Source organism: Mobula birostris, unplaced genomic scaffold (genome assembly GCF_030028105.1).
Source record: "Mobula birostris isolate sMobBir1 unplaced genomic scaffold, sMobBir1.hap1 scaffold_388, whole genome shotgun sequence".
NCBI classification, from domain to species: Eukaryota; Metazoa; Chordata; class Chondrichthyes; order Myliobatiformes; family Myliobatidae; genus Mobula; species Mobula birostris.
The window spans coordinates 53972-198150 of record NW_027276964.1 but is presented as its reverse complement, the minus strand read 5'-3'; the positions used below and the strand labels follow the sequence as shown (position 1 = coordinate 198150).

Here is a 144179-nt window from a genome sequence, read left to right as displayed (position 1 = left end):
TACATAGCCCTCCATTTTTCCAACATCCACCCTAAACTTTCTCAAATGCCCCTAATATATCTGCCTCTACCACACCTTGGCAGGGTGTTCCATGCACTCAGCACTCTGTGAAAAAACCACCTCCGACACCCCCACTATACTTTCCTCCAATCACATAGAAACATAGAAAATAGGTGCAGGAGTAGGCCATTCGGCCCTTTGAGCCTGCACCGCCATTCAGTATAATCATGGCTGATCATCCAACTCAGAACACTGTACCACCCTTCCCCGCATACCCCCTGATCCCTTTAGCCACAAGGGCCATATCTAACTCCCTACAGTTTAAAGTAACTCACCTTACAGTTTAACTCCAACTTTATACTTTATTTCTTTATAATTGTCAAATGTTTTTTTTTGTTGCATTTTGCTTCACCACACCACAGCAAATTCCCAATCCATGTGAATGTATATAGTGAATAAAGCTGATTATACCCCCTTGTATTAGCCATTGAACACGGGAATCTGGAGCTGTAAGGCAGTGGTTCTACCCTCAAATGCAGCCTGTTGGACACGCTTCTAGGAAGGGACAGGGCGGCTGAGCATACCTTACTGAACGATTTCAAGTCCTTCTCCTCCGTCAGGGACTTCATGAGCCATTGCTGTGAGCCGCTCAGCTGATCATCACCTTTGATCTCCAAGAAACTGACTTCCTCCTTCCCCCGATTCCTCTTTCCTTGAAGCCTTTTGAACTGAGACGAGAGAGAAGGGAGAGAGATGGTGATGAAATGCTCTTCCGCCCCCCCATCCTCCCCCAAGTTCCAGAGGTGCAGAGGAAGGAGTACCAGGAACCAACCCCTCCCCCACCCTGTATCACTTCCTGTGGGAATAGCAGTCTCCTGACTTCAGGAAGGAGGTCATCCCAAAAATGAACAAATATTCTGTGGCTGACAAGGGAAGTCAAAGAGAGCATAACAGCAAAGTTAGTGGGAAGGTAGAGGATTGGGAATCTTTTAAAAATCAACAGAAGACAACTAAAAATATATATACAGAAATAAAGATGAAATAGAAAGGAAAGCTACCTAATAATTTAAAAGATACAAAAAGTGTTTTTTTCAGATATACAGAGTACAAGAGAGCTAAGAATGAATATCGAACTGCTGGAAAATTACGCTGGTGAGGCAGTAACAGGGGACAAAGAAATAGTGGACAAATTTAACAAGTATTTTGTGGAAGAAATGCCAGAAATGCAAAGAGTGTCAGGGGTTTCAAGTCTTTCTCCTCTGTCACTGCTGTTACTTACTAAGGAGAAGGTGTTTAGGAAGCTGAAAACTCTGAAGGTAGTTAAGTCACCCCAGGGTTCTGAAAGTGGTGGCTGGAGAACGTGGAGGCATTAGTAACGATCTCTCAAGAATCACTAGATTCTCAAATGGTTCCGGAGGACTGGAAAATAGCAAATGTCACTCCATTCATTAAAAGGGGAGGAAGTCAGAAGAAAGGAAATTATAGGTCAGTTAGGCAGACTTCAATGGTTGGAAAGATGTTGGAGTCTATACTTAAGGACGAGGTTTTGGAGTATTTGGAGGCACATGGTAAAAGTCAGCCTAAGTCACCTTAAGAGAAAATCTTGCCTGACGAATCTATTGAAATTCCTTGAGGAAATAACAAGCAGGATAGACAAAAGAGAATGTTGTGTACTTTGGTTTCTCAGGTCTTTGAGGTGGGCTGCTGCACATGAGGCTGCCTAGCAAGGTAACAGTCCATGGTACCACAGGGAAGGTATTAGCATTGCTAGAGCATTGGCTGAAGGAATAAAGGGGGCCTTTTCTGATTTGCTGCCAGTGACTCTTGTAGGGGTGGGTGTTGGGACAGCTTCTTTTTACATTGTATGTCAAAGATTCAAAGTACATTTATTATTATCGATGTATGCAGTACACAGCCCTAAGATTCATGTTCCCGCAGTCATGAAACAAAGAAAATCATGAAACCCGAACAAAGAAAAATATCAACCCCCCCCACCCCCAATGTGCAAAAAGTAAATGAGCGAGAAACACAGAATATAAAACACAAAATCAAAAGAGCCCAGGCATTATCCAGTGCAACTCAGTCAATGATTCGGATGACAAAATTGATGGCTTTGTGGCCAATACGAAAATAGGTGGAGGAGAGGCAGTGTTGAGGAAGCAGGGGGTCTGCAGAAGGATTTAGACAGATTAGAAGAGGCAAAGAAATGGTAGATGGAATACAGTGTCGGGAAGTGTATGGTCATACACTTTGGTACAAGCAATAACAGTGCAGGTTATTTTCCAAATGGGGAGAAAATTCAAAAATGTTAAGTGCCAAGGGCCTTGGGAGTCCTCATGTAGGATTCCCTAAAGGTTAACTTGCAGGCTGTGTCCGTGGCGAGGAAGGCAAATACAATGTTAGCACTCATTTCCAGAAGACTAGAATATAAAAACAAGGATATAATACTGAGGCTTTACAAGGCACTAGCGAGGTCTCACTTGGAGTACTGTGAGCAGTTTTAGACATTGGAGAGGGTTCAACAGGTTCATGAAAATGATTCAGGAAACGAAGGGCTCATCACGAGGAGTGTTTGATGACTCTGGGCCTACACTCGCTGGAGTTTAGAAGAATGAGAGGGGATCTGATTGAGACCAATTGAATACTGAAAGGCCTAGATAGAGTGGATATGGAGAGGATGTTCCTATAGTGGGGAGTCTAGGACCAGAGGGCATAGCCTCATAATACAGGGATGTTCATTTAGAACAGAGATGAGGAGGAATTTCTTTAGTCAGAGGTTGGTGAATCTGTGGAATTTGTTGCCACGGGAGGCTGTGGAGGCCAGGGTGTATTTAAGGCAGAGGTTGATAGAATCTTGATAAGTCAGGGTGTGAAAGGTTACGGTGAGAAGGCAGGTGAATGTCCTAAGAGGGAAATGGATGAGCTATGATGAAATGGCAGAGCAGATACGATGGACCAAATGGCCAAATTCTGCTCCTATGTCTTATGCCGCATGTCTTCTTTACCATCCTATTCTGTTCAGCCAATGGGAGGTTGATGGCCAGTATGTACTCTGAGAGCCAAAGGGTCTGGCGAATTGGATATTTAATTCCTTGTTTTCAATTAACATGAATTTGGTTTCTGATCCCCACCCCAGAGGCCTGCTGGGGGCTTCTGCTGTGTACTGTCTCTAGCTTTCTCTCTGCATGGTCATTGCTCCTTGTCTAATTACATGCTGCTACTGCGTGAGCTGGACTGCAGAGCGGGGGATGCATGGAGGGCATCGGGCAGGGGCTGACGCTGGAATCAGAAACAACAGCAAAATGTTGGAAACACTCAGCAGACTGGGCAGTGCCTTTGGGCGAGGGGTAGGTAGAGGAAAAGGTAATGTCAAAGCCTGCATCGAGGCTGACGGTGGAAGGGGTTGGTCAGCTGGTAGAGCAAGAAGGGAGGGAAGTGGTGAGAAAGGATTCCCAGGTGATTGATAAACTGATCTGAATGTCAGCAATCCCCTCCCTCCCATAGAACAAATTCGGAGGGCTGAATGAAGAATGTCAACCAATTGCCATTATGCATAACAAGGCCAGCCCTTTCCTGTGCTTTGATTGGTATTAGGTGCAGCGATTGAATACACAACTAAAACTTCACTTACTTAAGAGAGACAATGATTCCGACTAGTTTACTGTCACATACACCAGGGTACAACGACATTCCATTTTAGTGTGAAGCTCGGAGTTAACAGCGTACTTCTTAACAAGTACACTTGGATTTAAGCATTAATAAATAGCATAAATATAAGAAATTCTGCAGATGCTGGATATGCAGAATAACACAAACAAAATGCTGGAGGAACCCAGCAGGTCAGGCAGCAACAAGCCAGTTGATGTTTCAGCCAAGACTCTGGTGAAGGGTCTCACCTGAAACGTTGACTGTTTATTGCTGCCCTGCCTGACCTGCTGAGTTCCTCCAGCGCTTTGTGTGGGTCATAAAGATGCTGGGATTCATCTGTATTGTAGGATCACATTTCAGGTTTATAACCTGCCTGAAATGTCAACTGTGCATTCATTCCTCTCCACAGAGCTGCCTGACCTGCTGAGTTCCTCCAGCATTTTTGCAGATTAGGCAGCATTGGAATGACAAACAATTGAGGACTCAGGTTCCAAACCCTTTGTCAGATTCAGATTTATTTACCAAGGATCAACTTTATTCACCGTTTACATTTACATTGCATTAGGAGTATTTGGTGGAGAGGAATAAAGAATCAACATTTCAGTGTGAGAAAGGCCTGAACTGTCCACTCTATTCCACTTGGTAAATAGCAGTCGGACAGGTATCTACAGGATCAGGGCTAGGAGGTATATGGGCTAAATGCAGGAAATTGGGACCAGATGCACGAGTACTATGGGCAGCATGGACTTGTTGGGCTGAAGGGTCTGTATGTGCACTGTATTGCTCTGTGCAATGCTGTCTGTACGTACCACTGCTGAACTGACAAGAAGGTGAGAAGGGGAACCATTAGGGGAGAGGCGAACTGGAACCAGAAGGGAGTTTGGGGGGGGGGGGGCGGAATCTGTATTAGATTAATTTTTGTTTTCACATAATAAACAGCATACATGGTGATAACAGGTAGAATAATACAAGACCTACATAAATTACAGTCAGGCAGATGTTTTGACTGATGTGACTGGTCTGCCCCCTTCTGGCAGCAAAGCACACCAGCTCTGCTGTGTGGGAATTAGAGATGGCGAGACCCACATCTAACCTTAGTTTCCCATTTCTCTCCTAGCTGGGTGCCAACCACAGGCTCGAAGGCAGGTATGGCACCAGGCTGGTCTTGGGCCCCACACTGCTCCCGACTGCAGAACCATTGAATACTGGCTACTCAGGCCCACCTAAACCCTTTTATTCTGTCCCTTGCCCCAGTCAGAAGGCTGTCCTCCCCCCCCCACCCCGGGGCTAGCTCCGCACCTAGTCTCCTCTCAGTCAGCTCGTCAGTGCCTGTGATGCATGAGTTAACCCTGGTGTCCCACTCCTGTTACACTTACCGCTTCGTCGTTGATGAAGGTGTTCAGTTCCTCGTCTGGAGCTGGCTGCAAGGCAGGGTCTGGTACTTGGTAGTAGTTACTGTAGAAGCTCTGCCGAAGGAGCAACATTTTATTACAAACAGATTTTATACATGCACCCTCTCCAGACAGAGCACAGCTCAGTTCGGCTGGTGAAGCTGAAGACTCGGAGACATGGCCCAAACCATCACGGAAACCCAGCCTCTCCTCCACCGACTCCATTGCGCTGCTTCAGGAAAGCAGCCAACATCACTGAGGACCCCACCCAGTATCTTTCTCTGTTCTCCCACCTCCCGTCAGCAGAAGGCACAAGCTTGACAGCGCCCACCACCAAGCTCAACAACAGCTTCTATTCCACAAGAGATTCTGCAGATGCTGGAAATCCAGAGCGATACCCACAAAGTGTTGGAGGAATTCAGCGAGCCAGGCAGCATCTATGGAAGAATTACCTGCAGCTTAATGTGAAAAAGACTAAGGAGCTGGTGGTAGACCTGAGGAGAGCTAAGGTACCGGTGACCCCTGTTTCCACCCAGGGGGTCAGTGTGGACATGGTGGAGGATTACAAATACCTGGGGACAGGAATTGACAATAAACTAGACTGGTCAAAGAACACTGAGGCTGTCTGCAAGAAGGGTCAGAGCCATCTCTATTTTCTGAGGAGACTGAGGTCCTTTAACATCTGCCTGACGATGCTGAGGATGTTCTACGAGTCTGTGGTGGCCAGTACTATCATGTTTGCTGTTGTGTACTGGGGCAGCACGCTGAGGGTAGCAGACACCAACAGAATCAACAAACTCATTCGTAAGGCCAGTGATGTTGTGGGGATGGAACTGGACTCTCTGACGGTGGAGTCTGAAAAGAGGATGCTGTCCAAGCTGCATGCCATCTTGGTCAATGTCTCCCATCCACTACATAATGTGCTGGTTGGGCACAGGAGTACATTCAGCCAGAGACTCATTCCACCGAGATGCAACACAGAGCGTCATAGGAAGTCATTCCTGCCTGTGGCCATCAAACTTTACAACTCCTCCCTTGGAGGGTCAGACACCCTGAGCCAATAGGCTGGTCCTGGACTTATTTCCTGGCATAATTTACATATTACTATTTAATTATTTATGTTTCTATTACTATTTAATTATTTATGGTGCAACTGTAACGAAAACCAGTTTCCCCCGGGATCAATACAGTATGACTATGACTAAGAGAATACAGAGTCGACGCTTTAGGCTGAGATCTGATTAAGGATCTCAGCCCGTCAGCTTTCAGTGTGTGAGAAGACCAACCAAGAGTGTGGTAACAGAGGGGTAGAAGCTGCCAACGTTTCGGGCTGAGACCTTTCATCCGGTCTCCTGTCTCCTGCCCCACTGTTTTCAGACTCCTAGATGGACTTCTCGTGTACTAAAAGTTCAGCACTCGCTCCCCTTCCCCTCTGCTTTGCTGCACCCCTCCCCACCTATCAGCACGAACAAAGGGAGGAGTGAAGAGCCAGGTTTTGCCCTGTATGAAGCCAATTAAATAACAAAGGCAGGGGGGCAAGGGACAGAGGGCTCCAGTCTGTGTTATATACGGTGTGCGTTTAGTCAACGCAGGCTGAGTGGGCCACTATGGAGTCCAGCGTCTGTGTCAGCAGCTGAGTAGCCCCAAGGAACAAGCCACAAGTTCAAATCCCATGAGGGCAGTGGAGGGATTTAAATCCCAAGTGTCTTATTCGTAAGGAGAGACTGGATAGGTTGGGTTTGTTTATGCCCAGGGAGACCTGACTGGTGACTTGATGGAGTCAACTTGAAGAGGTGACTTGACAGAGGTGTACAAGATCGTTAAAAGGCAGTGGACAGCCAGAGCCTTTTATTCTTAAGGTCAATATGGAGATGTTAGAGGTAGGTTTTGTTTTACGCACAGAGAGTGTAAGATACCTGGAATGCACCTTTCGGAGTGGTGGGAGGCTGATACATTAGGGACATTTGCGAGACTTTTAGGTGGCACATGGATGAGAGAAACACAGGGTTCGGAAGGAGGGAAGGGCTAGAATGATCAAGGAATAGGTTAAAAGGTCAGCACAATACCAACGGCCAAAGGGCCTGTCCTGTGCTGTATTGTTCTACGACCTGAGAGATACAAAAAAATCTTCTACCGAGTAGAGGTAGCCGAGGAAGGAATAGCTTTAAGGTGAGATTCAAGTGGCTGAGAAGCGAGGGGAGTTGGATCCTGGAATGCACTGCATGAGGGTTGGTGGAGGTTCTTAATGGCAGCTTCTACTCGCTGTTATCAGACTTTAGAACAGTCCTCTCATACAGTAAAAGATCAACTCCTAATCTCCCAATCTAATTCATTGTGGCCTTTATGCTTTATCTGTCTGACTGTACGGTGCTATTCTCCATTCCACTTCCCTTTTGTAGGACCTTGACAAATGGAATGATCTGTCTTTTGGCTTTTTACTGAATATGATAATAACACCACATGAAACAGCATCTAGACAAATGTTTGAATCAACTCAGACACAGGGTGACACGGTAGTGTGGATTCACAGGGTGACACGGTAGTGTAGTGACTTTACAGCACCAGGGATTGGGATTCACAGTGTGACACGGTAGTGTGGATTCATAGGCTGACACGGTAGTGTAGTGACCCTACAGCACCAGCGACTGGGATTCATTTCTCACCAGCCTCTGTAAGGTTTTGAAAGCTCCCCCGTGACCACCTGGGCTTTCTCTGGCTTCCTCCCACATTCTAAAGACATACGAGTCAGGGTTAGTGAATTATGGGCATGCTACGTTGATGCAGGAAGCATGGCGCCCCAGCATATTGCCGTACTATGTTGGTTGTTGTCACAAACAACGCTTTTCACTGGTGTGTTTGACGAACAACTGAAGTTAATCTCTGGAAGGAAGGCTCCACATCTAATGTAGATAAATGGCGACCGTGTGGACAGGTACAACAGCATGGATGTGGAGTCAAACTGCCAGGTGTATGGATGGGGGTGGAGTCAAATGGCCAGGTGTATGGATGGGGGTGGAGTCAAATGGCCAGGTGTATGGACTGGGGGTGGAGTCAAACGGCCAGGTGTATGGATGGATGGGGTGGAGTCAAATGGCCAGGTGTATGGACTGGGGGTGGAGTCAAACGGCCAGGTGTATGGATGGATGGGGTGGAGTCAAATGGCCAGGTGTATGGATGGGGGTGGAGTCAAATGGCCAGGTGTATGGATGGGGGTGGAGTCAAATGGCCAGGTGTATCGATGGGGGTGGAGTCAAATGGCCAGGTGTATGGATTGGGGGGGAGAAGGGCCAGGAGCATGGGTGGGGGAGGTAGGAAAAGTGCCAGCTTTCCTGCTATACGAAGCTAATTAAACAAAGCAGCGTTTAATTGCAGTGCAAAACTCCTTGAACGAGAGTATCTGGACCATCAGCGAGGATCGGTGGCCATCACTCTCTGTGCAACACGGGGAGTCTGTTAAGTGTTCACCGTATGTTTACTGTTAACCAGGGATGACAAATAACATTTACACCTGGGATCACCTGCTACCCACACACAGGCAAGAACAGCTAGCTCTGCACTGGATGAACAGTAAAAACAGGGCATTACTGTGACGGTGACGCACAGGGTAGTGCAGTTTCCTCACAACTCCAGTAGCCTGAGTTCAATGCTGGATCTGGGGCACTGTCCGTGTGGAGTCTGCATGTTCCTCCAGGTGCTGGCAGATACATTATGATCATTTAAGAAACTCTTATGAAAGGCACAAGGATGATAAAAATTGGCAGGCGTTGCAGGAGGGAAGGGTTAGATTGATGTTGGAGCAGGCTAAAAGGTCAGTACAATATCGGGGGCTGAAGAGCCTGTACTGTTCCATGAACACACTGGAATGATCTGCTGCTGCCGCTGTGCCGCTGTCTTGGTGGGGCAGGGAAGTCAACCTGTTTGTTACCTTACGCGAACTCACTCACACAGCATCTATGGAAATGAATAAACAATCAATGTTTCGGGCCGAGACCCTTCACACCAAAGGAAGGGGGAAGATGTCCTGTGGACAGATGAGACAAAAGTTGAACTTTTTGGCAGAAATGCACTCCATTATGTTTGAAGGGAAAAGGGCACGGCACACCAAAATCTCATCCCAACTGTGAAGCACGGTGGAAAGAGCATCATGGTTTGGGGCTGCTTTACTGCCTCAGGGACTGGGCAGCTTGCAATCGCCTGAAGCTTAATAGAAGTAGGATGTTGCAACAAGACAACGGTCCAAAACACAAGAATAGATCAACAACAGAATGGTTTAAAAAACCTGGGCACAGCAAGATCCCACAAACAGCTTCATTACTTATGGTCAGAACGTGTTTGATATTGGTCAGGAGACAAATACTGGCAAGGATATCAATAAACAACACACATAAAAGTTGCCGATGAACGCAGCAGGGCAGGCAGCATCTATAGGAAGAGGTACAGTCGATGTTTCAGGCCAAGACCCTTCGTCAGGACTAACTGAAAGAACAGCTAGTAAGATCAATAAAACAGGTTCAGTGTAAATGATCAGCAGTTTCTTGATGGGCTGAAGGGCCTATTTCTGTGCCATATCTCTATGACTCCATGTCCATACCAACCATCTTCCACCCATTTATTCTGATTCCATTTCATTCTCCCCAAATCCCCACCAACTCTCCCTAGATTCCACCCCTCATCCACGCACCGGTGTGGCGGGGGGGGGGGTGGAATGTAGAGTGGCTGATTAACCTACCCATGTTCTATGTCCCACATGTCACTGGGACATGGGAGGGAACCAGAGTATCCAAGAGTAACCCACGCAGGGCCCAGGGAGAACATGCAAACTACACACACGTTAGGATTGAACCTGGGTCTTTGGAGCTATGGGGCAGCAACTTTACCTGTTGTGCCGCTGAGCTGCCCTCCAAAATCTTCCCTGCAAGTTTTTTACCCCATGTTCTGGTCATGCCAGTGGATGCCGGAGGAGGGGGCAGTGGTGCCTGCTCTGGAAGGTGGTGTCACTGACAATGCAGCACTCCCTCAGAGCTCGAGTTTGCAGAGTCGGGGCTCGAAGAACATCACCCGTACAGGGATACGGAACTGGGCTCTCGGGCAGTGCACCCTGGTCACTTGGCAGAGACACCAGGAGCCAAGGGATCTGTTCGTACTCTAAATTCAACATCTCTCTATGCTCTAGGTTCTAGCCTCTGCATTCTACATTTTAAGTTCTGCACCCTATGCTCTGAACGATCTATGCTCAAAGTCCTATGCCCTACACTCAATGTCTTTCATGCAACGTACTACGCTCAATGCCCCAATTTAACACTGTTCTACATTTAATAGCTTACACTCAATATCCTAAACCACACTCGATGTTCTACAACCTGCACTCAACGTTGTGTGCTCAATGTCACGTTTAAAGTTGTACACCCTACTCTCAATGACACAGGTTCAATGTCTTACACCCTATGCTTGACAGCGTAGGCTCACTGATCTACAACCTATGCGCAACGCCATAAGCTCAACATCCTACACCCTACGCCCAATGATGTATGTTCAATGTTCTACGCCCAACACCCAATACTCTACACCCTTCCACTCCCTCTACTCCACATCCGATGCAACACACTCAAAGTCCTACGCAACGTGCTCAGCACCTTGCACTCAAGGCCCAACATGTCACCCTCTACATTCAATGCTTCACACTCCACATACTCTCTCATAATGTTCTCGTCCTTCTCTGGGAGCCCACAACCTCCTCCACTGACCTGGTAATATTCACTCTGCTGGGTCCCCTGTGCATTATAGTCCAAGTACTGTCCGCCGAACTCGGGCCCAGGCTCTAACGGTGAACTGCTGGCAGCCGGGAAGGCGTTGTCACCCAGGGAGGCAGTGCTCCGGTTGAACTCCAAGGGGGCATCGGCAGGGTTGGGGGCATCAGCAGAATCACCTGGGGCACTAGCTGCCAGCGGGCTCTCCTCCGCCCCCATGTCCGGGTATGGTTCAGTCCTGCTTCCAGGTGGCGGCTCCCTTTCAGGCAGTGAGAAGAAGCCAGCACTCTCTCCCTCGTCATCCTCATCCTCCTCCTCCTCGTCCTCCTCCTCGCCGTCGCTTGCCTTCTCGTTCATGATGTGCCTGGCCAGCTGCTGAGCAGCACTCTTGGAGGCGGCCTTGATGGCAGAAGGCGAGGGTGTGGTGGTGACGGTAGCTGCTCGGCCCGTCACCTTGCTGAGGGAGTGGGGCAGCAGGGTGCGGTTCGTCTCCTTCACGTTCAGGTTGCGTGGCTGTGGCAGAAGAGAAGAGAGCCCCATTCCCGTTCCTGAGCCCTGGAATAGAAAAGCAGGGAGGGGCAAACAAATGAAACAGACAGGCTTGCAAATGGGCAACCCAGCATCAGCAACTCAGGTGAAGGAGGTCTGGCATATCACTGAATACTCTAACAAGCATCTATTCTTTAAAGTGGTTGCATCACGGTCTGCTACCACAACCTGAATACACAGGGATGAAATAAACTGCAGAGTAATGGACACAACCCACCCCACCATCAGTCGCACCTACAGATGGTGCTGTCTCAAGAAGGCAACACCCAAAGACCCCCACCATCCAGGCCAGGCCGTCTTCTCACAGCTCCCGAAGGCAGGAGGTACAGAAGCCTGAAGTCCCACACCACCAGGTTCAGGAACAGCGACTTCCCTTCAACCATTCGGTTCTTGAACCAACCGGCACAACCCCGATCACTCCCTCAGTACAGAAACACTGTGACTGCTTTGCACTACAATGGACTTTGTCTTTGTTCTAATTATGTAAAAAAAAAGCATATAATTTATGCGTATTTAATGTCTTTCTTGTGATGTTTTGTCTATGATGTTATAGGTTTCCATTGCACCTGTGCTTACATATGGTGCATATGGCCAAAGACTCCACTTTGTTACATTGAACATTGACCTTAGTTGGGAATAACCTAAAATCTTGACTTTGCTTTCCCCAGCAGCCCCCCCCCCGCCCCCGCCAACAGATGCTGTTTAACTCCTCGGTTCCTGCAGCAGGTTGTTTCTTGCTTCAGAGGGCTGGGACTTGCACTGATATTGTTATGTTTATTTTGTCATGTAGCTGACATACGTATAATTTATGTTCACATTTGTCATGTATGCAACGTACGGAGCTGCTGCTGTGAAGAGCTAATTTTCATGGTGTTTACACTCTGTGTATGTGCACCTAAAACAATGAACTTGAATCTGAGACAGGGAGCTCACATCCATGGCCGGATTGAGTCACTGCTCGACATTTAGCAGTCTATATTGGAATGGAACTACACAGTAGTCAGACAGGTAAACTGGCAACAGTACCTCTGACTCACTCACTACCCTCCCAAGGGAAATCTGGCCAAACCCTGCATCTCATCTCCCCCCACCCGGTCCCACCCAGCCCTGCCTCTCCAGACCCCACACTCACCTGACTTGTCTTCTTCTGAAATGGCTCGTCATCATCTGAGTCCGACTGTAAGAGAAAGGAGCAGGGTGTTAATGGGGAAACACTAGATGATATCTTAGACCACGGGCAGACAAGCCCCTTCAATAGGTGATGCACAACAGACGGTATGATCCATGCTGGAGTTTTCAGCTTCTCCGGCTCTCCATCCTTCCTTTCCTAGCTCCCTCCGTCCCAACCCAGCTTTCCCTCCCAGGCAGGTTTAAACCCCAGTGAGACACCCAGACTCTTTGGGGTGTGGAATTACAACACTGAAACTAGGTGTGTGTGCCCACAAAACTGCACAATGCACTCCCCACACACAAAAGAAAACTTTGAAGAGATTAGCTTTATTTGTCACATGTACATCAAATCATTCAGTAAAATGCATCGTTTGCAGTCCAACGATGTGCTGAAGGCAGCCAACAAATGTTGCCATGCTTCCGGCAACAACATACCATGTCCACAATCCACCAACCCTAACCTGTATGTCTTTGGAATGGGGGAGGAGAGCAAAGTACCCAGAGGAAACGCAGAGTCAAACACCCTACCAACAGCAGCAGAAATTGAACCCGGATTGTTAACAGAAACATAGAGAATAGGTGGAGTAGGCCATTCGGCCCTTCGAGCCTGCACCGCCATTCAGTATGATCATGGCTGATCATCCAACTCAGAACCCTGTACCAGCCTTCCCTCTATACCCCCTGATCCCTTTAGCCACAAGGGCCATATCTAACTCCCTCTTAAATATAGCTAATGAACTGGCCTCAACTGTTTCCTGTGGCAGAGAATTCCACAGATTCACCACTCTCTGTGTGAAGAAGTTTTTCCTAATCTCGGTCCTAAAAGGCTTCCCCTTTATCCTCAAACTGTGACCCCTCGTTCTGGACTTCCCCAACATCAGGAACAATCTTCCTGCATCTAGCCTGTCCAATCTCTTTAGGATTTTATACGTTTCAATAAGATCACCCCTCAATCTTCTAAATTCCAGAGAGTATAAGCCTAGTCGATCCAGTCTTTCATCATATGAAAGTCCTGCCATCCCAGGAATCAATCTGGTGAACCTTCTTTGTATTCCCTCTATGGCAAGGATGTCTTTCCTCAGATTAGGGGACCAAAACGGCGCACAATACTCCAGGTGTGGTCTCACCAAGGCCTTGTACAACTGCAGTAGTACCTCCCTGCTCCTGTACTCGAATCCTCTCGCTATAAATGCCAGCATACCATTCGCCTTTTTCACCGCCTGCTGTACCTGCATGCCCACTTTCAATGACTGGTGTATAATGACACCCAGGTCTCGTTACACCTCCCCTTTTCCTAATCGGCCACCATTCAGATAATAATCTGTTTTCCTATTCTTACCAGCAAAGTGGATAACCTCACATTTATCCACATTAAATTGCATCTGCCATGAATTTGCCCACTCACCTAACCTATCCAAGTCACCCTGCATCCTCCTCACGGCTAACACTGCCGCCCAGCTTCGTGTCAACCGCAAACTTGGAGATGCTGCAATTAATTCCCTCGTCTAAGTCATTAATATATATCGTAAACAACTGGGGTCCCAGCACTGAGCCTTGCAGTACCCCACTAGTCACTGCCTGCCATTCTGAAAAGGTCCCGTTTACTCCCACTCTTTGCTTCCTGTATACCAACCAATTCTCTATCCACATCAATACCATACCCCCATTACCATGTGCACACTAATCTCCTGTGTGGGACCTTGTCAAAAGCCTTTTGAAAATCCAAATATACCACATCCACTGGTTCTCCCCTATCCACTCTACTAGTTAGATCCTCAAAATATTCTATAAGATTTGTCAGACATGATTTTCCTTTCACAAATCCATGCTGACTTTGTCCGATGATTTCACCGCTGTCCAAATGTGCTGTTATCACATCTTTGATAACTGACTCTAGCAGTTTCCCCACCACCGACGTTAGGCTAACCGGTCTATAATTCCCCGGTTTCTCTCTCCCTCCTTTTTTAAAAAAGCGGGGTTACATTAGTCACCTTCCAATCCTCAGGAACTAATCCAGAATCTAAAGAGTTTTGAAAAATTATCACTAATGCATCTACTATTTCTTGGGCTACTTCCTTAAGCACCCTGGGATGCAGACCATCTGGCCCTGGGGATTTATCCGCCTTTAATCCCTTCAATTTACCTAACACCACTTCCCTACTAACATGTATTTCCCTCAGTTCCTCCATCTCACTAGACCCTCGGTCCCCTACTATTTCCGGAAGATTATTTATGTCCTCCTTAGTGAAGACAGAACCAAAGTAATTATTCAACTGGTCTGCCATGTCCTTGCTCCCCATAATCAACTCACCTGTTTCTGACTGACATTTGTCTTAACCAATCTTTTTCTTTTCACATATCAAACACTGCAAAACGCCACGCTCACTGCTACGCTATCGTGTGTGCCACATATAACACACATCTGTTTGAACTTCTTCCATCTGGCAGACATTATAAGATTTTCTATGCCCGCACTTCCAGACTGAAAAACAGTTTCTTCCCCAGAACTATAATTGCTCTGAACCGATCGATCAAGCATCATCCATAAATGTGTTATATTGCTACTTTAGCACTGGTTTTCTGGCTGTCATGCATCTGAGTTGTGCTTTTGTACTGCTGGACATCGCTTGTACTGGCTGGTTACTTGATTTTATTTATTTTATTTGTTGTTTTATAGCATTGAGTATGGGAGTTGCAAACTCATTTTCACTGTATTGGTGCATGACAAATTGTACTATGCAATGACAATAACGATATTTCATCCTTTCATCACCTGAAAACACTGGACCACATCAAACTTCCCAGGCACAAAATACTTCACCTTGTCTCACGACATTCGGCCCATCGAGTCTAAGCCAGCTGGGGGAAAGAAACTCGGACTTGTGGCAGAGGGGTTGAATCTCTGGAGTACCCTATCCCCAGGGGGATGTGGAGAATGGATAGCGGTGATTTTCAAAAGATCAGGCGGACAATGGGGCGATGATGTTTGCGTGCTAGTGTCTGCCTGCCTGTGTGTGCGTGTAAGCGTGCCTGTGTGTGAGTGCACATTCCCCCTCTCACTACCTGGGTTTTCCCTGGCTACTTTGTTTTACTCCCGCATCCGAACAACATGTGAAGTTGGTGGATTAATCAGCTGCTATAAATTCCCCCCAGGGTGTGCATGAGGTGTAGAACAGAACAATGTTGTGCTGAACTGCTTCAGCCTGATCCTATCTGCCTACACAACCCCATATTGCTCATGTGCCTCTCCAAGACGCTCTTAAACATCTCATTTGTATCTGCCTCCACCATCACCCTCGGCAGCACGTTCCAGACACTCGCCACTCTGTGTAAAAACAATCTTGCCCCTTGAACTTTCTTCCTCTCTCCTTAAATGCATGTCTTTTAGTATCAGATATTTCATCCCTGGGGAAATATCTGGCAATCAATTCTATCTATGTCCTTTTCTATTGGGTCTCCCTCAGCCTCTGCCACTCCAGAGAAAATAACCCAGGTTTGTTCAACCTCTCCTCTCATCCTAATGAACCTCTTCTGCACCGTCTCCAAAGCCTCTGTGTTCTTCCCGTAATGGGATGAACAGAACTGAATCTGGATTACTGACTCCAGATGTGGCCTAACCAGTTTTAAAAAACTGCATATAGGTAATTAAACATAGAACATAGAATAGTACAGCACAGTACAGGCCCTTCGGCCCACAATGTTGTGCCGACCCTCAACCCTGCCTCCCATATAAGCCCCCAACTTAGATTCCTCCATATACCTGTCCAGAAGTCTCTTAAACTTCACTAGTGTATCTGCCTCCACCACTGACTCAGGCAGTGCATTCCACGCACCAACCACTCTCTGAGTAAAAAACCTTCCTCTAATATCCCCCTTGAACTTCCCACCCCTTTCCTTAAAGCCATGTCCTCTTGTATTGAGCAGTGGTGTCCTGGGGAAGTGGTGCTGGCTATCCACTCTATCTATTCCTCTTATTATCTTGTACACCTCTATCATGTCTCCTCTCATCCTCCTTCTCTCCAAAGAGTAAAGCCCTAGCTCCCTAAATCTCTGATCATAATGCATACTCTCTAAACCAGGCAGCATCCTGGTAAATCTCCTCTGTACCCTTTCCAATGCTTCCACATCCTTCCTATAGTGAGGTGACCAGAACTGGACACAGTACTCCAAGTGTGGCCTAACCAGGGTTTTATAGAGCTGCATCATTACACCGCGACTCTTAAACTCTATCCCTCGACTTATGAAAGCTAACACCCCATAAGCTTTCTTAACTACCCTATCCACCCGTGAGGCAACTTTCAGGGATCTGTGGACATGTACCCCGAGATCCGTCTGCTCCTCCATACTACCAAGTATCCTGCCATTTACTTTGTACTCTGCCTTGGAGTTTGTCCTTCCAAAGTGTACCACCTCACACTTAACTAATAAAGGCAAGCATAGAGTACACCTTCTTTACTACAGCATCACTTTCAGAGAGCTATGAACTTGGATCCCAAGATCCCTCAGTACATCATGGTCCTACCATTAAATACTTGCCCCTTACATTCAACCTCCCGAAGTACAAAACCTCACACTTGTCAGGATTAGTCTCCATCTATAACTGATCAATAACCCAATCTGTCCCTTGGCAATCTCCCACACCATCAACCTTTGTGTCATCGACAAACTGATTAAGCCCACACATCCACAATTCATCCGGCTCCTTTACAGTGGCATGCAAAAGTTTGGGCACCCCTGGTCAAAATTTCTGTTATTGTGAATAGCTAAGTGAGTAAAAGGCATTTCCAAAAGGCATAAAGTTAAAGATTTCTTTAATACTTTAGGCAAGATTACATTTTTATTTCCATCTTTTACAGTTTCAAAATAACAAAAAAGGAAAAGGGCCCGAAACAAAAGTTTGGGCACCCTGTATGGTCAGTACTTAGTAACACCCCCTTTGGCAAGTATCACAGCTTGTAAACGCTTTCTGTAGCCAGCTAAGAGTCTTTCAATTCTTGTTTAGGGGATTTTCGCCCATTCTTCCTTGCAAAAGGCTTCTAGTTCTGTGAGATTCTTGGGCTGTCTTGCATGCACTGCTCTCTTGAGGTCAATCTCGATGATGTTTAGGTCAGGGGACTGTGAGGGTCATGGCAAAACCTTCAGCTTGCACCTCTTCAGGAAGTCCATTGTGGATTTTGAGGTGTGTTTAGGTTCATTATCCTGTTGTAGAACCCATCCTCTTTTCATCTTCGGCGTTTTCTACAGACGGCATGATGTTTGCTTCCAGAATTTGCTGGTATTTAATTGAATTCATTCTTCCCTCTACCAGTAAATGTTCCCCGTGCCACTGGCTGCAACACAAGCCCAAACAAAGCATGATTGATCTACCCCCGTGCTTAACAGTTGGAGAGGTGTTCTTTTCATGAAATTCTGCACCCTTTTTTCTCCAAATATACCTTTGCTCATTGCGGCCAAAAAGTTCTATTTTAACTATCAGTCCACAGGACTTGTTTCCAAAATGCATCAGGCTTGTTTAGATGTTTCTTTGCAAACTTCTGATGCTGAATTTTGTGGTGAAAACGCAGGAAAGATTTTCTTCTGATGACGCTTCCATGAAGGTCATATTTGTGCAGGTGTTGCTGCACAGTAGAACAGCGCACCACCACTCTAGAGTCTGCTAAATCTTCTTGAAGGTCTTTTGCCGTCAAGTGGGGATTTTGGTTTGTCTTTCTAGCAATTCTATGAGCAGTTCTCTCAGAAAGTTTTCTTGGTCTTCCAGACCTCAACTTGACCTCCACCGTTCCTGCTGACTGCCATTTCTTAATTACATTACGAACTGAGGAAATGGTTACCCAAAAACGCTTTGCTATCTCCTTATAGTCTTCTGCTTTGTCAGCATCATTTATTTTAATTTTCAGAGTGCTAGGCAGCTGCTTAGAGGAGCCCATGACTGCTGATTATTGGGACAAGGTTTGAGGAGTCAGGGTATTTATAAAGCTTTGAAATTTGCATCACCTGGCCTTTCCTAATGATGACTGTGAACAAGCCCTAACAAGCTAATTAAGGTCTGAGACCTTGGTAAACTGATCTGAGAACTCAAATCTCTTGGGGTGCCCAAACCTTTGCATGGTGCTCCTTTCCTTTTTTTCCACTCTAAAATTGTACAAAACAAAAATAATACACTAATCTTGTGTAAATGTTGAAAAGAATGTTTCATCTTTAACTTTATGACTTTTGCAGATCAATTCATCTTTTACTCACTTAGCTATTCACAGTAACAGAAATTTTGACCGGGGTGCCCAAACTTTTGCACGTCACTGTACATAATTCACAAACAGCAGAGGTCCTGCTACAGAACTACTCCTGTCTTCTATGGGCAGTTCTGAATCCAAACAGCACAGTCACTATGGGTTCAATGCATCTTAATCCTCTGGATGAGCCAATCATTAGGAAAGGGGTCTCCCACCCTTTTTAATGGTAAGGACGAATACCGTTAAACAAGAGGCCGTGGAAGCCAGATTGGGAACCCCTGCGTTAGAACCATGCAGCTGTTGACAGAGATGAAGGAAAATTAAAATAGGGTATATGGAAATGGGGTAAAGGGACTGCTCCGAGAGCAGCTTTGAACTGAAGGGCTCGTTCTGTCATCCAGTTAACTATTGAAACATCACCACTCTGTGATGGGAATGTGTATAAACTGAGTTAGTAGCAGGGCCAGTATGAATGCTCAGCAGTAACTGTGACATGACACCTGCTTTTTCAAGCATTTTGTTTTGTCTCAGCTTCAAACTTCCATTGATTTTCATTAACAGGTAGAAATCCTGATCATCGAACGACAGCCGTTTAACACACTCTCACCGGGCACGAATCCAACACACACACACTCTCGCTGGGGACGTACTGACTCTCGCACACACACACACTCACTGGGGACGTACTGACACACATACCCACACTCTCACTGGGGACATATTGACACGCACACACACACTCTCACTGGGGAATGTATCTGACACACACACTCTCACTGCGGGATGTGTTCCACACTCACTCTACTGAGGATGTGCCCCACACACATACACTGACAGATGGTGTTTGAGCTGTGCCTAGCCTCGGTCGTAGATGTAGAGAGAGTAGAGCAGTGGGTAAGGACTCATCCTTGAGATGGGCCTGTGCTGATGGTCAGCGATGAGGAATAAATATGCAGTTATACCAGATGTGGCTTCATCCTGACAGGACAAAAGCAAAACAAAACAAAACCAAACCACACCCGAAGGTATGGACCCAAACAAGTTCACGACATATTCTCAACCACATTATTTGTTTTTCTAACTCAGGTCTACTGTTCACTGAGGAACTGTGACAGGGCATTTAGGTCAGCTATCTGGGTTACACCACTGACACACAGTGGTCGGGTGGGTGAGGGGGAGGGGGGTCAGGTGGAATGAGGGGGCAATCAGGTTGAGAGTGAGAGGGTATGGATGGGGTCCAGGGGGGATGGGGGCCAGGTAGAGGAGGGGACGGACAGGGGCTGGGGGGGGTGGGAACGGACGGGTCCAGGGGGAGGGGGAATGGACGGGTGTCAGGGAGAGGGTATTCAGAGGGAGGGGGGATGGACAGGGGTTGGGGGAGGGTGTTCAGAGGTCAGGGGTCGGGGAGGGTGTTCAGGAGGAGGGGGATGGACAGGGGTCAGGGGAGGGTGTTCAGAGGGCGGGGGTCAGGGGAGGGTGGACAGAGGGTGGGGGTCAGGGGAGGGTATTCAGGGGTTGGGGGAGGGTGTTCAGAGGGCGGGGGTCAGGGGAGGGTGGACAGAGGGTGGGGGTCAGGGGAGGGTATTCAGGGGTTGGGGGAGGGTGTTCAGAGGGCGGGGGTCAGGGGAGGGTGGACAGAGGGTGGGGGTCAGGGGAGGGTATTCAGGGGTTGGGGGAGGGTGTTCAGAGGGCGGGGGTCAGGGGAGGGTGGACAGAGGGTGGGGGTCAGGGGAGGGTATTCAGGGGTTGGGGGAGGGTGTTCAGAGGGCGGGGGTCAGGGGAGGGTGGACAGAGGGTGGGGGTCAGGGGAGGGTATTCAGGGGTTGGGGGAGGGTGTTCAGAGGGCGGGGGTCAGGGGAGGGTGGACAGAGGGAGGGGCAAGGGCAGTGGTGGGGCGGGGGGGAGGCAATGATCACATTTCCCGCACCCTGGGATCCTCCCTGCCCCCTGCCATCGTGCATGTCCGCACCCGCCGCCCGGACTCACCCCCGTCCGCAAAGCCGGGGCGCTGATCCGCACTGGTTCGCTCCGCTTTCTAGGGACGGAGAGCAAGAGTTGGGTTCCGGGGGCGGCGGCCCGGCCCTGAGGCCCACGGGCAGCAGTGCCAGGCCCGGCCCGGGGCTCCCCCTCGCCCTCGCTTTCATCACTGCTCCCGTAGGCCACCAACGACATGGCGGCGGCTGCGGCGGCTCCGTCACCGCGCGCCCGCCATTGCCCGCCCGCTCTCGCGAGGCTTGGCCGTCCCGTTCGCGCAGCGTCTGCCGGGAACCGCCGTCCCCCGCCACGCATGCCGGGAGTTGTAGTCCTGAGCCCGCAGAAAGGGTGTTGTACTCAAGCAACGCAGATCAAAGTTGCTAATGAACGCAGCAGGCCAGGCAGCACCGCCTGACGAAGGGTCTCGGCCCGAAACGTCGACTGTACCTCTTCCTAGAGATGCTGCTTGGCCTGCTGCGTTCACCAGCAACGTTGACGTGTGTTGCTTGAATTTCCAGCATCTGCAGAATTCCTCCTGTTGTACTCAAAGTTGGACCAAAGTTTAATATTAAGTCTCATTCTGTACTGTATGACTCTCTGGCTGTAAAACATGTGAACGTGAGAGAGAGAGTCTTTATACATGAGAGACTTATTGAGCTTGTCTCATCCCTGCCCTACATTCTGGTTGAAAGACCTTTTTGTCTTCTCCACTTCTGATGAAGCCATCTAAAGAATCAAGTTTATTATCACTGACATATCGTCAAATTTGTTGTTTAGGGCTGCAGTGCAGTGCAATACATAAAATTACCATGAGGTACAAAAATAAATAAATATTGCAAAGCATCTCTGATGCTCCCTACACAGATGCTGCCTGACCTGATGATAAATCCCCACGTTCTCTGCTCTTTGTTAATATAGAATTCCAGCCTCTACAGATCTCCACAACGCCCGACAGTGGCAACACAAATAGATATAGTTGTCAGAATCAGGTTTATCATTGCTGACAGCAGTACTGAGCAAAACATGAAATTACTCTTTGTTACCAAAATAGATGGATATGCTAAAGAAGGGAACACAATAGAGTATTCATGAGTTCGTAGACCATTCAAAAATCTCATGCAGAATAGGAAAAGCTATTCTTGAATTGCTGAGTGAGAGTCTTCAGGCTCCTGCACCTCCTCCTAAGGTAGTAACAAGAAGGCAGCGTGTCCTAGATGGTGGTGAGCACCACTTTCTCGAGGCGCCAACCTTTAGAGATGTCCTCAACGGTGGGAAGGGGTTGAGCCCGTGACGGAGCTGACTGAATCTACAATCCTCTGCAGCCTCTTGTGATCCTCAGCGTTGGAGATCCACACCAGGCTGTGATGCTCTCCACGGTACACCTGTAGGAATTTGCTAGAGTCTTTGGTGACGTGCCAAATCCCCTCAAACTGCAAGTGAAGTAGAGTCGTCAGAGTGCTTTCTTCATGCTTGCATCAATGTGTTGCGTCAGCAGAGATCCTTTGAGTTTTGACACCTCACTCTTTCCCCCACTCATCCCCGAATGAGGACTGGTGTGTATTCCCCCAACTTCCTCTTCTGAAATGCACAATCAATTCACCGGTCTTGCTGACAATGAGTGTGAGGTTGCCTTCATCACTAGAGACATTGAGCAGAAGAGTCATGTGGCAACTGGCTATGGCACATCGGGAGTTCTGGTCGCCCCACTACAGGAAGGATGTGGAGAGGGAGTAAGAGAGGCTCACCAGGATGCTGCCTGGGTTAGAGGGCATGAGCTGTAAGGAGAGGCTGGACAAACTGGGGCTGTTTTCTCTGCAGCGGCGGAGGCTGAGGGGAAACCAGGATAGAGGTTTATAAGATTATGAGGCATAGGGCGGGTAGACAGACGTTCTCCCAGGGTGGACAGACGTTCTCCCAGGGTAGACAGACGTTCTCCCAGGGTGGACAGACGTTCTCCCAGGGTGGACAGACGTTCTCCCAGGGTGGAAATGTCTATCATCAGAGGGCATTAATTTAAGGTGAGGTGAGGAAAGTTTAAAGGAGATGTGTGAGGCAGGTCTTCTCCCGCACAGAGAGTGGAGGGTACCAATAATGTGCTGCAGGGTTGGTGATGGAGGTGTTTCAGGCAGCTACGTAAAGAAGACGGGAATAGTGGGATGCGGACCATGCGCAGGCAGGTGGGATATAGTTTTAAATACATGATATTCTGCAGACACTGGAAATCAAGAGCAACCCACATAAAATGCTGGAAAAATTCAGTGGTCAGGCAGCATCTGTGGAAGTGAATAAATAGTTGACATTTTGGGCTGAGACCCTTCCTCAGGACTGGAAAGGAAGTGGGAAGAAGCCAAAATAAGAAGGTGGGGGAGGGGAAGGAAGGTGATAGACGAGACCAGGTGGGTGGGGGGAAGATGGTGAACTATGGAGACGTATTGTGGGCTGCTTACAAAACTTCTAAATATACCCTGCTGAACTTCTCTCACTGCAACCTGCAGCCTGTAATTTCCCTTTAGCAACGTAGCTTTGAACTGTCTTAATGAACTAGCAATTTCACCATCTTCTGAAGGACATGGCAGACTCAATTCTCAAGCAGGCAGGTACGGCACCTTTAAGCGGATGAAGGTGCATCACCATAGCCGGAAGAGAGGAAGGAGGGAGGACTCCAGACTAGACTGAAAACTCTGAGGTAACACACATCAAAGTTGCTGGTGAACGCAGCAGGCCAGGCAGCATCTCTAGGAAGAGGTACAGTCAACGTTTTGGGCCGAGACCCTTCGTCAGGACTAACTGAAAGAAGAGATAGTAAGAGATTTGAAAGTGGGGGTGGGTGGGGGGGGGCGATCCAAAATGATAGGAGAAGAGCAGATGCAGTGGAGATGGAGGAATTGTGAGAAGGGGATGGCATTTTTGCAAGAGACGGGGTGAGAAGAGGAATAGTCCAGATAGCTGTGAGAGTCAGTAGACTTATAGTAGACATCAGTAGATAAGCTGTCTCCAGAGATAGAGACAGAAAGATCTAGAAAGGGAAAGGAGGTGTCGGAAATGGACCAGGTAAACTTGAGGGCAGGGTGAAAGTTGGAGGCAAAGTTAATGAAGCCTGCACGCATGCTGAGCTCGTTGACTTCATTAACTTTGTCTCCAACTTTCACCCTGCCCCTCAAGTTTACCTGGTCCTTTTCCGACACCTCCTTCCCCTTTCTAGATCTTTCTGTCTCTATCTCTGGAGACAGCTTATCTACTGATGTCTACTATAAGCCTACTGACTCTCACAGCTATCTGGACTATTCCTCTTCTCACCCCGTCTCTTGCAAAAACGCCATCCCCTTCTCGCAATTCCTCCGTCTCTGCCGCATCTGCTCTCAGGATGAGGCTTTTCATTCCAGGACAAGGGAGATGTCCTCCCTTTTTAAAGAAAGGGGCTTCCCTTCCTCCACTATCAACTCTGCTCTCAAACACATCTCCCCCATTTCACGCACATCTGCTCTCACCCCATCCTCCCACCACCCCACTAGGAACAGGGTTCCCCTTGTCCTCACCTACCACCCCATCAGCCTCCCGGGTCCAACATATTATTCTCCGTAACTTCCCGCACCTCCAACGGGATCCCACCACTAAGCACATCTTTCCCTCCACCCCTCCCCCGCTTTCCGCAGGGATCGCTCCCTACGCGACTCCCTTGTCCATTTGTCCCCTCCCATCCCTTCCCACTGATCTCCATCCTGGCACTTATCCTTGTAAGCAGAACAAGTGCTACACATGCCCTTACACTTCCTCCCTTACCACCATTCAGGGCCCCCAGACAGTCCTTCCAGGTGAGGCGACACTTCACCTGTGAGTCGGCTGAGGTGATATACTGCGTCGGTGCTCCCGATGTGGCCTTCTATATATTGGCGAGACCCGACGCAGACTGGGAGATCGTTTTGCTGAACACCTACGCTCTGTCCGCCAGAGAAAGCAGGATCTCCCAGTGGCCACACATTTTAATTCCACATCCCATTCCCATTCTGATATGTCTATCCACGGCCTCCTCTACTGTAAAGATGAAGCCACACTCAGGTTGGAGGAACAACACCTTATATTCCGTCTGGGTAGCCTCCAACCTGATGGCATGAACACTGACTTCTCAAACTTCCGCTAATGCCCCACCTCCCTCTCGTACCCCATCTGTTACTTATTTATATACACACATTCTTTCTCTCTCTCCTTTTTCTCCCTCTATCCCTCTCACTATACCCCTTGTCCATCCTCTGGGTTTCCCCCCCCCCCTTGTCTTTCTCCCTGGGCCTCCTGTCCCATGATCCTCTCGTATCCCTTTTGCCAATCACCTGTCCAGCTCTTGGCTCCATCCCTCCCCCTCCTGTCTTCTCCTGTCATTTTGATCTCCCCCTCCCTCTCCCACTTTCAAATCTCTTACTCACTCTTCCTTCAGTTAGTCCTGACGAAGGATCTAACGTCGACTGCACCTCTTCCTAGAGATGCTGCCTGGCCTGCTATGTTCACCAGCATTTTTTTGTATGTGTTACATAAATTAAACACACACCTTTTTTGAAGTGAAGAGAATACAAGATTGTGCAAAATACAATATTAGTGCCAAAAGACGAGTGCAAAAAAACAAGTCCTTGGTAACGTAATCAGAATCAGGTTTAATATCACCAGCATATGGCATGGAATTTGTTAACTTCATGGCAACAGTACAATGATAAATAAATATAGAGACAAAAACTGAATTACAGCAAGTATATATGTGTCTATTAGATAGTTAAGGTAAAATAATTGGTGCCAAGTAACAGAAACAAAAAAAGTAGCGAGGTAATGTTCATGGGTTCAGTGTCCATTCAGAAATCAGAGGGGAAGAAGCTGTTCCTGAATCACTGAATGTGTGCCTTCAGCTACTGATCCTCCTTCCCAATGGTAACAATGAGAAGAGGGCATGTCCTGAGTGATGCGGGTCCTTAATAATGGACGATACCTTTTTGAGGCACCACTCCCTGAAGATGTCTCGGATTCTACAGAAGTTAGTATCCAAGATGGAGCTGACTAACTTTACAACTTTCTGCAACTTACTTCGGTCCTGTGTGGTAGCCCCCTCATACCAGACGGTGATGCAGCCAGTCAGAATGCTCTCCACGGGGTATTTGTAGAGGATTTCGAGTGTTTTAGTTGACAAACCAAATCTCCTCAAACTCCTAGTGAAATATAGCCACTGTCTTGCCATCTTTACAGCTGTGTCACTGTTGGGACCAGGTTAGATCCTCAGAGATCTTGACACCCAGGAACCTGAAGCTGCTCACTCTCTCCACATCTGATCCCTCTATGAGGATTGGTATGTGTTCGTTTGTTCTACCCTTCCTGAAGTTCACAATCAGCTCTTTCGTCTTACTGACATAGAATGTCAGGTTGTTGCTGTGACACCACTCCACTAGTTGGCATATCTCGCTCCCGTACGTCCTCTCATCTCCACCTGAGATTCTACCAACAATGGTTGTATCTTCAGCAAATTTATCAATGTGTTTGAGCTATGCCTAGTCACACAGTCATGAGTATAGAGAGAGTAGAGCACTGGGCTAAGGACACACCCTGAGGTGCGCCAGTGTTGATTGTCAGCGAGGAGGAGATGTTATCACCAATCTGTACAGATTGTGGTCTTCTGGTTAGGAAGTCAAGGATCCAGTTGCAGAGGGAGGTACAGAGGTCCAGGTTCCACACCTTGTGTAAGAGTTGGTCCGCAGTGTTAGGTTACTGAGATGGTGATTGGGGTTGTGCTGGTCGGTTCAAGAACCGAACGGTTGAAGGGAAGTCGCTGTTCCTGAACCCGGTGGTGTGGGACTTCAGGCTTCTGTACCTCCTGCCCAATGGGAGCTGTGAGAAGATGGCCTGGCCCGGATGGGGGGGGATCTTCTCCTCGCTGATTTGATTGGATGCAAATGAACTATTTCACTGAGTACTGCAATGTATGTGTGATAAATAAAGCAAATCTAACCTAATCCAGTCCTGCAGATGCTGTCAGTGGTCAGGAGGGCAATGCCTGTGTCCACCACACCCTGCAGCTCTCATGTTCTTGTGTTGTGTTGGAATTGCTGTACCAGGCTGCGACACGGCTAGCCGGTCAGCGTACCAGGCCGGAATACAGCCGATCAGGACGCTTTCAACAGGGTATCTGCAGATGTTCATTAGAATGGTTGGTGATGTCCCAGATTTAAAGAGTTTAAAGTTTTATACAAAGTGTCTAAAGGGGCAGGGGGAATGAGGAGACACGGGAACTGGTGCTGAATTTGGTGGTGTCATATTTACTTGTCAGGTGGAAGGAGGACTTTTGGCCTGTTGGGCTCACAGAGAATTCCCAGTCCTTCATTTAATGGACGTTAATGGACTTAATAGTCCATCTATTGTACAGGACATAGGATAGAAACTGTCCTTCAACCTGGTGGTACATGCCTTCAAGGCGTTTGTATCTTCTACCTGATGGTTGGGGGTGGTGGGGGGGGGGCAAGAGAGGAGAGAATGTCTGGGATGAATGTGCCCTTCAATTATGCTGGCTGGTTTCTGTGATGGGCCGAGCTGTGTCCATGACTCACACTTACCCATGGTCTCTTGTGGTCTCAGGCAGCGCTATCGTCCTACCGAGCTGTGTGTATCCGGGAGGGGTGGGTGGGTGTAGGGGTGTGGGTGTGCGTGCGGGAGTGGGTGTGCGTGTGTGTGTGAGTGAGAGTGAGTGTGTGTAAAAATTGGTGATGTTCAAAGGATTTGTTGGATTTCCTTAGCCTTCTGAGGAAATAGAGCGTCTGCCTGGTTGGACTAGGAGAAGGAGTTGATCATGCTTACTTAGAAACTTGAATCTCTCAACTCTCTGCACCTCAACATTGATATAGAGAGAAGTGAGTTCTTCTCCCCTCTTCCTGAAGTCACCGACCATCTCTTTTGTTTGCCTGACATTGCGTTGTTGTCATGACACTACGTCATTCTGCTGTCTATCTCCTTCCGGTAATCCATCTCCAGAAGACCAGAAAACATAGGAGCAGAATTAGGCCATTTGGCCCATCAAGTCTGCTCTACCATTCTCAATCCCACCCCTTCCCCTCTCCTGGCATCCACAGGCTGCCAGCTTGTGTGTGTCCCAAATAAAGACTTGAATATCTTTTATATCACCAACTGCATCTCTCTGGTGACTTTGTTAACAGGGTAGGACACACACTGTGAACGGTAGGGAGTACTGAGGGACAGAGGGACCTCGGTGTACAAGGGTAGGGGACACACTGTGAACGGTAGGGAGTACCGAGGGACAGAGGGACCTCGGTGTACGAGGGTAGGACACACACTGTGAACGGTAGGGAGTACTGAGGGACAGAGGGACGTTGGTGTACAAGGGAAGGACACACACTGTGAACGGTAGGGAGTACTGAGGGACAGAGGGACCTCGGTGTACAAGGGAAGGACACACTATGAATGGTAGGGAGTACTGAGGGACAGGGGGACCTCGGTGTACGAGGGTAGGACACACACAGTGAACGGTAGGGAGTACTGAGGGACAGAGGGACCTTGATGTACGAGGGTAGGACACACAGTGAACGGTAGGGAGTACTGAGGGACAGAGGGACCTCAGTGTACGAGGGTAGGACACACACAGTGAACGGTAGGGAGTACTGAGGGACAGAGGGACCTCGGTGTACGAGGGTAGGACACACAGTGAACGGTAGGGAGTACTGAGGGACGGAGGGACCTCGGTGTACAAGTCGAGTGATTCCTGAAGGTGGCAGCACAGATCAGGGGGTGAAGAAGGTTTAGGGGAAACTTGTCTCCATTAGCTGAGGTACAGGATACAGGAGCAGGGAGGTTATGGTCCAACTTTAGAAACCACTGGTCAGGCCATAGCCTCTGGGGACAAACACAGACTCAAAGGGCTGAAAGGCCTCCTCTGTGCCTTTAATTGCTTCCTGCCTTCGCCATCTTTTTCCCAAGGAATAGAATAATTCTGGTTTCTTAAGGTTGATATAGCTGGGGGTGATCATGGGGATAAGCGCCCTCTACCTATTAAATGCTCCCAATGGTGTGCACCTCAAATAGCCTCTGAGAACCAAGTCCGGCTCCTGCCCGGCGGAACTGTTTCCACTGACAGGAGACGGGGAAAAGGCAGGTTATTGGCGCCTTAAAACCAGCTGCTTCAGGTGGATGGGACGCGGCAGCCGTGGTTGGCAGCTCACCTAGAAGGAAAACTCTGATCTCAAACCTCCGCTGCTTTGCAGCCATTCCCACCCATGGGGCAGGCTTCAGGAGTGAATTCCGGGGCTGTGTCCCTGAAGCAGTCCCTACACTGAGTTCAACGCTGACTGGCAACTCCGGCGACACTGCTGGTGCCGAACTGTATCAGTCTCTGCCGTTCCTTTGGGTTCATCAGAGGCGTGGAGAGGGGCAGCTTCCTACATGGGCAACAGGTCGCTCTTGATTTCGTACTGCCCTGCCTTGTGTATCTAGACAGCGAGGACACAACATCCATGGTTGACTCCAACTGACAGAGGCCTCATCTCTCTCAGAATAAACCTCAAGCACGCTTCAGTGAGTTATATATTTGAAAGTTTATTAAAAAGCACCTTTTGCACAAAACTTACTTCCTGTGTAAAAATAATCTGCCAAAGCTTTAGCTTTACAATTTTAGAAAAAGCAAATGCAAAAAATTGCGCAGTTCTTGCATCAAGCAGCAAGCTAGCCGTTTCATCGCATCCTTCTGGCGAGGGCAGTGTTGCAGATTGCTCAAGCACAGTGCAGGAAACCTTCCCCCAGTCGATTAAACCAAACGCCTCCTTTCACCTCAACTCTCTGCCTCCCTCTCTTCCCGGCCTTTCTGACTGCCTTCCAGAGTCATCACCGTTCAGCAACCAGCAGCCCGGCTGTTTAATTATATATTTCCTGCATTCTTTCCCAGTTCCTCAGACCAGTCACCATTGGTTCGTTTGGTCTGTCCTGCCTCCTACCCAGACACTCTTCCCTTTCTCTGCATCCTTGACACCTCTCTCCTCCCCAACCTTCCCTAGTTGTGGGGGAAGGACGAAAACCCTTGCCTCTGCTCACCTCTCTCTCCGCAGAGGCTGGGAGTATGCTCTCTTTCCAGGTCAGGCTTGGGAGTACACAGAGCACCGTAAACCCTGCGACTTCCCCTCACTGGCAGAAAGAAGCCCTTCGACCCCCTGGAGTCCTGCCTGCTCTCACCGAGCAGCCCTCATTCCTCAACTTACTCCCCCACACTCGGCTCTCAAATCCCCCATTCGATTCTCCCCACATTTCCACCGCCGCCCCTGACACTCACCCACACACTTTATAACAGCCGATTAACCCACCGATCTCCTGCACGTGGTTGGGATGTGGGGCACCCATGTGGTCTCAGGACCTCCCACAGATATAGACAATGTCGGCTGCTGGGATCGAACCTGAGTCTCTGGGGCCATGAGCCAGCGGCTTTACTGACTGCGCTACGCGGCTGCCACTTTGTCCTGGTTCCCTGGGTAGAAAATTCCGGCCTGGTCTGTTTCTGTGAGAAGCCAATGGCGTTTGTCCCCCGAACAGCTTCTTGTGGAAGTGAGAAAGTGGGTGAAGTGAAGGAATTTACTCGCCCTCACCTCCAGGGCCATCCTCCAGTCACACAGCAGGGAAGCAGGCCATTCAGCCTGCTTAGTTCATGCTAGCCCACACCATTTACACTGATCCTTTACATATCCTATTTTATTCTCCCTACATTCCCACCCAGATCCCAGATCCCACACACTAGGAGTGAGGCAACATTCCCAGCCACACAAATGGGTTTGGAAGAACGGGGGCAACCTCACTGAAATATCTCAGATGCAGACAGGGGAGCTGTGGAGATGTACAGTGAAGATGTGTAAGGATACAGGTAAGCATTTCTTCTGGGGTGCAACTAGGTCTCGTACAGGTGGACGGGGACGGGCAAAGATTAGTACAGGCAATGCTCAGTGCAGGCGGATGAGGAACAGGCAGAGACTAGTACAGGCAGATGGGGACAGGCAAAGACATACAGGCAGATGGGGACAGGCAGAGACTAGTACAGGGAGATGGGGACAGGTACAGACTAGTACAGGCAGCTGGGGACAGAGGCAGAGACTAGTACAGGCAGATGGGAACAGGCACAGGCATACAGGCAGATGGGGACAGGCAGAGACATACAGGCAGGGGGACAGTTACAGACTAGTACAGGCAGATGGGGACAGGCAGAGACTAGTACAGGCAGATGGGGACAGGCAAAGACAGGCAGATGAGGACAGGCAAAGACATACAAGCAGATGGGGACAGGCAATGCTCGGTACAGGTGGATGGGGACAGGCAATGCTCAGTACAGGTGGATGGGGACAGGCAGAGAGTACAGGGAGATGGAGACAGGCAACGACTAGTACAGGCAGATGGGGACAGGCAGAGACTAGTACAGGCAGATGGGAACAGGCAAAGACATACAGGCAGATAGGGACAGGCAAGACATACAGGCAGATGGGGACAGGCAGAGACTAGTACAGGCAGATGGGGACAGGCAAAGACAGGCAGATGAGGACAGGCAAAGACGTAGCTGGGGACAGGCAGGGACTAGTACAGGCAAATGGGGACAGGCAGAGACATACAGGCAGATGGGGACAGGCAAAGACATACAAGCAGATGGGGACAGGCAGAGAAAACCAATACGGATAGATAAGATACAGGCACTGACTAGTACAGTTGCCCAGAGGTCCAATAGTGACTAGTACAGGCACCCAAGAGATGATAGATACAGACACATAGGGGACCAGTATTGACTGATACAGGCACCCAGGGGACCAGTAGAGACAGATACAGGCACCCAAGAGAGCTTAGTGACTGACACTGGAGAGCAGGTTACCGTAGCAATCAGTACAGGCAACTAATTGACTGGTACAGGCAGAAAGGGGACCAGAGATCAGTACAGGCATTCAGAGTACAGTGCCAACGGGCCAAGGTGACCAGCATGGGCACAGCCAGCACCCAGTACAGTCTCCAGGTGGCAGCCGGTGTTGGATCAGCTTTCAGACATCCCAGTAGGGGCCAAGGGCAGCTCAAATTCCGATTGCCCAGGACTAAATGGTGGGGGGGAAAGAGGAAGAAGATGCGATTGTTGCCCCACTCCACAAATTCCCCTCCGTAATTGGAAAGAAATCAGACCCCCATCCTAGCTGGCCCAATCAGGAGAAGTGATGGGGCTGGAAATTCCCACATTCCTTCCACTGGTCCCTCAGCTCCCTGTTCTGCAGCCAGAAGCTCCTCGTCAGGACCGCACTGGGAGTAAACACGAGCTCAGCCAGTCTCCTGGATTGCAAAGGGTTAAACAAGCCAGCTGAAGGCATAGAGACGGGGCATGCATCACTCCTTTGGTAAACCATGGTGAAAGGTGCGTGGCCGCTCAGACCCTGGCGAGATACATCTGTCGTGTTCTCTCAGGCCCTGAGCTGTTGAGATGTTTCCAATGGTGGGAGGGTCTCAAATGGGGTGGGGGGGTTACAAGATTAGATGGAGGGGCACTCACTTCACACCAAGAGTTTTTCTCCACCCTGGAGAGAGGTGGGGGTGGGATAATTGAAAGGAATTAAATGGAAGTTGGATAAACTTAGTAAAGATCTGGGGAGTGGGGAGAGGGTGTTGATGATATATCAGACAGTTCATCAGAGAGTTAAGTTAAAGTTTTAAGTTGAAGGTTAAAAGTTTAAAGTTAAACTTCATTTCTAAAGTTTAAACTTTATTTTAACTAATTTTTAGCTTAAGTTTAAGCTTTTACACTAAGTTTAATCTTTAGTTAGGGTTATGTTGAAGTTCTACAGATGTTGGTGAGGCCACACTGTGGATACCGTGTTCAGTTTTGGTCATCCTGCCACAGGCATGATGCCATTTAGCTGGAAAGTGTGCAGAGGAGATTTATAAGGATGTTGCCAGATCTCGATGGACTGAGTTAAGGGAGAGATTGAGCACGCTAAGATGTTATTTCTTAGAACATAGGAGATCGAAGGATACCTTTATACAGGTGTATAAAATCATGAGGGGCATAGATAGGGTGAATGCCCACAGTCTTTATCCCCAAGGGTGGTGAATGAAAACTAGAGGGCAGAGGTTTAAGGGGAGGAAGAAAGATTTAGTAGGAAACCAAGGGGCAAATGTTTCATCCAGAGGGTAGTCAGTATATGGAATGATCTGCCAGAGGAAGTGGTTGAGGCAGGTACATTTGATAGGGACCTGAGGGCTGACTGTTTCACCCAAGGGGTGGTCAGTATAGTCATGAAGCAGTAGCACAGAAACAATCCATTTTGTGTGTGTTACTCTGGATTTCCAGAATCTGCAGAATCTCTTGTCTTTAGTACTGTGTTCGGTTTTGGTCACTCTGCCATAGGAAAGATGCCCTGAAGCTGGAAAGTGTGAGGAGGAGAGTTACGAGGATGCCAAGCCTCGAAGGGACTGAGTTACAAGGAAAGGTTCAGCAAATCAGGGCTCTTTTTCACTGGAATGTAGGGAATGAGGGGTGGCCTTCATGAGAGGTTTTTGAAATTATGAGAGGGACAGATAGGGTTAATGTACACAGTCTTTTCCCAGGGTTGGAGAATCAAGAACTAGAGGCACAGGTTTAATCTGAGAGGGGAGAGGTTTAATAGGAACCTAAGGGGCAACTTCTTCATCCGGCGGGGGGCGGGGTCAGTCTATGGAACGAGCTGCCAGAGGAAGTGGTTGAGGCAGGTACATTAACAACATGTAGAAGACAATTGGACAGGTACACGGATAGGAAAGGTTTAGAGGGATACGGACGGGTACACGGATGGGAAAGGTTTAGAGGGATACGGACGGGTACACGGATGGGAAAGGTTTAGAGGGATATGGACAGGGACACGGATAGGAAAGGTTTAGAGGGATATGGACAGGGACACAGATAGGAAAGGTTTAGAGGAATACGGACAGGTACACAGATAGGAAAGGTTTAGAGGGATACGGACAGGTACACGGATAGGAAAGGTTTAGAGGGATACGGATGGGTACACGGATAGGAAAGGTTTAGGGGGATATGGACAGGTACACGGATAGGAAAGGTTTAGATGGATAAGGACAGGTACACGGATGGGAAAGGTTTAGAGGGATATGGACAGGGACACGGATAGGAAAGGTTTAGAGGGATATGGACAGGGACACAGATAGGAAAGGTTTAGAGGAATACGGACGGGTACACGGATAGGAAAGGTTTAGAGGGATACGGACGGGTACACGGATAGGAAAGGTTTAGAGGGATACGGATGGGTACACGGATAGGAAAGGTTTAGGGGGATATGGACAGGTACACGGATAGGAAAGGTTTAGATGGATAAGGACAGGTACACGGATAGGAAAGGTTTAGAGGGATACGGACGGGTACACGGATAGGAAAGGTTTAGAGGGATACGGATGGGTACACGGATAGGAAAGGTTTAGAGGGATACGGATGGGTACATGGATAGGAAAGGCTTAGAGGGATACGGACGGGTACACAGATAGGAAAGGTTTAGAGGGATACGGACAGGTACACGGATAGGAAAGGCTTAGAGGGATATGGACGGGTACACGGATAGGAAAGGTTTAGAGGGATACGGACAGGTACACGGATAGGAAAGGTTTAGAGGGATATGGACAGGTACACGGATAGGAAAGGTTTAGAGGGATATGGACAGGTACACGGATAGGAAAGGTTTAGAGGGATACGGACGGGTACACGGATAGGAAAGGTTTAGAGGGATATGGACAGGTACACGGATAGGAAAGGTTTAGAGGGATACGGATAGGTACATGGATAGGAAAGGTTTAGAGGGATACGGACAGGGACACTGATAGGAAAGGTGTAGAGGGATATGGACAGGTACACGGACAGGAAAGGTTTAGAGGGATATGGACAGGTACACGGATAGGAAAGGTTTAGAGGGATACGGATGGGTACACGGATAGGAAAGGTTTAGAGGGATATGGACAGGTACACGGATAGGAAAGGTTTAGAGGGATACGGATGGGTACACGGATAGGAAAGGTTTAGAGGGATACGGATGGGTACACGGATAGGAAAGGTTTAGAGGGATACGGATGGGTACACGGATAGGAAAGGTTTAGGGGGATATGGACAGGTACACGGATAGGAAAGGTTTAGATGGATAAGGACAGGTACACGGATAGGAAAGGTTTAGAGGGATACGGACGGGTACACGGATAGGAAAGGTTTAGAGGGATACGGATGGGTACACGGATAGGAAAGGTTTAGGGGGATATGGACAGGTACACGGATAGGAAAGGTTTAGATGGATAAGGACAGGTACACGGATAGGAAAGGTTTAGAGGGATACGGACGGGTACACGGATAGGAAAGGTTTAGAGGGATACGGATGGGTACACGGATAGGAAAGGTTTAGAGGGATACGGATGGGTACATGGATAGGAAAGGTTTAGAGGGATACGGACAGGGACACTGATAGGAAAGGTGTAGAGGGATATGGACAGGTACACGGACAGGAAAGGTTTAGAGGGATACGGACAGGTACACGGATAGGAAAGGCTTAGAGGGATACGGACGGGTACACAGATAGGAAAGGTTTAGAGGGATACGGACAGGTACACGGATAGGAAAGGCTTAGAGGGATATGGACGGGTACACGGATAGGAAAGGTTTAGAGGGATACGGACAGGTACACGGATAGGAAAGGTTTAGAGGGATATGGACAGGTACACGGATAGGAAAGGTTTAGAGGGATATGGACAGGTACACGGATAGGAAAGGTTTAGAGGGATACGGACGGGTACACGGATAGGAAAGGTTTAGAGGGATATGGACAGGTACACGGATAGGAAAGGTTTAGAGGGATACGGATAGGTACATGGATAGGAAAGGTTTAGAGGGATACGGACAGGGACACTGATAGGAAAGGTGTAGAGGGATATGGACAGGTACACGGATAGGAAAGGTTTAGGGGGATATGGACAGGTACACGGATAGGAAAGGTTTAGATGGATAAGGACAGGTACACGGATAGGAAAGGTTTAGAGGGATACGGACGGGTACACGGATAGGAAAGGTTTAGAGGGATACGGATGGGTACACGGATAGGAAAGGTTTAGAGGGATACGGATGGGTACATGGATAGGAAAGGCTTAGAGGGATACGGACGGGTACACAGATAGGAAAGGTTTAGAGGGATACGGACAGGTACACGGATAGGAAAGGCTTAGAGGGATATGGACGGGTACACGGATAGGAAAGGTTTAGAGGGATACGGACAGGTACACGGATAGGAAAGGTTTAGAGGGATATGGACAGGTACACGGATAGGAAAGGTTTAGAGGGATATGGACAGGTACACGGATAGGAAAGGTTTAGAGGGATACGGACGGGTACACGGATAGGAAAGGTTTAGAGGGATATGGACAGGTACACGGATAGGAAAGGTTTAGAGGGATACGGATAGGTACATGGATAGGAAAGGTTTAGAGGGATACGGACAGGGACACTGATAGGAAAGGTGTAGAGGGATATGGACAGGTACACGGACAGGAAAGGTTTAGAGGGATATGGACAGGTACACGGATAGGAAAGGTTTAGAGGGATACGGATGGGTACACGGATAGGAAAGGTTTAGAGGGATATGGACAGGTACACGGATAGGAAAGGTTTAGAGGGATACGGATGGGTACACGGATAGGAAAGGTTTAGAGGGATACGGATGGGTACACGGATAGGAAAGGTTTAGAGGGATACGGATGGGTACACGGATAGGAAAGGTTTAGGGGGATATGGACAGGTACACGGATAGGAAAGGTTTAGATGGATAAGGACAGGTACACGGATAGGAAAGGTTTAGAGGGATACGGACGGGTACACGGATAGGAAAGGTTTAGAGGGATACGGATGGGTACACGGATAGGAAAGGTTTAGGGGGATATGGACAGGTACACGGATAGGAAAGGTTTAGATGGATAAGGACAGGTACACGGATAGGAAAGGTTTAGAGGGATACGGACGGGTACACGGATAGGAAAGGTTTAGAGGGATACGGATGGGTACACGGATAGGAAAGGTTTAGAGGGATACGGATGGGTACATGGATAGGAAAGGTTTAGAGGGATACGGACAGGGACACTGATAGGAAAGGTGTAGAGGGATATGGACAGGTACACGGACAGGAAAGGTTTAGAGGGATACGGACAGGTACACGGATAGGAAAGGCTTAGAGGGATACGGACGGGTACACAGATAGGAAAGGTTTAGAGGGATACGGACAGGTACACGGATAGGAAAGGCTTAGAGGGATATGGACGGGTACACGGATAGGAAAGGTTTAGAGGGATACGGACAGGTACACGGATAGGAAAGGTTTAGAGGGATATGGACAGGTACACGGATAGGAAAGGTTTAGAGGGATATGGACAGGTACACGGATAGGAAAGGTTTAGAGGGATACGGACGGGTACACGGATAGGAAAGGTTTAGAGGGATATGGACAGGTACACGGATAGGAAAGGTTTAGAGGGATACGGATAGGTACATGGATAGGAAAGGTTTAGAGGGATACGGACAGGGACACTGATAGGAAAGGTGTAGAGGGATATGGACAGGTACACGGATAGGAAAGGTTTAGGGGGATATGGACAGGTACACGGATAGGAAAGGTTTAGATGGATAAGGACAGGTACACGGATAGGAAAGGTTTAGAGGGATACGGACGGGTACACGGATAGGAAAGGTTTAGAGGGATACGGATGGGTACACGGATAGGAAAGGTTTAGAGGGATACGGATGGGTACATGGATAGGAAAGGCTTAGAGGGATACGGACGGGTACACAGATAGGAAAGGTTTAGAGGGATACGGACAGGTACACGGATAGGAAAGGCTTAGAGGGATATGGACGGGTACACGGATAGGAAAGGTTTAGAGGGATACGGACAGGTACACGGATAGGAAAGGTTTAGAGGGATATGGACAGGTACACGGATAGGAAAGGTTTAGAGGGATATGGACAGGTACACGGATAGGAAAGGTTTAGAGGGATACGGACGGGTACACGGATAGGAAAGGTTTAGAGGGATATGGACAGGTACACGGATAGGAAAGGTTTAGAGGGATACGGATAGGTACATGGATAGGAAAGGTTTAGAGGGATACGGACAGGGACACTGATAGGAAAGGTGTAGAGGGATATGGACAGGTACACGGACAGGAAAGGTTTAGAGGGATATGGACAGGTACACGGATAGGAAAGGTTTAGAGGGATACGGATGGGTACACGGATAGGAAAGGTTTAGAGGGATATGGACAGGTACACGGATAGGAAAGGTTTAGAGGGATACGGATGGGTACACGGATAGGAAAGGTTTAGAGGGATACGGATGGGTACACGGATAGGAAAGGTTTAGAGGGATACGGATGGGTACACGGATAGGAAAGGTTTAGGGGGATATGGACAGGTACACGGATAGGAAAGGTTTAGATGGATAAGGACAGGTACACGGATAGGAAAGGTTTAGAGGGATACGGACGGGTACACGGATAGGAAAGGTTTAGAGGGATACGGATGGGTACACGGATAGGAAAGGTTTAGGGGGATATGGACAGGTACACGGATAGGAAAGGTTTAGATGGATAAGGACAGGTACACGGATAGGAAAGGTTTAGAGGGATACGGACGGGTACACGGATAGGAAAGGTTTAGAGGGATACGGATGGGTACACGGATAGGAAAGGTTTAGAGGGATACGGATGGGTACATGGATAGGAAAGGTTTAGAGGGATACGGACAGGGACACTGATAGGAAAGGTGTAGAGGGATATGGACAGGTACACGGACAGGAAAGGTTTAGAGGGATACGGACAGGTACACGGATAGGAAAGGCTTAGAGGGATATGGACGGGTACACGGATAGGAAAGGTTTAGAGGGATACGGACAGGTACACGGATAGGAAAGGTTTAGAGGGATATGGACAGGTACACGGATAGGAAAGGTTTAGAGGGATATGGACAGGTACACGGATAGGAAAGGTTTAGAGGGATACGGACGGGTACACGGATAGGAAAGGTTTAGAGGGATATGGACAGGTACACGGATAGGAAAGGTTTAGAGGGATACGGATAGGTACATGGATAGGAAAGGTTTAGAGGGATACGGACAGGGACACTGATAGGAAAGGTGTAGAGGGATATGGACAGGTACACGGACAGGAAAGGTTTAGAGGGATATGGACAGGTACACGGATAGGAAAGGTTTAGAGGGATACGGATGGGTACACGGATAGGAAAGGTTTAGAGGGATATGGACAGGTACACGGATAGGAAAGGTTTAGAGGGATACGGATGGGTACACGGATAGGAAAGGTTTAGAGGGATACGGATGGGTACACGGATAGGAAAGGTTTAGAGGGATACGGACAGGGACACTGATAGGAAAGGTTTAGAGGGATATGGACAGGTACACGGACAGGAAAAGTTTAGAGGGATATGGACAGGTACACGGATAGGAAAGGTTTAGAGGGATACGGATAGGTACACGGATAGGAAAGGTTTAGAGGGATCTGGACAGGTACACGGATAGGAAAGGTTTAGAGGGATATGGACAGGGACACGGATAGGAAAGGTTTAGAGGGATACGGACAGGTACACGGATAGGAAAGGTTTAGAGGGATATGGACAGGTACACGGATAGGAAAGGTTTAGAGGGATACGGACAGGTACACGGATAGGAAAGGTTTAGAGGGATATGGACAGGTACACTGATAGGAAAGGTTTAGAGGGATACGGACAGGTACACGGATAGGAAAGGTTTAGAGGGATACGGACAGGTACACGGATAGGAAAGGTTTAGAGGGATACGGACAGGTACACGGATGGGAAAGGTTTAGAGGGATCTGGACGGGTACACGGATAGGAAAGGTTTAGAGGGATATGGACAGGTACACGGATAGGAAAGGTTTAGAGGGATACGGATGGGTACACAGATAGGAAAGGTTTGGAGGGATACGGATGGGTACACGGATAGGAAAGGTTTAGAGGGATATGGACAGGGACACGGACAGGAAAGGTTTAGAGGGATATGGACAGGTACACGGATAGGAAAGGTTTAGAGGGATACGGATAGGTACACGGATAGGAAAGGTTTAGAGGGATATGGACAGGTACACGGATAGGAAAGGTTTAGAGGGATACGGATAGGTACATGGATAGGAAAGGTTTAGAGGGATACGGACAGGGACACTGATAGGAAAGGTGTAGAGGGATATGGACAGGTACACGGACAGGAAAGGTTTAGAGGGATATGGACAGGTACACGGATAGGAAAGGTTTAGAGGGATACGGATGGGTACACGGATAGGAAAGGTTTAGAGGGATATGGACAGGTACACGGATAGGAAAGGTTTAGAGGGATACGGATGGGTACACGGATAGGAAAGGTTTAGAGGGATACGGATGGGTACACGGATAGGAAAGGTTTAGAGGGATACGGATGGGTACACGGATAGGAAAGGTTTAGGGGGATATGGACAGGTACACGGATAGGAAAGGTTTAGATGGATAAGGACAGGTACACGGATAGGAAAGGTTTAGAGGGATACGGACGGGTACACGGATAGGAAAGGTTTAGAGGGATACGGATGGGTACACGGATAGGAAAGGTTTAGGGGGATATGGACAGGTACACGGATAGGAAAGGTTTAGATGGATAAGGACAGGTACACGGATAGGAAAGGTTTAGAGGGATACGGACGGGTACACGGATAGGAAAGGTTTAGAGGGATACGGATGGGTACACGGATAGGAAAGGTTTAGAGGGATACGGATGGGTACATGGATAGGAAAGGTTTAGAGGGATACGGACAGGGACACTGATAGGAAAGGTGTAGAGGGATATGGACAGGTACACGGACAGGAAAGGTTTAGAGGGATACGGACAGGTACACGGATAGGAAAGGCTTAGAGGGATACGGACGGGTACACAGATAGGAAAGGTTTAGAGGGATACGGACAGGTACACGGATAGGAAAGGCTTAGAGGGATATGGACGGGTACACGGATAGGAAAGGTTTAGAGGGATACGGACAGGTACACGGATAGGAAAGGTTTAGAGGGATATGGACAGGTACACGGATAGGAAAGGTTTAGAGGGATATGGACAGGTACACGGATAGGAAAGGTTTAGAGGGATACGGACGGGTACACGGATAGGAAAGGTTTAGAGGGATATGGACAGGTACACGGATAGGAAAGGTTTAGAGGGATACGGATAGGTACATGGATAGGAAAGGTTTAGAGGGATACGGACAGGGACACTGATAGGAAAGGTGTAGAGGGATATGGACAGGTACACGGATAGGAAAGGTTTAGGGGGATATGGACAGGTACACGGATAGGAAAGGTTTAGATGGATAAGGACAGGTACACGGATAGGAAAGGTTTAGAGGGATACGGACGGGTACACGGATAGGAAAGGTTTAGAGGGATACGGATGGGTACACGGATAGGAAAGGTTTAGAGGGATACGGATGGGTACATGGATAGGAAAGGCTTAGAGGGATACGGACGGGTACACAGATAGGAAAGGTTTAGAGGGATACGGACAGGTACACGGATAGGAAAGGCTTAGAGGGATATGGACGGGTACACGGATAGGAAAGGTTTAGAGGGATACGGACAGGTACACGGATAGGAAAGGTTTAGAGGGATATGGACAGGTACACGGATAGGAAAGGTTTAGAGGGATATGGACAGGTACACGGATAGGAAAGGTTTAGAGGGATACGGACGGGTACACGGATAGGAAAGGTTTAGAGGGATATGGACAGGTACACGGATAGGAAAGGTTTAGAGGGATACGGATAGGTACATGGATAGGAAAGGTTTAGAGGGATACGGACAGGGACACTGATAGGAAAGGTGTAGAGGGATATGGACAGGTACACGGACAGGAAAGGTTTAGAGGGATATGGACAGGTACACGGATAGGAAAGGTTTAGAGGGATACGGATGGGTACACGGATAGGAAAGGTTTAGAGGGATATGGACAGGTACACGGATAGGAAAGGTTTAGAGGGATACGGATGGGTACACGGATAGGAAAGGTTTAGAGGGATACGGATGGGTACACGGATAGGAAAGGTTTAGAGGGATACGGATGGGTACACGGATAGGAAAGGTTTAGGGGGATATGGACAGGTACACGGATAGGAAAGGTTTAGATGGATAAGGACAGGTACACGGATAGGAAAGGTTTAGAGGGATACGGACGGGTACACGGATAGGAAAGGTTTAGAGGGATACGGATGGGTACACGGATAGGAAAGGTTTAGGGGGATATGGACAGGTACACGGATAGGAAAGGTTTAGATGGATAAGGACAGGTACACGGATAGGAAAGGTTTAGAGGGATACGGACGGGTACACGGATAGGAAAGGTTTAGAGGGATACGGATGGGTACACGGATAGGAAAGGTTTAGAGGGATACGGATGGGTACATGGATAGGAAAGGTTTAGAGGGATACGGACAGGGACACTGATAGGAAAGGTGTAGAGGGATATGGACAGGTACACGGACAGGAAAGGTTTAGAGGGATACGGACAGGTACACGGATAGGAAAGGCTTAGAGGGATATGGACGGGTACACGGATAGGAAAGGTTTAGAGGGATACGGACAGGTACACGGATAGGAAAGGTTTAGAGGGATATGGACAGGTACACGGATAGGAAAGGTTTAGAGGGATATGGACAGGTACACGGATAGGAAAGGTTTAGAGGGATACGGACGGGTACACGGATAGGAAAGGTTTAGAGGGATATGGACAGGTACACGGATAGGAAAGGTTTAGAGGGATACGGATAGGTACATGGATAGGAAAGGTTTAGAGGGATACGGACAGGGACACTGATAGGAAAGGTGTAGAGGGATATGGACAGGTACACGGACAGGAAAGGTTTAGAGGGATATGGACAGGTACACGGATAGGAAAGGTTTAGAGGGATACGGATGGGTACACGGATAGGAAAGGTTTAGAGGGATATGGACAGGTACACGGATAGGAAAGGTTTAGAGGGATACGGATGGGTACACGGATAGGAAAGGTTTAGAGGGATACGGATGGGTACACGGATAGGAAAGGTTTAGAGGGATACGGACAGGGACACTGATAGGAAAGGTTTAGAGGGATATGGACAGGTACACGGACAGGAAAAGTTTAGAGGGATATGGACAGGTACACGGATAGGAAAGGTTTAGAGGGATACGGATAGGTACACGGATAGGAAAGGTTTAGAGGGATCTGGACAGGTACACGGATAGGAAAGGTTTAGAGGGATATGGACAGGGACACGGATAGGAAAGGTTTAGAGGGATACGGACAGGTACACGGATAGGAAAGGTTTAGAGGGATATGGACAGGTACACGGATAGGAAAGGTTTAGAGGGATACGGACAGGTACACGGATAGGAAAGGTTTAGAGGGATATGGACAGGTACACTGATAGGAAAGGTTTAGAGGGATACGGACAGGTACACGGATAGGAAAGGTTTAGAGGGATACGGACAGGTACACGGATAGGAAAGGTTTAGAGGGATACGGACAGGTACACGGATGGGAAAGGTTTAGAGGGATCTGGACGGGTACACGGATAGGAAAGGTTTAGAGGGATATGGACAGGTACACGGATAGGAAAGGTTTAGAGGGATACGGATGGGTACACAGATAGGAAAGGTTTGGAGGGATACGGATGGGTACACGGATAGGAAAGGTTTAGAGGGATATGGACAGGGACACGGACAGGAAAGGTTTAGAGGGATATGGACAGGTACACGGATAGGAAAGGTTTAGAGGGATACGGATAGGTACACGGATAGGAAAGGTTTAGAGGGATCTGGACAGGTACACGGATAGGAAAGGTTTAGAGGGATATGGACAGGTACATGGATAGGAAAGGTTTAGAGGGATACGGACAGGTACACGGATAGGAAAGGTTTAGAGGGATATGGACAGGTACACGGATAGGAAAGGTTTAGAGGGATACGGACAGGTACACGGATAGGAAAGGTTTAGAGGGATACGGACGGGTACACGGATAGGAAAGGTTTACAGGGATGTGGGACAAATGCAGGGAAATAGAACTGGTTTAGACGGGAATCTTGGTCGGTACGGACCAGTTGAGCTGAATGGCCTGTTTTCGTTCTGTGAGACTCTGCGACATTTAGACAAGAACTTGAATCACCAAGTCAAGCTGCTGGGGACCAAAAGATAGGCACTTGAAGGCTAGCAGAGACAGGGTGGGACGAAAGGCCTCTTTTGGTGCTGTATGCCTCAGTGTAGCCCAGAAAAATGGAATTGGTTTGGTTAGAGAGAGATACTTAATTCATTGCCCATAGGCTTTCTTACTGTGTGTGTGTGTGTGTGTGTGTGTGTGTGTGTGTGTGTGTGTGTGTGTGTGTGAGAGAGAGAGACAGAGAGAGACAGAGAGAGAGAGAGAGAGACAGTGACAGTATGTGTATGTTAAAGTCAAAAGGAATTACAACCCATTCTCAATCCATCCCAATTCAGAGCACCTTACAGAATCATTTAGAAACTAGGGCTCACGGAGAGCATCAAATCAACAAAATATTTTTCGCCAAGCTTACAATCTCTTTAAAGAAATATTCCTGTTATACAAAATATGCTCAAAAAATTTCTGGTCTGAAAAAACGCAGGTTCTCCACGGCGTGTGCCCATTACATGATTGCACAGTTCCGAGGGTCGCCACGGTTACCACCCTGTAGAAACAAAAAGCAATTGGTTAGCCCAAGGGGACACACAAAAGACAACCACCCACAACCCAGGCCCCGATTACAACGCCGCTGCGTTCCTGGTGGGAAACCGATCATCTTGCATCAGTTGGACAATGATCCGAATCCCTCAGTGGTGGGGGTGACAAATCCTGATACGTGTGAGGGGATGTATGTTGGGAGGTTTAAGTAAGAGTAGGACACACTGTGAGGGTAGGACACACTGTGAACGGTAGGGAGTACTGAGGGACAGAGGGACCTCGATGTACGAGGGTAGGACACACACTGTGAACGGTAGGGAGTACTGAGGGACAGAGGCACCTCGGTGTACGAGGGTAGGACACACACTGTGAACGGTAGGGAGTACTGAGGGACAGAGGCACCTCGGTGTACGAGGGTAGGACACACACTGTGAACGGTAGGGAGTACTGAGGGACAGAGGGACCTCGGTGTACGAGGGTAGGACACACACTGTGAACGGTAGGGAGTACTGAGGGACAGAGGGACCTCGGTGTACGAGGGTAGGACACACACTGTGAACGGTAGGGAGTACTGAGGGACAGAGGCACCTCGGTGTACGAGGGTAGGACACACACTGTGAACGGTAGGGAGTACTGAGGGACAGAGGCACCTCGGTGTACGAGGGTAGGACACACACTGTGAACGGTAGGGAGTACTGAGGGGCAGAGGCACCTCGGTGTACGAGGGTAGGACACACACTGTGAACGGTAGGGAATACTGAGGGACAGAGGCACCTCGGTGTACGAGGGTAGGACACACACTGTGAACGGTAGGGAGTACTGAGGGACAGAGGCACCTCGGTGTACGAGGGTAGGACACACACTGTGAACGGTAGGGAGTACTGAGGGACAGAGGCACCTCGGTGTACGAGGGTAGGACACACACTGTGAACGGTAGGGAGTACTGAGGGACAGAGGCACCTCGGTGTACGAGGGTAGGACACACACTGTGAACGGTAGGGAGTACTGAGGGACAGAGGCACCTCGGTGTACGAGGGTAGGACACACACTGTGAACGGTAGGGAGTACTGAGGGACAGAGGCACCTCGGTGTACGAGGGTAGGACACACACTGTGAACGGTAGGGAGTACTGAGGGACAGAGGGACCTCGGTGTACAAGGGTAGGACACACGCTGTGAACGGTAGGGAGTACTGAGGGACAGAGGGACCTCGGTGTACGAGGGTAGGACACACGCTGTGAACGGTAGGGAGTACTGAGGGACAGAGGGACCTCGGTGTACCAGTCGAATGACTCCTGAAGGTGGCAGCACAGATCAGGGGGTGAAGAAGGTTTACGAGATACTTGTCTCCATTAGCCGGGGCACAGAATACAGGAGCAGGGAGGTTATGGTCCAACTTTAGAAACCACTGGTCAGGCCACAGCTGGAGCACTGTGTGCAGTTCTGGTCACCAGACTCTCGGATGGAGGTGACTGCACTGGAGAGGGTGCAGAGGAGACTGCCCAGGACTGAGAGTTTCAGTTACAAGGAGAGATGGGACAAGCTGGAATAGAGGATGCTGGATGGGACTGATAGAGCTGGGCAGATTTACAGCTAGGAGGTAACTTTTCTCATATGGCAGAGGAATCTAAAACCAGAGGGGATAGGTTTAGTGTTGGGGGGGGGGGTTTGAGGGGATCTGAGAGGGAATGGTCTGGAATCTGGAAGGCCCTGCCTGACGGGTTCATGGACACTTGGGCCTGGAGCCTAGTTGGCTCATTACAGGGCAGTGCTTACGCACAGAAGGTGGAAAATTCTGACTCTGCATTCAAGCATTCACCAAAAGGCACGGGTTCAGAATAATGGGAGACCGGAGTCCTCATTTGAGGAAGAACCTGTTTCTGTCAGGGACACTGCAAATATTTGAGATTTTCTGACCCAGGGATTTTACTCCCGATGAATTTAAGGTTTTTTCCCCTAGTTTCAACACTGAAGCCTGCCTGTTTTTCAATTCTCTCATTCACGGATGTCTGCGTCAACCATGCACCGCTCAGAGGCACAGTATTCCCCTTTGTACTTCATGAGCACAAGAGACACTGCGGATGCACACACACACAAAACGTTGGAGAACACACACACAAAATGCTGGAGAACTCAGCAGGTCAGGCAGCGTGTATGGAGAGGAATGCACAATCGACGTTTTGGGCTGAGACCCCTCATCAGGACTGGAAAGGAGTGGGGAAGAAGCTGGAATAAGCAAATGTGGGAGGGTAAGGTGTACTTGCTGGTAGGCTTACATCAACTATTAGCTATACAGATATCTTGTACTGGCAGTTAGAGATGCGTGATGAATGTTGGCAGATAGGGACAGGCAATAAATGCTGGCAGCGAGGGACAGGCAATAAATGCTGGCAGATAGGGACAGGCAATAAATGCTGGCTTTGGCATCCATATTGTCACATGGATCTCAGGCAGTGGAATAAGGGGCCGGCTGGTGGCGCAACGACATCGGCACCGGACCCGGGAGCGGAGGTTCCCGGGTTCGAAACCAGTCGGGTCCGCTCCCGAGTGCACTTTCCATCCGTGCCGGGTTGAGCGTCGAGATCGCAACTCGACCTCGTAAAATAAAGGGAAAAATACTGCGAAATTGTCTGTGTGAGGAGTGGCGCGCCACACAGTCTCTCTCTCACTCCGCGCCTTGTAAAAATAAGTCATGAAAAATCGATCATCACGGACACGCACGCACACGCAGATTCACACGCACAGACGCACACGGACAGACACGCACGCACACGCAGATTCACACACACACGCACACGCACAGACGCGCACGCAGGGACAAGCCAAAAAAAAAGGAATGAAAAGCTTGGGATTGTGACTCTTGCTCATTTCAAGTCTACGCCTTTTCTCAATAATCCACAAGTTTATGAACTTCATGACACTAATTAAAAATGAAACAAACTTTTGCAAATGCTATCATCACACCTAACAATCCACCCTTGAACCGAACAGAACATAGTACCTTAAATCCTCAAACCCAAAGCAGAGATGGACAGATTTCTCCAACGGACTGGGAGGGGGTGTTGGGTTGCAGAATAGGAACAAGTTCAAATGATGTTCAAAACCTTTCAGTAATGGTCAGTCACATCTATTGTTCCATGCAGAGGGAGAGGACACAGTATGATTCTATTACAAGGATTAGAAAGGACATCCCAAGTTAATACCACTGTCCCAGCGACCACTGGGAAGGGTAAGTGGTGTGCACGAGTGGCCTTGAGTACAAGAGAGGGTATCTCACTGCCCTGGTGAGAGTGTACCAAGAGGACTGTGCACCATTCCGGTCCCCTGATCCTTGCCACGGAGGCTGTGTGGTGTAGATTCACTAGACTTGGAGAAGGGTCCAGGGACGAAGGGTTTTGAGGGAGATGAGGTGACTGGAAATGTGCTGTCTGCAATTGGGAAAAATGAGGGGAAATCCCTTTTAGACTTCTGATGGGGCCAGATGGGGAGGGTATCTCCCCCCACCCTCGCGCTGGGGGGTGGGGTGGTTTAGGATCAGACTGAGGACAGAGAACCCATGGAATACGCTCCTTCCGGAGTCTCCTTCTCTGAGTTCAGAGTTGATGGACTTCTGGAAATCAAGGGAATCCAGGGGCAGGGGCCATACTCTGGTGTGATGGATGAGCAGGACTTGGGGGTCGGCCAAATGGATCGGAGAGTTCCTGTCTAACTTGCATGGGGGTCGGAAGCCACCCCTCCAGGTTAGAGCTCGCTGGGATGGGAGGGGTGGGGACATGTGACAGAGGGCGGGCGATGGGACGGGGGGTGTGGAGACTGGACAGAGGGGTGGGGACATGTGACAGAGGGTGGGGGACTGTTCGGAAGGGTTGGGAGACTGGACGGGAGGGGTGGGGAGACAGGATGGAGGGGTGGAGAGACGGGACGGAGGGGTGGAGAGACGGGACGGAAGGGTGGGGAGACTGGACGGAGGGATGGGTAGACTGGACAGAGTGGTGAGGAGATGGCACGGGGAGTGGAGAGCTGGCACAGGGGGTGGGGAGCTGGCACGGGGAGTGGGGAGATGGCACGGGGGGGTGAGGAGATGGCACGGGTGGTGTGGACACTGGACGGAGGGGTGGGGAGACTGGATGGAGGGATGGGTAGATTGGACGGAGGGGTGGGGAAACTGGACAAATGGGTGGGGAGACTGGACACAGGGGTGGGGAGACTGGACAGAGAGGTGGGAGACTGGACAGAAGGGTGGGGAGACTGGACAGAAGGGTGGGGAGACTGGACAGAGCGGTGAGGAGATGGCACGGGGAGTGGAGAGCTGGCACGGGGGGTGGGGAGATGGCACGGGGGTTGGGGAGATGGCACGGGGGTTGGGGAGATGGCACGGGGGGTGGGGAGACAGGACAGAGAGGTGGGAGACTGGACGGAGTGGTGAGGAGATGGCACAGGGAGTGGGGAACTGGCACGGGGGGTGGGGAGCTGGCACGGGGGGTGGGGAGCTGGCACGGGGGGTGGGGAGATGGCACGGGGGGTGGGGAGATGGCACGGGGGGTGGGGAGACAGGACAGAGAGGTGGGAGACTGGACGGAGTGGTGAGGAGATGGCACGGGGAGTGGGGAGCTGGCACGGGGGGTGGGGAGCTGGCACGGGGGGTGAGGAGATGGCACGGGGAGTGGGGAGCTGGCACGGGGGGTGGGGAGCTGGCACGGGGGGTGGGGAGATGGCATGGGGGGTGGGGAGACAGGACAGAAAGGTAGATGGGAAGGAGAGTGGGGGGGACGGAATGGGAGAGAACTCGACAGGACTGGTGCATGCAGATGGAACAGTGGTCGTCATGGCTGGAGATCTGTCTGCCCAGATATTCCGGATAGACGGGGCTGAGGAATGTCGGTGGGTGGGGTCGATCGTCCGTGACTTTGGCCAATGTGGTGGGTGAGGGGCAAAGGACCTGTCCACGCTCCGGAGAACCTCTGCAGCCCATCACCGTCCCACCACCCCCACCCACCCCAGACACACATTGCCCTCCTCCCCACCCCACAACCTCGTCGCCTGCGACACAGAACACGCCATACATACTCCGAGGTCAGCTCCCCTCCGCCGGGTTCGAGGGGGGGAGACAAGGGGTGGGTACGGGGAGGGGGCGTCTATCGGCGAGTCTTGGCCCCTCTGCCTCCGGTGCGGGACGCCGTACTCTGCCCAAAGCGGCGGGGCGGCACTCCCTTGTTGTGCCGCGGGGACGAGCGTACTCTCACCGGCCTGCGCCTGGGGCCGGCCCCCTCGCCGAGCTGGGCCCTCCCCCGCCCCGAGTCACTGCCGCCGGCGGGAGTCGGGTCGGAGGGCGCCTCGGGGGTGGGGAGAGCCTCCGGGACGTCGGTGGGGAGCCAGGAGTCTTTGGCCCAGAGATTCTGAAGGACCTGTTCGGGGGGAGGGAAAAACAGGAGGTTTCTATGGCAACCCTCCAATCGGAAGAGCCGGGGGGTTCGGGGAGTGGGGCAGCAGGGTGACCCTCACTCGGCACTGCCTGCCCCCACCACTTCCCCAGCCCCGTCCCTCTAACGCAGCGTTCACCCTCCCCTCCTCCATCTACCCCCACACTGCGGTCACTCCTCTCGGACTTCTGTGGGATGATGCAGTGCAGCTGGCCCTGGGGAACAGGACACTGACTGAGACAGTACGGTAACAGGCTTTCACCGTACCGTGTCTGTACTGACCATGACCCAGCCCCAATATTTACTGCCCCTCTCTCCAGCTTCATCACACCCTTTCCTTTCAGATATGCACGGAAGTATTAAATGCCTACAATCTCACAGCCATACACTATTATACCATAGACAGGGCTTCACAACACATACCAATTACTGTTTCAAATTAAAATATGGTTGTCCCTTTAGAACAGAGATGGGGTGGGATTTCTTTCAGCAGAGGGCGGTGAATCTGTGGAATTCATTGGCGGCCAGACTGCTGGGTGCATATATTTATTTCGAGTTACAGCAGGGGACGGGCTCTTCGAGCCACATCACCCAGCAACACACCGATTTGCCCCCAGCCCAATCACAGGACAATTGACCTACTAACCGGTGCGGAGGGAAACCGGAGCACCCGGACTCATTGGACAGATCCTTACGGAATACGTTGGAATGAAACGCGAGGTTGACAGGCTCTTGGTTAGTCAGGGCTGCAAAAGGAGAAGGCAGGATGATGGGGTTGAGAGGGACGATAGATCAGCCATGATGCAGGCTCAGTGGGCCAAACGCCCCTCTGGGGACTGCACGACTCCCTTCCTGAGCTGGGTGACCATAACTGTGCACAGTACTCCGAGTGCAGTCCGGCCAAAATCCTACACTGCTGTAATGTGAAGGCCAGCCAGCCAAACACCTTCTTCACTGCCCTGTCTACCTTTCAGGGACGACGTACCTGAACCCGCTGGCCCCTCTGTGCTACGACACTCCCCAGGGCCCAGGCATTCAGAGTGAAGGCCTGCCCTGGTTTAACGCTCTAGACTATGATATTTCCACTTCTGAGTGGGTAACAGGTCCTATGATTCATTAGAGCTCTGTGAAGACTTTAGACGGATTTTGTATACCACCAAAGATGAGCAGTTCGACAGTCGATGTGCATTCTGACTGAATGCATCACTGCCTGGTGTGGAGGCTCCAGTGCTCAGGATTGGGAGAGGCTGCAGAGGGTTGTACACTCAGCTAGATCCATCACAGGCACAACCCTCCCCTCCCTCAACAACATCTTCAAAAGTAGGTATCTATCATCGAGACCCTCTTGGGCATGCCCTCTTCTCGTTACTACCATCAGGGGAGTGATACATGACCCTGAAGACACATACTCAGCATTCCAGGAACAGCTTCTTCCCCTCTGTCATCAGATTTCTGAGCGGTCCATGAACCCATGAACAACACCTCACTATCCCTCTGTCGTCAGATTTCTGACCAGTCCATGAACCCATGATCACCACCTCACTATCCCTCTGTCATCAGATTTCTGACCAGTCCATAAACCCATGAACAACACCTCACTATCCCTCTGTCATCAGATTTCTGACCGGTCTATAAACCCGGGAACAACACCTCACTATCCCTCTGTCATCAGATTTCTGACCGGTCTATAAACCCGGGAACAACACCTCACTATCCCTCTGTCATCAGATTTCTGACCGGTCTATAAACCCGGGAACAACACCTCACTATCCCTCTGTCATCAGATTTCTGACCAGTCCATAAACTCGTGAACAACACCTCACTATCCCTCTGTCATCAGATTTCTGACCGGTCCATAAACTCGTGAACAACACTTCAACGTTCCTCTTTGGTACTATATAATAATTTAATTAATTGTTAATCACTTGTCGTGCCTGCACTGAACTGCTGCCACAAAACAATAAATTTCACAACTAATGTAAACCTGATTCTGATCAGAGTGATCGCCAGCGGACTGAAAAGATTACCAATAATCAATTGGCCTCTGAAGTCGAACGGGCTTTGGTAAGTGATCGACAAGTCTGGGGTAGGAATGTGGATCGGGAGGAAGTGTCAGAGGGACAAGACCACTCACGGACCACAGCTCATGCAACCCCACCCGGTTAACAGCTCCGTCGATTCTAGCAGACAACACCACCCTAGCCTGATTTGGCTTGTGACCTCATTGTCCTGGGCATGACCCCGGCACCCCACAACAATGAGCCTTGCAGTCTATCCAATAGTACCTCAGGTGTAACTGAACCCAAGGAAAGGGTCACTTTGGATGAGAAGGTGGGATTCAAGGAGTTCCTGTCGGGAGGGTATTCCAGACTCAGGGGCCCGGATACCTGAGGGAAATGGTCACTATCATGGAATCTGCGATCTGGGGGAGGGGAAGGGCTCTAAGAGGTAAAAAAAAACTTGCCCCTGGGACAGGTGTCGGGGCCAAAGGAAGTTACAGAGACAGGGAGGGGTGTAGGGGCTGGAGGGGTGTAGGGGCTGGAGGGGGTTACGGAGACAGGGAGGGGTGTAGGGGCTGGAGGGGGTTACAGAGACAGGGAGGGGTGTAGGGGCTGGAGGGGGTTACAGAGACCGGGAGGAGTGTAGGGGCCGGAGGGGGTTACAGAGACAGGGAGGGGTGTAGGGACTGGAGGGGGTTACAGAGACAGGGAGGGGTGTAGGGGCAGGAGGGGGTTACAGAGACAGGGAGGGGTGAAGGGGCTGGAGGGGGTTACAGAGACGGGGAGGGGTGTAGGGGCGGGAGGGCGTTACAGAGACGGGGAGGGTGTAGGGGCTGGAGGGGGTTACAGAGACGGGGAGGGGTGTAGGGGATGGAGGGGGTTACAGAGACAGGGAGGGGTGTAGGGGATTGAGGAGTTACAGAGACAGGGAAGGGTGTAGGGGCTGGAGAGGGTTACAGAGACAGGGAGGGTGTAGGCGCTGGAGGGGGTTACAGAGACAGGGAGGGTGTAGGCGCTGGAGGGGGTTACAGAGACAGAGGCGGTGCAGGGGCCTGATGGGGTTACAGAGACAGAAGGGGGTGCAGGGGCGGGAGGGGGTTACAGAGACAGAAGGGGGTGCAGGGGCCTGAAGGGGTTACAGAGATAGGGAGGAGTGTAGGAGCTGGAGGTATTACAGAGACAGGGAGGGGTGTAGCGGCTGGAGGGGTTTACAGAGATAGGGAGGGGTGCAGGGGCCAGAGGGGTTTACAGAGACAGGGAGGGGTGCAGGGGCCAGAAGGGGTTACAGAGACAGAGGGGGGTGCAGGGGCCGGTGGGGGTTACAGAGATAGAGGGGGGTATAGGGCCAGAAGGGGTTACAGAGAGGGGGGGCAGGTGCAGGGGCCTGAAGGGGTTACAGAGACAGAGAGGGGTGCAGGGGCCAGAAGTTGTTACAGAAATAGAGGGGGGTGCAGGGGCCAGAGGGAGTTACAGAGATAGAGGGGGGTTTAGGGCCTGAAGGGGTTACAGAGTCAGAGGGGTGTGCAGGGGCCAGAGGGGGTTACAGAGACATGGAGGGGTGTAGGGTCCGGTGGGGGTTACAGAGATCGCGGGGGGTGTAGGGCCTGAAGGGGTTACAGAGACAAAGGGCGGTGTAGGGCCTGAAGGGGTTACAGAGATAGGGAGGGGTATAGGAGCTGGAGGTATTACAGAGACAGGGAGCGGTTTAGAGACTGGAGGGGTTTACGGAGATAGGGAGGGGTGCAGGGGCCAGAGGGGTTTACAGAGACAGGGAGGGGTGCAGGGGCCAGAAGGGGTTACAGAGACCGGGAGGGGTATAGGGGCCGGTGGGGGTTACAGAGATAGAGGGGGGTGCAGGGGCCTGAAGGGGTTACAGAGATAGGGAGGGGTGCAGGGGCCAGAAGGGGTTCCAGAGACAGAGGGGGGTGCAGGGGCCAGAAGGGGTTACAGAGACAGGGAGGGGTATAGGGGCCGGTGGGGGTTACAGAGATAGAGGGGGGCGTAGGGCCTGAAGGGATTACAGAGACAGAGGGGGGCGTAGGGCCTGAAGGGATTACAGAGACAGAGGGGGGTGCAGGGGCCAGAAGGGGTTCCAGAGACAGGACAGGTGTAAGAGCTAGAGTGGGTCAAGGAGGTGGAGAGTGTAGTATTACAGAAATGTAGAGAGGAGAAGGGAGTCCAACGGGGTGGATCAAGGGAAGGGGTAAATTGCAGTTGCCTGCCCTTCAATCACAAGCGTCAGCTGGGAAGAGGTTTTCGAGGCTGTCCCTAGGGTGAAGCCCGTCACTCCAGCAGGTCCACACATGCATACGTGGGCACTGTGGTGTCCAAGACCCATGTCCGGGTACCCCTTTGCACTCTACCCCTCGAGTGGGGGGGGGAGGGGGAGGAGGGGAGTCTTTGCACAGTGTCTCCCCGCTCCGGTTCCCACATACTTGCCCCAACTCTGGGCTGAGCTCAGCCTGAGACAAGGTGGGGAAAGAGGTGCGTTTGGCTTAACAGGCAGACTGAGCTCCCATCGTGGTTAATTTCATTTCACAGTGATGGAGATTAATTTACCAATCAGCAGCTTGTTTAGTTGCAGAGGTCAATGTTACACATAGCAACAGGCAAACCAATCAGCAGCTTGTTTAGTTGTAGGCGTCCATGCCAGACATAGCAACAGGCAAACCAATCAGCAGCTTGTTTAGTTGTAGGCGTCCATGCCAGACATAGCAACAGGCAAACCAATCAGCAGCTTGTTTAGTTGTAGGGGTCCATGCCAGACATAGCAACAGGCAAACCAATCAGCAGCTTGTTTAGTTGTAGGGGTCCATGCCAGACATAGCAACAGGCAAACCAATCAGCAGCTTGTTTAGTTGTAGGGGTCCATGCCAGACACAGCAACAGGCAAACCAATCAGCAGCTTGTTTAGTTGTAGGGGTCCATGCCACACACAGCAACAGGCAAACCAATCAGCAGCTTGTTTAGTTGTAGGGGTCCATGCCAGACATAGCAACAGGCAAACCAATCAGCAGCTTGTTTAGTTGTAGGGGTCCATGCCACACACAGCAACAGGCAAACCACTGACAGACCTCAGTGGATTGGGGAACATCAGCGGGGGGGGAGGGAAGCTGGGACAGTCATTGATTTGGGTTGTGACTGAAAGAGTAGGGGGTGGATGGCTGATGTAAAGAGGGAAGGGGCAGGTGGAGGGTGGATCCAGCTGACAGGCAATTAGTTAATTGTCATGTACACTGAGGCAGTGTGAAAAACTTTGTTCCGAACATCAGATAATCTCACCAAATGAGTACACTGAGGTAAAACAATAACAGAAAAAAGTGTTTCCGTCACAGAGAGAGTGTGGTACAGGCTGAAAATACAGTACAAGGGCCATGACAGGGTAGATTGTGAGGTTACTATACACTGGGACCATTCAATAGTCTGATAACAGCTGGACTGAAGCTCTTCTTGAGTGGTCTCAGATCCAGGTGAGGAGGGGCTGGTAGGCAGGAGGAGGAGAGGTGAGAGGGGACAGCGACAGAGGCTAGGAGGTGATGGGTGGATCCAGGTGAGGAGGGGCTGGTAGGCAGGAGGAGGAGAGGTGAGAGGGGCAGCGACAGAGGCTGGGAGGTGATGGGTGGATCCAGGTGAGGAGGGGCTGGTAGGCAGGAGGAGGAGAGGTGAGAGGGGACAGCAACAGAGGCTGGGAGGTGATGGGTGGATCCAGGTGAGGAGGGGCTGGTAGGCAGGAGGAGGAGGGGAGAGCAGGAGATAGTGACGGAGGCTGGGATTGAGTATCTGATGGGAGAGGATCGTGGAGCTTGGGAGGTGGGGATGGCAGATGGGAATGGCAGGACAGGGGTAGCTTCGCTCCTGTTGGTGGGGTGGAGCAGTGGTTGGGGGAGGGGGACGGAAACAGACCGATGTTTGGCTGCCGTGGATGTAGGAGGACCATAGGGAGAGAGAAAAGGGACGTAGGGGAACAGATGCCCTGAAATTGGAGACTTTAGTATTTGTACCACTGGGTTGTGGACTCCCGAGGGTGGATATGAATTCTGTTCTCTCTGGGCCAAGGATGAACCCAAAAGGCTTCACAGAGCCGAGCATGGGCCTTGGGGAAGATTGGGTGAATGGGGGCACACGGAATGAGGTAAATGAGCCTGAAGTCCCACACCACCAGGCTCAAGAATAGTCCTGATGAAGGGTCTCGGCTGAAAACGCCAACCATTATTTCCCTCCACAGATGCTGCCTGACCTGCTAAGCACTTCCAGCTCTGCGTGGATCAGCAACTTCCGTTTAACCATTCGGTTCATGAACAACCCTAATCACCACCTCAGTTTGAAACAGAATGGCATCTCATTAGAACAGATGAGGAGGAATATCTTTAGCCAGACGGTGGTGGGATTCATTACCACAGACACCTGTAAAGGGCAAGTCACTGGGTGTATTTAAAGCAGGGGTTGTTAATTAGTCAGGGTGTCAAATGTTATGGGGAGAAGACAGGAGAATGGGGTTGACAGGTCATGGTAGAGCGGACTCGATGGGCCAAATGGCCTAATACTGCTTATGATCACTTTGCAGAGGGTGGCGAGGAATCTAATGAAGACGATCAAAAACTACAGGGCGATCTTCATCAATCAGGCAAGTGGGCCAAGGAATGGCGGATGGAGTTCAGAGTAACCCATCAGCAGGCCAGGCGGCAGTATGGAGAGGGATGTCCGCCACAGGAGCGTAGCCGTCAGCAGGACGCCATTACACCTGGGGCAGCGGGGGGGGGTGCGATCTGGCCTGTGGAGTTCAGTTTCAGCACTCCTCTGTAAGGAGTGTCTGTACATCGGCCCTGTGACTGCGTGGGTTTCCCCGGGTGCTCCGGTTTCCTCCCACAGTCCTATGGGGTAGGTTAACGGGTCACTGTAACAGGTCAGGGTTGTGGGGTTGCTGGGGGGCGGGGGGCCTGGCTCAAAGCACCAGGAGGACCGACTCCGCTCAGTAAATACATAATAAATAAAGAGTTGCGGTTTCGGGCCCAGCCCCCCTCAGCAGGTTTCACCCCGAAACATCGGCTCTGTATTCCCCTCCCGAGATGCTGGGTTCCTCCAGCATCTTGTCTGTGTTGCTCTGCATTTCCAGTGCCTGCAGAACTTCCTGTGCGTGCGGAGTTCGATCCAGGTGTGTGAGCTGTTACATTTCGGGAAGTCAGACCAGGGCGGGACTTTCCCAGGGAATGGCAGGGCCCCTGGGTGTGTTGTGGAACACGGAGACATAGAGGGCACTGAACATAGCATCACAGGTGGGGCGGTATTGAAAGCTGGCCTTCGTAAGTCAGGGCATGTTGCAGTTGTACAGGTCATTGGTGAGGCTGTCTTTGTCCAGGTTTGCTCACCCTGCTGTAGGATAGATGCCACTACGCTGCAAAGACTGCAGAGGAGATTGACGAGCTTGTTGCCAGCAATCGAGGGACTGAGATAAAGACGGGGACGTCACCATTTGGCAAGAGACAGGAAGGTGTACAAAATCATGAAGGGCATAAAGATGTACAGTCCTTTCCCCCAGGGCAGGGGAATCAAAAACTAGACAGCCCAGCTTTAAAGTGGGAGAGGAGAGGTTTAATAGGAACCTGAGGAGCAACTTCTTCACCCAGAGGGTGGTCAGTCTATGGAACGAGCTGCCAGAGGAAGTGATTGCGGCAGGTAGATTAATGACATGTAAAAGATACTTGGTCAGGTACACGGATAGGAAAGGTTCAGAGGGATAGGGACAGGTACACGGATAGGAAAGGTTTAGAGGGATATGGACAGGTACATGGATAGGAAAGGTTTAGAGGGATATGGACGGGTACACGGATAGGAAAGGTTTAGAGGGATAGGGACAGGTACACGGATAGGAAAGGTTTAGGGGGATACGGACGGGTACACGGATAGGAAAGGTTTAGAGGGATACGGACAGGTACACGGATAGGAAAGGTTTAGAGGGATACGGACAGGTACAAGGATAGGAAAGGTTTAGAGGGATATGGACAGGTACACGGATAGGAAAGGTTTAGAGGGATACGGACAGGTACACGGATAGGAAAGGTTTAGAGGGATACGGACAGGTACATGGATAGGAAAGGTTGGTTTAGAGGGATACGGACAGGGACACGGATAGGAAAGGTTTAGAGGGATATGGACAGGTACACGGATAGGAAAGGTTTAGAGGAATACGGACAGGTACATGGATAGGAAAGGTTGGTTTAGAGGGATACGGACAGGGACACGGATAGGAAAGGTTTAGAGGGATACGGACAAACGTGGGCAAATGGGACTGGCTTAGTTGTGAATATTGGTCAGCTGGGACTAGTTGGACTGAAAGTAATGGGGGGTGAGTGGGGCTATTCTTTGGGACGAGGTGAAAAGCAGGGGGAATGAGGGACCAACTCTGTGACCAGCTTGAGTGTGTGGGAGGGGGGACTTTGGGTGCGACCAGCCCTCACTGACCTGCATTGCAATCGGGTCCTGCCCCATCAGGTATGTTCGGTGGAGGAGGCTCTCCGCCGCCCCTCCCACTCCTCCGCCGGTCCCGGTGCCGCTGCCGCTGACACTGCGGTAGGACTTGGTCACTGTCTGCCGGGAGGTGGGGCCGGTGATCACCGTGGTCTTCTGCTGACTCTGGGCCGACTCGTGGGGTGGGGTGGCCGGCTGCCCACAGGATCCGCACACTGTGGTACGGGAACGCAGGTTGTACTCAGCATCGGCGCTGTGGGCCGCCTGTCAATGGGAGGGGAGGTGGAGGAGAAGAGGCATCAGCATACAGTCCCTTCCTCCCCTCCATGATCCCCCCCCCAATGTGCTCCGTCCCTCCAACACCTACCAATGGGATCACCCACCCCAATTCCTCATCCCCAAACACAAACTCTCCCCTCAATTCCCCCCATGACTCTCAACATGCTCCCAAGCTCCTAATTCCTCCCCAGCGCTCTCCCTCTCCCAAAACCCGCCAACACCTATCAACACCATCCCTCCCCTCAACTTCCCTCCGCCCTCCAACATGCACCCTGCCTCCAACCCCCTCAACGTGCTCCCTACCCCCCTCACACGTCCCCGGCCACACCCGCCGAACGCTCCTCCACCACACGCGCCACCGCTGCTCGCAGCCTGCAATTGCAGTTCATGGTCAGAGACCATTGAGCCCACTGAGTCCATGCTAGCCCTTCCCCCCAGGTGATCAGCTTGGCAGCTCTGAGGAGCCAGAACCCACCCCCAGAGAACCTGGGATAAAGTCCACCCAACTATGTGCCAACGGGTGGACGGAGAGAGGCAGCACCAGACACCGTCGTCAGTGGATTCTTTCAGTTTTAAAAGGGAATAATGGATTAGTTCTGCCCTTGCGGTGTGAGAGAGGTCGCAGCCAGTTTGGTGTTACAGTCCTCAGACGCTACCTCCAAAGATTTGCCCCCCCTCCGCCCGCCAACATCTCCCAACACCAACGTAGCTCATCTTCCCTCTGGGACACAACATCGCTCAGGATGTTTCTGAGGAAATAGTTGCCATACAGGCCAGGACGTTGGGTAGACATTGAAAGGCTCTTGATTGGTGAGGATGCTAAAGGTGATATGGAGAACGGGGGCTGATAAAAATATCAGCCAGGAAGCAGACTGGATGGGACAAACAGCCTGATTCTGCCCCATATCTTGCGTCTTTTCCAAGGGAGTAGGGCTTTGATCCTTTTCCATCCTCCTGTCCACTAAAGCCTTAACTGACCTGTGTCCAGTTCCTGTCACCTTACCGGCCCCCCATCCACCAGTGTGTCAGTCCCAAGGCACTGCCCACAGAGACATTCAAAGTCCCCCCCCCCACCCACCCACTAATTCTCTGCACGAGTTGAAAGTTGCTCTATGACCCAGTGGGAAACAGATCAGTAACAGATACAGTCAGCAAAGTGACAGATGGAGCTTCACCCAGCTAAGTATGAGGTGTTCCAGTGTAAAGGACAGTAGACTGTTCATGGCAGGACTCTTAACAGTGTCGATAGATAGAGGTATCTTCGAGTCCAAGCCCACCCAGCTCTCTGAAAGTGGCTGCACAGGGTGACAGGGTGAAGAAGGTGCATGGCATTTATTAGTCAAGGCACTGAGTTCAAGAGTAACAAAGTTACATTACAACTTTATAAAAGTCTGGTTAGGCCACATCTGCATTCAGTTCTGGTTGCTCCATTGCAGAAAGTTTGCGGATACTTTTAGAGAGGGTGCAGAAGAGGTTCGCCAGGACGCTGCCTGGATTAGAGAACACGTGCTGCTATAAGGTGAGTTTGGACAGAGTTAGATCGTCTTCCTTGGAGTGACAGAGGCTAAGGGGAGACCCTGATAGAGGGTCAAAAATTATAAGCTGCCAGAATCTTTCTCCTGATTGAGAAAAGTCCAGTATTAGAGAGTGCAGCTGGCCAGAAAGAACTACAGTCTACAAATCAGTGAATTCAAATTGTTCAGGGACAGCAGAAGCAGACAGACCAATTGTCTTTGTTCTTGCCATAAGGTCAAAGGAACGGTCGAAGCCATTTTTTGAAGCTGCTCTGTATCCTCCATTTTGTGAACCGGTTTTGCTTGGCTGAAAGAATGTAATCAGTTGGACTAGAGGTCATTTCCCAATAAGAAGTTATTTGTCAGGTGTTCTTCGGCTGGATATAACATGCAGGTTAGTGAGTGGTGGGGTCTGTGTCTGCCCCGAGTGATTCCAGCTCGTTACTGGTTTGGTAACTGATTTAGAACAGAGAGCCATAAATTACCAGTTGTCACTGGTGGAGGGGGGCAATAAATGGATGCTGGCTTGGACTAGAGCCAAGAAGATTGAATAAGAATAACCTAGAGCCAATGAGATTGAAATGGAACATTTGAACTGATAGGAGGTGTTTAAAAGTCCAGATCTTCAAAGGCAAAGCAGTGACGACTCTCTGAAGACCATCCGTCACAGGTGTGGAGGACTGCACATCAGAGATTAGACTGCTTCTGCTTTTCTATTCTCTGACTGTTCATGCAGGATCAGGGAAACTTAGTAGATGTACACTTGGGCATTCGGTTGTGTACATTCATGTGCTGTTAATTCAGACAATAAGGAACTTGTCACTAAATACAGATTTGCTCTGTGTCCAACTGTGATCATCATTACTGAGGGGTAATCCTTGTTACAGTGCAGAGGGGAAAGTTTACAGGAGATATGTGGGGCACGTTCTCCCACACCGAGAGTGCTAGGTACCTGGAATGCATTGCCATGGATGGTGGTGAAGGCAGGTGCCACAGAGGCTTTGAAGTAGACACATGAATGGAGAGATATGAACCATATGCAGGCAGGTGATTAGTTTAACTTGGCACGGATATTGTGGGCTGAAGGACATGCTCCTGTGCTGTACTAGTCTTTCAAACCTTGCTCCTGATACCCAGACCAGGGATTTCATCCTCGTCCTCTCCCCGTCCGAGCTCCAACCTCAGACTGAACGTTTCAAACTCCAGGGAGCACCCCCCAGATCATCTGGAATCCTCTCCTCCTGACGTATCCCTCGCAGTCCTTCCACGAGCCCTACTGTCAGGACCGATTTCCAAGAACTGATCATGATGGGAACACAGCGATGAGCGCAACGGGGCGGAGTTCAGAGGTCAATTCCGGTGCCCTCTGTGAGAATTACATACATCCTTCCCCTGAGCACATGGGTTTTCCCTGGGTGCTCCAGTTCCTTCCCACAGTCCATAGGTTAACTAGTCATTGTAAATGGTCCTTTGATTAGACGGGTTCAATAGGTGGGTTACCAGGTGGTAGAGCCTAGAGGCTGAAAGGGGCTCCTCCTTGCTGGGTCTGGTCTCCAGAGCCGACACATGGCTGATCCCAGGCCCCGCTAGTGCCCCCCGTAACCTGTTTGCCCCTCATTGACATACCTGAGGACAACTTTACAGTAACTGATTAACCCACTGACCCCACACCAATTAAAGGTTTAATTATCAGGATATTTACACAGATTAGAAATTAGAACAAGACTTCCTGTGACACATGCCAACCCTTGCAGTATCCACCAGCCCCAGAGGACACTCTCTCTCGGTCTCGGGATGCGTGGGCTTAGGTATATCAACATTGAAACAGGCCATTCACCCTGACTGCTCCATGTCGACCACGATTCCCATCTAAGCCAGTCCCATTTGCCCAGGTTTGTCCCATACCCCTCTAAACCTCTCCTATCTGTGTACCTGTCCATATCCCTCTAAACCTTTCCTATCCGTATACCCATCCATATCCCTCTAAACCTTTCCTGTCTGTGTACCTGTCCATATCCCTCTAAACCTTTCCTATCCGTATACCCATCCATATCCCTCTAAACCTTTCCTGTCTGTGTACCTGTCCATATCCCTCTAAACCTTTCCTATCCGTGTCCCTGTCCATATCCCTCTAAACCTTTCCTATCCGTGTACCTGTCCATATCCCTCTAAACCTTTCCTATCCGTGTACCTGCCCATATCCCTCTAAACCTTTCCTATCCGTGTACCTGCCCATATCCCTCTAAACCTTTCCTATCCGTGTGCCTGTCCATATCCCTCTAAACCTTTCCTATCCGTGGACCTGTCCAACTGTTTTTTAAATATAGTTGATGTACCTGTCTGAACCACTTCCTCTGGCAGCTCGTTCCATAGACTGACCACGCTGTGTCGGTCTGTGTGGAATTTGCCCATTCTCTCAGTGACTGGGTGGGTTTTCCCTGCGATCTTTGGTTCCCTCCACGTCCCAACGACATACAGGGTTGATGGTTTAAATTCCCCCTGTTTTGTGGTGAGGGATAGAACCTGGGGAATGTGGGGAGACTGAAATAGGGATAGGTGTAAATGGGTGGGCCAAAGGACCTGTTCCTGGAAAGGATACAAGGACAAACCCTTAAAGAAAGGATCCTTAACACAGCAGAAGTCTGAGAATCACAGTCTGGGGGGGGGATGGCGGGCTGGAGTTTGGAAAGGGGTCTTGTGTGACAACAGCCTATAAGGAGGGTGGAGCAGTGCGGTCTGCTGCTATTGCCCTACTGGGACAACGGGCCAAATGTCCTTCTCCTGGAACAGCCAGCACCCCTGTAACTGGAATGGTTATCTGTTACAAAGACTCCTCTCTTCCTTTCCCTCCAACCCATCACTGCCATTTTAAAATAGCCTCCCTTCAGTCTGCCCGTTGAAAAGAAAAGCTCCTGCTTCGGGCGGGGGGAGGAAGGGTTCAGGCCTCGGTCACTGGACTGCAGTGGACCGGCTGGGCTTGTTTTCCCTGCAGCAGAGGGGGAACCTGATGGAAGTGTATAGGATTAAGAGAGGCAGAGATAGTAAAATATTTTACCCCATGGGTGGGAAAGGTTCAGAAACAAGACAGTACAGGTTTACAGGAGAGGGAGCAGTTTGAAAGGGGATCTGAGGGGCTGGTGTTTCACACAGAGAGTGGGTGATATCTGGAAAGTGCTGCCAGAAGAGGTGATGGATCTACAGTCACTGCAGTTAACAGGCTCTTGGAGACACACACACGGGCAAGGTACAGAGGAAGACGCCAAAGACTGCAGATGGTGGAATCCGGATGCTTGAAGAAGCTCAGAGGTCAGGCAGCATCCGTGGAGGGAAATTGACAGTAGATATTCCTGTCTGATACTAAAAGCATTGACGTGACTGTAAGAGGAATTGCCACAGACCTCTGTGGGAACCAAGTCATTGGGAGAGTTTAAAGCAGAGGCTGATAGGCTCTTGATTAGTAAGGACATCAAAGATTACGAGGAAAAGGCATGAGGAAAGGGGTTGATAGGGACAATGAATCAGCCATAATGGAATGGCAGAGCAAACTCGATGGGCTGAATGGCCCAATTGTGGTCCTATGTCTTATGAGTAAGCTTGCAGATGACACAAGATTTGGAGGCGACAGAAATAACTTTCTTTTCACTGGCAGATGGTAAGTTGGGCAGAGCTGTGGCAGATGCAGTTTTATCCTGGTAAGTGTGACGTGATGCACTGTGGGAATCTAATGAGGGTAGGACACACACTGTGAACGGTAGAGAGTACCGAGGGACAGAGGGACCTCGGTGTACAAGGGTAGGACACACTGTGAATGGTAGGGAGTACTGAGGGACAGAGGGACCTCGGTGTACAAGGGTAGGACACACACTGTGAACGGTAGGGAGTACTGAGGGACAGAGGGACCTCGGTGTACAAGGGTAGGACACACACTGTGAACGGTAGGGAGTACTGAGGGACAGAGGGACCTCGGTGTACAAGGGTAGGACACACTGTGAACGGTAGGGAGTACTGAGGGACAGAGGGACCTCGGTGTACAAGTTGAAAACCACCTTGAAGGGGGGAACTCAGATTTGGGATAACAGGAGGTGGAGGAGGGGAGTTGACATGAATTTTAGGGGTGGGAATGAAAGTGCAACCAATCCTGGGCCACCACCAACCCCTCTGTGTGGCCTGGGCACCCCATGGATCCACAGCCAGGAGTTGGGGGGGTTGACGGCGGTGTGGGAGGGGTCAGACACCCCGAGGAGATCCAGCCGACCCACCTTCTGGTCCAAACGTGAGAGCCCAGACAGAGCCAAAAGAAGGTTCAGGGGGAGAGGGGGGGAGAGGGGGACAGGATGGTCTTAGGTGAGTGGTGGGGAAAGGGTGGAGATGGCTAGAATTTCATGGCGCTCTGGAGAAAGGCTAGGGGCCAAACCCTGTTATCAAAACTTAAACAGACACATCGTCACTAAATAACTATTTGGCTGGCCACTGCCCTCTCACCCTGCGCTAACCTCATCGCTCTCTCTGCCCCCTGCTCTAGCCCGATTGCTAGGCCATGCATCCCGGATCAGGTCTAGACAAGACCCCTCTCTGTGACATTATCTCCCTCCCTTCACATCTGGGAACAGCTGCTCCTAATTTTTAACCCCTCAAGAAACAACTGGTTTGAGTAGCTCAATACCAGACTAATCAATTTAACTAATTAAATCAGAATTTATTTTAATATCCAGCAGGAAACTAAATCAGTCTCTTTAAATCAGGAAGTCATTAAAGAAATCGAAGGAGACAGCTGTAATCTTTCAAGATTATTTTTTATTTAAACAAAACAGCTTTGGATACAGAACTTCGCAGTGAATCTAATTTAATTTGAATCCAATCGGATTATCGACAACTTATAAACCAAGGGTTACATTTTCAGCTATGATGACATCCCTAACGCACCATGAAATCCTGACGCCTCGTTCCTGAGAACGATCTTGGAAATACAGAGGAGTGAGATGGCAGATAGCTGAATGACAGCGTGACAGAGAGAGACCTGAGCTGAGTGGAGCTTACGGTCCGTACAAACCTTTCCAGGGAGTTGGCCCTTGGTGAGGACGTTGCAAAGACGCATTGGGCGGGAGGTCTGGAGAGTTGTGGGGGAGGGGGGGTCCATCCAAGCTGGCAGGTTGAAGTTTGGGCATGTAATAGAGATATTCCCCGCTAAGGAAGCGTGTAATAATAAGGCATATTGGTGGCAAGGGAGGGTCTGTAATAACTGAAACACTGAAGAGCAGGGGGCTGCGATATCAGCATTATGTCAAGCAGGCAGAGGACTGATGCTTAGAGAGAGCATGTAATAATGGATACTGATGGCTAGCAAAGGTCTTGTGATAGAGGGAGAGTTGTAATAACAAAGATTAATTCCTAGGAAGGTCTGTAATGACTTATAATGGTTAGTAAAGGTCTGTAATGGTGGAGGAGTCAGTAATAAGATACATACTTGTTAGGAAGGGTCTATAATGGATGGAGAGGTTTGCAATACAGGGATACTAATTAGGAAGGATCTGTAATAGCTGGAGGGGGTATGTAATATGAAGATACAGGTTAGGAAGGGTCTGCGATGGATGGAGGTGTGTAACATAGGAATACATGTTAGGAAGGGTCTGTAATGGACAGAGGTGTGTAATGTAGGGATATAGGTTAGGAAGGATCTGTAATGGACGAAAGTGAGTAACGTAGGGATACAGGTTAGGAAGGGTCTGTAATGGACGGAGGTGTGTAACGTAGGGATACAGGTTAGGAAGGATCTGTAATGGACGGAGGTGTGTAACATAGGGATACAGGTTAGGAAGGATCTGTAATGGACAGAAGTGTGTAACATAGGGATACAGGTTAGGAAGGGTCTGTAATGGACGGAAGTGTGTAACGTAGGGATACAGGTTAGGAAGGATCTGTAATGGACGGAGGTGTGTAACGTAGGGATACAGGTTAGGAAGGATCTGTAATGGACGGAGGTGTGTAACATAGGGATACAGGTTAGGAAGGATCTGTAATGGACAGAAGTGTGTAACATAGGGATACAGGTTAGGAAGGATCTGTAATGGACGGAAGTGTGTAACGTAGGGATACAGGTTAGGAAGGGTCTGTAATGGACGGAAGTGTGTAACGTAGGGATACAGGTTAGGAAGGATCTGTAATGGACGGAGGTGTGTAACGTAGGGATACAGGTTAGGAAGGATCTGTAATGGACGGAGGTGTGTAACATAGGGATACAGGTTAGGAAGGATCTGTAATGGACAGAAGTGTGTAACATAGGGATACAGGTTAGGAAGGATCTGTAATGGACGGAAGTGTGTAACGTAGGGATACAGGTTAGGAAGGGTCTGTAATGCACGGAGGTGTGTAATGTAGAGATACAGGTTAGGAAGAGTCTGTAATGACAATGAGGACAGGTCTGTAACGATGGAGGGGACTGTCTATAGTCAAATCCGAAACCGTTCTATCGATCTCAGCATCACTGCCGACAGCCAGGGGAGGCATTTTTCAAGGAACAGTTCTTTCAGACTGGGATCACCAACCCTTGGCCAAGGCTGAAGTGTTGGGGAGGGAAAGGGTTGCCTGAAATGTTTTGGACAGAGAGAAAAAAAATTCTCAAGGCGAATGGCAGAATAACCTGTGTGGCACAGATCAGCTAGTATCCTGTATCAGGGCAGAATTCCCAGCCTTCTCCCTGGCTGGGTTTGTTTAGGATTTGGGATTTCTTCCCCTCTGTCCTGAGCATGGGCAGTTGGGCAGCTCCCAGCGGTGCTCAGCGGCCGACCAGGTTGGGAGGCCCACAGATTTTCGAGAGGAGACCTGGGGGAGTTTCGGAGACTGGTGGTTAGACCTCCAGCTGGGAATGATTGCACAACTCCTTCTCCCTATGCCATGGGGAAAGAAGTATGCAGGGAGGAGGGACCCTGACGTTCGCAGGCTGGGGTTTACAGAACAGAGGGATGTTCTGTTGGCATCCCTCGTCGTCCAGGGAGGGATTGGCCACTTGGACAGGGTAAACCCTCTTCCTAACCCTCAGGCCATCATTCTATTCAGTAAGAGGGCCAGAGGGGGTCCCAAAGTGAGGCCAGGTTTGGGGGGGTTTGATCAATCAGTGGACTGGGAAGTCAAAGATCAGTTGTGGCTAGGAGAGTCATCGAACCGGTCAAACTGTGTGAATTCGTGCCTGGAGTCCTTTACGTTTCAAATTCCGACCGAGTGACTGTTTACTGTCTGGAGATCTCAGACCAGTCCCTGCGGGTCTGTCCGGAGGATCCTTTTGGCAAGGTAGTTAATTCTGATGGAGCGTAGGGGGAGAGAAGGTGACATCATTAGCTGGTGGGGAGGGGGTGTGCAACATGGGGGGGGTCCCTGGAATGAAGAGTAGACCACTCAGGGCGCAGATCAGGAGGAACAACTTCATCCTGAGGGTGTGGAATCTTTGGAATTCTTCCCCCCCCCCGCAGGAGTTTCAGGAATGTTCAAGTGGAGTTTTTGCATGGAGGGGAGTGGTGGGGGAGAAAATTAAAGGGACGTGGGATGGTTCAGGACAATGGAACTAGGTGAAGGCTTGATGAATGGGTGAGGAACCCCCACCACTCAAGCCTGAGGTGGTCCTGCTCTCAAGGTTGGGTGGGTGGGAGGGAGATAGAAACCCAGTTGCCTCAGGCCGGGGGAGGAGATGCTGTTGACAGAGGGCAGGGAACTGAGCAGATAGAGAGAGGAGCGTGGACATGGGGCTGATCAGAGGACCATGTTGGGCAGGGTAGGGGATGGGTTGGGGTGAGGGGAGGGTGCTGAAACAAGCAGGAGTGGGGTGTGTGCTCCAAATCTGGGAAGCAGGCAGAGATGAGGGGTTCTGTGTCGTGGGGGAGGGTCCCTTCCCCGGAACAGAAGTCTCACTGAGTGCCTTCCACTGGATGCAGTGGACAGGGAGGACGGGGAAGGGCCAAATCTCACTCAGGTACCGGAAGTCCGAGGAGGTAGGGAGAGAAACAGGGGTTAGAAGGTGAGGAGATTCCCCCAACACTCAAACCCCCTCCCACAAGCCCGTCTTCCACCCATTGACCCCCACCTCCTCCACAGGAACGAGCCACCCTTTCCCATACAGGCAGAGAACAGTCAGAGGGCAGGGAAGCGCGGAGGCACCCCTCCCAAATGCCACACCACGCGGGGTTAAATCACTAGCATCCAATCAAATCCTCAGGCCGCTCGGCCAGTCGGCTGCGTGCTGGAGCTGCAGGTTGGCCCACCCACACAGAGCCTGTGGGAGAGGGATGGGGTGTGGGTGTGGCATTATCACTAGGATGGCATCAGCACAGGGCAAGACCTGGGGTTCATCAGCAACGGAGGGCACCTGTCCATGGTGTGGCACAGAAACCTCCTCGTTCCCTCACCAGCGTGGGAGTGGATAGGAAAAATGGGCGAGGGGAGGGAGGAGGGTGAAGGGGGAGGCGAGGGAGGAGGGAGGTGAGGGACGAGGGGAACTGATCCACTCGCCGCTGGCTCCTCGGTGGCTTCACTGCCTATACCTGGTGCACATCACGTCGGCGCAGCTCCCCATCGAAGTCCTCATCATCGTCATTAATCACCACCGAGCGGGTCACCTTACGCATTGCCATCTCCTGGTGGGACAGGGTAAGAACAATCGGTCAGTGCCCAGAACCGGCCAACCACACACCCACACCTCACTCTCTCCCTCCTGCCGACACACACCTCGCTCCATGGAACACCCCTCCCCCACCGTCTGGAACACCCCCCACCCCCACCGTCTGGGACATCCCCCTCCCCCACTGTCTGGGACAGTAAACAGACTGGCTGTGCTGAAGGGCCTGTTGACAAGGAATACTCGGACAGGGTTGCCATCTCCCTGTGGGGAGTTTTGGAGGGTTGGAGTGGAGGGATGGAGGTATTTGGTGGGAGGTGGGGAGGGTTCGGGAGGGAAGCAGTAATCCTACAACCATTGGAAGAAGCTGTTGAGGTGGACGGTGTATCACTAACACAAGAAAATCTGCAAATGCTGGCAATCTAAAACCACACATGAAATGCTGGAGGAACTCAGCAGGCCGGCTACATCTATGGAAAAGAGTAAACAGTCGGCATTTTGGGTGTTGGTCGACGTTTTGAACTGAGAGTCTTCATCTGAAAGGTCTCGGCCCAAAACATCGACTGTTAGCTCTTTTCTATAGGTGCTACCTGGCCTGCTGAGTTCCTCCAGCATCTTGTGTGTGTTGCTTCAGATGGGCGCTGGATGGATCACGGTGGGAGAGGCATGGCCTTCCCTTGGTCTGGGGTCACTGGGAGGGGAGGTAGGGTTGAGTTAGGATGAGGGGGAGTTAGGGTTTGGTTAGGCTGAGGAGGGGAAGTAGGGTTGGGTTAGGGTGAGGAGGGGAGGTAGGGTTGGGTTAGGGTGAGGAGGGGAGGTAGGGTTGGGTTAGGGTGAGGAGGGGAGGTAGGGTTGGGTTAGGGTGAGGGGGAGATAGGACTGGGTTAGGGTGAGAAGGGGAGGTAGGGCTGGGTTAGGGTGAGAAGGGGAGGTAGGGTTGGGTTAGGGTGAGGAAGGGTGGTTGGGTTGGGTTAGGGTGAGGAGGGGTGGTTTGGTTGGGTTGGGTTAGGGTGAGGGGGAGGTAGGGTTGGGTTAGGGTGAGGGGGAAGTAGGGTAGGGTTGGGTTAGGGTGAGGAGGGGAGGTAGGGTTGGGTTAGGGTGAGGAGGGGTGGTTTGGTTGGGTTTGGTTAGGGTGAGGGGGAGGTAGGGTTGGGTTAGGGTGAGGGGGAGGTAGGGTTGGGTTAGGGTGAGGAGGGGAGGTAGGGTTGGGTTAGGGTGAGGAGGGGTGGTTTGGTTGGGTTTGGTTAGGGTGAGGGGGAGGTAGGGTTGGGTTAGGGTGAGGGGGAGGTAGGGTTGGGTTAGGATGAGAGGGAGGTAGGGTTGGGTTAGGGTGAGGGGGAAGTAGGGTAGGGTTGGGTTAGGGTGAGGGGGAGGTAGGGTTGGGTTAGGGTGAGGGGGAGGTAGGGTTGGGTTAGGGTGAGGAGGGGAGGTAGGGTTGGGTTAGGGTGAGGGGGAGGTAGGGTTGGGTTAGGGTGAGGGGGAAGTAGGGTAGGGTTGGGTTAGGGTGAGGGGGAGGTAGGGTTGGGTTAGGGTGAGGGGCAGTGATGTCTCACCTCATTGCTGCTGTTGATCAGGATGGTCTTGATATTTTCCCCTGTGCCCCAAGTCCGCTGAGTCTTCCACACCATGTCAGTCGGAGGGCTGTGGGCAGCACCGGCATCTGCCGCCCAGATCTGAGGGGAAGGCAAGGGAAATGAGAGGGTAGGATCAGATAACCATAAACAGAGAACAATACAGTTCACTATCGTGTCAAACAATGACAAATTACACTAATTCCTTCTGCCTGCACATTCACGAGTCTCAGATCCTCTATCGTATCTGCATCTCCATCGCCACCCCATTCCAGGCTCCAACACTGTAACAAAACTGAACTCGCACTTCTCCTTTAGACTTTCCTCTTCTCACACTAGAGCTTTACCCTCCGGTACTTGACACTTCTACCCTGGGAGGAACATTCCATCTGCTCATGGATGGCTCTAAACTAAATTTCTATTTGGCCTCCTCTCAGTCTCCGCTGCTCCTGAGAAAACAGCCGGGGTTTGTCCACTCTCTCCTTATAGCTCACACCTTGAATCCAGGCAGCCTCCTGGTGAACCTCTCCTAGGCCTCTACGCCCCTCCTTTAAGGGAGCAACCAGACCTGCACACGATGCTCCGAGAGTGGCCTGACCGGTTTTACATAGCTGTAATGTGATTTCCAGACTCTGAAAGTCAGAGTTCATACCCTCTAATGCAGACAGTATCCAAGATCATAAGACACAGGAACACAATTCAACCACTCAGCCCTTCGAGCCTGCGCTGCCATTCGATCATGGCTGATTTATTATCCCTCTCCACCCCATTCTCCCCGTAACCTTTGACACCATGTCCAATCAAGAACACATCAACCTCCACTTTAAGCCTACTCAATGACTGGCCTGGCCTCCACAAATGTCTGTGGCAGTTAGGGTTGCCAGTTGTCCTGTATTGGCTGGGACATTCCGTATATTGGGCTAAATTGGTTTGTCCCATACGGGATTGCCCTTGTCCCGTATTTCCCCGCTAAGGTACAGCGTTCCCATGAAACAGTTCGTAAGCCGAAATGGTGTAAAGCGAAGAAGCAATTACCATTAATTTATATGGGAAAAATTTTTGAGCGTTCCCAGACCCAAAATATAACCTACCAAATCATACCAAATAACACATAAAACCTAAAATAACACGAACATATAGTAAATGCAGGAATATGATAAATACACAGCCTATATAAAGTAGAAATAATGTATGTACAGTGTAGTTTCACTAACAGAATCGGGAAGATTAAGCCAAAATCGATTTGTAGAAAAAAATCGGCACGTACACGCATACGCACATCACGTATGTGTATGCCACACATGCGCACACAGGTGCCCACGCAAGGCTTCATGGTCATGGTAGTCTTTCTCAGGGTAAACACAAGTGTCCTGTATTTGACTGCTACTTTTGTCTCTTATTTGGGAGTGAGAAAGTTGGCCACAGATTCACCGCCCTCAGGGTAAAGAAATTCCTCCCTTCTAAAGGGATACCTTTGTATTCCAAGGCTGTGCCCTCTGGTCCTAGATTCCCCCACTAGGCACCTGTATCTGTGACTAATAAACTAACACCATTAGCCTGCGCCCTGAAGCTTTAGGGTTCCTTCTGACGCAGTCTGAAAGCCTCGAACACATTCAGTGATTGAGTGCCGCCTTTGTCCAACCCCACAGCAACTCTCCTCCCAGAGTGCAGCCTTCCCTGGGCACCGAGGTGGGCTATGCCAGCGTGGAAGGAGGGGAGGGTGGAGGAGAGCAGGATTCTTTCATCAAAGATTCCCATCATCCGGGCCATGCCGCCTTCTCATGCTAGCATCAGGCAGGAGGAAGAGGAAGATTGAAACTTCGAGGAAAATGCGGAGGAGAGAGGGTAGTTCTCAGAGGGGCCGCTGGGTCCTGAAGCTCTCAGAGAGGTTATCGAGATTCTGAGATTTATGGATTGGACTGTAGTTCATATCGGCCACTTTCAGTTCTATGCTTTTACCATGCCTCGCCTATTCTTTCTTGTTATCAATTGGCAGCCTGAGGGTTTGGGTGATCTGTTAGTTTTTTTTTTGCAAGGGAGGGGTTGGAGGTGTTTGGGGTTTGCTAGTTTTTGTTTCTTTTTCTTTTCGTGTGGGGGGGGGTATTAATGTCTTTCTCTCACCTACCTATATGATTTTCTGTACCTTGTGGCTATAGAAAAGACAAATCTCAGAGTCGTATTCTGCATACATACTTCGATAATAAAATTAATCTTTGAATCTTTAGAAGCCACAAGTCCCACACCACCAGGTTCAAGAACAGCGACTTCCCTTCAACCACTTGTTTCTTGAACCAACCGGCACAACCCCGATCATTACCTCAGCAATGAAACCCGTCAGACCACCCAATACACGCTGTGGACTTGTGTCTTTGTTTTCTCTCTGCTTTTGCACCGTTTCATAAAACTGTACGGTATAACTTTCTGTCTAATGTGAAAACTATAAGGACTCTCGTTATTGCGGCCATTCAGCCCATCGACTCTGCTCTGTCATTCAATCACAGCTGATTTTGCCTTAAGCCCCATTCTCCCAGTAACCTTTAACCCCCCACCCCCCCAAACCAATGAAGGACCTATCAATTTCTGCCTTAAGTGCACCCAGTGATTTGGTCTCCTGCGGCAACGAACTCCACAGATTCATTACCCTCTGCCTGAAGAAATCCCTCCTCTTCTCAGTTCTAAAGGGACGTCCCTTTTCCCTGAGGCTGTGCCCTTCGAACTCGGACTCTCCTACTGAGTTACACTCTGAGTGTTTGGCTGTTTTTCATGATACCTCTACCTTACCGTACTTGACAATAAACTTGACTTATCATGAATTGTACCGCCCAGCATTGGTTAAGAACAACACCCAAGGTTTAAGATGCAAGTTTATCATCTGTGCATCAAAGTTGGAAAGTGTATGGTTATGCACTTTGGCAGAAGAAATAAATGGGGAGACTGTTATTTAAATGGGGAAAGAATTCAAAGTTCTGAGATGCAATGGGACTTGGGAGTCCTCGTACAGGATTCCCTTAAGGTTAACCCCCAGGTTGAGTCGGTGGGGAAGAAGGCGAATGCAATGTTGGCATTCATTTCTAGAGGAATAGAGTATAGGAGCAGGGATGTTATGTTGAGGCTCTATAAGGCGCTGGTGAGACCTCACTTGGAGTACTGTGGGCAGTTTTGGTCTCCTTATTTAAGAAAGGATGTGTTGACGTTGGAGAGGGTACAGAAAAGATTCACTAGAATGATTCCGGGAATGAGAGGGTTAACATATGAGGAACGTTTGTCCGCTCTTGGACCGTATTCCTTGGAGTTTAGAAGAATGAGGGGAGACCTCATAGAAACATTTCAAATGTTGATAGGCATGGACAGAGTGGATGTGGCAAAATTGTTTCCCACGATGGGGGAGTCTAGTATGAGAGGGCATGACTTAAGGATTGAAGGGCGCCCATTCAGAACAGAAATGCGAAGAAATTTTTTTAGTCAGAGGGTGGTGAATCTATGGAATTTGTTGCCACGGGCAGCAGTGGAGGCCAAGTCATTGGGTGTATTTAAGGCAGAGATTGATAGGTATCTGAGTAGCCAGGGCATCAAAGGTTATGGTGAGAAGGCAGGGGAGTAGAACTAAATGGGAGAATGGATCAGCTCATGATAAAATGGCGGCGCAGACTCGATGGGCCGAATGGCCGGCTTCTGCTCCCTTGTCTTATAGTCTAAAACATGTAGTCAAATGCGTCACAACACACACAAGACACTGGGGTAGCTCGGCAGGCCAAGGCAGCATCTGTGGAAATGAATCAACCGTCACCATATTCCAGCCCGAGACCCTTCATCAGCACTGGAAAGAAAGAGGGGAAAAGCTCTGCTTTCCAGTGCTGATGAAGGGTCTCGGCCCAAAACGTCGACTAGGTATTCATTCCCATGGAGGCTGCCTGACCTGCTGAGCTCCCTCAGCGTTGTGTGTGTGTGTTGTGACGCACTTCCAGCATCTGCGGAATCTGGTGCTGGTGAAGTGCGTCGTCTGCGAGAGAGCGCCGGGATCCGCCCGCAAGTGTTGCCAAACGTACTGGCGCCAGCATAGCGTGCCCACGATACTCAGCAGGATGACACAAAAGCAACAACGCGAGCCCCTGTTCATCCCTGCCACCCCCCCCCCCACATCTTGATCGGGGGTTCTGGGTCCCCAGGTCCCACACAGACAGCCCGAGGGAGGAATGAGAGCGGGGAGACCCGGGGGCTGCAAGAGGGAGGAGGTACGGAATTGACAGGACACTCACCGTGACAGACTGTCCAGCCAGAAGAACAAACTTGGGAGGGAACTTGTACGAGATGGTGGCCCGGCCATTGATCTGCCTCTTCAACTGCCAGTTGCCCATGGGCTGGTCCTGGGGGAGGTGTGACAAGAGGATAGTGAGGCTCACACAGACACAGGGGGTCCGAGTCAGGGGGATAGTGGTGGGGGGGGAGGGGAAGAGAATGGGAGAGAGTGGGTAGGCAGACGGAAGTTGGGGAGAGAGTGGGAAGAGTGGGAGGGGGAGATACACAAGTAGGTGGGTGTGAGAGGGGCTAGAGGTATGACAAAAGGATAGTGAGGCTCACACAGACACAGGGGATTCCAGGTCAGGGGGCAGGAGGGGGAGAGAGAAAAGAGAATGGGGGGGGGGAGATACACAAGCAGGTGGGTGTGAGGGGCTAGAGGCTCAGGGCGGGAAGGGGGAGGTAGGGCAAGGGGAGAAAGAGAAGGGTAGTGTGACGATGTAGAGCGGGGGGGGGATGGGGCTCGGAGAAGGTGAGACGGGAGGGAAGGGCAGCAGAGAGCAGGAGGGAGGGGGAATGGAGTGTGGGTTACAAAGGGGGAACAGAGTGGGTCGAGTGGAGTTAGAGAGTGTGGGGGTTGTGGGAGGGGCAGGGCAGGGAGTGGGAGAGGGTGAGTGAGGAAGAGGGTATTGAGGATAGGTTGGAAGGTGGAGGAAGGTTATTGAGGATAGGTTGGGAGTGCAGCGGAGGGTATTGAGGATAGGTTGGAAGGTGGAGGGGGAGACGCCCTGTGGTCTCACCTCATCAGTCTTGTTCTTCAGTCGGACGAAGCGGCCATCAGGGTCGATGGAGTCCACCAGCACGCGGCCGCGAGCTGTGGCATGCTGGGTAATGCTGCTGCTCGACCCTTCGTCCTCCAGCTCCTCCAGACGCCGCTTCTTGGCCTGGGCGGTCTGCGAGGTGTGGACCGAGCGGCTGGTGCTGGTCCGCGACACCGCCACCTGCGGCGGAGGGCTGGGCGATAGCCTCAGCCTGGGGGCAAAGGGGGAAGACAATAGAGTTACTGGGTCCTGGGTTCCTGAAGGTCAAGGGTCCGAGGGTGATGTGGGGCTTATGGGGGTCGCGGGTGAGGGGAGGCTTCGACAGTGGGGTAATGGGATTGGTAATGAAGTCGGCGGAGGATATAGTTGCACCTGAGTGGGGGATTGCAATGGGTAGGGGTCATGGCCAAGGGGAAGGGTCACAGGGTCACCCTACCTCTCCTCCTCCCCCTCCAGCATCTTGCGGTAGGCGTTGATCTCCATGTCCAGTGCCAGCTTAACGTCGAGCAGCTCCTGGTACTCGTCGAGCTGGATCTGCATGCGACGCTGCATGTCGGCCATCTCCCGATCCTTCTCGTTCAACAACCGACGGCTGGTGTCGCGCTCCCGTTGCAGGGCTGCTTCCAGGTCCTGAATCTTCGCTTCCTTGGCTGCCAGCTGCCACAGGTCAAGGGTCAGTCAATTGATAGGTCACAGGTCAGCCATGACAGGTCAAAGGTCAGTCAATTGATAGGTCACAGCTCAGCTATAGCAACAGGTCACATCAGGTCAATAATGGCAGTAGTTCACAAGTCAGCGGCAGGTCAGCAATGACAACAAGGCACAGTTCAAACAAGGTGGGCACAGGCCGGAGGTCAGCCTCAGAAACAGCAGAGCACCACCGTCGCCATAGGCACCCAGAAGGCCCTCCACCTCCTCTTGCCAGGCCACTCCCTACACAGGTCTGCTTTCAGAGCTCCTAACGAACCTGTCACTGTGTGGAGCCCCACCCCTCCCCCTTCGCCATTTCTGTTAACCATGAGCTTCTCCAGGTCTCCCCCCTCTACACCCACAACTCAAAACACCTCCATTCATCTCCCCGTCCCTTGGCGCACACTTGCAAAGGGAGGGGTCGCAGTGATCAGGGCCAAGTCACCCAGTGAGCTGCAGACGGCAGCTCAGCCGTACGCAGAGCCCTGCATCACAGACGCTCCAGCCACCAAAATCCACTCAAATGCAGCCCGAAGCGTGCGTAGGCATGGGTACCAGCCTCCTCAAAACCATGATACACCACCCAACATCCCCTTCCTCCTGACAGTCCACACCAACCTGCTCCCCCCAATCTAAGGAGCAACCTTTTTGCTGGTCAGTATATAGAACAAACTGCCAGACAAAAGTTATATGAGACAGGTACAGTAACAACATTGAAAAGACACTTAGGGACACGGATAGGAAAGGTTTAGAGGGATATGGACAGGTACACGGATAGGAAAGGTTTAGAGGGGTACGGACGGGTACACGGATAGGGAAGGTTTAGAGGGATACGGACAGGTACACGGATAGGAAAGGTTTGGAGGGATACGGACGGGTACACGGATAGGGAAGGTTTAGAGGGATACGGACAGGTACACGGATAGGAAAGGTTTAGAGGGATACGGATGGGTACACGGATAGGAAAGGTTTAGAGGGATACGGACGGGTACACAGATAGGAAAGGTTTAGAGGGATACGGACAGGTACACGGATAGGAAAGGTTTAGAGGGATACGGACGGGTACACGGATAGGAAAGGTTTAGAGGGATACGGACGGGTACACGGATAGGAAAGGTTTAGAGGGATATGGACGGGTACACGGATAGGAAAGGATTAGAGGGATACGGACGGGTACACGGATAGGAAAGGTTTAGAGGGATGTGGACAGGTACACGGATAGGAAAGGTTTAGAGGGATACGGACAAGGACAGGGATAGGAAAGGTTTAGAGGGATATGGGCAGGTACACGGATAGGAAAGGTTTAGAGGGATACGGACAGGTACACGGATAGGAAAGGTTTAGAGGGATATGGACAGGTACATGGATAGGAAAGGTTTACAGGGATACGGACAGGGACAGGGATAGGAAAGGTTTAGAGGGATAGTGGCCATGCATGGACAAATGGGATTGGCGTCGATGGGAACGTAGTTCAGTGTGGACCATTTGGAGTGTTGTGTGAATCTGTGCATCTCTAATTTAAATACAGACAAGTGGACAAGACTTCCGACACATCTGGGTGACCCACCCTGACCCACAGACCAAGAGGCCAAATCTGTCTTACCAACTCACAACCTTGTCCTTTCCTACCACAGATATTTCCTTTCATTCCACCCACCCCTTCCACTGCTGACCTTTCTCTGTGACATTCCTTTCTTTAATCCCACTTCCCCATTCCCAATCTCAGACCCGGAAAACTGACTCCTCTCCTCCCTTGGCATCTCCTGCCTGACCGCCAAGAGGCTGGTGACATCTGCGGTCTCGCGACTGGATGGGCTCCTCATCGCCCCCGATCCACGATTCTCGATTGGTTCATGATAATGCCTGTCCACCCCCATGCACACTGCAAGGGCGCCTATCGCTCGCTCCCTCCCTCCCTTCGAGGCAGGGCCCCCTTACCTCGCTCTGTAGCTGTTTCATCTGGGTGGTCAGGTTGTCCAGCCTGAGGCGGGTGGAGGTCAGCTCTTCGTGGGCCGCTCCGATCAGGTTGCTGTTCCGCTCGGCCGAGAACTTGGCATTCTCTAGCTGCAACAGAGGACGATAATGTCCGGTGAGCCGGGCTTGGAGTACCCGAGGGAGACAGAGATTTACCTCACCAAGCCTTCCCTCAGTCTCTGCAGAACTAACGGGATGGCCATTGACTTTAGACAAGGGGACGGAGAAGAGACTCCTGTTTACATCCACCGTGCTGAGGCTGGGAGGGTCAGGTTCCTGGGAGTGAACATGCTAACTTCAAAGTAAATTCATTTTCAAAGTACATCTCGGTCACCCTAAGATTCATTTTCCTGCAGGCATACTCAATAAATCCATCATAGAATGATAGCAATGACGGAATCAATAGAAGACCACACCGACTTGGGCGTTCAACCAGTGTGAACAAAGACAACAAGCTGCACACATACAAAAAGCAAGAAATAATAATAAATAATCAATAGATATTGAGAACATGAGATGGAAGGTCCTTGAAAGTGAATCCACAGTCTGTGGGAACATTTCAACGATAGGGCAAGTGAAGTTACCCCCTTTGGTTCTAAACGCTGGTGCTCCACAAGGCTGCATTCTCAGCCCCCTCATCTACTCCCTTCAAATTTATCCCCTCACCATAATTCCCTTCAAATTTCCCCCCCACCCCCTTCAAATTTACCCCCTCTCACCTTAATCTCCTTCAAATTTACCCCTTCTCATCTTAATCTCCTTCAAATTTACCCCCTCTCACTTTAAATTCCTTCAAATTTACCCCCCTCACCGTAATCCCCTTCAAATTTAACCTCCTCACCGTGATCTCATGCAAATTTACCCCCATCACCTCAATCCACTTCAATTTTACCCCCTCACTTTAATCTCCTTCAAATTTACCCCCTCTCACCTTAATCTTCTTCAAATTTACTCCTTCACCTCAATCCCTTCAAATTTACCCCCTCACCTTAATCTCCTCCAAATTTACCCCCCCTCACTTTAAATTCCTTCAAATTTACCCCCCCTCACCGTAATCCCCTTCAAATTTAACCTCCTCACCGTGATCTCATGCAAATTTACCCCCATCACCTCAATCCACTTCAATTTTACCTCCTCACTTTAATCTCCTTCAAATTTACCCCTTCTCATCTTAATCTCCTTCAAGTTTATCCCCTCACCGTAATCCCCTTCAAATTTCCCTCTCACCTTAATCCCCTGCAAATTTACCCCCTCACCTTAATCTCCTTCAAATTTACTCCCTCTCACTATACTCTCCCTCAAATTTACCCCCTCTCACCTTATCCTCTTCAAAGTTACCCCCTCACCTTAATCCCCTTCAAATTTACCCCCTCACCTTAATACCCTTTGAATTTACCCCCTCACTGTAATCTCCCTCAAATTTACCCCACACCTTAATCTTCAAATTTACCCCCTCTCACCTTAATCCCCTTCAATTTTACCCCCCTCACTGTAATATCAAATTTATTCCCCTCACAATCTCCTTCAAACTTGCCCCCTCCAATTTTGTCCTTTGAATTTGCCTTCCATCTTAACCGCCCATTTTAATCTTTTTGGTACTTGGCTTCCCATGTTGCCCTTCAAACACCCCTCCACTTTAAACTTTGAACTTTCCCCTGACCTTAATCTTTAAATTTGCCTCCTCTCACTTTAATCTCCATAGAGTTTATCCTGCTCACCTAAATCTCCATCAAATTTGTTTCCTTTCACCTTCATCCCAACAGAATTTGCCCCTCTTACCTTGTCCTTTGAACTTGCACCTCTGGCCTTAATCTTTAAATTTACACTCGCCCCCATGTTAACCTCCCTCGAACTTGCTCCCTCTCAATCTCTCTCAAGTGTAACATCTGCCCCTTGCCCCCTGGTGGCCCTGACCAATGGGAGGGGGGGAGCCAGTTACCTTGGAGTTGTAGGTCTTCTCCAGATCCTCCTTGTAGAGGCGGACCTGCTCTTCGTGTTGGTTGCGTAGGTCATTGAGGGCCTCGGCCAGCTTGCTCTCGTACTCCCGCTGCCTGCCCGAGTCGATCTCCACCAGCCGTGACTCGTGTCGGCGTTTGGTCTCCCGGATTTCCTGCGAGGGGGGCACAAAGGGGAGTGGAGGGTCAGAGACTTTGGAAAGGAGGCAGGGATACGGCCAGGAGTGACTAGAGGGGAGTGGGTGAGAGGAGGGGGGAACACAGTCATGGGAGTCTGGGCTTGCTCTCAATCCTGAGATCAGGCGATGGGGGTAACGAGGGGTGAGGAATGGGGAGGGGATAAGTTTGGGAGAATTGGGGAGGGTTAGGGAGAGGAGGGACTTGGTGTAGGAGGAGTGGGGTGAAGTGGAGTTTGGTGTGGGTAGGGACAAAGGACAGGGGGAGGAGTTGGAGGAGACAGGGAAGGGGGAGGGTGGAGGGAGAGAGGAAAGTGGAGGAAGCAGCAGGGTGGGGGGCAGAGAGGGGGTGGAGATGAATTCTTGTTGTAAGGTGGGAGGGGAGAAGAAAGTTTACCAGAAGTTGGGGGAGTGGAGAGTGACGTCACAGAGGGGTGTGTGATCGTGTTGAGGGGTGGGGGGTTGAATGGATGAGAAAGAGCGTGAGGTCTGGGGAATGAGGAGAGTCCTGCTTAGGGAGGCGGAGGGCTGGGGGGTGGGGGTGAAGGGATGGGGTCGGTCACCCGGTGGGCCCACCTCGTCGTAGAGGTTCCTTTGGAACTCGAGCTCCTCCTGCAGGGTCTGTGCCCGGTTCTCTATCTCCACACGCCGCAGCATCTCGTCCTGAAGTTGCTTCTTGGTGTCGCTCAGGGACAGCTCCAGCTGGGGAGGCACAGCAAGATCCCAAGTGTAAAGAGTTGCAATGCTTGGCGCCGGTGAGGAGGAACCCCCCACCCCCCCAACGGTTCCCATTTGCCCCATTGAGAGTCACAGAGCGTTGATATAAGCCCTTCTGAGGGCTATAGAAATTCAGCAACTCCCCCATCAACCCTCACTGGTGTTTACTGATGCACCATAGAAACCATCCTATCCCGAACTATCACGGCTTGTTACGGCTCTGTCCGAGACCACGAGAAACTGCAGAGAGTTGTGGACCCAGATCAGCACATCACCGAAACCAGCCTCCCCTCCATGGACTCTATCTACGCTCCTCACTGCCTCGGTAAAACAGCCAGCAGAATCAAAGACCCGACACATCTCAGACATTCTCTCTTCTCCCCCTCCTCCTTCAGGCAGAAGGTACAGAAATCTGGAATCACACTCACCAGGTTGAAGGGCAGCTTCCACCCCACTGTTACAGGACTATCTGCCTTATAACAATCGGATAGAAAATAGCTGGTTCTGGTCTTGTACCTGTTGCCTACTTCCTTCTGCACTGTTATTGTTTTACCTTGAACTAATCCATTGCACTGATTTAACAAGCAACACACATCAAAGTTGCTGGTGAACGCAGCAGGCCAGGCAGTATCTCTAGGAAGAGGTGCAGTCAACGTTTCAGGCCGAGACCCTTCGTCAGGACTAACTGAAGGAAGAGTGAGTAAGGGATTTGAAAGTTGGAGGGGGAGAGGGAGATCCAAAATGATAGGAGAAGACAGGAGGGGGAGGGATGGAGCCAAGAGCTGGACAGGTGATAGGCAAAAGGGATACGAGAGGATCATGGGACAGGAGGCCCAGGGACATTCAGCTCTTGGCTCTGTCCCTCCCCCTCCTGTCTCCTCCTATCATTTCAGATCTCCTCCCCCTCCCCCTCCCACTTTCAAATCTCTTACTAGCTCTTCTTTCAGTTAGTCCTGACGAAGGGTCTCGGCCCGAAACGTCGACTGTACCTCTTCCTACAGATGCTGCCTGGCCTGCTGTGTTCACCAGCGACTTTGATGTGTGTTGCTCGAAGAGTCCTTAGGTTGTGGGAACATTTCAGTGATGGGCAAGTGAAGTTAACCCTTATTTTGTTCAGAGCCTGATGGTTGAGGGTTATAACCGATTGAACCTGCTGGTGTGGTGTGTTTAAAAAAAACAACAAAAGAAGTCCCTGCTGTCCCAACGTCCGCTCTGCCCAATCACACCCATGTGACCAACTGTATACCTCAGGAATGTCGCAGGAAACCAGAGCACCCTAAGGAAAGCCACGTGGTCACGTGGAGATTGTAGATCCTCCTTCTAGACAGCAGTGCAGACGAAGCCGGGGTGCTGGCACAGCAAGTGTTGTGCTAACCACTATGGTACTATTGCTGTAGCTCAGTGAAAGTGATAATAAACCAGTTTTACAAACACTTCCCAGAAATAATTGCTCAGCAGCCTTCAAATTTTGCTCCCTGCCACTCAAATAAAATTAGCAGAGCAGGCAGACAGAATCTTTATCCCCGGGGTAGAAATGACCTAATACTACAGGACATGTATTTAAGGTGAGAGAGGGAAAGTTTAAGGATGTGTGGGCAAGTTTCTTTAAATAGAGAGTGGTGGTTTCCTGGAATGGTTTACCAGGTTGGAGGAGGCAAAGAAAATTTATTATCAAAGTAAATATATGTCACCATATACAACCCCAAGATAGATTTTCTTGTGGGCATACTCAGTAAATCCAGGAAACACAACAGAATCAATGAAAGCAACACACATCAAAGTTGCTGGTGAACGCAGCAGGCCAGGCAGCATCTCTAGGAAGAGGTACGGTCGACGTTTCAGGCCGAGACCCTTCGTCAGGACTAACTGAAGGAAGAGTGAGTAAGAGATTTGGAAGTGGGAGGGGGAGGGGGAGATCCAAAATGATAGGAGAAGACAGGAGGGAGAGGGATGGAGCCAAGAGCTGAATGTCCCCAGGCCTCCTGTCCCATGATCCTCTCGTATCCCCTTTTGCCAATCACCTGTCCAGCTCTTGGCTCCATCCCTCCCCTTCCTGTCTTCTCCTATCATTTTGGATCTCCCCCTCCCTCTCTCACTTTCAAATCTCTTACTAACTCTTCCTTCAGTTAGTCCTGACGAAGGGTCTCGGCCTGAAACGTCGACTGTCCCTCTTCCTAGAGATGCTGCCTGGCCTGCTGCATTCACCAGCAACTTTTATGTGTGTTGCTTGAATTTCCAGCATTTGCAGAATTCCTGTTGTTCACTGATTTAACAATTCGATTTCCATAAACAGGAATCTGAGACAAGTTATTCCACGCATCTCAGAGCACATAACAATTATAAACTAATTCCAATTTCTTTGGCTGAACTCACCCATGCCCCTCGGCTCTGAGAGCAGAACTGGGCCATTTGATCCATCAAATTTGCTCTGTTTTCCTCAGCTTCATCCTCCCCATAATACTCACCCTCAAGAACCTGTCAATCCCTGCATTAAATATACACAATTACTTGATTGTTGAATTCCACAGGCTCACCAGCCTCTGGCTGAACAAGTTCCTTCTCATCTCAGTTCTCACCCCTCTATCCCGAGGCTGCGTCCTTGGATCCTGGACTCTCGTACTAATAGAAACATCCTCGCCACATCTACCCTATCCAGGCCTTTCAGTGCTGAGTATTCAGTTTCAGTATTAGGTAAGCTAGTCCTATTTGACCCATATCCTGTTAAGCCTTTCCCATGCCTTTTAAATATAGTTAATGTACCTGCCTCAACCACTTCCTCTGGCAGCTCGTTCCATGTACTGACCACCCTCTGGCTGAAGAAGTTACCCCTCAGGTTCCTATTAAACCTCTCCCCTCTCATTTTAAACTTACTCCCTTTGGTTCTTGATTCCCCAACCTGAGGGGGAAGAGGACTGAGCACATTTACCCTATCTATGCTTCTCATGATTCATACATCTCTGTATGTTGCACCCTCATTGGCTGGGCACTGAGAATGTGGTGTGCCCTCATTGGTCAGGAACCAGCAACACCATACGCCCTCATTGGCTAAGTAAAGACCTGATAACTCATGACACACTGATCTAGAACCGGGGAATGGAGAAGGGTGTTCTGGATTCTGATCTAGAATGGAGAATGGGGGTTACAGTTCACAGCACACTGATCTAGTATTGGGAATGGTTGGGGCCGTCTATAATATATTGCTCTAGATCCAGGAACCTAGATCTAGGGGGCCAATCACAACACACCAATGTAGAACAGGGAATGGGAAGAACCGTTTATAACAGACCAAACTACGTTTGTAGAACCATGAATGGAGGGTATGGTTAACAACACACTGACCTAGAAAGGGAAGTTGAGGGGATGGTTCACAGCCCACCGATCTAGAACTGGACCTAGATACTCCAGATGTGGTCTAAGAAGAGTTTTATAAATCTACAACATAACTTTCAGAGTTTTGAAGAGCTGATAAAGGCAAGCATGCCACATGCCTTCTCTCCAATCTTATCAAACTATGCGGTCAGTTTCAGAGAACAGTGGACTTGGTCCCCAGGATCACTCATAACCACAATTTATAACTAATGCTTTTCATGTGAACATTGTATCTCTCACTGCTGTATGTTTCTCATTACACTTGTGCTTGTGACGATAAACTTTGCGATTTGAAGGCCGCCCGGTGTGGGGGAAAGGAGCAGCAGCTCACGACACAGTCCCCACCAGCCCCTACCTTAGCAACCTTGGCTCGCAGCTCCCGCAACTCATTTTCCAGGTTCCTCTTCTCGCCCAGTGCAGTGGAGAGTGCAGCATCCTTGGAATTGAGGATGGCCTCCAGGTCTCTGAGACGCGCCTGGGCGGCTGCCAGATCAGACTCCTTCTTTGCATTCCTGGAGATGGGAACAGGGTAGGGGGAGAGAAGATTAGGACCACTGCTCAGCCGTGTTCTCAACTGCAGTCTCACTCAGATACATTAACCCTGTGGGGGACCCCCAACATCCATTCCGAGAGTCAGCAGCAACTCAGTGGGCATACAAGGGAATGAGGGTATGTATTTGGTCCACTCTCCCTTGGGACCAGAGAAATGACTGCATGGAAACAGGCCTTTCAGCCCAACTCATTCATGCTATTATCTGGATGCAGGTGCCCACATTGGGCCCATTTCCCTCTAAATCAGGGGTCCACAGACCCCTTGCTTAATGGTATTGGTCCATGGCTTAGAAAAGGTCGGGAGCCCCTGCTCTAAACCTTTCCTATCCGGGTACCCGTCCGTATCCCTCCAAACCTTTCCTATCCGGGTACCCGTCCGTATCCCTCCAAACCTTTCCTATCCGGGTACCCGTCCGTATCCCTCCAAACCTTTCCTATCCGGGTACCCGTCCGTATCCCTCCAAACCTTTCCTATCCGGGTACCCGTCCGTATCCCTCCAAACCTTTCCTATCCGGGTACCCGTCCGTATCCCTCCAAACCTTTCCTATCCGGGTACCCGTCCGTATCCCTCCAAACCTTTCCTATCCGGGTACCCGTCCGTATCCCTCCAAACCTTTCCTATCCGGGTACCCGTCCGTATCCCTCCAAACCTTTCCTATCCGGGTACCCGTCCGTATCCCTCCAAACCTTTCCTATCCGGGTACCCGTCCGTATCCCTCCAAACCTTTCCTATCCGGGTACCCGTCCGTATCCCTCCAAACCTTTCCTATCCGGGTACCCGTCCGTATCCCTCCAAACCTTTCCTATCCGGGTACCCGTCCGTATCCCTCTAAACCTTCCCTATTCGTATCTGTAACTGTACTGGTGTCATTTACAATATTGTAATCGTATCCACCTTGAACACTTTGTCTGGCAGCTCATTCCATCTTCCCAACATCCTCTGCAAAGTCATGGACTATGTGCAATACATCACAGGGACATCGCTCTCCACCATCGGTCGTATCTACAGGAGCCACTGCTTCATAAAGACAACGGCCATCATCACAGATCCCCACCATCGAGGCCAGGCCATCTTCTCACAGCTCCCATTGGGCAGGAGATACAGAAGCCTGAAGTCCCACACCACCAGGTTCAGGAACAGCGACTTCCCTTCAACCATTCGGTTCTTGACCCAGCCGGCACAACCCCGATCACCACCTCAGTACAGAAACACTGTGACCTCTTTCCAATGGGCTTTATTTTGTTCTAATTGTATTTTTCTTGTAAAAACTGTGTATAATGTTTCCTTTGTATGTTGTGAATGCTGTGATGCTGTTGCAAGTTCTTCTGCACGTAAATGTACTTGTGCCACTGACGACCCACCTGACCTTGACTTTAATAATACTCACCAGGGTGAGTATGAAAGTTCTAGCTGTTGATCCTGACGGAAGCCCTCCAAGGTTCCCCACCCCACCCTGGCTGATTGCCCTTGACCCACTGTCAGTTCATCCCCATAGTCTTCCAATTCACGTCCTCCCCCCCTTCCCAGGAGCACACCCTTGAGTGTCAATGCCTTTGAAAGTTGCCCCAGCATTCCCCTCCTATCTACAAACCCCCTGAGACCCACAGGAAACTGGGGTCAGATTGCTGTGCAATAGCAAATGGAGTTTAATTCAAATCAATATAGAACTATCGCTGTGAACAGGATCAGGAAGTGTTGCAAAACAGAAGGACCCTGAGAAACAGGGACATGGTTTCCTGAAGGTGAAATCACAGGTGGATGGGGTGGTGAAGGAGGTTCTTGGTCCTCTGGCCTTCCTCAGTCAGGGCAGAGTGTAAAAGGCGGGTGGTCACTGTGCCGGTGGACAGGACGTTGGTGAGGCCACATTTGGAGTATCGTGTTCAGGTCTGGTCAGCCTGCCGTAGGAACGATGTCATTAAACTAGAAAGAGCGCAGAGGAGATTTACCAGGATGCTGCCTGGACTCGATGGGAGAGGTAGGGCAGGTTAGGACTTTATTTCCTGCAGTACAGGAGATTGAGAGGTGACCCTGTAGAGGTGTAGAAAATCACGAGGGGCAAAAATGCTCACGGTCTTTTCCCCTGGGTTGGGGAATCAAGAACTAGAGAACACGGGTTTAAGGTGGGAGGGAAGAGGTTTAATAGGAACCTGAGGGGCAACTTCTTCACCCAGAGGATGGTCAGTCTATGGAACGAGCTGCCAGGGGCAGGTAGGTACATTAAGAACATTTTAAAGACAATTGACAGATAAATAGATAGGAAAGGTTTTAGAGGGGTATGGGCAACTTGAACTAGCTTAGATGAGAACCTTCAAACAAGAGAAAATCTGCAGATGCTGGAAATACAAGCATGTTGGAGGAGGCCAGCAGGCCAGGCAGTATCTGTAGAAAAGAGAACAGTCGACATTTCCAGCTGAGACCCTTCATCAGGACTGGATGAAGGATTTCAGCCCAAAACACAACTGAACTCTTTCCGATAGATGCTGGAAATCCTGGCCTGCTGAGTTCCTCCAGCATTATGCGTGTGGTGCTTGGATGAGGATCTTCGCCAACGTGGACTAGTTAGACCGAAAGGCCAATTTCTATGCTGTGGGGCTCTGTGTCAGGCAGTTCACTGTGGGACAGTTACCCACAGAACTTCCCAGACAGGGACCTTGCCTCCCACCCGCGGACCTCACTGAGGGGTGAGCCGTGGAAAGGGAGAGCAGCTTCGAGTTCCTGGGTGTCAGCATCTCAGAGAATCTGCCATCCCAGTGATGCAGCCACGCCAGCAACTCTACTTTCTCAGAAGTTCAAGGAGATTCAGCATGCGATCGAGGACTCTGACAAATGCCTACAGATGGAGAGCATTCTGACATGGCCCAGTGTGGGAACTGCAATGCCCAAGAGGCTGCAGAGAGTGGTGGGGCTCGGCCATTTCCATAATGGGTACAGCTCCCCCCCACCACTGAGGAGCCTATACACGAGGGAGGAGGACACATCATGCAGGAAATACCCACTTCTCGATGACCCACACCTCAAGCCTCAGCAACAGCTTCTTCCCCACTGATATCAGGCTCCTGAAAAACCTATACCCCATCTCAGTCACACTATTTCTCTCTCTCACACTGATGATTACCTTATGCTTTATGTCAACTGATGTTTGTAATGCTCTGTCTGTCTCTGGAGAGAAGGAAAATGAGCACAAGATATGAGGCATTGATTGGGTGGAGAGCCAGGGTCTTTCCCCAGGGCTAACACCAGGGGGAACCATTTTAAGGAAACTGGAGGAAATAATGAGGTGGGAATGTCAGAGGAAAGTATGGGGGGGGGGTGATGTCAGGGAAAGTACTCCAAAATTAATCGAGCCCTTTCCTCCTATTTTTAAATCATTTTTAATACACATTATAGTGTACAGTATATTAAGGTATTACATATTAAAAACGATTTTAAAAAATAGGAGGGAAGGGTTAGATTGATCTTGGAGTAGATTAAAAGGTTGGCACGACATTGTAGGCCCAAGGCCCTGCAGAGTGCAAAAAGCTAATTTACACCTTGGGTAGGTGTGCCTGTGAACTAGTGTTGAGGCAGACAGTAAAATTAAGTTTGCTCCATGTATGTTCAAGGGGGCGGGACAGTCGTTTCCCAGAACAGCCTGACAGAGCCTGGTGACTCACCCTGTATCTGCCTTGGCAACAGAGGGAGCCAACATACCACAGACATTAGTCACAAGTTCCTCCATTAGCTGTGGGATTGCTGCACAGTGGCACCCTGGGCGGGGCAGGCATCCTGCAGCCGGGATGGGGGCAGCTACTGAGGGGTAACCCCCTCTAACCTTTGGCCTTTATTGACGAGCTGACACCATCCCATCCTCGAGCATTGAATCCGCAGCCAGCACCAGCAACACGGCCCAGTGACACAGTGGGACTGCTGCCTCCCGGCCCTGGAAACCTGCGTTTGATCTGGGAGTGTGCGGGGTCGATGGGTTGTGGGCGAGGGGTCGAATCTGGAGAGCTGAAATGAGACAGGTGTAAGTGGACAGGTGATGGTTGGCACAGACTGGGTGGACCCATTCTGGCTCCTCTCTCACCCCTCCTCTTCTCACCTCCCTCTGGTTCTCTTCCTCCATCCCTGTCTCCCATGGTCCACTCTCCTTTCCCATCAGATTCCTTTATCTCCTCCACTAGCACCTCCCAGCTCCTCTCCTCTCCCCCATCCACCTACCATCCCTCTCACCTATCACCTTCCAGACTGTACACCTTCTCCTTCCCCTCCCACCCCATCTAGTTACTCTGGCTTCTTCCCCCCTCCTTTCCCGTCCTGATGAGGAGGCTTGGCCTGAATGGTTGGCTGCTTACTGCATACATAGGAGCTGCCCGGTCTGCTGACTTCCTCCAGTATTGTGTGTGCGTTGCTCAGGATTTCCAGCATCTGCAGACTTTCTTGTGACTATAATTATCCTAACTACCTTGCTGGAATTTGTCTAACTCTTTAATCAGCATAAATAACTAAATTCTGACCACAGGTTCCCCCTTGGTTAACCCGCAATCCACTCATTTCTTCCACTGCTTGCTTCTAACCGCTCTCCCCTTCTCTCGTTCGGTGCCAGAGCCTCCAACGGGGAGGTGCCGGGCAGAACTGAAGCTTTAAGAAAGATGTGGTGACTCACGGGAGATGCAAGGCAGGCCAGGACTTTAGACAGTAAATGTCGGGGCTGTGGTGAGTGTTATAGGACCGGGGGACCTAGGGGTACAGGCTTATAATTCCCTGAAAGAGCACAGGGCGGCGAAGGTGGCATCTGGCACACAGGCTTTCGCCAGTCAGGGTACCGAGTACAGGAGCTGGGCTGTTACGTTACAGGTGTGAGCCGAGGGGAGCGAGGGATGGACAGGTTGCAGAGTGCGATTGCTGAGCCAAATGGAAGTGGTACTGGTACCAGAATGTGTGCTGACACTTGTGGCCTGCTCCAGCACACCCTCGGTTAACACAAACGGCACATCCCACTGTCCGCTTTGATGTACACGTGACAAACAAAGCTGAAAGGGAGAGGTTCCCCGTAATGGTGGATGTTCGCTGGCAGTCTGAGAGCTCACTGCCCGTTTCTGTAGCTTGTATTAATAAACTGGAAGCTCGATAGCAAACAAGGCGCCTTTGTCTGGCTAATTCGGAGTAATGTGAACCAGCCCATGGTGTGGGTGTGGTAAAGTCTCTGCGTCAGAAGGACACAACAAAGCCCCGGGCAGGCAGCGTTCCCCACACAGCAAGATCCCACAAGAAGATGTGTTGGAGGCAGGAAAGCTGGGCCGGAGGGCCTGTGCATGGGCCGGATTGCTCTGCGACTGTCGACTGAGCCTTGCACCACTGAAGCAAGCCCTTTATTCTGAGCCAACCATCTTTCTATTCTGACCCCACCCAACCCACTTTATCCCCCCCCCCCCAATTCTCATTGACTAAGCTGATTACTGAATCCACAATTTACTCAGGGATAGGAGGCAGAGGGGGTAGTGGAGTTTGTAGCCAATGTGCCCCGCAGGGACCAGCTGGTTGGGAGATACAGTGCCTATGAAAAGTATTCACTCCTCTTGGAAGTTTTCAAGTTTTATTGATTTACAACATTGAATCAGAGTGCATTTAATTTGGCTTTTTTTTGACACTGATCAACAGAAAGGGACTTCTTTCATGTCAGAGTGAAAACAGATCTCTACAAAGTGATCTACATTGATTACAAATATAAATCGCAAAGTAATTGATTGCATAAATATTCACCCCCCTTTAATATGACACACGAAATCATCACTGGTGCAGCCAGTTGGTTTGAGAAGTCACGTCATTAGTGAAATGAAGAACTGTTTTGGAGACCCGTGGGCAGTCAAGGTGTTTTTGATTATAGTAAAAATACACCTGTATCTGGAAGGTCCAACAGTATCCTGGCAAAAACTACACCATGAGGACAAAAGAACACTCCAAGCAACTCCATGAAAAAATTATTGAAAAGCACAAGTCAGGAGATGGATACAAGAAAATTACTCTTGGAGTACAGTTAAGTCGATCATTAAAAGATGGAGAGAATATAACACAGCTGTAAATCTGCCTAGAGCAGGCTGTCCTCAAAAACTGAGTGACCGTTCTTCTTGGAAGCCCGTCGGGAATGATGATGACATTAGCGATGCTTCTGATGAGAGCACCATGAAGGGGACGAGTGAGGGAGGCCACCAAGAGACCCACGACAACTCTGGAGGAGTTACAAGCTTCAGTGACTATGTACACAACTCACAAACAAGAGAAAATTTGCAGATGCCCGAAACATCAACTGTACTTTTCTTCCCCCGCCCCCCCCCAACAGATGCTGCCTGGCCTTCTGAGTTCCTCCATTATTTGTGTGTTGCTCAGACAACAACTGTTGCTGGGGTACTTCATCAGTCGTAGCTTTATGGGAGAGTGGCAAAGAGGAAGCCACTGTTGGAAAAAACAACACTGTCATGAAATCTCAGCTAGAGTTTACCAGAAGGCATGTGGGAGACTCTGAAGTCAGCTGGGAGTTCTATGGTCTGATGAAACCAAAATTGAACTCTTTGGCCATCAGACTGAACGGTATGTTTGGCATAAGCCAAACACCGCACATCAAAAACACTCCATCCCTACCGTGAAGCATGGTGTCTACATCATGCTGTGGGGATGTTTCACTGTAGCAGGCCCTGGAAGGCTTGTGAAGGTAGAGGGTAAAATGAATGCAGCAAAATACAGGGAAACCCTGAAGAAAAACCTGATGCAGTCTGCAAAAGAACTGTGACTTGGGAGAAGATCTGTTTTCCAGCAAGACAATGATCCCAAGCATAAAGCCAGTGCTACACAGGAATGGCTTAAAAAGAGCAAAGTTAATGTCCTGGAGCAGCCAAGTCAGAGTCCAGACCTCAATCCAATTGAGAATTTGTAGCTGGACTTGAAAAGGGCTTTCACTCACAATCCCCATGCAATCTGACAGAGCTTGAGCAGTTTTGTAAAGAAGAATGGAGAAAAATTTGCAGCGTCCAGATGTGCAAAGCTGATTGACCCATCCACACAGAGTCAACGCTGTAATTGCTGCCAAAGGTGCATCTACTAAATACTGACTTGAAGGGGGTGAACAATTATGCAATCAATTATGTTTAATAATTGTAATAAATTTAGACCAATTTGTAGAAATGTTTTCACTTTCATATAAGAGTCTTTTTCTGGTGATCAGTGACAAAAAAAAGTCGAATTAATTCACTCTGATTCAATGCTGTAAATCCATAAAACATGAAAACTTCCAAGGGGGGGTGAATACTTTTTATAGGCAATGTACATTAATGACTTGGATGTAAACAAAGATGGGGTGATCAGGGGCAGCATCGTAGCTACTGCAATGGGGTCGAGCTGGAGGTGACCGGTAGCGTGGTACACGGCTCGGGGGCTCAGCGCCCACACTGGGATGTCACAGTAGCTCAGCGGCTCACATAACCCTTCAACAGCACCAGCCACAAGACCAGGGTTCAGTTGCTGCCAATGCCTGTCCGTTCTCCCCATGGGCTTCCTTCCACATTCCAAAGTAGTATGAATAAGGTTAGCAACTTGTGGGCATGTTACGTTGGTCCGAGACACGTGGCAACACTTGTGGATGCCCCCAACACACAAGACCATGAGACATGGATCACCACAACCAAAACCAAAGGGTTTGAGTTCCTTTTTCATGCCATGGACCCCTACCACCCAGATACCTGCCAGGGGATGTGGGTGGAAATCTATGCTTTCTCGCTGGGGACTGGTTGTGGACTGAAGCAACAAGCTGGTGAAGCCCCGTTTCAGAATCGGGTTTATTATCACTGCCATACAGAACATAGAATAGTACAGGCCCTTCGGCCCACAATGTTATGCTGACCCTTAAATCCTACCTTCCATATAACCCCCCACCTTAAATTCCTCCATATACCTGTCTAGTAGCCTCTTAAACTTCACTAGTGTATCTGCCTCCACCACTGACTCAGGCAGTGCATTCCACGCACCAACCACTCTCTGAGTAAAAAAACCTTCCTCTAATATCCCCCTTGAACTTCCCACCCCTTACCTTAAAGCCATGTCCTCTTGTACTGAGCATATTGTAAAATTACTTGTTTTGTGGCAGCAGTACAGTGCAGGACATAAAATATAAAGGATACCCGGAATACTGGGTTCAGTTTTGGTCACTCTGCTACAGGTTGCAAAGAAAAAGCATTTCAGGATGTACATTGAATTCATTTCTCTGGCATTAAATTGAACCTATTGAGGTTAATTGGTCGTTGTAAATTGTCCCGTGGTTAGGGGTTGCTGTGGCGGCATTACTCGAGGGGCCGGGAGGGCCTACACCGTGTATTGCTACATAAAAGTACCGGAAAGCTGGAATGAATGCAGAGATTTACAAGGATGTTGCCAGGACCACAGGGAGAGCTTGGCCGACTGGGACTTGATTCCCCAGCGTGTACGAGACTGAGGGGTGAATTTACAGAGCTGTACACAAAATCATGAGAGGTGGAGATGGAGTGAATTCAGACAGTCTACCCCCAGCGCCACCCCACCCCCCGGGGCTGAGGAATGAGATGGCAGAGGGACAGAGGGGGAAAGAGTTAATAAGAACACAAGGGCAAATATTTCACCCCGAGGGTGGTCAGTCTATGGAATGATCTGCCAGAGGAAGTGGTTAAGGCAGGTACATTAACAACATTTAAGAGGGATATGGACAGGTACACGGATAGGAAAGGTTTAGAGAGATAGGGACAGGTACACGGATAGGAAAGGTTTAGAGAGATAGGGACAGGTACACGGATAGGAAAGGTTCAGAGGAATATGGGCCAAATGTGGGGCATGGGACTGGCTTAGGTGGTCAGCATGGACCAGTTGGGCTGAAGGGCCTGTCTGCACGCTGCGTGACCCAAAGTGGCCGTAATACTCCTGTCCCGGAGGCAACAGGACACCCAGTTTCAGGAACGGATGTCAAAACTCTCTCCAGGGAAAACAGGAGTCAGTAGCTGAGCAGAGTGGGGTTGGGAGTGAATGTGCCAGGGTCCCAGAATAGATCCTGGGATAGCTGTCTCCCGTTGTAGGCTGGGAATCTGGAGGAGGGAACCCATTCCGGGATATCCGGGGTTACTCTGCTCACTTTCCGAGTCAGATGGAAAGGGTGACTGGTGTTTGCTGAGGTTGCCACGGAAACGGAGTGGTGCTCAGGGCCAGCAGTGACGTCTCACTTCCTCTGACAGAGGCTCCGGGATGGACACGATCCCAAAGTAAACTGGGAGAAGTGAGTCAAGAGCTGCTGACGCCGAGAGTGACGTTCCAGAGATTAGGGATTTGGAACGAGACAGATCCCTGAGGGGCTGGGACACAAACAGAGTGATTGTGGGGGGGGGGGGAGAAAGCCAGAGAGACCAGCAAGTTCAGATAAAACATCGAGCTGCCAACATACCCAGCAAGTCTGCCCCAGTGTACACGCAGCAGACTGTCTACACCCGCCTGGACTGTTCAGGAGCCCATTCGCTCCTTCCAGCCTGTGTTAGCTCAGTGAGGGCCTGTCCCTGCCCTTTCCCCTGATGGTCTCTCTGGGTCCAAGGTTTGAATGAGGCACACACACACACACACAATGCTGGAGGTCAGGATTGAACCTGGGGTCTCTGGGGCCATGAGGGAGTGGCTATACCCCCGTGCTACCCTCTCTTCACTCCTCTGACACACCGAATCCGACTGCCTTGAACCTCTGCAGCGACAGAGCCTCCGGGTGAGGAATTGTCTCTCGTCGTCTCCGTCCCCTCATTCGGAGACAATGACTCCCCCGGGTCAGTTCCCTCCCTTGACACAATAATGCCGAGGAGACCGGGGGGGGAGGTCACCTTGCTTTTACCCTTCACTGTTCAGAGATCTCCAGGACCCCCTCAGCACTTCTCCTGCCCCTCTCACCCATCCATATCATTTCTGTACATGGGCCTGAGCCCCTCCCCAGTGACAGACACCCTTACAGCCTAAACCTACCCTGAAAACTGGAGTCTGGGGCTCTGCACTGCCTCCTGCCGTCGAGCAGCTCCTTGGCGGGCAGGGCCCCAGGATCTCTCCACTTTAGCTAACCCCACCCATCCTCTGCACACAGCCAGATCTTGCACCTTGCTCTGTAGCACTGCAGCAGCCAGTTAATCCCCGGATGGGCTGTCTGCCAGAGGGACAGAGGGACCTGGAGTACCCGGGAATTCAGGCCTGCAGGGTCTGAAGTGGAAGCTGGAGCTCTTTGCTGTTGAGTGCTTATTTTCAGGTTGGGGTGAGGCTTTATTTCTTCAACATTGTTCTCTCAAACCCTCTAGATTCTTCTAGCTGCCTCTGGCTATCTACTCAATCTACACCTCTTACACTCCTCCACGAAATCACCTCTCACCCTCTTTCACCCCAAAGGAAAAGAACCCTGGTTCACTGGACCTAGCCTCACCAGACATGCTCTCTAATCCAGGCAGTATCTGGAAACATTGATCTCTGTCTCCACAGACGCTGTTTGATCAGACAAGTTTTTTTTTTGGCAGCGTTTTCTGGTTTTACAGATTAATAATAAACAGATTTTTTGTTTGGAAAACAACTGCGTACACAAAAATGTGAAGCTGCTACAGCCGCCTGGATCGGCAGCCTGCACAGTACAATAGTTTGTCTGAGGTGCTCTCTCCCTCCCTGGCTCTCAATGGCAGAGGCAGAGGAATGAAGGCAAATGCCAGGACTTAATTACGTGTCCTGCAGTCACTGCCAGCTAAATCAGGAGCTGCACAGTGCACGGGGATCACTGGGCCCTCCAGAGCGAGGCCCACTCCTGTCAATCCTCCAACCTGATCTTTTGGGTGCTGTGAATGAACCTGTCTCCACAGCCACCCCGCTTCCGCATTCCACCTGCTGCTTTTAAGCAGCTTCTCCCTCGAACCAGCATCTGAGGAGGGTTGGGGCCCCTACACACACACTGAGCCGAGAGGGGATGACTAACCGGTGAGGCTGTTGAATCAGAAATATTGTGATGGGACACTCAGCCAGTGCAGGCAACTTCTCTAGTCCAAACCATGACAGGACACTCAGACTGTGCAGGCAGCTTCTGTGATGGCAATCCTTGTCAAGATAAAGCTGCAGACGAGGGAGCTGTTGTGCTGTCTGGGGCCCTTTCAAGGATGGAGGGCATCAAATTGGAATGTGGCGCACAGGAGCAACGAGGGAAGATGGAGGAAATGCTGGAAAACTGGACAGCCACCACTAGCATACAGACAGGGTCAAGGAACTGGAGGTTATGGGGACTGTTGAGCCAGTGAGGAGATCTGGACAGTGAAGAGGGACAGAGCAGGGGGAAAACAGGCCCTTCAGCTCATCCAGTCCATGCTGACCACCAGCCATCCATTTATACCAATCCTAAGGTTATTCCCCCTCAGATTCTACCCCTCGCCCAGGCACAGTGTGGGATGGGGAGAGATCAGCTGATTAATCCAGGTCATTCAGATCGGGGAGGGAACCGTAGCATCCAGGGGTAAAAGCGTGTGATCACAGGGAGAATGTGCGCTACACACACACACACACACACACACACACACACACACACACACACACACACACACACACACACACACACACACAGAGTGAGGGTTCCTAGTGACATCCCGTGCCCTCTGGTTCGAGAGTCCTGCCCTGGCTAAATGGACAGCTACACTCCTTGTAAAAGGAGGAGAAGATGGCAGCACGACACTGCGCGCGCGGCCTCTCCGCTGAATGATATCTGTAATCTGTCAAGTAGGGGACCGTGCACAATTCTGATTTGATGGAGACAGATGTGAGAGTGCGGAGGAACATCTAGAGAAACTTCTGAAATGCCCGCTTCGCTGCCGCTGCTACTGTGTGATCCAGAATCTTCGGAGCAGAAGGCCCCGAATCCTCGGCTTTGCTTGTTTCAGCGGCCGGGCTGGGTCGAAGGCGCTCAGTGCTCGGGAGGCTGTATTGGAGGGGCTGGTCGGAGGTTCGAAGTCTTTGGATGGACGGACTCAGTGTTGGCATTGGCAGTTGTCGGTGCCTGGAGGTTTACGGCAGGGAGTTTCTCCCTTTTGCTTTGCCGCCTGCTGTCGGGGACTCAGGAATTGATTGGGACTGGAGACTTTTTTTTTTACCGTGCCCATGGTCTGTTCTTTATCAAATTATGGTATTGCTTTGCACTGCTGTATATATGTTATAATTATGTGGTTTTGTCAGTGTTAGTCTTTGGTTTGTCCTGTTTTCTGTGATATCACTCTGGAGGAACATTGTATCATTTCTTAATGCACGTATGCATTTCTAAATGACAATAAAAGAGGACTGAGTGTTCTCAATCTTAAAAAAAAAGTTAATTGGGCTGGAAGCACCTGTTACCATGCTGTATCAGAGCTTCTTACCCCTCACACTAGTCAGCATCCACACCCTCCCTCTCTCTAATTTTGCATTGATATTATGTTTATTCCGTGGGGTGTTAAGTATGATTTAAGTTTATGTTAACTTGTGTTTGCTATGTACTGCATTGCTGTTGCAGGAAGCTAAATTTTGTAGCATTTCTAACCTGAGTACGTGAGCCACGACAAACTTAAATCTGAACTTCCACAAAGTCCCCCACACTCCAGTGAGAACGAACAAAGTATACCCATTAGAACTTCCACAAGGTCCACACTCCAGTGAGAACAAAACAAAGCCTCTCCATAAGAAGTTGTGGCAGAAATAGGCCACTCAACCCATTCACTCTGATATTCAGTCATGGCCGACTTATTATCCCTCTCAACCCCATTCTCCTGTCATCTCCCTTAAACATGTGATGCCCTGACTAAGAAACTATCAAGCTCTGCTTTAAATACAGTGATTTTGTGCAGAGCTCCCCAGGAGTAGCCCAGAGCTGTGACTGAGGCAGTCACAATGCAGGAAATGAGAAAGAGGCATACAGCAACAGGCCAGACCAACACGCCAGGGAACCAGTGAGACACGGACACAGAGATCAGCGCTAGGCGACAGCTCGGTCAGCAGAGACTAAGTGGGACAAAGGGCCTGTTTCTCTTTGTCTGAGTTGATGCAAAGGGAAAGAAGAACCCGAGGGACTGGGTGGCTGATAAATTTGCCTGAAATGGACTGGCAGAGCAAACACTACAGTGGCAGCTTGTAGCCGTCGCTGAGACTCTCACAGATATGGGTCACGACACAGCACCTGGGGAAGCCACCCTCGCCTGTGCTGTTGGTACAGAGCTGTGACCACCAGGCCAAAACAGCTGTGGGCTGGAAATAACAAAGTGCCTCTTTTACCACTCACTTGAGGAGCAGGTGTTTAGAGGGGCTGTTGGAATCGGAATCGGAATGATCACGTGCTGAGACACAGTGAAGAGCTTGTCTTCATACCGATCAGATCGTTACACAGCGCACCAGGCAGAACAAGAGGAATGCAGAATGAAGTGCCTCAGCGACAGAAGGTGCAGAGCAGTTAAACCATACGGTGCAAGATCATAACAAGGTAGACTGTGAGGTCAAGAATCCATCTGATCACACCAGGGATCACTCAATAGTTTTATTACAGCAGGCTGGAAGCCGTCCTCGAGTCTGGGCTATCTGCTTTCAGGTTTTTTTATCTCCTAGCCAAAGGGAGAGGGGAGAAGGGAGAATGGGGTCTTTGATCTCTACTGAGGCAGCAAGAAGTGCAGAGGGAGTCCACGGAGAGGAGGCTGGTGAACACGGCTTGCCCACTGAAACTTTCTCTGTGGGTCCAGAATCAGCTATATCATCACTAAGGCATTGTGAAACTTGTGTTTTTTTGGAGTAACGGTATAGTGCAATACAGAAAATATACATTTCTCAAATTATATACATATGGAGTACATACATAAAGACATAAAAAAGAGCAAGAACAGGGAGGTGTTGTTCATGGACTGGTCAGAAACCTAATGGTGGGGGAGATGAAGCGGTTTTCAAAATGTTTTGTGTGTGTCCTCAGGCTCCTGTCTGGTGGTGGCAATGGAAAGACATCATGTCCCAGTTGGTGGGTGCCCTTAATGATGGATACCTCCCAATGAGGATTAGCGGTTCCGATAGGGCTGTGGCCTTCCTTTCACTTGCAAAGCCTGGGGCAGAAGCACATATGCTGAACAGCTGTCAGACTCTGTCCAGACAAATCCTTCAGAGCAGAGAAGGGTTCAGCTGTTCCAGAGCAGGAGGAAGTTCTGCAGCAGTATCCCAGGCGTGGGGCAGGGTCGGGATAAGATTGGAAGGTTCCGAATGGAGCAAAGGTCCTGCCTTGAGATACAGGGGCCTCCTCTTGCTTGGGGAGTGACAGTATCGGTGAATTACTTGCTACACTTAGTCTGAAGACAATTATTCAGGAACATCTTCTTCCCCTCTGCCAATGAATACTACCTTGCTATTTTTGGATTTTATATTAGTTTCATGTCTTTGCATTGTACTGCTACAAATTAAATTTCACAACATTTAAGTCTGTGATAGTGAATTTGATTCTGAAATACAGTGTATTACTCGGTCAATAATTGTTGCTTGGTTTGCCCATTTCAGCACAGGCCTGGGCGCAGCTTCATTTCCATCTCCACACGCTGCCCGACCTACTAAACATTACTGGAGACCTCGGGTTTCACTGCGGATGTACACCACCCACAGCACGTTACCGAGAGGAATTTCATTCAAAATCAGCTGCGGGATCTGCCAATGGAGCCTGGAAAGTACAGCTCCTCTCTCGGCACAGATCTAAAGCAGGGGAAAAAGTGCAGGGATTGACAGAAGTTCCCAGCTGGCTGAGGGCCCGGAGAGACTACATTTTGTCAAAGTCTGCAAACCACAGCTCAGTGTGGTGGAATCACAGACATGGAATGGCTGCGGATACAGAAAACATTCCTGAAATCTACAGGGCATGGAGCCTCTGGACCCAACTGCTCTGGAACATGGACATGCTCACTCTATTCCCCAAATGGGACAATCCACTATTGTCTTTCCTCCCCAACATGGCTGACACTCTGCCTGGTCCTCCCCCCACACCTTCAACATACCCCATCCCTCACCAACATGGCAGTGACTCTGCCCACAACCATATCATACCTCATCCCTCACCAACATGGTGGACACTCTGCCCAGCCCTCCCCAACATGGCTGACACTCTGCCTGGTCCTCCCCCCACACCTTCAACATACCCCATCCCTCACCAACATGCCTAGAATTCTGCCCCCCCCCCGCAACTACTCATCAATATTGCTAATGTTTGCGCCTCATCGTGCCTCAAACATGGGGCATCCAATTGTCACTCCCTACCCTTGGTCATCCCCCCCCCCCCCATTCCTCCCAACTCCCCCACTGCCACTCCTCCAGAGCGCTGTTCCATCCTCAAATTACACGGTACAGAAAACACTCACTGGGTGTGGATAAGATGGATCCAGACAATGCCATGGGATAGTGGGATTCCTGGGAGCCAAGTCAGGCAAGAGAAGGGAGAGGGGCCATGGGAATGGGGGTAAAGAGTGGAGTGGTGAGTGGAAGTTAGAGAAATCGATGTTGATGTCATCAAGTTGAAAACTACCCAGGCAATCCAAGGTATTGTTCCAGTGCAGGCAGCCATGGACAGACAAGTCATTGTGGGGATTGGAATCTGCTGTTACAAAGGTCACAATGAAGCTGTCCCTGGGTCTGCGGGGGTCCCTCTGATGCAGGGGCTGCCACAGTGGCAGCACCGGATGCAGATGGCCCAACAGGGTCACCTCAACCTGGAAGGACTGTTTGCAGCCCAGGTATAGCACTTTACACGGCGACACACCGACATGGCCGTCCACGGCCTCCTCTGCTGTTATGATGAGGCCCGATGTGTCTCCAGCTGGAGACACAACGTCTGGTTCTGTCCACACAGATGCATTAACATCGATTTCTCCAACTTCTGGTAACCACTGTCTGTTTCCCCTCACAACCTGCCCTTTATCCACACCCTTCACTCAGTTCCTCAGCTCCTTTCCTTCGCTCCATGGTCTACTGTTCTCTCCCATCTGATTCCTCCTTATTCAGTCTTTTACCTCTTCCATCCATCACCCCTCAGCTTCTCACATCATTCTCTCATCCACCCACCTACTCCTTACCTGCCAGCTTGTACTCTTACCCCTCCCGGTAATCTGCCTTCTGCCCCCTTCCTTTCTAGTCCTGGAGGGTCTTGCCCATTTGCTTTCCTCCATGGATGCTGCCTGATCCATTGTGTCCTCCCAGCATGTTATGATCCTGGTAAATCTTCTCTGCACTTTCCCAGCTTAATAATACCCATCCTATAATAACTACTCCTTATAAACAACTCTTTATAATGCCCCAACTTCTACACTCAGTGCCCTGGCTGATGAAGTTCAGCCTACCAAACACTTTGTTCACTGTGGGGCCCACAGAAAGCAGTCCACTTTAAAAATAACATTTTCACCCAGCGCAGGCCCCAGGATCCCACTCTTGTAAAGATGATATCTGGAAATCTAGCCAAAACAAGCCCATAAACTGTGCAGCTGCCTTGTAATGTTCCTTACTGGAGGCTGCGAGGGCCACTGTTGCCATGGACAACGAGCATGGCCGGGGCCAGGAGAGGCCTGGGGAGGAGTGTAGCAGTGAAATCCTATCCGGGGATCCTGCAGGAGGGGGCAATTAGAAAGGTGACTGAATCCCAGTGTCTTTGCCAGCCAGGTTTATTATTCGTGCGTACCAAGGCAGTGAAAATCACATCCTACATACCATTCATACCCAGCAGGCCATGCACGGTGCACTGAGGGAGAACAAGGTAAAACAACAGCAATGCAGGGTGAAGTGTAATGGCTGCACAGAATGTGCAGTGCCGGCATGTAGCAAGGTGCAAGATCACGCCGAGGCAAGATTGAGAGGTCATAGTCCTTCATAACATACTAGAGGGTTGTTCAATAGTCTGTTAATAGTGGATAGAAGCTGTCCTTCAGCCAGGTGGTATGTGCTTTCAGCCTTTTCTATCTTCTGCCCGATGGGAGGGGGAGAAGAGAGAATATCATTTTAAACTTTAATTTTAATGATGCCAGACATCCCACCCTGCAAAAACTCATTTCAGGGAGGTAGCAACATCAATTTGCGGGAGGCTCCTGGAACTTCTGGGAGAGGTGGGATGTCTGTGATACAGGCCCTTCTGGCCCAACAAGCCTGCACCTTCCGATTACACGCCTGTAGCCAATTAACCCACTAACCCGTAGGTCTTTGCGATGTCGGAGGAAACAGGAGCACCCGGAGGAAACCCATACAGTCACAGGGAGAATGTCTAAATGCCTTACAGACAGCGATAGGAAACGAACTCGGGTCACTGCCACCGTAATTGCGCTACGCAAACGTGCCACCCCACGTCCAGGGTGGTGATGTTGGGTGGTTTCCCCGAGGCAGAGGGAAGCGTAGACGGAGGCCAGGCCGACTCCCATGATGTGCTGCGCTGGCCCACAACTCTCTCTGCAGTTTCCGACAATCACAGGCAGAGCAGTTGCTGTATACCGGACCACAATGGACCAAACATGAGCACCCAGGGGAACGCACTGTGGTCGCAGAGAGAACGTGCGAACCACACACACGTGCGAGAGAGAGAGTCTCCCCGTAACTGCGTGGTTCCATCCCCCAACCAAGTGCTGCACAAGCACAACGACAAGCGGGTTGGGTTGGTTAGGTTAATCAGCCCCCCAGGATGTGGGTGAGGGGTAGGAATATGGAGAGAATGAGCAGAGGGTGAGAGATTGCCAGCACCGACTCAGCAGGCTGAATGGCCTACGTGGTAGCAGACAGGATTATTTAGCACAAGGATGACCACGGGATCCGGGACGGCTGCCACCTCCAAATACGCAGACTGCAGATCCACCCCCCTCTCCGGCTGGAGAATTTCACCCTCGCGCCATGCTAGTGTAACGCTTTACGGGGCCGAGTGATTTGGGTTCAGTTCCCACGGCTGTCTACACGGAGTCTACGCACTCTGCCACGCACGCGGCATTCCTACCAGTGCTCCGGTTTATTCACGTTCCAATGACAGTCGGGTTGAGGACGCGCTATGTTAGAGTCAGAAGAGTGGCCCAGCACAACCCTCGGACAGGGTCAGCCACTGGCACTAAACACTTCACTGCTTACTTCAATGAACACACGGCAAAGAAAGCCAATTTTCCAATTGTTAAATCTTTTGCTTTATTCTGAGGCTGTGCCCTCAGATCCGAAACTCTCCCACAAATGAGGAAGCAGCAGTGAGTGGAGCTCTTTCAGCGAGCTAGCACAGGCTGGAAGGGGGGAATGGACTCCTGTATTACAAGGAGGCCAGCAACCCACCCTGGCTACAGACAGTCTCTTCTGTTCGTCGGGAGAACAAACCTGCTAAGCCGTCCAAGAAAGATGGAATGTTGGCAGCTTGATTTTGTTTTGAACTTGTCGAGCTCATTTTGGATTGAGCAGACTGAAAAAGATCAGAAGCAGGGGCGGCAATAGAGGCAGCAGGCAGGGGCCTGCGCCAGTGCAACAGCAGCCACAACTAAACTACAAACAGATCCTCCCTCTGCTTGCCCCAGAAGGAAGGTCTTTTCATTCAGGCTCCACGTAGATCTGTAGATCAGCAGCAGCCAAGGGCAGGGGACGGGGGAAAGCGTGGTCCATTGGGATGGAGGGTAGTGTGGGTGGGTAGGCCACTGCACAGGAACATTGTAACAGGAAGGAGGTTGTACACAGTTGTCAGCAATGCCTGCCTTCACCCCCATGATCAGGGGGCTCACGTGTGGAGCCACAACCCCTCGGGATAGAGGGGGAGGAAAGCAGGGACAGGCATGTCAGACTGTTCTGAGGGAATACGAGTCTAAGAGTACAGTTTACTCCTTAGAGATGACAGTTTCAAGTTCCTGGTGTCAACAGCTTTGAAGATCTTTCCTGGGTGCAACATATTGATGCACTTTTATGGGAAGGATGTAACAGAGAAATGGCAGTCATTTAAAGGTGAAATTTTGAGGGTACAGGATCTTTATGCTCCTGTTAGGTTGAAAGGAAAGGTTAAAAGTTTGAGAGCCATGGCTTTCAAGGGATATTGAAAACTTGGTTCGGAAAAAGAGAGGGACCTACAATAAATATTGGCAGCTTACAGTTAATGAGGTGCTCGAGGAATATAAAGAATGTAAAAAGAATCTTAAGAAAGAAATTAGAAAAGCTAAGAGATATGAGGCTGCTTTGGCAAGTAAGGTGAAAATAAATCCAAAGGGTTTCTACAGCTATATTAATAGCAAAAAGATGGTGAGGGCTAAAATTAGTCCCTTGGAAAATCAGAGTGGACAGCTATGTGCGGAACCAAACGAGATGGGGGAGATTTTAAACAATTTCTTTTCTTCGGTATTCACTAAGGAGAAGGATATTGAATTGTGTAAGGTGAAGGAAACAAGGGTAGTTATGGAAAGTGTGACAATTAAAGAAGAGGAAGTACTGGCACTTTTAAGGAATATAAAAGTGGATAAGTCTCCGTGTCTGGACAGGATATTCCCGAGGACCTTGAGGGAAGTTAGTGTGGAAATAGCAGGGGCTCTGACAGCAATATTTCAAATGTCATTAGAAACGGGGATGGTGCCGGAGGATTGGCCTATTACTCATGTTGTTCCATTGTTTAAAAAGGGTCCTAAGAGTAAACCTAGCAATTACTGGCCTGTGAGTTTGACATCAGTGGTGGGTAAATTGATGGAAAATATTCTTAGAGATGGTATATATAATTATCTGGACAGGGTCTGATTAGGAACAGTCAACATGGATTTGTGTATGGAAGGTCATGTTTGACAAATCTTATTGAATTTTTTTGATGAGGTTACTAGGAAAATTGACAAGGGTAAAGCAGTGGATGTTGTCTATATGAACCTTAGTAAGGCCTTTGACAAGGTTCCACACGGAAGGTTAGTTAGGAAGGTTCAATCGTTAGGCATTAATATCGAAGTAGTAAAATGGATTCAGCAGTGGCTGGATGGGAGACGCGAGAGAGTAGTGGTGGATAACTGTGTGTCAGATTGGAGGCCGGTGACTAGTGGTGTGCCTCAGGGATCTGTACTGGGTCCAATGTTGTTTGTCATATATATTAATGATCTGGATGATGGGGTTGTAAATTGGATTAGTAAGTATGCAGATGATACTAAGATAGGTGGAGTTGTGGATAATGAAGTAGGTTTTCAAAGCTTGCAGAGAGATTTAGACCACTTAGAAGAGTGGGCTGAAAGATGGCAGATGGAGTTTAATGCTGATAAATGTGAGGTGCTACATTTTGGTAGGACTAATCAAAATAGGACATTCCTGGTAAATGGTAGGGCATTGAAGAATGCAGTAGAACAGAGGGATCTAGGAATAATGGTGCATAGTTCCCTGAAGGTGGAATCTCATGTGGATGGGACGGTGAAGAAAGCTTTTGGTATGCTGGCCTTTATAAATCAGAGCATTGAGTATAGGAGTTGGGATGTAATGTTGAAATTGTATAAGGCATTGGTGAGGCCAAATTTGGAGTATTGTGCACAGTTCTGGTCACCGAATTATAGGAAAGATGTCAATAAAATTGAGAGAGTACAGAGGAGATTTACTAAAATGTTGCCTGGGTTTCATCTCCCAAGTTACAGGGAAAGGTTGAACAAGTTTGGTCTTTATTCTTTGGAGTGTAGAAGGTTGAGGGGGGATTTGATAGAGGTGTTTAAAATTATGAGGGGGATGGATAGAGTTGATGTGGATAGGATTTTTCCATTGAGTGGGGGAGATTCAAGTAAGAGGACATAAGTTGAGAGTTAAAGGGCAAAAGTTTAGGGGTAACATGAGGGGGAACTTCTTTACTCAGAGAATGGTAGCTGTGTGGAACGAGCTTCCAGCAGAAGTGGTTGAGGCAGGTTTGATGTTGTTGTTTAAAGTTAAATTGGACAGCTATATGGACAGGAAAGGAATGGAGGGTTATGGGCTGAGTGCAGGTTGGTGGGACTAGGTGAGAGTAAGAGTTCGGCACGGACTAGAAGGGTTGAGATGGCCTGTTTCCGTGCTGTAATTGTTATATGGTTATAGTTGCAAAGAAGGTGCAACAGCAGCTCAACTTCATTTAGAGTTTGTCAAAGACTACAAAATTCTACAGGTGTACCATGGAGAGCATTTTAACTGGTCGCATCACTGTCTGGTACAGAGGGGCCACTGCACAGGATCGGAAAAAGCTGCAGAAAGTGGTAAACTCAGCCAGCTCCATCGAGGAAATCGAAAGACAATGCCTCAGGAAGGTGGCACCACGAGCAACCCTCATTACCCAGGACACGTCCTCCCCTCACTACCACCATCAACAATTTACAGGAGCCTGAAGACACTCAGTGTTTGAGGATCAGCTTCTGCTCCACCACCAGATTTAGAAATGGTCTACGAATACCTCACCACTTCGCTCTCTTGCTGCTCTCAATATTTTTATTATTTGTACTTTACAGCAATTTTATGCATTGCACTGCACTGTTGCTACACACAAAAACACCCAAGGGTAGATTTGATGGGCCGAATGACTAATTACTCTCCTTTGCCTTGGGGTCTTGATGGCAGAGACAATTAAACCCCATTCTGGCAGGAGCAGCTTGGATGGTGTAGAAGGGCTGAAGGGCCTGTTTGAGGCCTGAAGATTGTTTGGGCAGAAGTGTTGATGGGGAGTACTGGATTTTTATTCCCAGGATTACCTTGCCCCATCTGGGAGAGGAACCCACACCATGCAGGAAGGCATTCCGGCAACAGAAAAGTCAAACGAATAACACGGGCACCCTGCTGTGAAACTTCCTAACCAACTGCACCAAACCACAACCACAGGAATGAGCTGGTGCAGAGTCCGAGCTGCTTGCACTTGGTGATCAAACCTTCCCTCACAGTCAAGTCTCTCTAACCATGTCCCCCCCCCACCCCACCCCATTTCAGGACAACTCACCCAGGCCATTCCCATCCTCCCTCATGGTTACAGATGTCCAGTCAAATCCCCCCAGTCTCCTTCTGCAGTGAGGTCAGACCTCTCCTGTGAGAGAGTCAGAACCATTCGGCTCATGGAGTGAGTCCATACCAACCCATTGATACATCCTGTTTTTATTCACCAGCATCCCTACCAGCACTGCACAGATTCCAACCCTCACCAACACTTGGGCCAGTTAACCTTCTGGGGGGAGGTCTTGGTGCTGAGCTCACTCTGCGCTCAGTTAATGAGCCTCTCGTCTGCCTTTCCAACCCCTCAGTGACCAGTCCTATGGCTTTTGAGAGTTACCCTGTTCTGTAACTTGACCCCAGTTGGCAGGATTCTTACTGTGGAGGACCAGGGGGATTTATTCACATTGATAGATCCTTCGTAGTTCCCACGCGAGTCGATCGAGTGGTTAAGGCAGTGCATGGTGGCCATTATTCAGTGGAACTGAGTTTGAGCGCCTCAATCTACAAAACCCTGGTTATACCTCACTTGGAATATTGGGCTCATTTCTGGTCTCCTCATTTTAGGAAAGAGAGAAGCTGAAGAGGGGACAGTGGAGATTCACCAGGACACTGGCTGAATTAGAGAGCATGATTCATGTGGATAGGCTGAGCGAGCTAGGGCTGTTTTCTTTGGAGCAAAGGAGGACAAGAAGTGACTTGACTTGATAGAGGGGTACAAGATGCATAGAGTGACAGCCAGTGGACCCCCCCCTCCCCAAACAGGTACAAATCACTAATACCACAGGGCACAATTTTAAGGTGAATGGAGGAAAGTATGGGTGGAATGTCAGAGGTAGGTTCTTCGCACAGAGAGTAATGGATGTATGGACACCTCACCAGCATGGTGGTAGATGCAGTATACAAGGGCATTTAGGAGACTTAGATGGGCGTGTGGTTGGTAGGAAAATGGAGGGAAAGGTTAGATTGATCTTGGAGTGGTTTAAAGGGCCGACACGACATTGTGGGCTGAAGGGCCTGTACTGTGCTGTGGTGCTCCATGTTCCTCATGATGCACGTGACTGTTCCTTGCTGCATTAAACCTCATTTGCCACTTCTCTAGCCAGCTGACCAAACTGTGCACATCTTTCTGCTCTCTGAAGTTCCCCTCAGCACTTCATACACCAGCTTCAAACTTCTATCACAGTCCTACACAAGTCTAGATTGTTAGACTACTCTAAGATACAAAAGGATCACAGCCCAGCACAGAAATCAACTATCTACTCTTCCTGGTGCCTCAGGAAAGCAGCCAGCAATCAAAGACCCTTCCCACCCCAGACGTTACATGACAGATACAGATATGACACAAGCTTCCATTCTCCCTGCTTCCTCCTCCCATCAGGCAGAGGTACGAAGAGCCTGAAAGCTCACTTCCCCAGGCTCGGGGGCAGCTTCTATTCCACTGTTATCACACCCTTCCATGACCCTCTAAACATGGACCTCACCGTCGACCTTGCTGTGACCCTTGCAGTGTATTGTCTATCTGCACTTTCTCCGTAACTAACACTATCACAGAATCAAGAGTGTACCAACTTGGCCACTCAACCGTGCAAAAGACAAACTGTGCAAATACAAAATGAAGAGTAATAATAACTAAGCAACAAGCAGAGAAAACAAGACCAAGAGTCCTTAATAACGCAAACACGAGGAATTCTGCAGATGCTGGAATTTCAAACAACACACATCAAAGTTGCTGGTGAACGCAGCAGGCCAGGCAGCATCTCAAGGAAGAGGTACAGTCGACATTTCGGGCCGAGACCCTTCATCAGGACTAACTGAAGGAAGAGTGAGTAAGGGACTTGAAAGTTGGAGGGGGAGGGGGAGATCCAAAATGATAGGAGAGGACAGGAGGGGGAGGGATGGAGCCAAGAGCTGGACAGGTGATTGGCAAAAGGGATACGAGAGGATCATGGGACAGGAGGCCCAGGGACATTCAGCTCTTGGCTCTGTCCCTCCCCCTCCTGTCTTCTCCTATCATTTCAGATCTCCTCCCCCTCCCCCTCCCACTTCCAAATCTCTTACTAGCTCTTCTTTCAGTTAGTCCTGACGAAGGGTCTCGGCCCGAAACGTCGACTGTACCTCTTCCTACAGATGCTGCCTGGCCTGCTGTGTTCACCAGCAACTTTGATGTGTGTTGCTCGAAGAGTCCTTAGGTTGTGGGAACATTTCAGTGATGGGCAAGTGAAGTTAACCCTTATTTTGTTCAGAGCCTGATGGTTGAGGGTTATAACCGATTGAACCTGCTGGTGTGGTGTGTTTAAAAAAAACAACAAAAGAAGTCCCTGCTGTCCCAACGTCCGCTCTGCCCAATCACACCCATGTGACCAACTGTATACCTCAGGAATGTCGCAGGAAACCAGAGCACCCTTAGGAAAGCCACGTGGTCACGTGGAGATTGTAGATCCTCCTTCTAGACAGCAGTGCAGACGAAGCCGGGGTGCTGGCACAGCAAGTGTTGTGCTAACCACTATGGTACTATTGCTGTAGCTCAGTGAAAGTGATAATAAACCAGTTTTACAAACACTTCCCAGAAATAATTGCTCAGCAGCCTTCAAATTTTGCTCCCTGCCACTCAAGACAAATTGCATCTTGTCAGCTCCAGTCTTTTACTTTTGTTTCTGGAGTTTTTTTCCCTCCACATTGATTATTTCAGTTTTTATGCATAGCTTTCACAAATTCTATTTACTTTTTCCTGTATCTCAGGGTAGTGCTGTATGTGGTGACATAGACATAATACATTTACTGTCTTGAGGCACAAGAGATTCTGCGGACTCTGAAATTTGGAGAAACACACACATGAAATGCTGGAGGAGCTCTGGTCAGGCGGAACGGAGAGAAATGAGCCCCCTGAAGGGTCTCGGCCCAAAACACTGACCGCCCATTTCCCTCCCTGGATGCTGTCCGTCTGCCTGCCATCTCTTGGGCGAGAAGCCTCCTTGAACGTCCTAGCACAGAGCTGAAGGGCACATTACAGCAATAATTCAACTCTTATTGGACTCTTGAAACACAACCTGCATCTGCACAGTTACTGATGAGCACAAAACTTACTTGAAACCAGAACTTCTATCTCTAATGCTGGGGCAAAGGCCAAGAACATATCTGGGAATCAAAGTCCAATTGCTGAATTTCTGCTTTTCACTGCTGCCAAGCTGGCTAACTTGCCTCCTGGACCTTTACTTACACACTGACATTTGACAGCACCTTTAAACCCCCACTTCCCCTCCACCCCACAAGCCATGAAGGCCCCTTCAGGGGTAAAAATTTGATGCTGCCTGTATTAGAAGTTCTGCTGGACGGAGGGTGGGACTAACTTGGGTTACATTCCGAGTGGGGGAACCTTGGAGAAGATCATGAGGCAGAGTAGACAGCTGGTGTCATTTACCCCCGGGGTCCAAATGTCTAACACTGAAGGGTTAAGCATTAAAGTAAGAGGGGGTAAAAAGTTTAAAAGACATACAGGGCACTTTTTTTTTAAAATAAAAGATATAAATACAGAGAGTGGTGGGTGCCTGAAATGCACTACCAAGGATGGTGGTGGGAGGCAGATATAATAGTCTGTCAAACACCTCTTCGTTAGGGTCAGGAACGTGGGAGGCTCCACAGCTGCCTGGAAGCAGCGAGACAAGGTGGCCAATAGTCAGAAAGGGATACAAGCTCCCAAACCAGAGAAACAAACTTCTCGGGCTTCCACCTGGGCACAGGTATCGATTATGACCGAGGTTTCATAACAAACTCTGCTATCTTCATCAGGCTGAAAGCCCCACAAGAGTTTATTTGTCACACATGCTGGGAAAGCACCAGATCCTTTTTCCTAGACCAGACATTCCACAGACGCTGGAAATCCAGAATAACACAACGTGCTGGTGGAACTCAGCAGGTCAGGCAGCATCTATGCAGAGGAATAAACAGTCAATGTGTCAGGATTGGAACAGAAGGGGGAAAACAGCAAGGAGTACAAGCTGGCAGGAGAGAGGGAAGGTGTGTGGGTGGGGGACGAATGGAGAAGCTGGGAGGGGATAGTTGTTAGATCCTAAGGGCAGGGGACCCTGATGGAACTAACAACAACAGCAGCAGGGATAGATCTGGATGATTCAATCTGGGAAAGTGCAGGAAGACATTCACAGGAGCGCCATTGGCACTGAAAGTTGCAGTAATGGGGAAAGCGACTGAACTGGAGCAAGAGAGTTGGTGTGCAAAGCATCAAGCAGCCGAGAAAGGGCGAACGAGGGGCAGTTCTGTATTAGGGTGAAGACTCAAGTTTAGAATTAATTAAGGAACAAAAAAAATGCTGGAGGAACTCAACAGGCCAGGCAGCATCTACAGAAAACAGTTAACATTTTGGACCAAGAACCTTCATCAGGACTGGAAAAATAGATGAGAAGTTAGATCAAGAAGATGGAAGATCAGGAATCTTCTTCCTCTCCTCCCACCCACCTTTGTGGTCCAACTTCTCATCTTTTTCCTCAGTCCTGATGAAAGGTCTCAACGTGAAGTGTTGACTGTGCTTCCCCCAACCCCCATGGATGCTGCCTGCTCTGCCGAGTTACTCCAGCATTGTGTGAGTGTTGCTTGGATTTCCAGCATCCATCTAAGAATGGATCAAAGCCATTTGGCGCATGGCAGCATAACGCGCTACAGCACCAGCTGTAAGATCCTGGTTCAATTCCTGCTGTCACCTGTACGGTATTTGTTCATTCCCCAAATGACAGCACAGGTTCCCCCCACACCCCCCCCCACCCCCAGGTGCTCCTTTTTCCTCACACTTTACAAAGACGTACAGGTTAGCGTCAGTAACATGTGGGCACACTATGTTGATGCTGGAAACAGTGACAAGCCTACGAGTGTGACTCTATCAAATCCCTTGATGAAAGTCAACATATCCCACAGTAACTAAATCTTATTATAATGAACTAATTGTGTATAATGAAAGTTCAAAGTTAAAAGTAAATTATCAAATACAGCCCTGAGATTCACTTTCTAGTGGGCATACCCAATAAATCTGTAATAAAATAATAACCATAACAGAATCAATGAAATGCTTCTCCAGCTTGGATGTCCAGTGTGCAAAAGACAACAAGCTGCAAACAAAAAAAGATACACTAGCAATAAATGAAGAGCTCGAGATGAGTCAGATGCAAAATGATGCCAGTGAAGCACAGCGAAGTTCTGCAGGCAACGTACAACTTCATTTTAAATCTTGAATGCAATTCTTCTTTGCTGGCTCTGACCAATCCACCCTTGTCCAAGAGAAAACCCCTCCCAACAGAAACCACAAACTTCATTTGAAAGTTAGTGTGGCATTTGCTGTTTTCGTCCCAAAGCACCATCCTGATGTCTGGACCAGAGACTCCAACTTCCCCTAGGAACCTCACACATCTTGCACCGGGACCAGGGGATTAGTAACTCCCGTCCATTTTTAGATCCTCAGACGTCTTCCTCTGCTGAGATTGCAGCATTGGCTTACGAGGACTGACGCACCGCACTCATTTAGTACCTTACTCATCCAAAAGTAATTTCCTTGCTGCTTTGCACCCACCCAACCTCTCCTCTCACAACTCCTTTCTGTTCTCATGCCTGCAGTCTATCTCTGTTGTCATGGTTACAGTTATACAGCAGAGAAAGGCCATTTGGCCCAGCCTGCTCATGCCAGCCACATGCCCATCCACACCAATTTTCCTGCATTTGGCCCATCTCTCTATAACTGCAAGGCATAGGAGCAGAATTAGGCTATTCGGCCCATCGAGTCTGCTCCATCATTTCATCATGGCTGACTGATTATCCCTCTCAATCTTATTCTCCTGCCTTCTCCTTTGACAGTCAAGAACTCTGCTTTAGATATACCCAATGGCTTGCCCTCCACAGCTGCCTATGGTAATGAATTTCACAGATTCACCACCTTCAGGCTAAAAAAAAAAATTCCTCCTCATCTCTGTTCTAAATGGATGCTCCTCAGTTCTGAGGCTGTGTCCTCTGGTCCTAGACTCTCCCACTGTAGGAAACATCTATGACCTGGCACTCAAACACGAGGCCTGGTTGCTTAAATCACGATATTTGGAAAGGTCTTCTATTTACTTTCTTTCTAAGTTCATGTTCAAGTATTTATTTTAAAACAACTTTAGCATCTGCCTCCGGTACTCTGTGTACCAGGCACCCTGAGGGAAAAGTGATTTGTGGGAATGTTATGTTATGGGCTGCCCCCCTTCCCTCTGGGCTGCTGGTCACTGACACAAATGACGCACTTGCGTGTTCGGGGCAGCGTGGTGGTGCAGTGGTTAGTGTTATGCTCTGGCAGCAGCAGTGACCCAGGTTCAATTCCCGCTGCTGCCTGTACTGAGTCTGCAGCCGCCCCTCTGACCACGGGGGCTTCCTCTGGCAGCTCTGTTTCCTCCAGCAGCCCCTGTTTCCTCCCACATGGGTTGGCAGGTTATTGGAAATGTGGGTGTAACTGGGCAGGGTCTGTAAACTAGGTACGTTCTTCAATTCTGTCCTGTCAAACCAATGCCCTCTCGTAGACTCTTCAACACCACAGCCTCAAATTTTAGAAGCCTTCCAAGGTCACCCACCTACACTCAGCCAGTCCAGACTCCCCTTACAACTGTAGCCCTCCATCCCAAACAACATCCTGGCAAATCTCTCCGCCAGTCTGCAGAAGAACAAATTGGTGGGAATCATGGGGGGGGGGGGGGGGGGGAATAAACACTCATCACTCTGAGAGCAAGGGAGGAGGGAGGTGGAGGGGTTGAAGGTAGGCAGATGCACCACACACACACCTACCTCTGTACAACTGGGTGTGGAACGACCACAAACATTATCAGCAGACAGATTTCTAACTCAGATGTCAGAGACCTTTAATAAAATAATCCTGGCCCAAAGCAGCCAGAAGCAGCACAAGGGGTCCTGACACTCGCAAAAGTGTCAATTTATCTCTTGAGAGACAGAGAGAGAGTGAAGTAACTGCAAAGTAGGGAAAGTTAATGGACAACCGTTCACAGTCAAAACCCATTCAAGCAACCCCTCCCCCCCCCCCCGCTAGTGTGGTCACCCTTAGGCAAGGCAGGCTGGGACATAGCAGGAGACATTACATTCCTGCCACTCCCCAAGCAGTTTAGACGATCTCCTTGTGACTACCTAGGCTTCTTCCGGCTGCTCCGGTTCCCACCCTCATTCCCGAGGTGTCCGTGTTAGTAGGCTAATTGGGCACGTGGGCATAATTGGGCCAGACGAGCCTCTGCTACTGTGCTGGATCTCCAAATCGACTAAAAATAAAGCTGGAGCCAAGCCAGTCCAGAGGAGGTAGCGAGGGTGCCTCCTAGCCCCTACCCCGACCTCGAGCGCAGTCTGGGTGGAGTGTACACGCCTGCCCTGTGACTATGCGGGGTTACCCAGGGGCTCTGGTCCCCCCTCACATCCCAGTGACGATGGGTTACATCAGCCGCTGTAAACAGTCTCCCTAGTGTGAGCAGCTGACGTTGGGAAATGGGGGAAGAAAATGAGGGGTAGTTGGTCAGTATGCACTCGGTGAGCCAAGGGGCCTGTATTCTGTATGGAGACTGGGTCCATACGATTCCCCCATGTCAACTGTCACAGACTTGGAGGGAGGGGGAAATGGCAATGGGGGTGGTGGGACACATTCAATACAGATAGCCAGAGTTCAGGCATGCACAACAAATCTGTGGGAAGCTATTTTTAGAAACATGTTCCATTAATAACATCGCCAAGCAGCATACTCTCCCAGACTTTTCTCCCAGAACTGTCACAGAACACAGACCGGGAACAGGCACTTCAGCCTGCAACGTTGTGCTGAACTAATTAAATTAGTAACCAACTGCGCGGCACCATTGCTGAGTGATCTAAGAGGCTCCCTTTCACTCCTGCTGTTATCAAGGGAACCCAACCTAGAAATCTCCTCATTGTGGACAGGAGACCCTCTCTTCCCTAGCTATATCTTGGGATAGGGAAGTGGGTACATTTACTGCTGGGTCTTGGGAGTTAACCCTCACAAAACAAAACCCTGGTAGCCAGAAGGAGGTATTTATGGTGCCTCCAAGTGCCACAAAACATTGAGGTGGTCCTTTCCCAACCGGGCCATGCCCTGGCCCAGCTCAGTGAGCAGCACGTACAAACCACAGTTTTCCAGTAGCTCCACATGCAACCAAAATGCTTTGGCTGGGATGATGAAGATAGATCAGAGAGCTGCTGTCAAGGCCAATAATTATTACCCCCTTCCCTCCAGGGCGGTCCAATGGGGACCGGTGGTGCTCATAAAGAGGTGTGGCCCCGCTGGGGGCGGACAGGAAGCCGGGGGGCCCCGCCGGGGGCCAGTGTCCAAGTTGAGAGTTTGAGTATTCAAGTAAGCCAATCAGTGTTGACCAACAAGTTCACAGTTGCGTCAATAAGGCCCTCTCCCTTGTATTAATTATTACCCCAAATATTGGCTGGAGTTTTGATTTTTGCAGTCGAGAGCTGAGGTCGGACAGCATACTCCCCTTGCTGACATTCAAGAAGATTAAATATTGTCCCCTTCCTCTATAAGAGACCCCCCCCCCCCCAATAAGAACTCCCCAGAATCTGTGTGAGTCTGCATACAGGGCAGTTTAATTCTGAGTGTCTTCTGCCGCATTTACATAGTTGGCTGGGGACGTGAATGAAGAAATTGTTCAGAGACAGGGCGAGGCGAGGGCGTTATACAAGTCAACAGGGTTTGAACTTACATTACTGGCCCACAGTAGGGAGAATAGAAAAGCAACTCCAATTGAAAACAGCTCCTCCTACAACCGATATCACTGACAGCCAGCCGAGATCCTGAACAAATGAGAGGCCTTGTTTTGTTTTAAAATTTGAAAAGATTATCAGTTGCTGAATATGTGACGAGCTATGTTCAGGATAAATTCAAGGTCCCCACCCAGTGAAAATAACACACCCAGCTATTATACCGAGTTAATGCATATAATGCTTTCTTATTACAGGATATTCAGCCCATGCTAATTTAATCGGAGTCAGGTTAATAATCAATGACATGTCGGGAAATTTGTTTTATGGTAGCAATACAGTGCAATAGATGACAAATATAAATATATAAAACAAAGTCAGATAGCTGATGGATTTATTATTCATTCAGTAATCCAGTGGCAAAGGGGAGGAAGCTGATCCTGAAACTCTTCAGGCCCCCTGAACCTTCTCTGTGAAGGTAATATTGAGAGGAGGGCATGTCCTGGGTGGTGGGGGGCCTTAATGAAAATCTTAAATCAGTCTCATTTCAACAATTCTCATTTTCTTGTAGTTTGTTTACTTACACACACACACACACACACACAATTTACGGCAGCTAATTAATCTACCAGCCCCATACCTCACTGGGGTGTGGAGGGAACTGGAGCAGCCGGGGAAACCAGCAGGGAATACTGGGAAGCATCACACACAGGGTCTGGAGATCAGGATCAAACCCTCGAGCTGAGAGCTAATGGTTCTACCCTCTGTGCTACTTGCAGACAGCCCTTCAGAAGTGGTTTGAGGGCTGGAGAATGCTTACATACAAGGAATTGTGGGATTGGCAGGAGGACTACCCAAGAGTTTCAACCCAAAACATCAACTGTACTCTTCCTCCCGCCCCCCCAAAGATGCTACCTGGTCTGCTGAGTTCCTCCAGCATTTCGTGCGTTGCCCAGGTTTATAGTGGCTGCAGATTTTCTCTTGTTTGCGGTTGGTTTATTTTGTCACTTATGACAAGGTACCAACAAGTCACATCCATACAGGCAAACATTTTAAAATTTAGCTTTACTTGTCACATGTACATCAAAATACAGAGTGAAATGCATGACTTGCATCGAATGAGTGAGCGTTGTGATGGTCAGCTCAAATGCCGCCACACTTCTGGCACGAATGTAGCTTGACCACAACTCACCAACCCTGAAAGCAGCTCTTTGGAATGTGGGAAGATACCCACACGGCCATGGGGAGAACATACAAACTCCTTACAGACAGCGGTGGGAATCCAGCACCAAGCTTTCACTAGATCAGTTCATCAAGGTCAGACAAAAGGGAAAGTAGAGCCGATGTTGAGCTACAGTTAAAGTGCAGTGCGGGCAAACAAGGTGGAAGGGACACAGTTAAGTAATTGGGAGAGCAAGAGCCCATCTCATTTTACTAGGGGACTGTTCAACCACCATGTAACAGTGTCCTTCTGAACCATCAGAATGAGGGCTCTGGGCAACTGCTTTCTCCTGAAAACCCTGGGAGAATGGGCAACCAGAGACTCATTAACAAGAGGCATTTCCAAGAATGGGACCAGGGCGTGAACTCTGAAGCCCAAGTTCCACCCTAGGGCAGGAGTGTGGGGGGGGGGGGGAATGGAGGAGGCAACACCACTGTCACAGGAAACCCCAGTACTTTAGAAGAGGAATGAGGTTTCACTGTCCAAGTTATCAGGAAAGGTTGACTAGTTTAGGTTACAGCTTTATTCCCTAGAACAGAGGGGAGATTGATCGGGGGTACACTAAATTATGTGGGGTATAGATCGGGCAAATGCAAGGGGAAGATTGATCGTTAAATTATGTGGGGTATAGATAGGGCAAACGCAAGCTGTTGCCCCCACTGAGGTTGCGCAAGACTACTAGAGGTCTGGGTTAAAGGTGAAAGGTGAAATGTTTAAGGGGAACACGAGGGGGGTTTTCTCTTGGAGGGAGGTGAGGGGGTGAAGTGAGCTGCTAGGCCAAGTGGTGGATGTGGGATGGACCAATATTTAAGAGAAGTTTGGATAGGTGCGTGGATGGGAGGGGTATGGAGGGCTGTGGTCCAGGTTGATGGGAGCAGGAAGATTAACAGTTCTGAATGGACCACGGGCTACTCTTTAGGAAAACAGTGAACTAGGCTCTTCATCCCACCATGTTCCTGCCGACCCCATCTGTACCAGTCCCATTCCCAGTGCTTGAATGAATCGCTTTGCAGCGCAGGCTACAAGATTCAGCTGGAATCCCAAGGAGTTTATACCTTCTCCCCGTGACTGTGGGAATTTCCCCAGGAGCTCAGCTGCTCCCACAGTTCAAACACACACAGGTTGCAGTTAGCGGTGGAAGAAGTGTGGTGACACTTGCCCAGCACAATCCTCAGCAAGTTGTTTGATATCCTTTGCTGCACGTGACAAATGCAGCTAACCTTTAACCATTCAAGTACTCATCCAGATAACACTACAATGTGTTGAGAATCTGCCTCCACCACTCCTTCAGGCAGTGTGCTCATGATTCAAAGGACACTCACTGGGAAACAAAATCCTCCTCAGACTCCCTCCAACTGCACACCAACTAGATTTAAACACCCTGCCAAAGGGACAAGAAAAAAAAAGTTTCCTTCTAACTATACCCACACTATTCCAAAAACTTTCTCCTCATGTACCATATCAGCTGCAGAGAGAGGGTACACATCCAGCCTCTCCCTCCATCCTGGAGAATCTCCTCCACACTCTCTCCAGTGCAGTCACCTCCTTCCTATAGTGTGGTGACCAGAAATGCACACAGTCTCTATGCCAATGACAATATGGTAGAAAAAGCCAGCTGCTTCCCTTCCTCATGCTGCCTTGGTTTCAGAGTCAGACGTGCTTGGGAGCCACCCTACAGAGGCTGCGGGACATCCCTGATCTGTCCTCCTTTGGACCCCGTCTCAACTCCCTGAACACGAGCTTCAAAATAAACACCCTCCCCCATACACACACCTGAGACAGACTGGCTTTAAGAAAAAACACTTGTAATCAGTCCAATCATCTCCTGAATAACAGACAAAAAGCTGGAAGAACTCAGGTCAGGCAGCATCTGTGGAAAGGAATAGACAGTCAACATTTCAGGCCGGGGTGCTTCACGATGAGAGATCTTAGCCCAAGATGTTGACTGTTTATTACCCTCATGACCTGCTGAGTTCCTCCAGCATGTGGTGTTACTGTATTTCCAGTATCTGCAGAATCTCATGTTCCAAATAACTTGTGTCCTGGAATAGATTTTGACAACGTTCATGGACAGTGGCATGGGTGTTTTCTTCTCAGTTTAAATCTGTCAAATGGACAGAACAAAGCACCAATTGACACTTTCCTCACTCCTCAGATTATCACACCACTTGGTGAAGTTTTGCCTGCTAGTCATTCAATGTTTCAGGACCACACCCAGGCCTGAGCCACAGCAAGCAGGGTGCCACATAGGATTAAACAACGGTTCCTAAACTGGTTATTGGTAGGGGTCCGTGGCATGAAAAGGGTTGGAACTAGAGTATTTGGCCCATTGAGTCTCCTGTCTGATTTATTCTCCCCCCAACCCCATTCACCTGCCTTCTCTTTAAGATTTTATGCATCAACTAATCAAGAAGCCACCAGCCACTTTAAATATACCCAATGACAGCCTCCACAGCTGCCAGTGGCAATGAATTCCATGAGTCACAACCCTCTGGCCAAAGACACTCCTCCTCGTCAGTTCTAAAGGGATATCCTTGTATTGAGGCCGTGTCCTCTGGCCCTAGACTCTCCCGCTATAGGAAACATCCTCTCCACATCCACTGTCTAGGCATTTCAATAGGTTTCAACTAAGAACCCCCCCCAAATCCATTCTTCTAAACCCCAATGAGTACATGCCCAGAGCCATCAAGTGCTCCTCGTACCCTAACCCTTTCATTCCCCGGATCAATCTCAGGTACCATCCACAAAACCAGCACATCCTTTCTTAGGTCAGGGGCCCAGAACTGCTCATGATACGTGAAGTGCAGTCTGACCAGTGCCATAAAGCCTCAGCATTACATCCCTTTTATTTCTAGTCTTCTCAAAATGAATGCTAACATTGTGTTAGCCTCAGTGTGAAACTACAACCACTGATGACGTGTGGAGGGATGGGAGGGGAGCTCCATGGAAGGGTCACAGTAGACACATGACACACAAAGAGCCTGCAGAGGTTGTACAAGCTAGTGTGTTACTCTCAGGGCTGTTTTCATTATCACACTGAAAACAAAGATTTGCAGAAAGATCATAAAATATTTTAAGATTAAAGTTTAAGTGGGGCAGCACGATAACGCAGTGTGACATCATTATCGTGCCAGTGGCTCAGGTTCAGATCCTGCCAGTGTGAAGAGTTTGTACCTATGGCATGGTTTTCATTCATCTTCCTACTGTCTCCCCCCGTAACATTCGACACCCTTACTAATCAAGAACCTATCAATCTGTTTTAACTACACCAAATGGTGACCTCCAACTTCATCTGTGGCAATGTATTCCACAGATTTGCCACCTTCTGGGGGAAGAAATTCCTCATCTCTGTTCTAAAGGGACACCCTTGTATTCTGAGGCTGTGTCCTCTAATCCTGGGCTCTCCCTCTACAAGACACATCTCCTCCACATCCACTGTCTAGTCCTTTTATATTCAATAGTTTCAACGAGATCACCCCCCATTTTCCTAAACTCCAGCAAGGACAGTCCCAGAGCCACCAAATGCACCTCACACATTAACCCTTTCATTCTCAAACTTCCGCTGGACCATCGGCCAAACCAGCACATCCTTCCTTAGATAAGGGGCTCAAAACTGTGACAATACTCCAAGCGCAGTCTAAATGGCACCTTACAAAGCCCCAGCATCAAATCCTTCTACACCGCGATATGAACGCCAACATCACACTCCACTTCCTGCAAGTCAGACGGTGGGAGAAGATGGCCAGAAGAGCACCTACCGGTTCTTGAGGTCACCGTACTCCTCGCGGAGTTTGCCCAGCTCTAGTTGCAGCCGAGCCTTCTCCTTGGCCACATTGTCGAGTGTCTTCCGGGCGTCAGCAAGCTCAGTCTCATACATGGCTTTGATGTTGGTCACCTCGCGGCTAACGGTCGTCTCGGACTCAGTGATGTGGAGTCGCAGGCCAGCATTCTCCAGCTCCAGCGAGCGCACCTTGTCGATGTAGACAGCCAGCCGGTCATTCAGGTTCTGCAGGTCTTCCTTCTCCTGGAGCCGGCTGATCTTGGTGGGGCTCAGTGGGGTGGAGGCATTCGAGCGGGTGGCCCGCTTCTGACTTGGGGTCTGCATCGTGGCACCAGCTGGTGGGCGAGGAGCAGGGTGTAAAGACACACATCAAATACAAGGTGACCCAATACCAACCTCCCTAGTAATCAATGCAAATCAGCCAAAGGATGCCCCTCAAACCTGCACCCAATCATTCTAGTCATCAGGCAGCCCTTCTATTATACCCCAGAAGCAGCTGGTGTTGGGGTAAAATACTGGGGCCCAGATCACCAGGGAGGTTCTGCCATCAACCCCCAAGACTTGCCATGGAGGCAGCCCAGATGAGAGGTCCTGGCCCAAAATGTCAACTGTTCATTCCTCTCCATAGATGCTGCCTGACCTGCTGAGTTCCTCCAGCATTTTGTGTGTGTGTTGCTCCGGATTTCCAGCATCTGCAGAATTTTATGTTTATGAAAGGTTTGGGGGGGGGGTGAGAAAAGTTTTACAGAGAGCTGGCAACTAGAGTGGAAGAAAAGAGCTTCAATAGGTAATCCACATACACCCCCCCACCCCCACACGCAGCTTGGGTGAAGGGTCCCAGAAACATTAACCCTTTATCTTCCTGTCACAGACACTGCCTGACCTGCTGGTTCCTAGCCACAGCAGCGTAGTGGCTGGCACAGCACTTTACAGTGCCAGGGGCCCTGGTTCAATTCCTGCCGCTGTCTGGACTTTCTCCCTGTGACCGTGTGGTGTTTCCTTCAGCTGCTCCAGTTCCCTCCCACAGTCCAAAAGGTCAGTAGGTGAATTGGTCACGAGTGTAATTGGGCTTGTAGCATCGTAAGGGTCAGTAATTATGCTGTAAATATCTAAAGAATAAGATTCCCTGGCCATTCCCTCCCTAGTGAGTAGAAAGTGAAAGCAGGAGGGGGAGCTGGCATGGACAGGGAAATCATGCCTTAGCTGAGAAATCATGCGTACGCGGAATGGGGATCAAATTACATTTTAAGGAAATGAGGGCTAACGAAGGGGAGAGAAGGCTGCTCAAGGCATGAGACTCTGTAGAACACAGACAGGCACACACAAAATGCTGGAGCAGGTCAGTCAGCATCTGTGGAGGAAAATGAAGAGGCAACATTTCAGTCAGAGGCTCCCAAGTTCCTCCAGCATTTCACGTGAGGCACGGGTTAACTTGGGAAGCACAGTGCATCAGGAGGGGTGGGTGTGGGTGAAGGTGAGGTTGGGGTCCATGTCCATTCATCCATGGCCAAGTTGCAGGGGGAACTGGGGCATACCCCACAGGCAGGGAGCAGCGGCACTGACAGACCAGAGCGGAGCCCTGAGAAAGACACAGGCACTGGAAGCTTGCCAGCTAATTCTAATACAGGACAGGGTGGAGCCCTCAGCTAGAGTTTAAGCAGGGCCATTCAGTAGCTCCACTTCAAACAGCCATTCATAAACCTCACTCCCTCCCTCCCTCAGGATCTACTCCCCCTGTAGTCTATACATCATCCTCCACATCAGTGACAACCCACCCCATACTGTATCCCCACAACTCCTGTGTCCATTCACACCCCAATCCGTGTCCCAGTAAGCCCGGAGATATCCAGCCCCAGTATACACACTATCTCCAAACCTCCCCTAACTGCAGACTGCTACACTGACTCCCCCTGTTAACCAGTCTCTTGCCCCAGTAACCCCACTACATACCACAGTCCCTCTGTCTTACTGACCTGACCCGCCCCAAACCTGGGCTCAGCATGTCAGCACTCCCAAGCGTGCGGGACCCCCGGTTGCTCTCCACTGACATACAACTCAGTGACCCCACTGACACGCAATCCCTGCAGCCCCAGTGAACCCCAATACCCCCTTGCTCTCACCCACTGTACCCCAAGCATCTCGACACTTCAGCCGCCGCACCACCGCCGCCATCCCCAACCTCTCCAGTTCGGGCACCCACGCACCCCACCTGGGTCACGCCCAGACCTGGGCACTGATGCCTCTCCCCGGGAACCCAGCTACTCTAACTCACTGCAGCGCCCGAGAGTACTGGGAACCGTGCAAAGGCCGGCGGCAGGAGGCCTCACCTGGGACGTGTTGCAAGCAGCAACTGTCGACGTGTGACGGTGACGACTCGACTCCGATCCCGGCGGCGGTACCGGCTACTGCCTACTCCGGCAGATTTAAATGAGCAGGCGAGGGGCGGGGCTGGCGGAGGCAGAGGCAGTCGGATTGGCAGTTCCCGACTGACCGACGTTAAGCGCAGCCAATCGGCGACAGGGAATGACGGGGCGGAGACAGACGGGAGTCGAAACGAAACTCAAGATACGTCGTGGTCAAGGTCACGAGAGAGAGAGAGAGAGGGAGGGGAAAGGGACGGGAGGGAGGAGGGAAGGGAGGGGGCAGGGCAGGGGAGGGGAAGGGGATAAAGAGGAAAGGAGGGGGCGTAGGGGTAAGGAAGGAGGGGTTGGGAGCGGGGGTAAGGAGGGGGGAATGTGGTGGAGGAGGAGGAGGGGGCGAAGGGGTAAGCGGGGAGGTGGGTGAAGGTGTAGGGGTCGGGGGTAATGAGGGAGGAGGAGGGGGCAAAGGAGTAAGGAGGGCGGGAGGGGGAAGGGAGTAAGTGGTAAGGGGATGGCGGTAGGGGGTAAGGAGGGAGGGGGAAGGGGTAAAGGGTAGAGGGTAAGAAGGAAGAAGTAGTGGGGTGGGGGGTAAGGAGGCAGGGGTGGGGTATGAAGGGAAGGAGAGGGTAGGGGTGGGGAAAAGAGGGAGGGGAAAGGGGTATGGGGCAAGGAGGGAGGGAGGGGAAGGGGTGGGAGGAAGAAGGAGGGAGGGGAAGGGGGTACGGGGTTAGGAGGGAGGGAGGGGAAGGGGTGGGAGGAAGAAGGAGGGAGGGGAAGGGGGTACAGGGTAAGGAGGGAGGAGAAGGGGTGGGAGGAAGAAGGAGGGAGGGGAAGGGGGTATGGGGTAAGGAGGGAGAGGAAGGGGGTAGGAGGAAGAAGGGAGGGGGAAGGGGTAGGCGGTGAGGGGGTAGAGGGTAAGAATGAATGGGGTAGCAGGGTATGGGGTAAGGAGGGAGGGAGGGTGGGGGTAAGAACGGAAGGAAGGGGTAGGGGCAAGGAGGGAGGGGGGTAGGTGAAAGGATGGGGAAAGGGGTAAGGGGTAAGGAGGGAGGGAGGGAGGAGGTAGAGTGAAAGGAGGGAGGGGAGGGGGTAGGGTGAAAGGAGGGAGGTTAAGGGTGTAGGGGTTAGGGAGGGGGAATGGGTTAGGGAGGGGGAAGAGGGTAGGAGATAAGGAGAGGGTAGGGTATAAGGAGGGAGGGAGTGGGAATGGGATGGGGAGAGTGTATTTAGTGTATTTAGGAGAGAGAGAGGGTAGGTGGTAAGGAAGGAGGGGTAGGAGGGAACAGAAGTCAGGGTCACATGGACTGTACAGAGAATTCACAGTCACAGAGACCGTACACAGGATTTGCAGTCACATGGAGCATACACAGGATTCACTGGCACGGACACCACATACAGGATTCACGCACACCGGGACTGTACACAGGATTCACTGGCACGGAGACTGTCCACACGATTCACAGTCACAAGGACCGTACTCAGGACTCACAGTCACATGGACCTTATACTGAATTCACAGTCACATATACCGTACACAGTATTCACAGTCACATAGACTATCCACAGTATTCACAGTCATGGAGACCGTACAGAAAATTCACACACACATGGACCTTACTCAGTAATCACAGTCACAGAGAACGTACACAGAAGTCACATTCATTGGGACAGGATTCACAGTCACAGAGACCATATGCAGGATTCACACTGACAGGGTCCATAAACAGGACTCATAGTCACAGAGACCATACACAGGATTCACATTCACAAGGACCGTACACAGGATTCACAATCACAGAGACCGAACACAGTTTTCATATTCACAGAGACCGTATACAGGATTCAGATTCACATAGACCATACACTGGATTTACAGACACAGGGACCATACACTGGATTCACAGTCACAGACACCATATACAGATTCACAGTCACATAGACTGTCCACAATATTCACAGTCATGGAGACTCTATACAGGATTCACGCACACCGGCACTGTACACAGCATTCACAGTCACAGAGACCATACAGAGGAATAAAACTCACAGGGACCCTTCACAGGACTCTCAGTCACATGGACCGTACACAGGATTTACAGTCACATGGAACATCCACAGGGTTCACAGTCACATAGACAATACACAGGACTCACAGTCACAGAGAACATACACAGAAGTCACAGTCATATAGAGCGCACACAGTATTCACAGTGACAGAGACTGTACAGAAGATTCAGTTATTTGGACTGTATACAGGATTCACAGTGACATAGACTGTACAGAGGATTCAACATCACAGAGACCATATACAGGATTTACAGTCACAGATTGTACAGAGTATTCACAGTCATAGGGACCATACACAGGTTACACAGTCAGATAGACTGTAAAGAGAATGTATAGTCACAGAGAACGTAAACAGCAATGGACACAGTGAGGGTAATTCCCCAGAACTGGACAGAATGGACACTGAGAGTAATTCCCCAGAAGTGGACAGAATGGGCGCTGAGGGTAATTCCCCAGAACTGGACAGAATGGACACTGAGGGTAATTCCCCAGAACTGGACAGAATGGACACTGAGTGTAATTCCCCAGAACTGGACAGGATGGACACTGAGAGTAATTCCCCAGAACTGGATAGAATAGACACAGAGAGTAATTCCCCAGAAATGGACAGAATGATGGAAATTCCTCAGAACTGGACAGAATGGACACTAAGGGAAATTCCCCAGAATTGGACACAATGGACACTGAGGGTTATTGCCCAGAACTGGACAGAATGGACACAGGGGGTAATTCCACAGAACTGGACGGAATGAACTCTGAAGGTAATTCCCCGGATCTGGACAGAATGGACACAGAGAGGCAATTCCCCAGCACTGTACAAAATGGACATTTAGAGGCTAATCATCCAGAACAGGACAGAATGGACACTGAGAGGAATTCCCCAGAACTGGACAGGATGGACACATAGGGTAATTCCCCAGAACTGGACAGAATGGACACTGAGAGTATTTACCCAGAAGTGGACAGAATGGACACTAAGGGTAATTCCCATGAAGTGGACAGAATGGACACAGAGGGTAATTCCTCAGACCTGGACAGAATGGACACTGACAGTATTTCCCCAAAACTGGACAGAACGGAAACAGAGTAATTCGCCAGAACTGGACAGAATGGACACAGAATGTAATCCCCCACATCTGGACAGAATGGACACATAGGTTAATTCCCCAGAAATGGAAAGAATGGACACATAGAGTAAATCTCCAGAACTGGACAGATTGGACACAAGGAGGGTAATTCCACAGAACTGGACAGAATGGACACTGAAGGTAATTCCCCAGAACGGGACATAATAGACACTGAGGATAATTCCCCAGAACTGGACAGAATGGACATTGAGAGGATAATTCCCCAGAACTGGACAGAATGGACACTGAGGTTAAATCCGTAGAACTGGACAGATTGGACACAGAGATTAAATCCCCAAAACTGGACAGAATGGACACAGAGCATAATTCCCCAGAACTGGACAGAATGAACACAGAGAGAAATTCGCCAGAACTGGACAGAATGGACACAGATTGTAATCCCCCAGATATGTACAGAATGGATGCAGAGATTAATTCCCCAGAAATGGAAAGAATGGACACACGGAGTCAATCCCCAGAAATGGACAGAATGGACACAAAGAGGGTCATTCCACAGAACTGGACAGAATGGACACTGAAGGTAATTCCCCAGAACGGGACAGAATGGACACTGAGGGTAATTCCCCAGAATTGGACTGAATGGACATTGAGAGGGTAATTTCCCTGAATTGGACAGGATGGACACAGAGATTAATTTCCCAGAACTGGACATAATGGACACAGAGATTAAATCCCCAGAACTGGACAGAATGGATACAGAGAGGGTAAATCCCCAGAACTGGACAAAATGGACACAGAGAGAAATTCGCCAGAACTGGACAGAATGGACACAGAAAAGGTAATTTTACCCAGCACTGGACAGAATGGACTCTGAGGGTAATTCGGCAGAACGGGGCAGAATGGACAGTGAGGGTAATTCCCCAGAATTGGAAAGAATGGACACTGAGAGTAATTCCCCAGAACTGGACAGATAGGACACTGAGGGAAATTCCACAGAACTGGAGAGAATTGACACTAAGGGAAATTCCCCAGAACTGGACACAATGGACACAGAGGGTTATAGCCCAGAAATCGACAGAATGGACACAGAGGGTAATTGCACAGAACTGGACAGAATGGACACGGAGATTAAATCCGCAGAGCTGGACAGAATGGACACAGAGAGGGAAATTCCCCAGAACTGGACAGAATGGACACAAAGCATAATTCCCCAGAAGTGGACAGAATGAACACAGAGAGAAATTCGCCAGAACTGGACAGAATGGACACAGACAGTAATCCTCCAGATCTGGACAGATTGGAAACAGAGGTTAATTCCCCAGAAACGGAAAGAATGGACACACGGAGTAAATCCCCAGAAATGGTCAGAATGGACACAAGGAGGGTCATTTCACAGAACTGGACCGAATGGACACTGAAGGTAATTCCCCAGAATGGGACAGAATGGACATTGAGGATATTTCCCCAGAATTGGACTGAATGGACATTGAGAGGGTAATTTCCCAGACCTGGACAGAATGGACACAGAGGTTAATTCCCCAGAACTGGACAGAATGGACACAGAGATTAAGTTCCCAGAACTGGACAGAATGGACACAGAGGGTAATTCCACAGAACTGGACGGAATGAACTCTGAAGGTAATTCTCCGGATCTGGACAGAATGGACACAGAGAGGCAATTCCCCAGCACTGGACAAAATGGACATTTAGAGGCTAATCATCCAGAACGGGACAGAATGGACACTGAGAGGAATTCCCCAGAACTGGACAGGATGGACACATAGGGTAATTCCCCAGAACTGGACAGAATGGACACTGAGAGTAATTACCCAGAAGTGGACAGAATGGACACTGAGGGTAATTCCCATGAAGTGGACAGAATGGACACAGAGGGTAATTCATCAAAAATGGACAGAATGGACACTGAGGGTCATTCCCCAGAACGGGACATAACGGACACTGAGGGTAATTCCCCAGAACTGGACCGAACGGACTCTGAGGGTAATTCCCCAGACATGGAGAGAATGAACACTGAGAGGGTAATTCCACAGAACTGGACAGAATAGAAAATGTGCGTAATTCCCCAGAACTGGTCAGATTGGACACAAAGGGTTATTGCCCATAACTGTACAGAATGGACACAGAGGGTAATTCCACAGAACTGGACAGAATGGACGCTGAGGGTAATTCCCCGGATCTGGACAGATTGGACTTGGAGAGGGTAATTCCAAAGCACTGGACAGAATGGATATTCAGAGGCTAATCGTCCAGAACGGGACAGAATGGACACTGAGAGTAATTCCCCAGAACTGGACAGAATGGACACAGGGAGATAATTCCCCAGAACTGGACAGAATGGACACTGAGGGTTATTACCCAGAACTGGACAGAATGGACACAGAGGGTAATTCCACAGAACTGAACAGAATGGACACTGAGGGTAATACCCAGAATTGGACTGAATGGACATTAAGAGGGTAATTCCACAGACCTGGACAGAATGGACACAGAGGTTAATTCCCCAGAACTGGACAGAATGGACACAGAGATTAAATCCCCAGAACTGGACAGAATGGACACTGAGGAAATTTCCTCAGAACTGGTCAGAATGGACACTGAGGGTCACTGCCAAGAACTGGAGAGAATGGATACTGAGAGGGTAACTCCCCAGACCCGGACAGAATGGACACTGAGGTGGTAATTCCTCAGACCTGGACAGAATGGACACTGACAGTATTTCCCCAAAACTGGACAGAACGGAAACAGAGTAATTCGCCAGAACTGGACAGAATGGACACAGAATGTAATCCCCCACATCTGGACAGAATGGACACATAGGTTAATTCCCCAGAAATGGAAAGAATGGACACACAGAGTAAATCCCCAGAACTGGACAGATTGGACACAAGGAGGGTAATTCCACAGAACTGGACAGAATGGACACTGAAGGTAATTCCCCAGAACGGGACAGAATAGACACTGAGGATAATTCCTCAGAACTGGACAGAATGGACATTGAGAGGATAATTCCCCAGAACTGGACAGAATGGACACTGAGGTTAAATCCGTAGAACTGGACAGATTGGACACAGAGATTAAATCCCCAAAACTGGACAGAATGGACACAGAGCATAATTCCCCAGAACTGGACAGAATGAACACAGAGAGAAATTCGCCAGAACTGGACAGAATGGACACAGATTGTAATCCCCCAGATATGTACAGAATGGATGCAGAGATTAATTCCCCAGAAATGGAAAGAATGGACACACGGAGTCAATCCCCAGAAATGGACAGAATGGACACAAAGAGGGTCATTCCACAGAACTGGACAGAATGGACACTGAAGGTAATTCCCCAGAACGGGACAGAATGGACACTGAGGGTAATTCCCCAGAATTGCACTGAATGGACATTGAGAGGGTAATTTCCCTGAATTGGACAGGATGGACACAGAGATTAATTTCCCAGAACTGGACATAATGGACACAGAGATTAAATCCCCAGAACTGGACAAAATGGACACAGAGAGAAATTCGCCAGAACTGGACAGAATGGACACAGAAGAGGTAATTTTACCCAGCACTGGACAGAATGGACTCTGAGAGTAATTCGGCAGAACGGGGCAGAATGGACAGTGAGGGTAATTCCCCAGAATTGGAAAGAATGGACACTGAGAGTAATTCCCCAGAACTGGACAGATAGGACACTGAGGGAAATTCCACAGAACTGGAGAGAATTGACACTAAGGGAAATTCCCCAGAACTGGACACAATGGACACAGAGGGTTATAGCCCAGAAATCGACAGAATGGACACAGAGGGTAATTGCACAGAACTGGACAGAATGGACACGGAGATTAAATCCGCAGAGCTGGACAGAATGGACACAGAGAGGGAAATTCCCCAGAACTGGACAGAATGGACACAAAGCATAATTCCCCAGAAGTGGACAGAATGAACACAGAGAGAAATTCGCTCGAACTGGACAGAATGGACACAGACAGTAATCCTCCAGATCTGGACAGATTGGAAACAGAGGATAATTCCCCAGAAACGGAAAGAATGGACACATGGAGTAAATCCCCAGAAATGGTCAGAATGGACACAAGGAGGGTCATTTCACAGAACTGGACCGAATGGACACTGAAGGTAATTCCCCAGAATGGGACAGAATGGACATTGAGGATATTTCCCCAGAATTGGACTGAATGGACATTGAGAGGGTAATTTCCCAGACCTGGACAGAATGGACACAGAGGTTAATTCCCCAGAACTGGACAGAATGGACACAGAGATTAAGTTCCCAGAACTGGACAGAATGGACACAGAGGGTAATTCCACAGAACTGGACGGAATGAACTCTGAAGGTAATTCTCCGGATCTGGACAGAATGGACACAGAAAAGGTAATTTTACCCAGAACTGGACAGGATGGACACAGAGAGTAATTGCCCAAAACTGGATAGAATAGACACAGAGAGTAATTCCCCAGAACTAGACAGAATGGACACTGATGGAAATTCCTCAGAACTGGACAGAATGGACACTAAGGGAAATTCCCCAGAACTGAACACAATGGACACTGAGGGTTATTGCCCAGAATTGGACAGAATGGACACATTCGAGGGTAATTCCACAGAACTGGACAGAATGAACTCTGAAGGTAATTCCCCGGATCAGGACAGAATGGACACAGAGAGGTAATTCCCCATCAGTGGACAGAATGGATATTTCGAGGCTAATCATCCAGAACGGGACAGAACGGATACTGAGAGGAATTCCCCAGAACTGGACAGGATGGACACATAGGGTAATTCCCCAGAACTGGACAGAATGGACTCTGAGAGTAATTACCTAGAAGTGGACAGAATGGACACTGAGGGTAATTCCCCCTGAAGTGGACAGAATGGACACAGAGGGTAATTCATCAAAAATGGACATAACGGACTCTGAGGGTAATTCCCCAGACATGGAGAGAATAGACACTGACAGGGTAATTCCACAGAACAGGACAGAATGGAAAATGTGCGTAATTCCCCAGAACTGGTCAGATTGGACACAAAGGGTTATTGCCCAGAACTGTACAGAATGGACACAGAGGGTAATTCCACAGAACTGGACAGAATGGATGCTGAGGGTAATTCCCCGGATCTGGACAGAATGGACTTGGAGAGGGTAATTCCACAGCTCTGGACAGAATGGACATTCAGAGGCTAATCGTCCAGAACGAGACAGAATGGACACGGAGAGTAATTCCCCAGAACTGGACAGAATGGACACAGAGAGTAATTCCCCAGAACTGGACAGAATGGACACAGTGGGTAATTCCACAGAACTGGACAGAATGGACACTGAGGGTAATTCCCCAGAACTGGACAGGCTGGAGACATAGGGTAATTCCCCAGAAATGGACAGATTAGAGACAGAGAGTAATTCCCCAGAACTGGACAGAATGGACACAGAGCATAATTCCCCAGAACTGGACAGAATGAGCACAGAGAGAAATTCGCCAGAACTGGACAGAATGGACACTGATTGTAATCCCCCAGATGTGGACAGAATGGAAACAGAGGTTAATTCCCCAGAAATGAAAAGAATGGACACACGGAGTAAATCTCCAGAACTGGACAGAATGGACACAAGGAGGTTAATTCCACAGAACTGGACAGAATGGACACTGAAGATAATTCCCCAGAACGGGACAGAATGGACACTGAGGGTAATACACAGAATTAGACTAAATGGACATTGAGAGGGTAATTCCCCAGAACTGGAAAGAATGGACACTGAGGGTAATTCCCCAGAACTGGATAGAATGGACACAGAAAGTAATTCCCCAGAACTGGACAGAATGGACACTGAGGGTAATTCCTCAGTACAGGACAGAATGGACACTAAGGGAAATTCCCCAGAACTGGACACAATGTACTCTAAGGGAAATTCCCCAGAACTGGACAGAATGGACACAGAGCATAATTCCCCAGAACTGGACAGAATGAGCACAGAGAGAAATTCGCCAGAACTGGACAGAATGGACACTGATTGTAATCCCCCAGATGTGGACAGAATGGAAACAGAGGTTAATTCCCCAGAAATGAAAAGAATGGACACACGGAGTAAATCTCCAGAACTGGACAGAATGGACACAAGGAGGTTAATTCCACAGAACTGGACAGAATGGACACTGAAGATAATTCCCCAGAACGGGACAGAATGGACACTGAGGGTAATACACAGAATTAGACTAAATGGACATTGAGAGGGTAATTCCCCAGAACTGGAAAGAATGGACACTGAGGGTAATTCCCCAGAACTGGATAGAATGGACACAGAAAGTAATTCCCCAGAACTGGACAGAATGGACACTGAAGATAATTACCCAGAACGGGACAGAATGGACACTGAGGGTAATACACAGAATTAGACTAAATGGACATTGAGAGGGTAATTCCCCAGAACTGGAAAGAATGGACACTGAGGGTAATTCCCCAGAACTGGATAGAATGGACACAGAAAGTAATTCCCCAGAACTGGACAGAATGGACACTGAGGGTAATTCCTCAGTACAGGACAGAATGGACACTAAGGGAAATTCCCCAGAACTGGACACAATGTACTCTAAGGGAAATTCCCCAGAACTGGACAGAATGGACACAGAGAGTAAATCCACAGAAGTGGACAGAATGGACACTGAAGATAATTCCCCAGAATAGGACAGAATGGACACTGAGGGTAATACCCAGAATTGGACTGAATGGACATTGAGAGGGTAATTCCTCAGACCTGGACAGAAAGGACACTGAGGGAAATTGCTCAGAAGTGGAGAGATTGGACACTGAGGGTCTCTGCCCAGAAGTGGACAGAAAGGACACAGAGAGGGAAATTCCCCAGAACTGGACAGAATGGACACAGAGGGAAATTCCCCAGAAATGGGCAGATTAGAGACAGAGAGTAATTCGCCAGAAGTAGACAGAATGGACACAGAAAAGGTAATTTTACCCAGCAGTGGTGAGAATGGACTCTGAGGGTAATTCGGCAGAACCGGACAGAAGGGACACTGAGGGTAATTCCGCAGAACTGGAAAGAATGGACACTGAGGGTAGCTCCCCAGAACTAGATAGAATAGACACAGAAAGTAATTCCCCACAACTGGACAGTATGGACAAAGAGGGTAATTCCACAGAACTGGACAGAATGAACTCTGAAGGTAATTCCCCGGATCCGGACAGAATGGAGACAGAGAGCTAATTCCCTAGCACTGGACAGAATGGACATTTAGAGGCTAATCGTCCAGAACGGAACAGAATGGACACTGAGAGAAATTCCCCAGAACTGGACAGAATGGACACATAGAGTAATTCCGCAGAACTGGACAGAATGGACACAGAGGGTAATTATACAGAACTGGACAGAATGGACACGGAGATTAAATCCCCAGAGTCGTAGAGAATGGACACAGAGAGGGAAATTCCCCAGAACTGGACAGAATGGACACAGAGCATAATTCCTCAGAACTGGACAGAATGGACATGGAGGTTAAATCCCCAGAGCTCGACAGAATGGACACAGAGAGGGAAATTCCCCAGAACTGGACAGAATGGACACAGAGCATAATTCCCCAGAACTGGACAGAACGGACACGGAGGTTAATTCCCAGAAATGGAAAGAATGGACACACGGAGTAAATCCCCAGAAATGGACAGAATGGACACAAGGAGGGTCATTCCACAGAACTGGACAGAATGGACACTGAAGATAATTCCCCAAAACGGGACAGAATGGACACTGAAGATAATTCCCCAAAACGGGACAGAATGGACACTGAGGGTAATACCCAGAATTAGACTGAATGGACATTGAGAGGGTAATTCCCCAGATCTGGACAGAATGGACACAGAGATGAAATCCACAGAACTGGACAGAATGGACACTGAGGGAAATTCCCCAGAACTGGACAGAATGGACACTGAGGGAAATTCCTCAGAACTGGACAGAATGGACACTAAGGGCAATTCACCAGAACTGGACATAATGGACACAGAGGGTAATTGCACAGAACTGGACAGAATGGACACAGACAGTAATCCTCCAGATCTGGACAGATTGGAAACAGAGGTTAATTCCCCAGAAACGGAAAGAATGGACACACGGAGTAAATCCCCAGAAATGGTCAGAATGGACACAAGGAGGGTCATTTCACAGAACTGGACCGAATGGACACTGAAGGTAATTCCCCAGAATGGGACAGAATGGACATTGAGGATATTTCCCCAGAATTGGACTGAATGGACATTGAGAGGGTAATTTCCCAGACCTGGACAGAATGGACACAGAGGTTAATTCCCCAGAACTGGACAGAATGGACACAGAGATTAAGTTCCCAGAACTGGACAGAATGGACACAGAGGGTAATTCCACAGAACTGGACGGAATGAACTCTGAAGGTAATTCTCCGGATCTGGACAGAATGGACACAGAGAGGCAATTCCCCAGCACTGGACAAAATGGACATTTAGAGGCTAATCATCCAGAACGGGACAGAATGGACACTGAGAGGAATTCCCCAGAACTGGACAGGATGGACACATAGGGTAATTCCCCAGAACTGGACAGAATGGACACTGAGAGTAATTACCCAGAAGTGGACAGAATGGACACTGAGGGTAATTCCCATGAAGTGGACAGAATGGACACAGAGGGTAATTCATCAAAAATGGACAGAATGGACACTGAGGGTCATTCCCCAGAACGGGACATAACGGACACTGAGGGTAATTCCCCAGAACTGGACCGAACGGACTCTGAGGGTAATTCCCCAGACATGGAGAGAATGAACACTGAGAGGGTAATTCCACAGAACTGGACAGAATAGAAAATGTGCGTAATTCCCCAGAACTGGACAGAATGGACACAGAGATTAAGTTCCCAGAACTGGACAGAATGGAAACAGAGAGGGTAATTCCCCAGAACTGGACAGAATGGACACAGAGATAATTTGCCAGAACTGGACAGAATGGACACAGAAAAGGTAATTTTACCCAGAATTGGACAGGATGGACACAGAGAGTAATTGCCCAAAACTGGATAGAATAGACACAGAGAGTAATTCCCCAGAACTGGACAGAATGGACACTGATGGAAATTCCTCAGAACTGGACAGAATGGACACTAAGGGAAATTCCCCAGAACTGAACACAAAGGACACTGAGGGTTATTGCCCAGAATTGGACAGAATGGACACATTCGAGGGTAATTCCACAGAACTGGACAGAATGAACTCTGAAGGTAATTCCCCGGATCAGGACAGAATGGACACAGAGAGGTAATTCCCCAGCAGTGGACAGAATGGATATTTCGAGGCTAATCATCCAGAACGGGACAGAACGGATACTGAGAGGAATTCCCCAGACCTGGACAGGATGGACACATAGGGTAATTCCCCAGAACTGGACAGAATGGACTCTGAGGGTAATTCGGCAGAACGGGGCAGAATGGACAGTGAGGGTAATTCCCCAGAATTGGAAAGAATGGACACTGAGAGTAATTCCCCAGAACTAGACAGATAGGACACTGAGGGAAATTCCACAGAACTGGAGAGAATTGACACTAAGGGAAATTCCCCAGAACTGGACACAATGGACAAAAAGCATAATTCCCCAGAACTGGACAGAATGAACACAGAGAGAAATTCGCCAGAACTGGACAGAATGGACACAGATTGTAATCCCCCAGATATGTACAGAATGGATGCAGAGATTAATTCCCCAGAAATGGAAAGAATGGACACACGGAGTCAATCCCCAGAAATGGACAGAATGGACACAAAGAGGGTCATTCCACAGAACTGGACAGAATGGACACTGAAGGTAATTCCCCAGAACGGGACAGAATGGAAACTGAGGGTAATTCACCAGACCTGGACAGAATGGACACACAGCATACTTCCCTAGAACTGGACAGAATGAACAGAGAGAGAAATTCGCCAGAAGTGGACAGAATGGACACAGAAAAGGTAATTTTACACAGCAGTGGTGAGAATGGACTCTGAGGGTAAATCAGCAGAACCGGACAGAAGGGACACAGAGGGTAATTCCGCAGAACTGGAAAGAATGGACACTGAGGGTAACTCCCCAGAACTGGATAGAATGGACACAGAGAGTAATTCCCCACAACTGGACAGTATGGACAAAGAGGGTAATTCCACAGAACTGGACAGAATGAACTCTGAAGGTAATTCACCGGATCCGGACAGAATGGAGACAGAGAGCTAATTCCCTAGCACTGGACAGAATGGACATTTAGAGGCTAATCGTCCAGAACGGAACAGAATGGACACTGAGAGTAATTCCCCAGAACTGGACAGAATGGACACATAGAGTAATTCCGCAGAACTGGACACAATGGACACAGAGGGTAATTATACAGAACTGGACAGAATGAACACTGAGGGTAATTCCCCAGAACTGGACAGAATGGACACAGAGATTAAGTTCCCAGAACTGGACAGAATGGAAACAGAGAGGGTAATTCCCCAGAACTGGACAGAATGGACACGGAGATTAAATCCCCAGAGCTGGACAGAATGGGCACAGAGAGGGAAATTCCCCAGAACTGGACAGAATGGACACAGAGCATAATTCCCCAGAACTGGACAGAACGGACACGGAGGTTAATTCCCCAGAAATGGAAAGAATGGACACACGGAATAAATCCCCAGAAATGGACAGAATGGACACAAGGAGGGTCATTCCACAGAACTGGACAGAATGGACACTGAAGATAATTCCCCAAAACGGGACAGAATGGACACTGAGGGTAATACCCAGAATTAGACTGAATGGACATTGAGAGGGTAATTCCCCAGATCTGGACAGAATGGACACAGAGATGAAATCCACAGAACTGGACAGAATGGACACTGAGGGAAATTCCCCAGAACTGGACAGAATGGACACCGAGGGTCACTGCCCAGAAGAGGACAGAATGGACACAGAGCGTAATTCCCCAAAACTGGACAGAATGGACACTGAGGGTTATTCCCCAGAACTGGAGAGAATGGATACTGAGAGGGTAATTCCCCAGACCCGGACAGAATAGACACTGAGAGGGTAATTCCTCAGATCTGGACAGAATGGACACTGACAACATTTCCCCCAAACTGGACAGAACGGACACAGAGTAATTCGCCAGAACTGGACAGAATGGACACAGAATGTAATCCCCCACATCCGGACATAATGGACACAGAGGTTAATTCCCCAGAAATGGAAAGAATGGACACAGAGAGTAAATCCCCAGAACTGGACAGATTGGACACAAGGAGGGTAATTCCACAGAACTGGACAGAATGGACACTGAAGGTAATTCCCCAGAACGGGACAGAATGGACACTAAGGATAATTCCGCAGAACTGGACAGAATGGACACAGTGGTTAATTCCCCAGAAATGGACAGAATGGACACAGAGCATAATTCCCCAGAACTGGACAGAATGAACACAGAGAGAAATTCGTCAGAACTGGACAGAATGGACACTAAGGGCAATTCACCAGAACTGGACATAATGGACACAGAGGGTAATTGCACAGAACTGGACAGAATGGACACTGAAAGTAATTCCTCAGAATGGGACAGAATGGACACTGAGGGTAATACCCAGAATTGGACTGAATGGACATTGAGAGGGTAATTCCCCAGACCTGGACAGAATGGACACTGATAGGGTAATTCCTCAGATCTGGACAGAATGGAGACTGACAGTACTTCCCCCAAACTGGACAGAACGGACACAGAGCAATTCGCCAGAACTGGACAGAATGGACACAGAGAGTAATTCCCCAGAACTGGACAGAATGGACACAGAGAGTAAATCCCAAGAACTGGACAGGATGGACACAGGGGGTAATTACACAGAAATGGACAGAATGGATACTGAGAGTAATTACCCAGAAGTGGACAGAATGGACACTGAGGGTAATTCCCAAAAAATGGACAGAATGGACACTGAGGGTCATTCCCCAGAACTGGACATAACGGACACTGAGGGTAATTCCCCAGAACTGGACAGAACGGACTCTGAGGGTATTTACCCAGACATGGAGAGAATGGACACTGAGAGGGTAATTCACCAGAACTGGACACGATGGACACAGAGGGAAATTCCCCAGAAATGGGCAGATTAGAGCCAGAGAGTAATTCACGAGACTGGACAGAATGGACATTGAGAGGGTAATTCCCCAGACCTGGACAGAATGGACACAGAACATACTTCCCCAGAACTGGACAGAATGAACAGAGAGAGAAATTCGCCAGAAGTGGACAGAATGGACACAGAAAAGGTAATTTTACCCAGCAGTGGTGAGAATGGACTCTGAGGGTAAATCGGCAGAACCGGACAGAAGACACTCTGAGGGTAATTCCGCAGAACTGGAAAGAATGGACACTGAGGGTAACTCCCCAGAACTGGAAAGAATGGACACTGAGGGTAACTCCCCAGAACTGGATAGAATGGACACAGAGAGTAATTCCCCACAACTGGACAGTATGGACAAAGAGGGTAATTCCACAGAACTGGACAGAATGAACTCTGAAGGTAATTCACCGGATCCGGACAGAATGGAGACAGAGAGCTAATTCCCTAGCACTGGACAGAATGGACATTTAGAGGCTAATCGTCCAAACGGGACAGAATGGACACTGAGAGTAATTCCACAGAACTGGACAGAATGGACACATAGAGTAATTCCGCAGAACTGGACAGAATGGACACAGAGGGTAATTATACAGAACTGGACAGAATGAACACTGAGAGTAATTCCCCAGAACTGGACAGAATGGACACAGAGGTTAATTCCCCAGAACTGGACAGAATGGACACGGAGATTAACTGCCCAGAGCCGTACAGAATGGACACAGAGAGAGAAATTCCCCAGAACTGGACAGAATGGACACAGAGCATAATTCCCCAGAGCTGGACAGAATGGACACGGAGGTTAAATCCGCAGAGCTGGACAGAATGGACACAGAGAGGGAAATTCCCCAGAACTGGACAGAATGGACACTGAAGATAATTCCCCAGAACGGGACAGAATGGACACTGAGGGTAATACCCAGAATTAGACTGAATGGACATTGAGAGGGTAATTCCCCAGACCTGGACAGAATGGACACAAAGGTTAATTCCCCAGAACTGGACAGAATGGACACAGAGATGAAATCCCCAAAACTGGACAGAATGGACACTGAGGGAAATTCCCCAGAACTGGACAGAATGAACACTGAGGGTAATTCCCCAGAACTGGACAGAATGGACACAGAGGTTAATTCCCCAGAACTGGACAGAATAGACACGGAGATTAACTGCCCAGAGCCGTACAGAATGGACACAGAGAGAGAAATTCCCCAGAACTGGACAGAATGGACACAGAGCATAATTCCACCGAACTGGACAGAATGGACACAGAGATGAAATCCCCAAAACTGGACAGAATGGACACTGAGGGAAATTCCCCAGAACTGGACAGAATGGACACTGAGGGTCACTGCCCAGAAGAGGACAGAATGGACACAGAGCGTAATTTCCCAAAACTGGACAGAATGGACACTGAGGGTTATTCCCCAGAACTAGAGAGAATGGATACTGAGAGGGTAATTCCCCAGACCCGGACAGAATGGACACTGAGAGGGTAATTCCTCAGATCTGGACAGAATGGACACTGAGGATAATTCTGCAGAACTGGACAAAATGGACATTGAGAGGATAATTCCTCAGACCTGGACAGAATGGACTCAATGGTAATTCCCCAGAACAGGACAGAATGGAAACAGAAAAGGTAATTTTACCCAGCAGTGGTGAGAATGGACTCTGAGGGTAATTCGGCAGAACCGGACAGAAGGGACACTGAGGGTAATTCCGCAGAACTGGAAAGAATGGACACTGACGGTAACTCCCCAGAACTGGAGAGAACGGACACAGAGAGTAATTCCCCACAACTGGACAGTATGGACAAAGAGGGTAATTCCACAGAACTGGACAGATTGAACTCTGAAGGTAATTCCCCGGATCCGGACAGAATAGAGACAGAGAGCTAATTCCCTAGCACTGGACAGCATGGACATTTAGAGGCTAATCGTCCAGAAAGGGACAGAATGGACACTGAGAGTAATTCCCCAGAACTGGACAGAATGGACACATAGAGTAATTCCGCAGAACTGGACAGAATGGACACAGAGGGTAATTATACAGAACTGGACAGAATGAACACTGAGGGTAATTCCCCAGAACTGGACAGAATGGACACAGAGGTTAATTCCCCAGAACTGGACAGAATGGACACGGAGATTAACTGCCCAGAGCCGTACAGAATGGACACAGAGAGAGAAATTCCCCAGAACTGGACAGAATGGACACAGAGCATAATTCCCCAGAACTGAACAGAATGGACACGGAGGTTAAATCCCCAGAGCTGGACAGAATGGACACAGAGATGAAATCTCCAAAACTGGACAGAATGGACACTGAGGGAAATTCCCCAGAACTGGACAGAATGGACACTGAAAGTAATTCCCCAGAACGGGACAGAATGGAAACTAAGGGCAATTCCCCAGAACTGGACATAATGGACACAGAGGGTAATTCCACAGAACTGGACAGAATGGACACTGAAGATAATTCCTCAGAATGGGACAGAATGGACACTGAGGGTAATACCCAGAATTGGACTGAATGGACATTGAGAGGGTAATTCCCCAGACTTGGACAGAATGGACACAGTGTTTAATTCCCTAGAAATGGATAGAATGGAAACAGAGATTAAATCCCCAGAACTGGACAGATTGGACACTGAGGGAAATTCCTCAGAACTGGACAGAATTGACAGTGAAGGTCACTGCCCAGAACTGGACAGAATGGACACAGAGCGTCATTCCCCGAAACTGGACAGAATGGACACTGAGGGTCATTCCCCAGAACTGGAGAGAATGGATACTGAGAGCGTAATTCCCCAGACCCGGACAGAATGGATACTGAGAGGCTAATTCCTCAGATCTGGACAGAATGGACACTGACAGTATTTCCCCAAAACTGGACAGAACGGACACTGAGTAATTCGCCAGAACTGGACAGAATGGACACAGTGTGTAATTCCCCAGAACTGGACAGAATGGACACAGAGATGAAATCCCCAGAACTGGACAGAATGGGCACTGAGGGAAATACCCCAGAACTGGACAGAATGGACACTGAGGGTCACTGCCCAGAAGTGGAAAGAATGGACACAGAGCGTAATTCCCCAAAACTGGACAGAATGGACCCTGAGGGTTATTCCCCAGAACTGGAGAGAATGGATACTGCGAGGGTAATTCCCCAGATCCGGACAGAATGGACACTGAGAGGGTAATTCCTCAGATCTGGACAGAATGGACACTGACAGTATTTCCCCCAAACTGGACAGAACGGACACAGAGTAATTCGCCAGAATTGGACAGAATGGACACAGAATGTAATCCCCCACATCTGGACATAATGGACACAGAGGTTAATTCCACAGAAATGGAACGAATGGACACACAGAGTAAATCCCCAGAACTGGACAGATTGGACCCAAGGAGGGTAATTCCACAGAACTGGACAGAATGGACACTGAAGGTAATTCCCCAGAACGGGACAGAACGGACACTGAGGATAATTCCCCAGAACAGGACAGAATGGACATTGAGAGGATAATTCCCCAGAACTGGACAGAATGGACACTGAGGTTAATTCCCCAGAACTGGACAGAATGAACACACAGAGAAATTCGCCAGAACTGGACAGAATGGACACAGAAAAGGTAATTTTAACAAGCACTGGTCAGAATGGACTCTGAGGGTAATTTGGCAGAACCGGAAAGAATGGACACTGAGGGTAATTCCCCAGAAATGGATAGAATGGACAGAGAAAGTAATTCCCCAGAACCGGACAGAATGGACACTGAGGGAAATTCCTCAGAACTGGACAGAATGGACACTAAGGGCAATTCCCCAGAACTGGACATAATGGACACAGAGGGTAATTCCACAGAACTGGACAGAATGGACACTGAAGATAATTCCTCAGAATGGGACAGAATGGACACTGAGGGTAATACCCAGAATTGGATTGAATGGACATTGAGAGGGTAATTCCCCAGACCTGGACAGAACGGACACAGAGCAATTCGCCAGAACTGGACAGAATGGACACAGAGAGTAATTCCCCAGACCTGGACAGAATGGACACAGAGAGTAATTCCCAAGAACTGGACAGGATGGACACAGGGTGTAATTACACAGAAATGGACAGAATGGATACTGAGAGTAATTCCCAAGAACTGGACAGGATGGACACAGGGGGTAATTACACAGAAATGGACAGAATGGATACTGAGAGTAATTACCCAGAAGTGGACAGAATGGACACTGAGGGTAATTCCCCAAAAATGGACAGAATGGACACTGAGGGTCATTCCCCAGAACTGGACATAGCGGACACTGAGGGTAATTCCCCAGAACTGGACAGAACGGACTATGAGGGTATTTCCCCAGACATGGAGAGAATGGACACTGAGAGGGTAATTCCCCAGAACTGGACAGGATGGACACAGAGGGAAATTCCCCAGAAATGGGCAGATTAGAGCCAGAGAGTAATTCACGAGACCTGGACAGAATGGACATTGAGAGGGTAATTCCCCAGACCTGGACAGAATGGACACAGAGCATACTTCCCTAGAACTGGAGAGAATGAACAGAGAGAGAAATTCGCCAGAAGTGGACAGAATGGACACAGAAAAGGTAATTTTACCCAGCAGTGGTGAGAATGGACTCTGAGGGTAATTCGGCAGAACCGGACAGAAGACACACTGAGGGTAATTCCGCAGAACTGGAAAGAATGGACACTGAGGGTAACTCCCCAGAACTGGATAGAATGGACATAGAGGGTAATTATACAGAACTGGACAGAATGAACACTGAGGGTAATTGCCCAGAACTGGAGAGAATGGACACAGAGGTTAATTCCCCAGAACTGGACAGAATGGACACGGAGATTAACTGCCCAGAGCCGTACAGAATGGACACAGAGAGAGAAATTCGCCAGAACTGGACAGAATGGACACAGAGCATAATTCCCCAGAACTGGACAGAATGGACACGGAGGTTAAATCCCCAGAGCTGGACAGAATGGACACAGAGAGGGAAATTCCCCAGAACTGGACAGAATGGACACTGAAGATAATTCCCCAGAACGGGACAGAATGGACACTGAGGGTAATACCCAGAATTAGACTGAATGGACATTGAGAGGGTAATTCCCCAGACCAGAACAGAATGGACACAAAGGTTAATTCCCTCAGAACTGGACAGAATGGACACAGAGATGAAATCCCCAAAACTGGACAGAATGGACACTGAGGGAAATTCCCCAGAACTGGACAGAATGAACACTGAGGGTAATTTCCCAGAACTAGAGAGAATGGATACTGAGAGGGTAATTCCCCAGACCCGGACAGAATGGACACTGAGAGGGTAATTCCTCAGATCTGGACAGAATGGACACTGACAGTATTTGCCCCAAACTGGACAGAACGGACACAGAGTAATTCGCCAGAACTGGACAGAATGGTCACAGAATGTAATCCCCCACATCTGGACATAATGGACACAGAGGTTAATTCCCCAGAAATGGAAAGAATGGACACACAGAGTAAATCCCCAGAACTGGAGAGAACGGACACAGAGAGTAATTCCCCACAACTGGACAGTATGGACAAAGAGGGTAATTCCACAGAACTGGACAGATTGAACTCTGAAGGTAATTCCCCGGATCCGGACAGAATAGAGACAGAGAGCTAATTCCCTAGCACTGGACAGAATGGACATTTAGAGGCTAATCGTCCAGAAAGGGACAGAATGGACACTGAGAGTAATTCCCCAGAACTGGACAGAATGGACACATAGAGTGTTTCCGCAGAACTGGACAGAATGGACACAGGGGGTAATTATACAGAACTGGACAGAATGAACACTGAGGATAATTCCGCAGAACCGGACAGAATGGACACAGAGGTTAATTCCCCAGAAATGGACAGAATGGACACGGAGATTAACTGCCCAGAGCCGTACAGAATGGACACAGAGAGAGAAATTCCCCAGAACTGGACAGAATGGACA

General features: G+C 49.6%; 2 protein-coding genes across 3 annotated transcripts in view; both read right to left on the bottom strand.

The window, feature by feature from the left end:
* prcc (proline rich mitotic checkpoint control factor) overlaps positions 1-20981 on the bottom strand; it is a 25679-nt gene extending 4698 nt beyond the window's left edge. Inside the window, exons 1-5 of the mRNA XM_072250521.1 lie at positions 20722-20981; positions 12468-12512; positions 10784-11341; positions 5025-5114; positions 585-728 (exon numbers count right to left, since the gene is read on the bottom strand). Coding sequence (XP_072106622.1) covers positions 585-728; positions 5025-5114; positions 10784-11341; positions 12468-12512; positions 20722-20907 — 1023 coding nt within the window. The 5' untranslated portion in view covers positions 20908-20981. The remainder of the gene's footprint in view (positions 1-584; positions 729-5024; positions 5115-10783; positions 11342-12467; positions 12513-20721) is intronic.
* Positions 20982-41871: 20890 nt separating this feature from the next.
* lmna (lamin A) lies at positions 41872-122892 on the bottom strand. Of its 2 annotated transcripts, XM_072250519.1 has the most exons (14): positions 122805-122892; positions 120455-120812; positions 84619-84775; positions 80754-80879; positions 79986-80156; positions 78011-78136; positions 75819-76039; positions 75362-75593; positions 74582-74689; positions 70308-70427; positions 68681-68773; positions 58354-58623; positions 49542-49879; positions 41872-44482 (listed from the first exon to the last, which is right to left on the bottom strand). In XM_072250519.1, the coding sequence occupies exons 2-13, from the start codon at positions 120799-120801 to the stop codon at positions 49610-49612; spliced, it is 2241 nt and encodes a 746-aa protein (XP_072106620.1). In that variant the 5' UTR covers positions 120802-120812; positions 122805-122892; the 3' UTR covers positions 41872-44482; positions 49542-49609. The 2 variants fall into 2 exon arrangements, with proteins under 2 accessions (XP_072106620.1, XP_072106621.1); XM_072250520.1 differs by lacking the exon at positions 49542-49879.
* Positions 122893-144179: the final 21287 nt, after the last annotated feature.

Bases quoted from the DNA above. Each gene is read 5' to 3' on its own strand.
- lmna (XM_072250519.1), bottom strand. From the start codon at position 120,801: ATGCAGACCCCAAGTCAGAAGCGGGCCACCCGCTCGAATGCCTCCACC. The intron at 80,157-80,753 runs GTGGGCCCACCG...CCCCCCTCGCAG, and splicing joins AAAGGAACCTCTACGACGAG to GAAATCCGGGAGACCAAACG. The intron at 70,428-74,581 runs GTGAGTGTCCTG...CCTTCCCCTCAG, and splicing joins TGGCTGGACAGTCTGTCACG to ATCTGGGCGGCAGATGCCGG.